This window comes from Oncorhynchus keta, chromosome 1, assembly GCF_023373465.1.
Source record: "Oncorhynchus keta strain PuntledgeMale-10-30-2019 chromosome 1, Oket_V2, whole genome shotgun sequence".
Taxonomy (NCBI): domain Eukaryota; kingdom Metazoa; phylum Chordata; class Actinopteri; order Salmoniformes; family Salmonidae; genus Oncorhynchus; species Oncorhynchus keta.
The window spans coordinates 48,563,748-48,670,117 of NC_068421.1; the positions used below are offsets into that span (position 1 = coordinate 48,563,748).

At 43.2% G+C, this 106,370-nt stretch overlaps 2 protein-coding genes across 4 annotated transcripts; one reads left to right on the forward strand and one right to left on the reverse strand.

The window, feature by feature from the left end:
* Window positions 1-534: 534 nt before the first annotated feature.
* On the reverse strand, window positions 535-82,895 carry LOC118386819 (E3 ubiquitin-protein ligase RNF13-like). Of its 3 annotated transcripts, none has more exons than XM_035774687.2 (10): window positions 82,693-82,895; window positions 64,707-64,909; window positions 64,385-64,465; window positions 53,096-53,221; window positions 29,347-29,434; window positions 28,030-28,120; window positions 27,166-27,271; window positions 24,548-24,641; window positions 3,755-3,835; window positions 535-2,088 (listed from the first exon to the last, which is right to left on the reverse strand). In XM_035774687.2, exons 2-10 carry the CDS (start codon window positions 64,818-64,820, stop codon window positions 1,718-1,720), a joined length of 1,152 nt encoding a protein of 383 aa, XP_035630580.1. In that variant the 5' UTR covers window positions 64,821-64,909; window positions 82,693-82,895; the 3' UTR covers window positions 535-1,717. The 3 variants fall into 3 exon arrangements, with proteins under 3 accessions (XP_035630580.1, XP_035630589.1, XP_052382506.1); XM_035774696.2 differs by lacking the exon at window positions 82,693-82,895 and adding an exon at window positions 82,362-82,579; XM_052526546.1 differs by lacking the exons at window positions 64,385-64,465; window positions 64,707-64,909; window positions 82,693-82,895 and adding an exon at window positions 55,223-55,348.
* A 1,610-nt stretch (window positions 82,896-84,505) lies between these two features.
* On the forward strand, window positions 84,506-100,295 carry LOC127932139 (uncharacterized). The gene is made up of 2 exons (XM_052526552.1): window positions 84,506-85,706; window positions 99,180-100,295. Exon 2 carries the CDS (start codon window positions 99,420-99,422, stop codon window positions 100,167-100,169), a length of 750 nt encoding a protein of 249 aa, XP_052382512.1. The 5' UTR covers window positions 84,506-85,706; window positions 99,180-99,419; the 3' UTR covers window positions 100,170-100,295.
* The last annotated feature ends 6,075 nt before the right edge of the window (window positions 100,296-106,370 follow it).

Consider the following 106,370-nt stretch of genomic DNA (forward strand, 5'->3'; position numbering starts at 1 on the left):
TTTCAAATTGTTGGTACAAGTTTGTTTACATCCCTGTTAATGAGCATTTTTCCATTGCCAAGATAATCCAGCCACCTGACAGGTGTGGCATATCAAGAAACTGATTAAACAGCATGATCATTACCAGTGGCTTAACTTTTTTAGAAGTGGGGTGTCAACTGGCGACTGGTCTGGTGGTTCTCCCTCAGAAGTTTTTGGAGCATCTTAAGTTAATTTCCTGCATTTCTACTTGAGCTGACCCTGACAAAAAATTATCTTGGTCGACCAAGAGCAGTCTTCTTTTGACCAACCAAATTTTAAAACTTGTATTTATCCATATATAGAAACACCCTATGTGTTTTAATAAAATCAACTAGGCTATAAAGTGCATTCGGAAAGTATTCAGACTCGACTTTTTCCACATTTTGTTACGTTACAGCCTTATTCTAAAATTGATCCATCATAAAACTTCTTGATGAAGAACACACTTCATTAAATCACTGTAGCTTTGTGCCTTGATCACAAACCTCTTGAAATGGATGGAAGGCCTCAGCATTCTGTTGACAGTGTCTTTATTGAAGTGGAATTCAATTGAATACAGGCATGTGTGAGCATAAGATGTTTACAAGACATCAAATAAAAAGGCAACAGGACTCAACATAGAACAGTTCAAGTCATATTTAAAAAAACTATTTTTACTTGTAGAACGTCCTACGTACAGTACAATATGACGTGAAACCAAATACATGTTGCAAGACCTATCCACCAATGGTATCATGCATTTCAAAGAAGTGGTATGTGATGGCTCTAGATTAGCCAAATGAAGTATACAGCAGGCTGCTTGTAGCAGTGTAGAGGCAGGTACTACCTGAACAAAACTGTTTCTCCCCACCCCCTCTGCTTGTATTACACGACTGCTGAGAGGTTACCCATAACATTGGGCAAACACACAGCAAACCTATCCTCCTTTGGCTGAATGCATAACCGGTTTGGCTTAATTTTGTCTGTGCAGGTCAACGTAACATATCAGTCGCATCAAAATCATACTCTGAGATGAGCGACTGGCTCCCGGATCTCAGGGTAGAGACCGATTGTCAAAACCCAGTTCCCATGGCCAATCGTTTTTATATATTCACATGGAAAAGGTCAGTTCAATCGATTTTATAAAAGGCTGCTGTATAGTACTTTGATTTAGATATTTCTATACAGCAGAAATATATACAATATAACATATTTTTTTGCTTCCCCAGACTACAGATATACAGGCTACAAAATAATCAATGTTTTAAGATGTTAATTATGGTGATCTATACATTATTTATATACTCAATGCATTCCTTCACAGTTTGTCAAGCATGCTCGTGCACACGAGAGCATCGAGCCCTTTCTCACAGTGAATAGAGTATAACCCTCGTCGGAGGATGTCTGCAGAAAACCACCCCATACTGACAAACCAGAGTAAAATACAGTCTACTGTACGGCAACATTCCTGTGAAATCAACGCAGTTTAGCCCAAAACACATGACGACACCATCTGCACATTGTCCCACCCTTCAGTAATCAGGTAAAAAATACAACAAATGGAGAATTAAGGTGATTTGCATTCTAAACTTGGAGGGAGATAACAGAGATGTAAAAATGAAACAAGTCCTCTTGACCACGCCACCAGCGTGAGTCTCTGCAACCCCATAGGGTGAGTGGGAGAGAGGGGCGGGGGACCGGCCACCTGTCTGTCAACTCAGGCCAACCAATTAGGCGCGGACCGGGTCGTGTCGTCGTCAGGACGAGGCTCCTGCAGCTGCACCACTGTCTCCACGGTGACCTCGCTGTCGTCGCTGGTGTCCAGGTGGTCGTCTTCATACTCGGAGGACTCCTGATCGGGCTCGGAACGTGAGGCGCCCGACATGGTGCCAAAAGAGTGGCCGCTGTTGGAGACCAGGGAGCGCAGCAGCGGGGTGCTCTCTGACACCTCGTTCTCATCGGGCCCGCTGTCGCCCTCCTCCGAATCGGAGTCTGAGTCGCCCGCAGAGGGGACCACCTTCTGCTTGCACACAGGACACGTCTTCCTGGTCTTGGTCAGCCAGGGGTCCACACACTTGTTGTGGTAAGCTGGAGGGAGGGAGAGGACAGGGAAAAAGGTCATGACACTCACAATCATAGGCAGCATGTAGGTTTTTTCTAGGGTTGTAAATCAAAGGTACAACACACAAGGTAATCCTAAGGGTGTGCTTGTTATCTACTGACTATATAAGGGTGGACAATTTTGATTAGGTTTGGCTACAACACCTGGATAGGGTAATGGGGAATTTCAAAGGCAAACCTAGCTTAATGTATTAGAATACTAGGATTTAAGCGTAATAGGTTTACAAATAGGGGATTGTGGACATTTCAGGAAATAATGCTTTAAAACCAGCAATTTTCAACAAGAAAATGGCATTTAGTCTATTTAACTTCTACATTACCAGTACTGTATACAGTATTAGTATAGCTTGACAGTGTCCAGAAGCTACGGCGGTTTTCTAAGAACACTAGCGGTCAGGCCAGCTGCATATTAGATGCAGCAAAGTGAGCTGGAGCCAAATAGATGATTTTCTGGGATGATACAGACAGGCATGGTTCAAGGAACAGCACAGGGTGCAGTAGAGCCCTCCAGGCTGTCTCCCACTGAGACATCAACACATGACCTGTTGTTTTATACTACATTGCCAAAAGTATGTGGACACCTGCTCATTCCAAAATCATGGGCATTAATATGGAGTTAGTCCCCCCTTTGCTGCCTCCACTATTTCCACTAGATGTTGGAAAACATTGCTGCGGGGACTTGCTTCCATTTAGCCATGCACATTAGTGAGGTTGGGCACTGATGTTGGGCGATTATGCCTGGCTCGAAGTCGGCGTTCCAATTGATCCCAAAGGTGTACGATGGGGTAGAGGTCAGGGCTCTGTGCAGGCCAGTCAAGTTCTTCCACACCAATCTCGACAAACCATTTCTGTATGGACCTTGCTTTGTGCACATGGGGATTGTCATGCTGAAACAGGATAGGGCCTTACCCAAACTGTTGCTGCCAAGTTGTAAGCACAGTATGCTGTAGCGTTAAGATTTCTCTTCACTGGAACTAAATGGGCCTAGCCCAAACCATGAAAAACAGCCCAAGACCATTATTCCTCCTCCACAAAACTTTATAGTTGGCACTATGCATTTCCACTTCACAATAACAGCACTTACAGTTGACCGGGGCAGCTCTAGCAAGGCAGAAATTTGAAGAACATACTTGTTAGAAAGGTGGCATTCTATGACGATGCCACATTGAAAGTCACTGAGCTCTTCAGTAAGGCCATTTTTACTGCCAATGTTTGTCTATGGAGATTGCATGCCTGTGTGCTTGATTTTATACACCTGTCAGCAATGGGTGTGGATGAAATAGCTGAATCCACTCATTTGAATGGGTGTTCACATACTTTTGTGTATCTAGAGCAGTGTTTCCCAAATCTAGTCTTCCAACAGCACACTTTTTTTTTGTAGCCCTGGACAAAAACACCCGATTCAACTCATTGAGGACTTAGTGATTAGTTGACTCATTTAAATTAGGTGTGCTTGTCTGGGGCTACAACAAAAATGTGTACTTTTGGGGGTACTTGTGAGGACTAGAGTTGGAAAACACTGATCTAGAGGACTGCAGTGGAGGAGCATTGGTGGCAAGTCGATGGGTTTAGGGTAGTAGGTTGTTGTGTGTGTGTCAGGAGGGGGTAGAGGGCATGGCAGGCCAAGCCTCACCGTGAGAGCAGGGCAGGACCCGGAGCTTGTCTCCCTCCTCGTACTCATCCAGGCATATGGCACACACATCGTAGGCGTCCCCTAGGTACAAAAGAAACACGGTTCAATGGTAGAACAAAATACAGAAAAGTCCTCTTAATAAAGACATTTTAATTTACTCAATTGTGTAGCCCGTATTTATTTAAATGACGAGCTGAGTCAAACTACTGTCAACTGAGTGCCTTGCAAAAGTATTCACCCCCTTGGCATTTTTCATATTTTGTTGCATTACAACCTGTAATTTACATTTCATGTAATGGACATACACAAAATAGTCCAAATTGGTGAAGTGAAAAAAATGACTTGCTTCAAAAAAATTCAAAACAAATTAAGTGGTATATATATATATATATATATATATATTCACCCCTTTTGCTATGAAGCCCCTAAATAAGATCTGGTGCAACCAATTACCTTCACAACTCATATAATTATTTAAATAATGTCCACCTGTGTGCAATCTAAGTGTCACATGAAAGGCCAAAGAATCTGCAACACCATTAAGCGAGGGGCACCACCAAGCAAGTGGCACCATGAAGACCAAGGAGCTCTCTAAACAGGTCAGGGACAAAGTTGTTGTGGAGAAGTACAGATCAGGGTTGGGTTATAAAAAAATATCAGAACTTTGAACATCCCACGGAGCACCAATAAATCGATCCTATTAAAAAATGGAAAGAATATGGCACCACAACAAACCTGCCAAGAGAGGGCCACCCTTAAAAAATAAAAGAGAGTCGCACACTCTAGGAGCTCAGATGCAAAAATATGTATGTCCAATGTTTCGACAGACAAGCTGTCTTCATCAGGGTATAATGATAAACACTGTGGGATGACTCATTTATATAGTGTCAAAAGACACACACAGGTGTCTGTAATCATGGCTGGGTGTGGCCTGATATCATTGGTTAATTCTCATACAAAAAACATAACTGGATAGCGTATGATCATAGATCAAATTTGGCTACATAAGCCTACAAACATTTACAATAGCAAAATCACAAGAATGGCTTCAGATCAAAGTCTACGTTGAGACCGAAGGGAGCAAGGGTCCTTAAATTAAAGATCCAGGCAGCCTCTCGTTTTAACAATCAATTGTCGAGGTCACCCCCTCTCTAAGGGAGGCATGACATGTTCGATGCCAATATAACGTAGAGACGAAATCGAGTGGTTTTCTTCCAAAAAGTGGGCCGCAACTGGGTCGAGTTTTTGCACCTAATGGTGTTACGATGCTCCGAGATACGTACTTTTAATTGGCTCTTTATTTTACCCACATCATTTTTACCAGAAGGTCAAGTTATAAGATAAATAACTGCCTTAGTGGAGCACGTGATAACACCTTTGATTGGGGTCTGTTTCCCTGTTTGGGGGTGTTTGAATGATCTACATTTATAAGTGCCATTGCATTGACCACAGCCATTACATTTGTAGTTTCCATCCAGTAGGGGTGCAAATAGATGTTGTGCAGCGATATCTTGGGGTGGTAAATCAGAGTTTACCAATTGATCACTGAGGTTTCTGCCCCGCGAGAATACGACCAAGGGAAGGTCGGAAAACACATTACCGATACTATCATAGGATCTTAGAATGTGCCAATGTTTGTGAACGATTCCCTTAATTTGTTCCGAGCACTTTGAATAGTAGGTAGTTAGAATGCAAGAATGCTTATTTTTGCGAGACTGACCTTGAAAAAGGTCATGTTTTGTTTTGAATTTTCTCAATGCCAGTATTAATCTGACCATTTTTATACCCCCTCTCCTTGAATTTTCTTTGCGTCTCAGCCATATTTCTTTCGAAATCTGATTGTTTTTTTTTACAAATTCTTTTGATTCGATAGAATTGGCTGTAGGGCAAACTGTTTTTTAAGGGAAGTGGATGACAACTATCAGCCCTCCACTAAATGTTACGATTAGTAGGTTTCCTGTAAAGATCAGTGTATAGAACATTATCTTCACACAAGATCAAAAGATCAAGAAAACTGATTTGACGTGTATCAGATTGAGAGAGGGCAACCCACCAAAACTCACAGACCAGGCAAGGAGGGCATTAATCAGAGAGGCAACAAAGAGACCAAAGATAACCCTGAAGGAGTTGCAAAGCTCCACAGCGGAGATTGGAGTATCTGTCGATAGGACCACTTTAAGCCGTACACTCCACAGAGCTGGGCTTTAAAGAAGAGTGGCCAGAAAAAGCATATGGAAGGAGGTAATCTGGTTAGATGAGACTAAAATGTAGCTTTTTGGGAATCAAGGAAAACGCTATGTCTGGCGTAAACCCAACACCTCATCACTCCGAGAACACCATCCCCACAGTGAAGAGTGATGGTGGCAGCATCATGCTGTGGGGATGTTTTTCATCAGCAGGGACTGGGAAACTGGTCAGAATTTAAGGAATGATGAATGCCGCTAAATACAGGGAAATTCTTGAGGGAAACCTGTTTCAGTCTTCAAGAGATTTGAGACTGGGACGGAGGTTCACCTTCCAGCAGGACAATGACCCTAAGCATACTGCTAAAGCAACACTTGAGTGGTTGAAGGGGAAACATTTAAATGTCTTGGAATGGCCTAGTCAAAGCCCACACCTCAATCCAATTGAGAATCTGTGGTATGACTTAAAGATTGCTGTACACCAGCGGAACCCATCCAACTTGAAGGAGCTGGAGCAGTTTTGCCTCGAAGAATGGGCAAAAATCAGTGGCTAGATGTGCCAAGCTTATAGAGACTTGCAGCTGTAATTGCTGCAAAAGGTGGGTGAATAGTTATGCATGCTCAAGTTCAGTTTTTTTGTCTTGTTTGTTTCACAATAAAAAATATTTATCTTCTTCAAAGTGGTAGGCATGTTATGTAAATCAAATGATACAAACCCCCCAAAAATCAAATTTAATTCCAGGTTGTCAGGCAACAAAATAGGAAAAGTGCCAAGGGGGTGAATACTTTTGCAAGCCACTGTAACTCCGCTTTCAAGTCATTTCCCTACATTTGTTTCGGACTAAGTTCTCACTCTTTCTAAAATTCCACTCCAAGCACATTCCCGCCATGTATGTGGCTACCAAACTGGGCCAAACCTTAACTGACTTGCCTAGTTAAATAAAGGTAAAAAAACAAACAAATGCACTCCCTTTCAAATTCCACAGCATTCTTTCTTGCCCCTTCCCTTGTGGGGAGGACGAGGTGCTGTGCTGTGGAGGGTGCCGGATATGTGGGCCAGTGTTTATTTAAGCTTTAAATGAGCATGTTTTGCTGCTCCTCAGTACCCGTGCCAGGATTGCATGTAACCGTATAAGGATGGGGAGTCATGTCCACCCCCCCCTTCACTAAAGTCACAGACTCAATCTCTCCCTGTTTTTTACTTGTCTCTGCCCCTCTCTCTTTCCTCTGTCTCGTGCTCTCTTTTTCTCAGGCTGTCTTTGTTGCCTTTCTCCAACTTTCTTTTTTCTCTCTGTCTGTCATTGTCACTTCTTGTCTTTATCCATTTCTCCCTCTCTCTCCTCCTCTCTCTGTCCGAACTTGAACCCAGTGCTGGACAGGGGGGAAGAGAAAGGGAGCATTTATAAAGGCATGGCTCCAGCACAAACTCAGAAAATGCTGAACTGTGGCACTGGGCTGTCCTGAGTGAAGTTGAGCACGAAGCAGAAAAATACTTTGACACCACAAACTCAAAGGGTGTGTACACTGCTTAGTAAGACATACGGAATAGCACAAAGGCACATTCACTAACAGTGACATCTAAGACCTGTTCCTCACTTGTCCCGAGAAGTTCTCCAGTATAACTCAATTTAACAACCTGATATAGCCAAGTAAGCAAAAACACAAGTATCATACACTACATGACCAAAGGTATGTGGACACCTGCTCGTCGAACATCTCATTCCAAAATCATGGCATTAATATGGAGTTGGTCCATCCTTTGCTGCTATAACAGCCTCCGCTCTTCTGGGAAGGCTTTTCATGTCGGAAACATTGCTGCAGGGGACTTGCTTCCATTCAGCCACAAGAGCATTAGTGAGGTCGGACACTGATTTTGAGCGATTAAGCCTGGCTCGCAGTCGGCTTTCCAATTCATCCCAAAGGTGTTTGATGGAGTTGAGGTCATGACTCTGCGCAGGCCAGTCAAGTTCTTCTACAGCAATCTTGACAAACCATTTCTGTATGGAGCTCGCTTTGTGCATGCACTGGGGCATTGTCATTCTGAAACAGGGAAGGGCCTTCCCCAAACTGTTGCCACAAAGTTGGAAGACCAGAATTGTCTAGAATGTCATTGTATGTTGTCGCATTAAGATCATGAAAAATAGCCCCAGACCATTATTCCTTCTCCACCAAACTTTACAGTTGGCACTATGCATTGGGGCAGGTATCTGATTTGTCGTTTCCACTGCTCCAGAGTCCAATGGTGGCAAGCTTTACACCACTCCAGCCGAAGCTTGGCATCACGAATGGTGATCTTATTCTTGTGTGCGGCTGCTCGGCCATGGAAACCCAGTTCTTGTGCTGATGTTGCTTCCAGAGGCAGTTTGAAACTCGGTAGTGTGTGCTGCAACCGAGGACAGGCGATTTTTATGTTCTACGTGCTTCAGCACTCGGGGGTCCCGCTGTGAGCTTGCGTGGCCTACCACATCGCAGCTGAACCATTGTTGCTCCTAGATGTTTCCACTTCACAATAACAGCACTTACAGTTGTCCAGGGCAGCACTAGTAGAGCAGAAATTTTACAGACTGACTTATTGGAAAAGTGTCATCCTATGACGGTGCCATTTTGAAAGTCACTGAGCACTTGTTTGTCTATGGAGATTGCATGGCGGAGTGCTCAATTTTATACACCTGTCAGTAATGGGTGTGGCTGAAATAGCAGAATCCACTAATTTGAAGGGGGTGTCCACATGCATATATCATTTTTTAAACGTGTGTTCTTTACTATTCCATTGAGATTATTAATTAACCTTTTCCGTTCTTAATTTTCTGATTTCTAAATTACATTACTACGAGAGCCTTATTAGATTTTATAATCTTCCAGTCAAATGCCCATATCAAGCAGTTCAAGTTTTTTTGTGTTTGTTGGTCAGAGAGAAGCACGGCAGCAGAATTCTCTGGTTGAGCAGAATTCACGGTCTGGTCATCTCTTTTCATGAAAGCATGGAATTAAACTACTCAGGCTGATCAAAGGAGCTGGTGTGGGCACCTTAATCACTAACTCCATTTCCTGGAACTTTCTACTGGGCAAAGTTAGTAATGACATTACTAATTATTATTATTACCTCACATACATCACGTCAACAAATGTCGGAACAGACCATGCATGACCATGTCATCTGAGAATGAAAAAACTGTTCTTACACAGCAGCATAAAACTAATTATTGAAGAATTTTCATCCAACCTTCAACCATGTTTGTAAGATTCTATCTTTAGACAATAATGTTAATCAAACTCTATATGGTTTGATTGGCTGGTTATTATCCCATTATCGCTGATTGCGAGAGACTCTTTTCAACACTACCCTTATCTGACATCGTTGTTGAAGTGGCCCCTAAGGGCCTTTGGGGACCAGTATTTTAAAAAGAGCCAGAATGTCAATGAATTGCTACAGTCAGCCAGCCGGCATTCCTGGATCTCAGGAGGAATCACGCTCCCTTACTAAACTAATCAGAGCGAGGAGACAAGAGTGTGTGTGATGCGTACAGATCTGCACAGCTACCTACAGCTAGAGCCAACATGGCTGTGGTAAGGCTACTTGCTGTGATCTGTGACGAGAAAGGACTGTATCACAATACTCCTGCCTCACTGTTCACACAGTGTCAGAGCCTCCGCAGCTGCTTTCACTCTGTGTGACTGTGTGTGTACTCAGCCCAGGGCTGGAACAGAGCAGAGGGAGGGGAGGAGCACACACAGTGACTCATCAGTCGGAGAGCCCTGGGGAGAGACGGGAGGGCAGGGGTCAGAGGGAGAGCCCGGTCCATCTCATAAACGGGGCGATGGGGTACCATCTTAGGTTCAGTGGTTTTAGAGGGTGAACTGGAGCAAGGGAAAATTAATCTCCCTGGCTTCCTCTGTTTCTCTCTTTCTCTGGAACTGCTGGCTTTGAGGTTTCTGTGTCTGCTCTCCGTCTGGTGGCGAAACCACACACACAGCTGGGCCCCTCAGTCTTAACCAGAGCCAGAAAGCCAGACAAAAAGCGCACAGTCACATGGTAAGCTTACAGTTCATTCGGGAAGTATTCAGACCCCTTCCACTTTTCCACTTTTTGTTACGTTACAGCCGCATTCTAAAATGGATTCAATCATTTTTCTTCCCTCATCAATCTACACACAATACCCCATATTGACTAAGCAAAAATAGTAACAAAATGTGGAAAAAGTCAAGGTCTGAATACTTTCCGAATGCACTGTATATGAGGCTAACTTCATGTGGATTATGCAAGGGCTAGCAACAAGGCTGCAACAAAGTCAAAAACATAATTCCACTTTGACATTATGGGGTATTGTTTGTAACACAACAAAATGTGGAAAAAGTCAAAGGTTGTGAATACTTTCTGAAGGCACGGTAATACTCCTCAGACTGGTATTGTGTGCTAATTACGCTGCTATTGTACATTGCTTTGAGATAGGTACACTAAGCCTATTCAGACCCCCCCGTTCCTGCCAAATTCCTCATTAGCGCTGCAGGCTAGAAGCACCACACCTCAACGCACAGACAATACGGTAGGCCGGCTAATCAGCTAGCATCTCCCCCATGTCATCCCCCTGCCCAGAGAAGCCTGCATCGCTCAATTAAGGGAATGAATACACGCTTTATTCACACCACCAGAGATATAATTGCATCAGCACACACTGCACTCCTCTGGGATTAGCCTAGAGTTGTGACGAGTCCATAAAACCAAGCCTAGAATGACAGGGATAACAACTAAAAGGCCTAGTGCGCTAACACTACAATGTGATACCATTAGATTAGCATTAGCATCGCTAACACTGCTGATAATAACACAACTAACCTACAGCCAGAGGACATAGAGGCCAGTGTAGAGAGAAGTTGCTTCTAATTGTCTGTGACTTGTAGGCACTTCTGGGAGATGATGCGATTAAACCATTGTGGCGCATGGTTCCCATCTTCGTGTAACATTTTTCAGTGGGCACAGACTGGTTCCAATCCAAAGCCCTTAGTGACAGGCCTTCTCTTTCAATTGTCCATGCACATATGTAGACAAGCACACACAGTGCCAGTGAAGACCAGGCATCCACTTACTGTAGGTTCAGTTAAAAACCAGACTCAGCATCAGGTTTAGCTGAGGATGGTGACTATAAGGGCACCATTCCCACACACACACACTGACCCCTGGTTACGGGCACCCTGCCCAAACACAGCCCGCCGGGAGAATAGACAAGTGGAAGAGAGTGAGGTCATGGAGAGGGAAGCAGCAGACAGAAGCACTCAGCTTTGCCTTGCTGCGGTCACACAGTGGTGTTAGAGACAGCTAAAAATACCCTGGGCTGGAGAACGTGAGCTCTGAGTTCTGCATAAAAGGTATAAAAAGAGGTCCGTTCGTGTTGGCACACTGTAAACAATTAGCGCAGAACGAGTCCAACGAGTGATCTAAAAGGTGGCTCCGTGATTCACGCTTGTCATCGCCCACCCCATGTAGAGAGATGTATGGGACGACTGCAAGACTCAGCCTCGGACGAGTGTGTATCTGGGATGCCATTCCATCCCGGAACACAGCACTGTCAGCCTAGCTATCCAGCTACCTCACCTTCCATGTTGAAATGGTGCCAAGCTGGCAAACTCGCTCCAGCCTATTAGGATCAACTAACAAGGTTTGGTATACTCCCCCTCAGGCCTAACAGGCCAATCAAAAAGCAAGGAAATGCTCAGATCATTGCTTTAAATGATAAATTGTCCAATCTCGGTCATTGACTACACTTCCTCCCCTTACCTACCAGTACTTATTCACTCTCCATAAGACGGCGAGGTACAGGCCTCCCGGACTCCCCACAGGCCTATTCCACGCAATGCAAGCAGAGATCCGGTGTGCAGGGCTTAAAGGGTGATTAGGTAGAGCTTTGGTGTCCCCGCTTGGTATCGCCAAACAGTCTGACAGAGCCATCATCCTGACCAACCTGCCCTCTAAATACACCTCTGCTGTCTTCAACCAGGATCTCAGCAATCACTGCCTCATTGCCTTGGGTCCGCTGTCAAACGACCACCCCTCATCACTGTCAAACGCTCCCTAAAACACGTCAGCGAGCAGGCCTTTCTAATCGACCTGGCCCGGGTATCCTGGATAGCTGATGTTCTGAAAGAGCTGCAAAATCTGGACCCCGACAAATCAGCTGGGCTAAACAATCTGGACACTTTCTTTCTAAAAAATGATCCGCCATAATTGTTGCAACCCCTATTACTAGCCTGTTCAACCTCCCTTTCGTATCATCTGAGATCCCTAAAGATTGGAAAGCTGCCGCGGTCATCCCCCTCTTCAAAGGGGGAGACATTCTAGACCTATATCTATCCTACCCTTGCCTTTCTAAAACCTTCGAAAGCCAAGTTAAGAAACAGATCACTGACCATTTCTAATCCCACCGTACCTTCTCCGATATGCAATCTGGTTTCAGAGCTGGTCATGGGTGCACCTCAGCCACGCTCAAGGTCCTAAATGATATCATAACCACCATCGATAAAATACAACACTGTGCAGCTGTCTTCATCAACCTGGCCAAGGCTTTTGACTCTGTTAATCACCGCATTCTTATTGGCAGACTCAACAGCCTTGGTTTCTCAAATGACTGCCTCGCCTGGTTCACCAACTACTTCTCAGATAGAGTTCCGCGTGTCAAATTGGAGGGCCTGTTGTCCGGACCTCTGGCAGTCTCTATGGGGGTGCCACAGGGTTCAATTCTCAGGCCGACTCTTTTCTCTGTATCCATCAATGATGTCTCTCTTGCTACTGGTGATTCTCTGATCCACCATTCTGTATACTTCTGGCCCCAGACGAGCTTCAATGCCATACAGTACTACTTCCGTGGCCTCCAACTGTTCTTAAAAGCAAGTAAAACTAAATGCATGCTCTTCAACCGATCGCTGCCCACACACGCCCGTCTAGCATCACTACTCTGGACGGTTCTGACTTAGAATATGTGGACAACTACAAACACCTAGGTGTCTGGTTAGACTGTAAACTCTCCTTCCAGACTCACATTAAGCATCTCCAATCCAAAATTAAATCGAAAATCGGCTCCCTATTTCACCACAAAGTATCCTTCACCCATGCTGCCAAACATATCCTCGTAAAGCTGACTATCTTACCGATCCTTAACTTTGGCGATGTCATTTACAAAATAGCCTCCAACACTCTACTCAGCAAATTGGATGTAGTCTATCACAGTGCCATCCGCTTTGTCACCAAAGCCCCTTATACTACCCACCACTGCGACCAGTATGCTCTCGTTGGCTGGTCTTCGCTTCATATTCATCGCCAAACCCACTGGCTCCAGGTCATCTATAAGTCTTTGCTTAGTAAAGCGCTGCCTTATCTCAGCTCACTGGTCACCATAGCAGCACCCACCCGTAGCACGCGCTCCAGCAGGTATATTTCACTGGTCAATGCCACTGTCAGCCAGAGAAATATACTGAGAAGGATTATCACCACAGCAAGCAATGTACTTGGAGTCAAACAGACAGGCCTGGATAAGATCTTTAAGGTCAGTGCCCTCCGCAAGGATCACAAAATCATTTTAGACCCAAGCCACCCCCTGTACCCGGACTTTGAACTACTCCCCCCTGGACGCAGGTATAAGGCACCCCTCAGCAGGAAAAACAGAACTAGACAATAATTTGTGCCAGGTGTGATATCCCTTCTAAATAGCTCGGGCTCATGTTCCTATCGACTCAGTAAGGCCAGCAGGCTAGTCTTTAAACAAATATATATATATTGGTATGTAACTGTTATGAAAATTGTAGTGTCAATTTTGTTTTGTATTTAAATGGCACTTTAAACGTGTACATGACACTGCAACAACATTTCCCCATGGGGACAATAAAGTAAGTAAGTAAAGTAAGTATCTCCTCATTGGCCGCCTTTTCTTCCAGTTATCTGCTGCCAATGACTGGAACGAATTGCAAAAAAAAAATCGCTGAAGCTGGAGTCTTAGATCTCACTCACTAACTTCAAGCATCAGCTGTCAGAGCAGCTTACCGATCATTGCATCTGTAAATAGCCCACCCAACTACCTTATCCCCATATTGTTATTTATTTTTATGCTCCTTTGCTTCCCAGTATCTCTACTTGCACATTCATCTTCTGCACATCTATCCCTCCAGTGTTTAATTGCTAAATTGTAATTATTTTGCCAATATGGCCTATTTATTGCCTTACCTCCTTAATCTTATGACATCTGCACACACTGTATGGAGATTTTTCTATTGTGTTATTGGCTGTACGTTTGTTTATCCCATGTGTAACTCTGTGCTGGTTAAATAAAGGTGAAATAAAAATAAATAAAAAGAGCAAGCAGGAACACAGAGGGATGGAGTTACGTTGCAGCCGTATTCTACAATGGATTAAATATTTTTTCCCCTCAATCTACACACAATCCCCCTTACTGACAAAGCAAAAACAGGTTTATAGAATTTCTATGCAAATTTATAACAAATAAAAAACTGAAATATCACATTTACATAAGTATTCAGACCCTTTACTCAGTACTTTGTTTAAGCACCGTTGGCAGCGATTACAGCCTTGAGTCTTCTTGGGTATGATGCTACAAGCTTGGCACACCTGTAGTTGGTGAGTTTCTCCCATTCTTCTCTGGAGATCCTCTCAAGCTCTGTCAGGTTGAATGGGGAGCGTCGCTGCACAGCAATTTTCAGGTCTCTCCAGAGATGTTCGATCGGGTTCAAGTCCGGGCTCTGGCTGGGCCACTCAAGGACATTCAGAGACTTGTCCCGAAGCCACTCGTGCATTGTCTTGGCTGTGTGCTTAGAGTTGTTGTCCTGATGGAAGGTAAAACCTTCGCCCCAGTCTGAGGTCCTGAGCGCTCTGGTAAGGGTTTTTATCAAGGATCTCTCTGTACTTTGCTACGTTCATCTTTCCCTCGATCCTGACTAGTCTCGCAGTCCCTGCCGCTGAAAAACATCCCCACAGCATGATGCTGCCACCACCATGCTTAACCGTAGGGATGGTGTCAGGTTTCCTCCAGATGTGACGCTTGGCATTCGGGCCAAAGAGTTGAGTCTTGGTTTCATCAGACCAGAGAATCTTGTTTCTCATGATCTGAGAGTCCTTTAGGTGCATTTTTGGCAAACTCCAAGCGGGCTGTTATGTGCCTTTTACTGAGGAGTGGCTTCTGTCTGGCCACTCTACCATAAAGGCCTGATTGGTGGAGTGCTACAGAGATGGTTGTCCTTCTGGAAGGTTCTTCCATCTCCACAGAGGAACTCCGGAGCTCTGTCAGTGTGACCATCTGGTTCTTGGTTACCTCCCTGACCACGGCTGTCCAGTTTGGCCGTCCAGCCAGCTCTAGGAAGAGTCTTGGAGGTTCCAAATGAATTCTATTTAAGAATGATGGAGGTCACTATGTTCTTTGGGATCTTCAATGCGGCATACATTTTTTGGTACCCTTCCCTAGATCTGTGCCTCGACATAATCCTGTCTCGGAGCACTACGTACAATTCCTTCGACCTCATGGCTTGGTTTTTGCTCTGACATGCACTGTCAACTGTGAGACCTTATATAGACAGGTGTGTGCCTTTCCAAATCATGTCCAGTCAATTCAATTTACCACAGCTGGACTCCAAGTTGTAGAAACATCTCAAGGATGATCAATGGAAACAGGATGCACTTGAGCTCAATTTCGAGTCTAATAGCAATAGGTCTGAATACTTATGTAAATAAGGTATCTGTTTTAAGTTAATACATTTGAAAAATTGTTGAAAACCCAGTTTTCACTTCGTCATTATGGGGTATTGTGTGTAGATTGATGAGGGAAGAAAACGATGTAAAGAATTTTAGAATAAGGCTGTGGCAAAAGGGAAGGGGTCTGAATTCTTTCCGAATGCACTGTATATCAAACATTTTTCAAATGTACTTAAAGATCCATTATTAGCATGTTTTAACCACTCCTATAAAATGGTACTATAAGTATCTCAGCAAGAAGGTCTGATTTCACTATTTACTGAAACAGGACCCATTTGCTAATAAGTATGAAGATCCAGTCCAACTAAAAAACTGGAGGCCCCTTTACACTTCAGTGTTGTGATGCAAAATCCTAGAAAAATGCATAGCACATAGAATTAAAAAGGTGTTGTTGGAGATAATTCATCCTGATCAGACAGGTTTTTTACATGGATGATACATTGGAGATAATATAAGACAAATACTGGAAACAATAGAACACCATGAAAACTTGAGAAACCAGAGCTGTGTTTTCGAATACCCATACTGACATTTCAGACCGTTTCGCTCTCGGAGAGCACACTGGACGCTCGAGCCGAGGAGTAGGGTTGATTTACAGTAGGGCTGCCTTACAACGGCAGTCAAGCACCGAAGCTAATGTTGGCTAGCATGCTAGCTACTTCCAGACACAAATGAGACCACTCTGACCATGTTACTAGCCCTAGCAGAGCTGGTTAGGCAGTTTTCATGTTATCCAGAGCGTTGGTGACTGTAACTGTGCTGCTGAATTGTAGGTTTTTTCTAACATTTACTGGCACCAGCCATATTCAACAGGTTAAATTAAATGAATTATTCTGCGCTCTGGTACACTCAGAGAGAGTGCTTTGAAATCGGAGTATATAGCCAGAGCAAATTTACAAAAGCACCAGCATGTACATTGAGAACGCACAACGACTATACAATTTAGCTAAGCTCGGAATGACGGGAATAATCAAGTCAATAAACATTTGGTAGTTAAGTTAGCCTATAGTTAATATACTGGCAAATTGGATGTATAAGTAGGGAGCTAGCTAACATACCGGTACATACTGTTGTAATGATATGCTATGTGGTTCATAAGGACAGCGTAGCTAACAAATTGTCAGCCAACATAACATGTAAGGTAACTTATTTGAAAAGTCATTACTTTATTACATTGCTCAACATTTTCTAAACATTTGTCATAATTAGTTAAAGCAATGCATTTCTATCCGATCTTGTTGGACTTCGGCTGCATATTTTCCGCCATTTTCTTCAAATCTGAAAAAGATGAAGCCAAGATGAAGCCATGCCCATTTCCTGAAGAACTGCATTATGGGCCCTATGTACGGAAAGAGTGTCCTCTGCGTGTATACTTCATATTTTGTTAAATTTAGTACGTCATCCGGAACTTTTGGCATACTAACTATATCATACTATGACCAAAAAGCATGCTATAAACTCAATTTATGCCACAAATAGTACGGTTAGTATGAGGATTCGAACACAGCTCAGTATTCATAGTAGATTTTGAAAAGGCAAGAATTGATATATTCAGGGATGCAAACTAGTCACCTTTCGGCGAAATTCATCGTTTTGAATCCAAAACAGGTGACCTACGTGATTCGTGTATATCCGACGAGAAAAGTTTGGGCGGGGAGACTACTGGCTGTATGCGAACTAGTGATGTGCATTTGGAGCAATACTGGCTGTATCCAAGGCTCAGCCAAATCGTTCACATAACAGAATGCAGCATGAGACTGAAGAGAGAAGAGAATGGCTAGTTACAGCATCAGCGCGTGCTCTGGAAAGACAGCGGGAGAGTTGAAAGGCAGTTTACCAGTTAACTTACAGCAGCGCGTCCCCTGAACGATATCGAAGAGTTAGGTGATAAGCCTGACCACGGAAACTGGGGTGAGCTAGCTAACGTTACAACATCAGATGAGCTAACGTTAGTAACCTAACCAATTCGTTATAATATTAACTGGTAACGTTATACGACTCCTTGCCATTCCTCAAGTTGTCACTTTACAGTGTGTGGTTAACTTTCAGAATGAGAGAATTAGGTGAAAATGAGATGTTGCTTTTAAACAAGTGTAGCTGGAGCAGGTCCTGGCTTAAGCTGGATGCCACTAGGTGAACGGAGCACCACACACTTTCCCTATTTCTCACTTTTTCAATACAGTGGATACAAAAGGGTTACGTTAGGTGTACTCGCTGCCTGAAAGAGCAATTATGCCAACAAAGGGTATCATGCTCTGCTGGCACATTGTAGAACAGATGTCCACAGGCAGAAATTGTACAATGCAGTGTCGCCCAAAGATATTGCTTTTGTTGTGTTGAACTTGACAGTAACAAGTGTGTGAGTGAGAGGGGATTATTACATTTTTTACTCAATAAAACGTTATTTTTTTGCACACATGTAGCCTTGTACACTTGATCAATGTCTACTATAGTGGCCACTATAATGATTATATTTCTACTTAAGATATTTTTTTCCCAAGTGCAATATTTAGATGTGTGTGGTAACAAGTGTTCTATTATAAAGGCTGTCACATGGCTAACTGCAATATTAGTGAATTGTTTTTTTCTCTAGGCTTGAGTGTCATTTAGTAAAGCCTAGGCAACAAATAACATTGGACTGCTTTCTTTACATTTGTTTAGCTGTGAGTTAGGTTCACATTAACCACTTTTTATTTACAGACAGAGACTGATCATTTATATCAAATTCTTTGTTTAATTAGTTAAAACCTGCTTTTCCCCTTGGAGGGATTTTTATTTTTACATGTTTCAGTGCAAAAAAAATATGCCACCTTTTTTGCCCTCAACAGTTTTCACCCCTGTATATAAATGTCTGGAATTTTTTAATTTAGGAGAATCTCTTATACAATGGCTTAAAGTTATGTATAGTAACCCCAGGTGTAAAATAATAAATAATGTCTACTTCTCAGAAAGTAATAAACTGTCGAGGAGTAAAACAAGGTTGTCCACTGTCGGCGTATCTATTTATTATGGTCATCGGAATGTTAGCTATTAAAATCAGATCCAACAATATAGAGGGGCTAGAAATCCAGGGCTTAAAAACCAAGGTGTCATAGTACGCTGATGACTGAAGTTTCCTCTTAAATCTGCAATATTGATCCGTGATCAGCCTTATAGATGATCTAGATCATTTTTCTTACCTCAGCCAAATAGATTTCAACTCAGTTTTTCACAATTCCTGACATTTAATCCTAGTAAAAAATTCCCTGTCTTAGGTCAGTTAGGATCACCACTTTATTTTAAGAATGTGAAATGTCAGAATAATAGTAGAGATAATTATTTATTTCAGCTTTTATTTCTTTCATCACATTCCCAGAAGTTTACATACACTCAATTAGCATTTTGTAGCATTGCCTTTAAATTGTTTAACTTGGGTCAAACATTTTGGGTAGCCTTCCACAAGCTTCCCACAATAAGTTGGGTGAATTTTGGCCCATTCCTCCTGACAGAGCTGGTGTAACCGAGTCAGGCTAGTAGGCCTCCTTGCTCGCACACGCTTTTTCAGTTCTGCCCACAAATGGGGGAATAATAGAAGGGGGAATAATAGAAGAAGAAAAAACACTCAAAGATATTGGTTATGCTACGTATTCCAAACTGTGTCAGACATGCGTGTGTCCTGTTCTGTACTATTCAGAAATAGTGTGGGGTGCCATTAGGTGTCTTAAAAACGAACATGTCCATAGCAGAGCAGTACGTTACTTTTTAGGTGTACAGAAGTTTGCACCTGTTCTTGCAATAACTGGGGACATGGGCTGGGAACCCTGTGAGGTGAGATGGAAGGCATGTATGGTGAGACTTTGGAATAGACTGTGGGATATGACAACTACCAGAATAGCTAGTAAAGTTTTTCAATGGGATCTATCCATAGCCTGGGCAACTGAAATGTCTGACCTTTTTCAACAGTCTAACTGTGAACATCTGTACGAAAAACCAAATTAAGGGAGACATAGATATGATTAAAAAACAACTGTTGATGCAATATGACAAAAAATGGGTGGAGGAGATTAATCATAAACCCAAATAGAGAACCTTTTGTTTGATTAAGGGTGACTTTTTGTGTGAGATATATTATGTATTACCTATCTAAAAACCATGGATTGCTATGTGCACAGGTAAGATCAGGGATATTGCCTCTGCGTATTGAAACAGGGTGGTACTGTGGTGAAGTAGAATCATGTAATTATTGTGACCTCGAAGAAATAGAGAATGAAACTCATTTTATCCTCTAATGCCAATTCTATCATGATATCTGCTTGCTCTTGTTCCAGAAAGCCCACCAGATATACCCTGGCATTATGTGGCTGAGTGATGAGGAGAAATTTAAATGTTTTTTTTTTTGTCCATTGTGTATTTCTGTTCGCAGAATATTTAGATAAAGCCTGGAATAAAGGAAAAAGGGCTACCTATAATTAAATTGTAAAAATATTTAGCGTCGATGTGTATATTTAGCGACTGTCTGTACAGTGGGGCAAAAAAGTATTTAGTCAGCCACCAATTGTGCAAGTTCTCCCACTTTAAAAAGATGAGGCCTGTAATTTTTGGTGGAAAATAAGTATTTGGTCAATAACAAAAGTTTATCTCAATACTTTGTTATATACCCTTTGTTGGCAATGACAGAGGTCAAACATTTTCTGTAAGTCTTCACAAGGTTTTCACACACTGTTGCTGGTACTTTGGCCCATTCCTCCATGCAGATATCCTCCAGAGCAGTGATGTTTTGGGGCTGTTGCTGGGCAACATGGACTTTCAACTCCCTCCAAAGATTTTCTGTGGTGTTGAGATCTGGAGACTGGCTAGGCCACTCCAGGACCTTGAAATGCTTCTTACAAAGCCACTCCTTCGTTGCCCGGGCGGTATGTTTGGGATCATTGTCATGCTGAAAGACCCAGCCACGTTTCATCTTCAATGCCCTTGCTGATGGAAGGAGGTTTTCACTCAAAATCTCACGATACATGGCCCCATTCATTCTTTCCTTTACACAGATCAGTCGTCCTAGTCCCTTTGCAGAAAAACAGCCCCAAAGCATGATGTTTCCATCCCCATGCTTCACAGTAGGTATGGTGTTCTTTGGATGCAACTCAGCATTCTTTGTCCTCCAAACACGACGAGTTTAGTTTTTACCAAAAAGTTATATTTTGGTTTCATCTGACCATATGACATTCTCCCAATCTTCTTCTGGATTATCCAAATGCTCTCTAGCAAACTTCAGACGGGCCTGGACATGTACTGGCTTAAGCAGGGGGACATGTCTGGCACTGCAGGATTTGAGTCCCTGGCGGCGTAGTGTGTTACTGATGGTAGGCTTTGTTACTGTCCCAGCTCTCTACAGGTCATTCACTAGGTCCCCCCGTGTGGTTCTGGGATTTTTGCTCACCGTTCTTGTGATCATTTTGACCCCACAGGGTGAGATCTTGCGTGGAGCCCCAGATCGAGGGAGATTATCAGTGGTCTTGTATGTCTTCCCTTTCCTAATAATTGCTCCCACAGTTGATTTCTTCAAACCAAGCTGCTTGCCTATTGCAGATTCAGTCTTCCCAGCCTGGTGCAGGTCTACAATTTTGTTTCTGGTGTCCTTTGACAGCTCTTTTGTCTTGGCCATAGTGGAGTTTGGAGTGTGACTGTTTGAGGTTGTGGACAGGTGTCTTTTATACTGATAAGTTCAAACAGGTGCCATTAATACAGGTAACGTGTGGAGGACAGAGGAGCCTCTTAAAGAAGAAGTTACAGGTCTGTGAGAGCCAGAAATCTTGCTTGTTTGTAGGTGACCAAATACTTATTTTCCACCATAATTTGCAAATAAAGTCATTAAAAATCTTACAATGTGATTTTCTGGAATTTTTTTCTCATTTTGTCTGTCATAGTTGAAGTGTACCCATGATGAAAATTTACAGGCCTCTCATCTTTTTAAGTGGGAGAACTTGCACAATTGGTGGCTGACTAAATACTTTTTTGCCCCACTGTATGTATGTATACTATTTTACTGCTCTAGGGATGTAATTATTGTTTGGATAACCTTATTTACTATTATGTATTGATTTATTTTTTCACTCTTTATGTGATGCGCAATGCAGAGAACGCCGGAAGAAGAATGATCATTTAATTACCATTGTAAATTATTGTAATGTTTGTTTATGTGTCAATTAATCCCATAAGGGATGGGTTGCCAATTGCCGATTTGACACAAAAATAAAATGTCATGAAATTCATTCATTAAACAGGTGTGCCTTGTTCATTTGTGGAATTTCTTTCCTTCTTAATGCGTTTGAGCCAATCAGTTGTGTTGTGACAAGGTAGGGACCAAGTCCATATTGTGGCAAGAACAGCTCAAATAAGCAAAGAGAAACAGTATTCCATCATTACTTGAAGACATGAAGGTCAGTCAATCGGGAACATTTCAAGAACTTTGAAAGTTTATTCAAGTGCAGTCGCAAAAACCGCACTGGGATGACACTGGCTCTCATGAGGACCACCACGGGAAAGGAAGACCCAGAGTTACCTCTGCTGCAGAGGATAAGTTCAGAGGAGTAACCAGCTTCAGAAATTGCAGCCCAAATAAATGCTTCACAGAGTTCAAGTAACAGACACATCTCAACATCAACTGTTCAGAGGAGACTGCGTGAATCAGGCCTTCATGGTTGAATTGCTGCAAAGAAATCCCTACTAATGGACACCAATAAGAAAAAGAGACTTGCTTGGGTAAAGAAACACGGTGGACACTGTCCTTTCGTCTGATGAGTCCAAATTTGAGATATTTGGTTCCAACCGCTGTGTCTTTGTGAGACACAGAGTAGGTGAACGGATGATATCCGCATGTGTGGTTCCCACCGTGAAGCATGGAGGAGGATATGTGATGGTGTGTGTTGGTGTTTGCTGGTGACACTGTCTGTGATTTATTTTCAATTCAAGGCACACCTAACCAGCATAGCTACCACAGCATTCTGCAGTAATATGCCATCCCATCTGGTTTGCGCTTAGTGGGGCTATCATTTGTTTTTCAACAGGACAATGACCCAACACACCTCCAGGCTGTGTAAGGGATAATTGACCAAGAAGGAGAGTGATGGAGTGCTGCATCAGATGACCTGGCCTCCACAATCACCCGACCTCAAACAAATTGAGATGGTTTGGGATGAATTGGACCGCAGAGTGAAGTAAAAGCAGCCAACAAGTGCTCAGTATATGTGGGAAATCCTTCAAGACTGTTGGAAAAGCATTCCAGGTGAAGCTGGTTGAGAGAATTCCAAGAGAGTGCAAAGCTGTCATAAAGGCAAAGGGTGGCTTCTTTGAAGAATCTAAAACATACATCATATTATGATTATTAAAAAAAAAAAATTTTGGGGTTACTACATGATTCTGTATATGTTATGTCATAGTTGTGATGTCTTCACAATTATTCTTCAATGTAGAAAATAGTAAAAATAAAGAAAAACCCTTGAATAAGTAGGTGTGTCCAAACTTTTGACTGTAACAGTATGTGTTTGGAAGTCAAGTAACTATACTCATGCCATGTAACTACTGTGAAGAAAAGTGAGAAGTGCCATGTATGTCAAATGTGTGTTTAGAATGTACATGTAACAAAAAAAGAAAAAGCTGTAAAAACAACGTATATTTTTGTCCTCAGAAGAGGAGGCTGTAGTGGTTTGGCCAATAATAATACAAAATATTTTAACTGCAGCTGATGGAACCATTCCCTGAATTTATGAACTCCCTCTAATGCCTGTGGAAACTGTCAGTCAGACAAGGGTTGTCGCACAGCCACTCACACACACCGTCTCACACAACCACATAGGGAGCTACTTAATATGCATCACCTAGATTCTGTCAAGATCTCCTCAGTGTCCCCTGCACAGCCGATTTTTGAACAAGGGGCTTCCTACCCCAAACCAAGCTTCTAAACTCCTTCCAAGTGTGAATACAGCCAACATTCTACTCAGGACTGACATGTGACCAGGTGCAGATGTCAGAAAAACAGTATTTGCAATGCAAAAGCAGGGCTATAAAACCTCCTGAGCTGACCGAGGGGAGAAACACAAAATGGAGAAACCCTCTTCAAGTCCATGACTTCCAATTAAGGAGTTTCAAATCGACCTCCCTCGAGGTAAACAGAATATGTATTTATATAGAGCCTTCTCATATCTGAGATAACGGCATTCTTAATCTGGGGAGCAGGCTCTGTGGAAAATCAAGCTGTATTCATCTCATTAGCTCATGGCACGAAGCGCTGGAGCAGATTGAGGTGTCATAACTCATTCAAAATGTCACCCGCATTGTGGCCCGGTCGTATGACACAAGGCATAGCGTGGCTAGACCTGGTGGAGATATACAGTCAGTTTGGACTTCTCATCTAGGTCGAGGGTTAGGGTGAGCGTTTAGGGTCAACTGTTCATTGAGGACAAAGGTCGATAGATCTGTGAGTGAGTCATAATACCATTCTAAATGATCTCATACAAGGGTAAGTGTGCCTTCCGATCACAAAGCCAGGTTTCAATCTTTGTGTTGTTGACACATAGTCGGGCAAACAAACTGACACAAAACAATTTTTTGACTCTTTGTTCTCCAATGACAAATTCCAATATACACAGATACTCCCTCAACTTGAACCCGTGTTGAAGCAACCAGCTTTAATAATCCATACATTCACACTAAGTGAGGAAAACATACGGGGATACCTTACATCCCCGAACGACATTACTACAACAATACACCGATCTAAAAAAGATCAGTGTTGTCAATGCTTACGAACCAAACACACAACTATTGGCCCATCTCACTTCTCAATGCTGATGTCAAGATAGCTATGTTGATAGCTATATCCCTCCCTACCTTTATTGTACTTGTGAATGGGAAGTTTCTTCAGCTGGTCCTTGCGCAGACGGCTTCTCCGAGCCCTGTGTCTGCCCTGGACAAACTTGGTGATCTGAGCGAGAAGGGAAAAGTCAAGTAAGTTGGGGAGTTGTGAGTCACTTAACCTTACCCGAAAATCCTGATGAATACCCAAACAGTTTTTTTTAAACCTGGCAACGCTCTTGTACTTCAACCATGCACCCTCTTTCCAAAAGTCTGACATCACAATTTCAATGATAGTTATTTCCAAAATAAGTATTCTCTGCAGTTAAAAAATACCACAACCAGTACTCAAAATAATTGTATGGGCATTTAAATGAATTACATTTATCACGTTCTTGTGTCAATTCTTTGGGAAGTGGGATGATTTGAGTAACAGACTGCTTTTTAACTAATCAGACAAATCTAATGAGCAAGTTCTCTGTTATTATGGGGAAACAGATCGAGATGTACATGAAGATCGTTGAAGCTTTTAAAACCAAATTGCAACAAATAAAAATAAAATGTTTTGTTGTTGTTTTCGCAGGCTTGATGATATCATCTTCATACACACGGGGAAAATGTTGAGCGTGAAAAACCCAGCAGCGTTGCAGTTCTTGACACAAACAAGTGCACCTGGCACCTACTACCATACCCCGTTCAAAGGCATATACAGTGCATTCGGAAAGTATTCAGACCCCTTGACTTTTTACGATACAACCTTATTCTAAAGTTGATTAAATAAAACATTTTCCTCATCAATCTACACACAATACCCCATAATGACAAAGTAAAAACAGGTTTTTAGAAATTTTTGCAAATGTATTAAAAATAAATAACGGAAATATCACATAAGTATTCAGACCCTTTACTCAGTACTTTGTTGAAGCACCTTTGGCAGCGATTACAGCCTCAAGTCTTCTTGGGTATGATGCTACAAAGCTTGGCACACCTGTATTTGGGGAGTTTCTCCAATTCTCTGCAGATACTTTCAAGCTCTGTCAGGTTAGATGGGGAGTGTCTCTCCAGAGATGTTCAATCAGGTTCAAGTTCAGGCTCTGGTTGGGCCACTCAAGGATATTCAGAGACTTGTCCCGAAGCCACTCCTGCTTTGGGGCTCCTGAGTGGTGCAGCAGTCTAAGGCACTGCATCTCAGTGCTAGAGGCATAATTACAGACCCTGGTTCGATTCCAGGCTGTATCACAGCCAGCCGTGATTGGGAGTCCCATAGAGTAGCGCACAATTGGCCCTGTGTCGTCCGGGTTAGGATTTGGCCGGGGTTGTAAATAAGAATTTGTTCTTAACTGACTTGCCTAGTTAAATAAAGGTAGAATAAAATAAAAAACCGTCTTGACTGTGTGCTTAGGGTCGTTGTCCTGTTTGAACCGTCGCCCCAGTCTGAGTCCCTGAGGTTTTCATCAAGGATCTCTCTGTACTCTCCTCCGTTTATCCTTCCCTCGATCCTGACTAGTCTCCCAGTCCCTGCCGCTGAAAAACATCCCCACAGTATGATGCTGCCACCACCATGCTTCACCGTAAGGATGGTGCCATGTTTACTCCAGACGTGACGCTTGGCATTCAGGCTAAAGAGTTCAATCTTGGTTTCATCAGACCAGAGAACCTTGTTTCTCATGGTCTGAGAGTCCTTTAGGTGCATTTTGGTGCAAGTCCAAGCGGGCTGTCATTTGCCTTTTACTGAGGAGTGGCTTCCGTCTGGCCACTCTACCATCAAGGCCTGATTGGTGGAATGCTGCAGAGATGGTTACTCAGTTTGGCCGGATGGCCAGCTCTCGGAAGAGAGGTGGCTCCAAACTTCTTCCATTTAAGAATGATGGTTCTGTGCACTGTGTTCTTGGAGACCTTCAATGCTGCAAACATTTTTTGGTACCCTTCCCCAGATCTGTACTTTGACACAATCCTGTCTTGAAGCGCTACGGACAATTCCTTCGACCTCATGGCTTGGTTTTTGCTCTGACATGCACTGTGAACTGCAGGACCTTATGTAGACAGGTGTGTGCCTTTCCAAATCATGTCCAATCAATTGAATTTACCACAGGTGGACTCCAATCAAGTTATAGAAACATCTCAAGGATGATCAATGGAAATAGGATGCACCTAAGATCAATGTCGAGTGTCATAGCAAGGGTCGAATACTTCTGTAAATAAGGTATGTCTTTTAATTTTTTATACATTTGTAAACATTTCTAAACTGTTTTTCACTTTGTCATTATGGGGTATTGATGAGATTTGTTTTTGTAGAATAAGGCTGTAACGTAACAAAATGTGGAAAAAGTCAAGGGGTCCGAATACTTTCCGAATGCATTGTAAATCTTTTGTCTTGACCATTCATCCTCTGAATGGCACTCATGCACAATTCATGTCTCCATTGTCTCAGGGCTTGAAAATCATTCTTTAGTCTGTCTGTCTCCCCTTTATCTACACTGGTTGAAGTGGACTTAACAAGGTACAATAATAAGGGATCATAGCTTTCACATTGATTTACGTGGTCAGTCTATTTCATGGAAAGAGCCGATGGTCTTAATGTTTTGTATTCTCAGTGTACATGAATGAATGAATAAACTTTATTGACATGTTGAGAAGATAGTGCATTTGTCTACCATGAAAACGACGATGAGGATGAGGCAGATTCCCACGATGATGAGGAAGGGGATCAGGTAGTATTCCAGAGGCAGGCTGAAGTCCGGCATGAGGACCACATGACCCCTGAAAAACAACAACAACGCCATTATGGAGATTTAATTAAGTGTTTATGACTGACAATTAGATACACTCCAATAGTGACCTACAAGGAGTCCTTACGATTGGAGCGTGTCGACATGGCCCATCATCTATAGCATGTCACATGAGGCGACTCGTTTTCATTTTACACCTCATGACGTCCTGTCACAGAAACGCCCTCCCATCTGACTAATGTAATTTCACACAGTGAAATAATGGATGAGACGTTTCTACAATAACATTTTGTGAAGAACATTGCAATATTTCCAGGCAATTGACTGGAAATGTGCTATTTTGGTATGTCTGCATGCCAGGACAAAAAGAGGTACTAACCCGAATAATGTATGATTGATATCAGAGCAAAGAAAGAGGTCTATTACTGACAGCATGGTGGGAAGAAAAAACAGTAATTCCCTGATTATCCACTGTTCTCTGCATAGCTCTGGGAATGTGGTGACAGCATGAGGCAGATCTGGTTTACGATGCCAGCACGTCAATTGAGGCCATTATGACAGAGTAATGTAGCACAATGAGAAAAATATTATTTTACGTCGTCTTTCCACTGCATTCATAGAATAAATAAATATATATATATATATATTTTTTTTTTAAATAACGCTGACAGATTTATTTGGACAGGATTCTTAGACAGTATGGATAGAGCACGCCAGTTTGGATGTCTCCGGCTTGAATTAGCCTTGATGTTGATAGACATGGAAATGAGATCTTGGTCCGCGACTCACCCCTTGTCATATGCGTAGTCCTTTTTCAGGGAGTCGGCAGTCTCTTCGCTCACAAACACTGATGGAATGTCAATCTGCTTCAAAATATCCACTAAAAGGGAAAAGAGAAGGAAAATATATTTATACATGACGTGGCCACATATTGATGCCCATCATAAAATCAAATCGAAACCATCATGAAATAACAACACTTTTAGAAGGAAGAAATTAAGATTCGATTCACTTAACGGTGAAAGATACAAAAATAGAAAGAACGGTATGTTTGTCGAGGCACTACAGTAAAACATCTGGCATTTCTGAAATCCTTTATTTAGACAGACCATAACTATGGCGAACCACAGATCTTTAAAGCTGTTAGATGGGGTAATTTCCAGGGTCTATGGGACCCTCTGAGCCTGAAACGGACTGGCATAGGGAATTTGGGGCAAATGCCTAGTGGGCTGATCCATCTTTAGGCCAATGGGTATTGTTGTTTTTTTATAATGAGTATGTTAAGAAATTTTATCATCATTTTTTGGGTCAGAATTACCATTTTGGCTAATGGGCTGCTGTTACTATTCAGACACCAGCCCAAAGTAGTTTAGTAGAATGGACAATTTGCCCCTGGTGCGCTGATTTATGATTCCAGTCTGCCCCTGCGTTGAGGCTGATGCCCACTTGTACCACCATCTTATATATGATTCTGCTCATGCACGACTGTGGGCATATTGTGGGTATATTACTAGTTGGTAGGGCCCACAGAACCCCGGTGACATAAATCTCTTGGATGGCTGATAAGTTAACAAATGGCTCGCTGACCAACGTTTGTAAAGAACCCATCCAAATGGATGATCCGTCCAAGGCAATTACCAGCATGAGGTGCTGTCTTGATTATTCATGATACATAGTCATACACCCCAGAGCAAGAGGGCGGGAGACAAGCGACAAACTATGTGAAGAGTAACCTGTTGAGAAAAGAGAAACTGCACAGATATCCCTCCTCCCCCAAAAATGTATTTGATGGTAAATAGGGCACTGTGAATTTCCAGGCCGATCGAGCCGTTTGGACAGGGTTGAACTGTTTGGCGACGTATTGAAAACCAGAGCACCACATTCCTCCACAACGACATTAAGAGTCGGAATTGGCGCTATGGCTGCAGTATCTCTTAAGTCTCGGCGAGTCCGAAAGGTCCTCTAGGCTCACGTTTTTGGGAATCAAAGCTGTATTGACCTCGAATGAGGAGACACATGAACAGACAACTGTGTGCAGTGCTGCTGCACGTTTGTGTTTGTGTGTGCAGTGCAGAAGAGAAGGATTGGAAGAGGGGGGAAACTTACGATCATTGGATCCCATGCTGATTAAGTCATCAGAGTCCACGTTGTGAACAATCGCCGCCTTGTACCCGGCCTTCTGGGCGTTAAGGACCTGCGGGAGACAAAACCTTTGTGTTCATTGTGTGTGTGTGTGGTTCCTATGGATCAGTGTGTGTTCAGCCAACCCATCCCACCCAAATATCTAAGTATCTTTATACTGTATCCATTCTGTGACAGCTATTTCCGTAACTATTTTGTAACTGACATCACTTCAGGACAGGGAGTGTGTGGTTCAGTTGAATATTTGTCAATGTCCATGCATTTGTATACTATGTGTGTATAATGATAATGACATGCTACATGGACACACCACCACATGAAGGAGAACAAGGCAAGAATTTGCATAGCATGTAATGTAGCTTAACACACAGCATTCTGAAAGAAATCAATGGCTAAAATAACTTATTTGACATAGTAGCTTGTATGTAATCAGTGGTGACCCATCATTCAGGGCAGGTGGGGCAGAGCATAGGCCAACCTGTTTAGTTAAATTATAAAATGTTATTCTTGCATTAATTCGTGTCAAATATCAGTTCAGCATACAATGTAAAAAAAAAATCCTTGAGTTAATAAAGCAGCATACAAACTTGGTATATTTCCAAAATGCATTGATTTCAGCCTAGCTCAGTGCTTTCTGTGGTGGAGGAGCAGCCAGCAAAAGCACAGAGCATAGGCGTTGTTAATCTTATCTGGTTGTGCCGTGATTGGCTCAGGGTTCTGTCACTCATGGGGACACTACGTCACCACAGAATTTACTGGAGAGATAGGCAGTTCAACCCCGCTTGTGTGCTGCCATGGATTTACAGTAAAAGTGCCCTTCCAAGAAGGCTTAAGGTCATTGGCCACATATAAAATTACATCAAATCACATTAGATCTCACGTAGCTGTGATTGGACTGATCATGTCAACATCATACTTTCAAAATCTTAGCTAGCAAATTAGCTAGCGAGATAAGCAGTCATCATCATGAATCACTTGATGATCTACTGTCTTGACGATCTACAATCTTTGTCATATGACGAGAAATTAGAGATAAAATGTCTCTGTGCCATTGGACATAAACGTCACACAACAAGTCGGAAATCGCAAATTCAACAATGAGAGGTTTGGAAGGAAGCAGTGGCTGACTGTGAGTGTTGCTTCCCCTGCCTGCTTTTCGGTGGAGAGGGTGTGTGGTCCAAGTCTGGGTTTAAGGATTTAAAACATCTGAAAGTCTCTCAAAACATGAGAATTGTGCATCACATGTAGACAATGCTGTTAACCTGGGATTACTGGGAAAATCAAACATTGTGGCTCAGCTATGTCCTTCACAACCAACAATCGGAGGAGAATAGGTACGTGCTTGCCAGCATTATAGCATGCATTAAATTGTGTGGTAATTGTTCAGGTGTATCTTTGAGAGCATGCGTGAAGGAGATTACTGGCTACAAAGCCATGATGACAACCAACCCCTTCTTAAGGGTACATTAAGCACGATCCAAAACAAACCTTTGGATTGTATGTATAATAATAATAATAATATATGCCATTTAGCTGACGCTTTTATCCGAAGTCTACAGAGAAGCTATAGAGACTCCTTTTGCATCTGTACAATACAAAGTGTTATGTTTTGGGAAAATCCAATACAACACATTACTGAGTACCACACTCCATATTTTCAGTCATAGTGGTGGCTGCATCATGTTATGGGTATGCTTTTAATAGTTAAGGACGAGACCACTGCTGTCTCCTGTAAATCACATATGGTAATAGTGCTGCGCTACATGTTATCAGACCTCAGTGTGTGTGTGAGCTTTTTGGTGTTTGTAGAGGTGAAAGACAAAGAAAACTGGTGTTTGCCTCTCCAACACCATCAAACAAGTCCTAGCGCCACTGAACATGAAGGAGAAGCTGGTTGCACAAACTTACGATGGGGCAGCGGTGATGAGTGGTAATGCACGTGGTGTCCAAACGCTACTTAAGGAGACTTACCCAAATGCGCAGTTTGTGCACTGTTACGCACACCAACAGAATCTAACACTTCACCAACTCTGTGCAGGGCGAGTAAGTGTACTTACAAAGTGTTTTTTTTTTGCAGACCTATCTTTTTCTCGCTCTCACCTAAAAGACTCTCCACTCTCGCGGAGTCAGCGAACAGACGGGTCCCCAGGCCACCGGATACACAATGGAGCTTCAAAAGCAGAACCGTCAATGTTGTGTGGGAGGACCGTGAGGCACTGGCCCCCTGGATGGAATGAGATCACCATCAGTGAGGCATATGACCTGGCCATGAAACTTAAGGATCACACATTTCTGCAACTGCTCAAGTTATTTTCTTTGGTCATGTCAGAGGTGGATGTTTTAGTACAACTCAAACTAACCATTGATGCAGCAGGAAATGCCGGAGCAATCGACAACTTCAAGGTGAACATAAAAAAAATTGGCGAGCAAACTGATGCACTGGCCAAGAGGACATGTTGATGCCACTGAACCAGGGCAGAGAAACCTTAACACTGCACCTGGGATGGAGGCATGCGACACAATCGCTGCTCATGTGCAAGAAAGGTTTTCTGAAAGTGACCACTTAATTGTGGCAAAGTTGGTAGACAACTAGCTTTTACCCCAACATTCCTTTCCGACCGCAGAGCTCCAGTGTTCTACCAAGCTATGTTTTCCAGTGTTCTACCAAGCTATGACCCGTGGGAAACGGAGCTCTCTACCGGCATGAAAACGGTGCTGTCCATCCCTACCAGAATCCTGAGTTGCACACTAGAAAGATGTCACTTTCTTTATTGAAATCACTCCAAGAGAACAACCTGCAAAAGGCTTTGTCTGAGACGGTCTCTTTTCACGAAATCATTATCACCACTAATCCGATGACAACCGCTGAGTCGGAGAGAAACTTTTACACCCTTAAAATGTTTATTTTTTATTTTTTACTTCACACGCAACACCATGGGCCAGAAAAAGTTGAATGTAATTGGCCATGCTGTCAATCCAGCATGACTTCATCCAGAGAATACCAGACTTTGATAACAAAGTCATTGAGAAGATTGCCCACAACCAGGACCACCGGGCCACCTTCCTGTTCATGTGAGCACGACACAACAACAACGAGTCCAAACATATGTCATGTATGTTGCTGCATAAGTAATATGCCAAGGAGATATGTATACTAAGAAATGAACACTAAGTGTATGTTGTTTAGTAAGCTGTTAGTAGCATCTCTCTCTCTCTCTCCCCCTCTCTCGCCAATCCTAATCTTGACATTCAATCAAGACCAAATCAAATATTTCATTTACAATTAGACTAAGTGAGGGATATTAGTGTAGTGTAAAGTGAAAGGATGTTACACTTATAATGTTATAATCATATGCCTAAATCCAACTTCACGTAAAATCCTTTTAGGAAGTTCCCTCATAAATAATTTGGGTAAAAAGGCGTGTTATTCTTGGAGTAAAGTTACACCCCGCCGTGGCGGTGAAAGTGAGACGATGATGCAGAGAGAAGAGGGAAGAGCATACTATGTAAAGAATAGGGGTGAGGAATCAGTTTGCCTCTCTGACTCGCTATGAGCCCAGAGTGTCCCCATCCATTGACTGCACCACAGTGGACTTGCATTAGCCTAGTGCTCGTTAACCTAAGGCTATAGATTAGGCTAGGCTAAGCTAGGGCTACACTCTATTCTGGTATCATTTTCTGTAGCTATGCTACGCTAACAAAATGTATTGTTCATTCAGACAAAGAGGATGAGAGAAGAGATGGTTGTTTGAGGGAATCAAGATGCTCGCAGACATTAGCACAGGGCTGCCTTTTTGTTTGTCACTGGAATTTTCTGCACTCTGTGTGTGTGAGTGTACACTCTGTGTATGTTTGTGTTGAGTGCAAAGCTGTATAAGACCAAGTATTTGCCTGTGAGGGTGTATTGTGTGTGTGTGCATCAATGACTACAATGTGTCTGCAACCGCGAGTGTCTACGCAGGAATAAATCATTTTTGGGTGTTCTGAGAGCTACCGCAGGCCACAATGTGTACACGTCTGTGTGTGAGTTTGTGTGTGAACGTCTGTGCGCCGCATCTGTATGTGTGTGCTTCTTGGTTTGTGTCTCCATATGTATGAGGCTGTCTTTTGAGAAGAGACAGAGAACTAGCGAGCCAGCAGATGACTCCTGTCGCAGTCTCTCCCCCATCCCCTTTCATTCCCACAGCATTAAAGTCTCCTATGAGAGAGAAAGTCATCCCCCACAGGGGAGACAAATCCAAACCATTGAGGCCTTGCTAAGAAACTGGAATCTACATAATCCTATCTTTACTGTGACAACAGGAGATTCGTCACAAACATAAAAACTGAGAAAACAGATGACTTGTGTACTCAAAATTGTGACTGTAGGCGGTTAGTTACAAAAACGCTGTTTTGGTATGATATCTTGAGCTAAGAATGCTGCTAGTGTTTTGACAACTCTATGGTGGCGGAAGTAAGGAGCTTGACTTTAGGGTTGTTCTTTGTATTCTTATACGTGTTTTTTAAGGGTTTCAAGTGTCCTTGTTTTTCAGTGTAATCGTGAGAAGCCCCTCAGGCTGCTTCACCTCTGAAGCCAGCATGTGGTCTGCCTGCAATCTGAGAGGAATTCAACCTCTACTGGCACACAGAATGTTTGCATTGGCAGAGATAAGGACATTCAGTGCATTCCTCTCAGACTGCAGGACGAGAGAGAGAGGGAGAGAAAGAAAGAAAGATGAAGAAAGAAAGAAAGAAAGAAAGAAAGAAAGAAAGAAAGAAGATGAAAAGAGAAAGGGCGCAAATCAGAGCCTACCAAGACACAAACCTTCACATTGAGAAATCGATAGCATGCATACGCACGCATGCTTGGATGGAACCACAACCACACACAGCAAATTGCTATTTTCTTGATCCCAGACTGAAGGCACGGCATGTCTGCAAACTAACGACGGAGCAACAACAACATCCTCGATCACAATTTAACAGCACTTGTTGTGCTTGATAATTACTGTAATCCCCGGAAGAAAAATCATATCAAATAAAAAATATATATTTGTCACACGCTACGAATATAAGGGGTATAGACTTTACCGTAAAATGCTTGCTTATGATTTCCTTCCCAACGATGCAGAGTTTTAAAAAAAATATTTGAAAAATGTAAATAGTAACACAATCAAAAGCACACCCCATTAATGATGCACTTCCATTGCAGTTAGCTTGACAGTGTCTTTATTGAAGTCTATACCTCTCAACCGAGGTCCATAGGCAGAAACAAAATCGTTGAGTCTAAAGGATAACTGCAATACTAAATGGACATAGTGTCTTTGTGAAGGGTTAATAAGCTGTGTATGATGCAATATAGAGTCTGGACCATCTGTGTAGCAGATATAGACTCTAGCGTCCTGATGTGGTGGTGACACAGTGGGGTGCAATGTGAGCTTTCAGGCAAGCATCTGCACATGCTTCCGTTAAGTATCAGCATGTGTGTTTGTGAATGGATGTGTGAATTTATAAATCACAAGTAACTGGGTCAACCAAGGAATATTTATTGGTGGTCACTGGTTAGTCACCAAAGAAATTTGTTAGCCATCTCCCATGCACAAACATTTAAGTGCACTGCGGACTGTTGACGATAAATGACAAATTCACAAAATTATTATTAGTTTCTTCTCTGCTTTTTATCCCATTTCCAGGTTGACTTTCAGTGCAGTGAAGTCAGCTAAAACTTTTGAATTTAGCAAACATACTAATTTAAATATGTTTTTTAAGCTCCCATGCAGTCTTTTTAATTACATTTTTAAATCATCACTGTATGACTAATAAACAACTGTGAGTGTTTAACGAGTCCGACGCAAAGAATATACTGCTTTCTGAGGGAACAGGCCCAAATCCCTGTCATTTGCGTGAGGAAAAGATGAAGAAAAAGGGGGCGGAGTGAGTAAACCCCCACTGCCATCCGTTCTATTGGCCAAGGTGCAATCATTGGAAAATAAAATCGATAACCTACGATCAAGATTATCCTACAAATGGGACATTAAATACTGTCATATCTTATGTGTCACCGAGTCGTGGCTGAATGACGACACGGATAATACAGAGCTGGCAGGATTTTTCATTCACCGGCAGGACAGAGAAGCTATGTCTGGTAAGACGAGGGGTGGGGGTGTGTGTCTATTTGTCAATAACAGCTGGTGGCGATGTCTAATATTAAAGAAGTATTGAGGTATTGCTCGCCTGAGGTAGAGTACCTTAAGATAACCTGTAGACCACACCATCTACCAAGAGAGTTCACATCTATATTATTCGTAGCCGTCTATTTACCTTCACAAACCGATGCTGTCACTAAGACCGCACTCAATGAGCTGTATACGGCCATAAGCAAACAGGAAAATGCTCATCGCTAACACAGACTAGAATATGTTCTGGGATTCATCCTATGACACCTCAGTCATCGGCTTCATCAATAAGTACATCGACGACATCGTCCCCACAGTGACCGTACGTACATATCCCAACCAGAAGCCATGGATTACAGGCAACATCCGCATCGAGCTAAAGGCTAGAGCTGCCGCTTTCAAGGAGCGGGACACTAATCCGGACGCTTGTAAGAAATCCCGCTATGCCCTCAGACGAACCATCAAACAAGCAAAACGTCAACATAGGATTAAGATTAAATCCTACTAGTCCGGCTCTGATGCTCGTCAGATGTGGCAGGGCTTGCAAACTATTATAGACTACAAAGGGAAACCCAGACGCGAGCTGCCCAGTGACGCGAGCCTACCAGATGAGCTAAATGCCTTTTATGCTCGCTTTGAGGCAAGCAACACTGAAGCATGCATGAGAGCACCAGCTGTTCTGGATGACTGTGTGATAACGCTCTCGTTAGCTGATATAAATTCTTTAAACAGAGCAACATTCAGGGAGCATCCTGACCAGCTGCACCATCGAGAGCATCCTGACTGGTTGCATCACCGACTGGTATGGCAACTTCTCGGCATCTGACCGTATGGTGCTACAGAGGGTAGTGCGTACGGCCCAGTACATCACTTGGGGCCAAGCTTCCTGCCATCCATGACCTATATACTAGGCGATGTCAGAGGAAAGATCAAAAAATTGTCAAAGACTCCAGTCACCCAAGTCAGACTGTTTTCTCTGCTACCAGAGAAAACAGCGGTACCGGAGCGCCAAGTAAAGGACCAAAAGGCTCCTTAACAGCTTCTACCCCCAAGCCATAAGACTGCTGAACAATTAATCAAATGGCCACCTGACTATTTACATTGAGACTAACCTGTACCCCCACACATTGACTCGGTACCGGTACCCCCTGTATATAGCCTCGTTATTGTTAATTTATTGTGTTACTTTTTAGATTTTTTTTAACTTTAGATGATTTGGTAAATATTTTCTGAACTCTTTCTTGAACTGCACTGTTGGTTAAGGGCTTGTAAGTAAGCATTTCACAGATCGAATGCAGATCTACACTGCATTCGGCGCATTTGACGAATAAAGTTTGACTCAAATTTTTTATTTGATTAAATATCATTGTTTTAATAATATATTTCTCTGAATCTCAATTTTTCCATTAAAATGCTCATTCGAATCGTGTGGGCAGATAGGATCATCTAGACTAGTCTACAGCCTAACCCGCTTACCCTGTCAAAGTGGGAGGATACATATGCAAATAAAAATATGAATGTCATTGGTCAGAATAATCAGATCGCAGGTTTTTTTATGGATCAAACACTTAACTGGTGGGCATGGCAATGGGTACAGGATTTTAGAGTACATTTTAGAGGCACCATCTTGGTGGGTTAGACATTTTCTACACATTTTGCCAGGGAGCTGAAAGAAAATGTTACCGTTTTTAAGCTAATTTCCTGCAATTCTATGCATTTTGCCATGGCTAATGCTTTGTTCTTTTGTTCAACATAAAATCAATACGGTTAAATTCATTGTTTTGGGAATTTTCCAAAAATATATAGGTCCATTATCTTCTCTACATATTTAAAATCTTGTTTTAGTCAGTTAAGTTTACACTGAAAGCATCTTTCCAGCCCGCCCAAGGATTTCAATTGCAGAAAAATCCCTGGATCAGATTGTGAATATTATGTCAAAACTCTATCCCACCTGAACAAGCTGAAATTCCAGGCAAAAAAAACTCATAGTGTGGAAATATATATTTTTAAACACGGAAATCATGTTTTTGACTGCACTGCCCCTTTAATTATTTTGTATGTGTATTGGGAGAGAGAGAAAGTTCAAATGTAGGAGAGAGAGAGTGCTGAAAGAGCAATGGACCGGATTCGAACCCATGCTGACAGCGATACATCGTACATGTGCACCCTTTTAACCTTCAATGCCAATTTGATAAAGATGTAGTTTACTAGATAGCCTAATTAACAGAACTTTGCAATTAACACTAATTTCATTAATTGTGCCTGGCTTTTTCTGCCTCAGTGCTCCCTCATATGAGAAAACATATGAGGGAGAAATTAGAGCACTGAGCAGAAAAAGCAAGGCAATGGTATGGAATGGTATATTTAAAAAGGTAACACTAGTAAATAATTTCCCAAATGTAGTAATTTACTGACACGTATTACTTAATTACCATGTGGCTACAAAACAGTATCCTAGGTATTTATCTGGTTATGTTATAGTCCAAAAACACTAACCAGAAAGTGTAACAAATGTAATGTTAAAGTTGAACTTAGGGGAGGGAAAACTGATTTCGTATCAGTTTTGAAGGGCGGAGGTAACCGGAGCATTTGCAGTGGTGGTAGTGTGTGTGTGTATTCATGAGAGTCTACAACATGCTGTAGTTTTCCAGTGCAGGAGCAGCTAGGTAGGGCGTGAGGAGTTAAGAGGAAGCTTATCAGACATCTCTCTCATTGGTCATGGATTGATGGAGCTGTATAAACTGTGCCACCTGGAGATTCATGACTCACTAGTGCAGTACAGTTAACCCTTGGAGTGCCACAGTGTATGGGTAGGGCAGAGCGTGCAGAAAGTTGTATAATAAAATCAAAGACTACTGCAGAAACTATGAGTATATAAAGGTTCAAAACTTTTGTGAAACATCACATTTGTGAAAAATATATGGCAAATGGTAATCAAACCTGGATGGTGTTCAGAGATCGATGAGAGGGTTTGACTGGAGCTGAAGGGAGGGACTAAACATTTCCGTAAAATATATATAGGTTCAGAACATTTGTGAAACAGCACAGTTGAAAAATAAACTAAGCAAAAAAAGAAACGTCCCTTTTTCAGGACCCTGTCTTTCAAAGATAATTTGTAAAAATCCAAGTAACTTCACAGATCTTCATTGTAAAGGGTTTAAACACTGTTTCCCATGCTTGTTCAATGAACCATAAACAATTAATTAACATGCACCTGTGGAATGGTCGTTAAGACACTAACAGCTTACAGACGATAGGCAATTAAGGTCACAGTTATGAAAACTTAGGACACTAAAGGGGCCTTTCTACTGACTCTGACAAACACCAAAAGAAAGATGCCCAGGGTCCTTGCTCATCTGCATGAACGTGCCTTAGGCATGTTGCAAGGAGGCATGAGGACTGCAGATATGGCCAGGGCAATAAATTGCAATGTCCGTACTGTGGGACGCCTAAGACAGCACTACAGGGAGACAGGACGGACAGCTGATCGTCCTCGCAGTGGCAGAACACATGTACAACACCTGCACAGGATCGGTACATCTGAACATCACACCTGCGGGACAGCAACGATGGCAACAACAACTACCTGACTTACACCTATAATGCACAATCCCTCCATAAGTGCTCAGGCTGTCCGCAATAGGCTGAGTGAGGCGGGACTGAGGGCTTGTAGGCCTGTTGTAAAGGCAGGTCCTCACCAGACATCACCGGCAACAACGTCGCCTATGGGCACAAACCCACTGTTGCTGGACCAGACAGGACCAGACACCAGACGGGCAAAAAGTGCTCTTCACTGGCGAGTCGCAGTTTTGCCTCACCAGGGGCGATGGTTGGATTCGGGTTTATCGTCAAAGGAATGAGCGTTACACCGAGGCCTGTACTCTGGAGCGGGATCAATTTGGAGGTGGAGGGTCGGTCATGGTCTGGGACGATGTGTCACAGCATCATCGGACTAAGCTTGTTTTCATTGTAGGCAATTTCAATGCTGTGCGCGTTACAGGGAAGACATCCTCCTCCCCCTTCCTGCAGGCTCATCCTGACATGACCCTCCAGCATGACAATGCCACCAGCCATACTGCTCATTCTTTGAGTGATTTCCTGCAAGACAGGAATGTCAGTGTTCTGTCATGGCCAGACAGAGCCCGGATCTCAATCCCATTGAGCACGTCTGGGACCTGTTGTATCGTAGGGTGAGGGCTAGGGCCCCCCAGAAATGTCCAGGAACTTGCAGGTGCCTTGGTGGAAGAGTGGGGTAACATCTCACAGCAAGAAATGGCAAATCTGGTGCAGTCCATGAGGAGGAGATGCACTGCAGTACTTAATGCAGCTGGTGGCCACACCAGATACTGACTGTTACTATTGATTTTGACCCACCTTTGTTCAGGGACACATTATTCAATTTCTGTTAGTCACATGTCTGTGGAACTTGTTCAGTTTATGTCTCAGTTGTTGAATCTTAATATGTTCATACAAATATTTACACATGTTAAGTTTTCTGAAAATAAACGCAGCTGACAGTGAGAGGACATTTCTTTTTTTGCTGAGTTTATATTGCAAATAGAAATCAAAACTAGATGATCTTCAGAGACCGATGGGAGGGGTTTAGGGTAGCTGATGTTTGGGACTAAAAACAAACGACAACTAATGTAAAATATACTCTGTCAGTAAAATGTATATAGTATGTATAAGCTGGAACTAGAATCTTAAGTGTTGTTATCCATTAGTTTACTCCAATTGGGGGAGGTGTGGCAGGGTTAGGGGAAAATAAAACATAAAATATTTTAATATAGATTTTATACACAAACAGTCAAAGGTTCGGACACACCTACTCATTCAAAGGTTATTCTTTATTTGTACTATTTTCTACATTGTAGAATAACAGTGAAGACATCAAAACTATGAAATAGCACATATGGAATCAAAAGTGTTTTTTAAAAATTGAAATATATTTTAGATTCTTCAAAGTAGCTACCCCTTGCCTTGACAGCTGTACACACTCTTGGCATTCTCTCAACCAGCTTCATGAGGTAGTCACCTGGAATACATTTCAATTAACAGGTGTGCCTTGTTAAACGTTATTTTGTTTAATTTCTTTCCTTCTTAATGCGTTTGAGCCAATCAAGTTGTGTTGTGACAAGGTAGGGATGGTGTACAGAACATAGCCCAATTTTGTAAAAGACCAAGTCCATATTAATGGCAAGAACAGCTCAAATAAGCAAAGGGAAATGACAGTCCATCATTAATTTAAGATATGAAGATCAGTCAATCCGGACATTGCCAAGAACTTTGAAAGTTTATTCAAGTGCAGTCGCAAAAACCATCAAGCGCTATGATGAAACTGGCTCTCATGAGGACCGCCACAGGAAAGGAAGACCCAGAGTTACCTCTGCTAACAGAGGATAAGTTCATTAGAGTTAACCAGCCTCAGATTGCAGCCCAAATAAATTCTTCAGAGTTCAAGTAACAGACACATCTCAACATCAAATGTTCAGAGGAGACTGTGTGAATCAGGCCTTCATGGTCGAATTGCTGCAAAGAAACCCCTACTAATGGACACCAATAATAAGAAGAGACTTGCTTGGGTCAAGAAACACGAGCAATGGACATTAGACCGGTAGAAATCGTTCCTTTGGTCTGATGAGTCCAAATTTGAGATTTTTGACTCCAACCACTGTGTCTTTGTGAGATGCAGAGTAGGTGAACGGATGATCTCAACATGTGTCGTTCCCCCCGTGAAGCATGGGAGAGGTGGTGTGAAGGAGTATAGGTGCTTTGCTGGTGACACTGTCAGTGATTTATTTAGAATTCAAGGCACACTTCACCAGCATGGCTACCTGTAACGGTTTTCTTCTGTGGACAAAGGATCGGACCAAAGCACAGCGTGGTTAGAGTTCAACATGTTTAATAAAGACCATAAACGTGAACACTACAAAATACCAAAACAACAAATGTGAAAAACCAAAACAGTCCTATCTGGTGCATAGACACAAAGACAGAAGACAACCACCCACAAAACCCAACACAAAACAGGCTACCTAAATATGGTTCCCAATCAGAGACAATGACAAACACCTGACTCTGATTGAGAACCATATCAGGCCAAACAACAAACCCAACATAGAAACACAAAACATAGAATGCCCACTCAGCTCATATCCTGACCAACCCTAAAACAAAGAAAACACATAAGAACTATGGTCAGAACGTGACACTACCACAGCATTCTGCAGCGATACGCCATCCCATCTGGTTTGCGCTTAGTGGGACTATCATTGGTTTTCAACAGGAAAATTACCCAAAACACATCTCCAGGCTGTGTAAGGGCTATTTGACCAAGAAGGAGAGTGATGGAGTGCTGCATCAGATGACCTGGCCTCCACAATCACCCGACCTCAACCCAATGGAGATGGTTTGGGATGAGTTAAGACCGCAGAGTGAAGGAAAAGCAAGTGCTCCGCATATCTGGGAACTCCTTCAAGATGGTTGGAAAAACATTCCTCATGAAGCTGGTTGAGAGAATGCCAAGAGAGTGCAAAGCTGTCATCAAGACAAAAGGTGGCTACTTTGAAGAATCTAAAATATATTTTGTATGTAGTTACTTTTTTGGTTACTCCATGATTCCATATGTGTTATTTCATAGCTGTGAAGCCTTCACTATTATTCTACAATGTAGAAAATAGTAAAATAAAGAACAACTCTAGGATGAGTAGGTGTGTCCAAACCTTTGACTGGTACTGTATATATATTTTTTTAAATTTTAAAATGTTTATGGGGGTTGGAAATGATGCAGACAATTACATTGATGGACGCCACACTATCTGCAATATTAAAGCTGATCTACCTCTAAAAAAATATTATATATATATATATTTTTTTTAAAGAGTACTCTCAGAGTAAGGTAAATGAAGAATATGGAATGTTTAAGTACTGCTCTAACACCCACACGACCTTACGCGAGACAGTGGGCACAACAGTGGGATCCATAGCCTTGGTGGTGAGACAGAGATAGCCGATAGCATCAGTAATTACTGCCGCATCAGTGTGTGTGTGTGTGTGTTACTGTGTGTTGCTGCGTTGTAAGCCAGCACTGCTGAATCATAGCTCCTCAAACGGTGGTGCAGGCAACAACCAAGTTGTCAGCCTCTCCTCTCCTGGCCAACTGAGGCTTTCTCCGTCCCCATCACCCTCCCCCTACTGTTTATACAGCAGCTACACATCAGTTCCTCTATTCACTAGGCTGGAATCACACTCCTTGATCTCTCTCGCACTCTCTTTCTTGCTCAGTCTGCCATCTCTCACTTTTTCTCTCTCTCTCTCCTTCTTTAGTTCTCCCCCCTTTCCCTGCATCAACGTCTTGTCCTCCATGCCAATTCCTCTACTTTTATCCACCCCTCCCTCTCTCTCCGTTCTCGCTCTCGGAGAGAGAAGGATTAACCCCTTTTGCCTTCCCTGCCAATTCTTCTCTAGACTTTTCTTCATCTCTCTCTCGCCCTCTCGCTCTCTTTCTCATTTGCTTTTAGGAAGATTCTCGTGCAAAGTGGAGCTTGGTTTCAAGGTTCAGACGTCTGACTAGATAAGAGCTATTCAAACTGCAAGTAGTGGCTTTGCAACTGATAATACTACAGCACTGAAACAACCGTGCAAGTGTGTGTGTGTGTCCGCCACTCCGTGGAGATGACATCACAAGGCCACATGTCATTAAGGTCAGGGGAGCAGAGCAGCAGCGCAGACTGTGTTGATACCAAACAGCACGGATACATAACAACAGGGACACAACAGGAGATAAGCCACATCCTGGCTCGCGCTCCCCTGATCCAGACTAGTCATACACATAGGCTATGTGTACTTTTATATGTTAATGGAAAACTGTCCCAAACTGTCATAAAACACAATAGATGTCAGGCTAGTAGAATAGGCTAAAGGGGAATCCCGTTGTCATTCTCTCTATAGGTTTAATGAAATGAGAGAGGGAGACAAAGGGACAACAGGGCTACTCTGCCATTGTGGATTAGGCAAACACGTGTGTGTGTGTGTGTGTGTGTGTGTGTGTGTGTGTGTGTGTGTGTGTGTGTGTGTGTGTGTGTGTGTGTGTGTGTGTGTGTGTGTGTGTGTGTGTGTGTGTGTGTGTGTGTGTGTGTGTGTGTGTGTGTGTGTGTGTGTGTGTCACGGTAACCAGAGAGAGCGTGCGAGAGCACGTAATTATATAACACAACCATTGTGTGCCAGCGTGAATGTATATTGAGTGTATGAGTGTGTAATGTGTTGTGTGTGTCAAGAGAGTGGCAGGAAAAGGGTTGGTTCGCCGGCTGGAGGGAGGATGGAGGGACTCTTTTGACACAGGCGGACAGGGGTGAGGGGGGTCGGAGAAAGGGGGGCGGTGTGTGTGTGGGGGGAGGGGGGGTGTAGTGTCAGGTTTCCTTCCCAGTCTCCTTCCCCCACAGCTGGGGTCAGATGGGTCACCAGAGAGCCCCCCTCCCTCTCCTATTTCAGAGGCCCAGCAAGCAGGAAGTGTTAACCGTGCCCCCTCCTCCTCCTCCTCCTCTCGCTTCTTCCCCACTTCCCCTTTAGCTGCGAGCCCTCTCCCTCGGGAGGCTGGAGTTCTAAAAAGAGCAGCAGTGCTGGAATCCCTTTCGCCTCCCACACGCACACACACATACAGTGCATTCATCAAATATTCAGACCCCTTGATATTTTCCACACTTTGTTAAGTTACAGCTTTATTCTAAAATTGATTACATAGATTTTTTTCCCTGATCAATCTACACACAATACCCCATAATGACAAAGCAAAAACAGGTTATTGGAAATGTTTGCGAATGTATAAAAAATGAAATATGACATTTACATAAGTATTCAAACCCTTTACTAAGTACTTTCTGAAAGCACCTTCGGCAGCGACTACAGCCTCGAGTCTCCTTGTGTACGACGCTACAAGCTTGGCACCCTATATTTGGGGAGTTTCTCCCATTCTTCTCAGGAGATCCTCTCAGGCTCTGTCAGGTTGGATTGGGAGCGTCGCTGCACACCGATTTTCAGGTCTCTCCAGAGATGTTCGATCAGGTTCAAGTCCGGGCTTTGGCTGAGCCACTCAAGGACATTGATAAACTTGTCCCAAAGCCACTCCTGCGTTGTCTTGGCTGTGTGCTTAGTGTCGTTGTCGTGGTGGAAGGTGAACCTTAGCCAGGTCTGAGGTCCTGAGCGCTCCGGAGCAGGTTTTCATCAATGATCTCTCTATATTTTTCTCCATTCATCTTTGCCTTGATCCTGACTAGTCTCCCAATCCATGCCTCTGAAAAACATCCCCACAGCATGATACTTCCAACACCATGCTTCACCGTAGGGATGGTTCCAGGTTTCCTCCAGACGTGACACTTGGGCATTCAGACCAGATAATCTTTTTTATCATGGTAAGTCCTTTAAGTCCATTTGGCAAACTCCAAGTGTGCTGTTATGTGCCTTTTACTGAGCAGTGTCTTCCGTCTGGCCACTACCATAAAGGCTGATTGGTGGAATGCTGCAGAGATGGTTTATATAGACAGGTGTGTGCCTTTCCAAATCATGTCCAAACAATTGAATTTACCACAAGTGGACAACAATCAAGTTGTAGAAACATCTCAAGGATGATCAATGGAAACAGGATATACCTGAGCTCAATTTCGAGTCACATAGCAAAGGGTCTGAAAACTTACAGTTGAAGTCGGAAGTTTACATACACCTTAGCCAAATACATTTAAACTCAGTTTTTCACAGTTCCTTACATTTAATCCAAGTATAAATGTCTTAGGTCAGTTAGGATCACCACTTTTTCAGAGAGTGAAATGTCAGAATGATAGTAGAGAGAATGATTTATTTCAACTTGTATTTCTTTCATCACATTCCCAGTGGGTCAGAAGTTTACATACACTCAATTAGTATTTGGTAGCATTGCCTTTAAACTGTTTAACTTGGGTCAAATGTTTTGGGTAGCCTTCTACAAGCTTCCCACAATAAGTTGGGTGAATTTTGGCCCATTCCTCCTGACAGAGTTGGTGTAACTGAGTCAGGCTTGACACGCTTTTTCAGTTCTAACAACAACATTTCTATAGGATTGAGGTCAGGGCTGTGTGATGGCTACTCCAATACCTTGACTTTGTTGTCTTAAGCCATTTTTGCCACAACTTTGGAAGTATGCTTAGGGTCATTGTCCATTTGGAAGACCAATTTGCGACCAAGCTTAAACTTGCTGACTGATGTCTTGAGATGTTGCTTCAATATATCCACATAATTTTACCTCCTCATGCAGCCATCTATTTTGTGATGTGCACCAGTCCCTCCTACAGCAAAGCACCCCCACAACATGATGCTGCCACCCCCGTGCTTCACGGTTGGGATGGTGTTCTTCAGCTTGCAAGCTCCCCCCTTCTTCCTCCAAACATAACGATGGTCATTATGGCCAAACAGTTCTATTTTTGTTTCATCAAACCAGAGGACATTCTGTGTCCCCATGTGCAGTTGCAAACCGTAGTCTGGCTTTTTTAGTCTGGCTTTTTTATGGCGGTTTTGGAGCAGTGGCTTCTTCCTTGCTGAGCGGCCTTTCAGGTTATGTCGATATAGGACTCCTTTTACTGTGGATATAGATAGTTTTGTATCTGTTTCCTCCAGCATCTTCACAAGATTCTTTGCTGTTGTTCTGGGATTGATTTGCACTTTTTGCACCAAAGTACGTTCATCTCCAGGAGACAGAACGCGCCTCCTTCCTGAGTGGTATGACGGCTTCGTGGTCACATGGTGTTTATACTTGCGTATTATTGTTTGTACTGATGAACGTGGTACCTTCATGCGTTTGGAAATTGCTCCCAAGGATGAACCAGACTTGTGGAGGTCCACAATTGTTTTCCTGAGGTCTTGGCTGATTTCTTTTGATTTTCCCATGATGTCAACCAAAGAGGCACTAAATTTGAAGGTAGACGTTGAAATACATTCACATGTGCACTTCCAATTGACTCAAATTATGTCAATTAGCCTATCAGAAGCTTCTAAAGCCATGACATCATTTTCTGGAATTTTCCAAGCTGTTTAAATGCACAGTCAACACAGTATGTAAACTTCTGACCCACTGGAATTGTGATACAGTGAAATAATCTGTTTGTAAACGATTGTTGAAAAAATAACTTGTGTCATGCACAAAGTAATGTCCTAACCGACTTGACAAAACTATAGTTTGTTAACCAGAAATTTGTGGAGTGGTTGAAAAACGAGTTTTAATGACTCCAACCTAAGTGTATGTAAACTTCTGACTTCAACTGTACAGTGGGGCAAAAAAGTATTTAGTCAGCCACCAATTGTGCAAGTTCTCCCACTTAAAAAGATGAGAGAGGCCTGTAATTTTCATCACAGGTACACTTCAACTATGACACACAAAATGAGAAAAAAAAATCCAGAAAATCACATTGTAGGATTTTTAATGAATTTATTTGCAAATTATGGTGGAAAATAAGTATTTGGTCAATAACAAAAGTTTATCTCAATGCTTTGTTATATACCCTTTGTTGGCAATGACAGAGGTCAAACGTTTTCTGTAAGTCTTCACAAGGTTTTCACACACTGTTGCTGGTATTTTGGCCCATTCCTTCATGCAGATCTCCTCCAGAGCAGTGATGTTTTGGGGCTGTTGCTGGGCAACACGGACTTTCAACTCCCGCCAAAGATTTTCTATGGCATTGAGATCTGGAGACTAGCTAGGCCACTATAGGACCTTGAAATGCTTCTTACAAAGCCAATCCTTCGTTGCCCGGGCCGTGTGTTTGGGATCATTGTCATGCTGAAAGACCCAGCCACGTTTCATCTTCAATGCCCTTGCTGATGGAAGGAGGTTTTCACTCAAAAGCTCACGATACATGGCCATTCATTCTTTCCTTTACACGGATCAGTCGTCCTGGTCCCTTTGCAGAAAAACAGCCCCAAAGCATGATGTTTCCACCCCCATGCTTCACAGTAGGTATGGTGTTCTTTGGATGCAACTCAGCATTTTTTGTCCTCCAAACACGACGAGTTCAGTTTTTACCAAAAAGTTACATTTTAGTTTCTTCTGACCATATGACATTCTCCCAATCTTCTTCTGGATCATCCAAATGCTCTCTTGCAAACTTCAGACGGGCCTGGACATGTACTGGCTTAAGCAGGGGGACACGTCTGTCACAGCAGGATTTGAGTCCCTGGCGGCGTAGTGTGTTACTGATGGTAGGCTTTGTTACTTTGGTCCCAGCTCTCTGCAGGTCATTCACTAGGTCCCCCCGTGTGGTTCTGGGATTTTTGCTCAGCGTTCTTGTGATCATTTTGACCCCACGGGGTGAGATCTTGCGTGGAGCCCCAGATCGAGGGAGGTTATCAGTGGTCTTGTATGTCTTCCCTTTCCTAATAATTGCTCACACAGTTGATTTCTTCAAACCAAGCTGCTTGCCTATTGCAGATTCAGTCTTCCCAGCCTGGTGCAGGTCTAAAATGTTGTTTCTGGTGTCCTTTGACAGCTCTTTGGTCTTGGCTATAGTGGAGTTTGGAGTGTGACTGTTTGAGGTTGTGGACAGGTGTCTTTTATACTGATAACAAGTTCAAACAGATGCCATTAATACAGGTAACGAGTGGAGGACAGAGGAGCCTCTTACAGATCTGTGAGAGCCAGAAATCTTGCTTGTTTGTAGGTTACCAAATACTTATTTTCCACCATAATTTGCAAATAAATTCCTTAAAAATCCTACAATGTGATTTTCTGGATTTTTTTTCTCATTTTGTCTGCCATAGTTGAAGTGTACCTATGATGAAAATGTACAGGCCTCTCATCTTTTTAAGTGGGAGAACTTGCACAATTGGTGGCTGACTAAATACCTTTTTGCCCCACTGTATGTAAATAAGGTACATGTTGAAAAAATGTTATACATTTCCTACCATTTTTAAAAACCTGTTTTCACTTAGTCATTATGGGGTATTGTGTGTAGATTGATGAGTTACAATAAGGCTGTAAGGTAACAGCATTTGGATAAAGGGATGGGGACTGAATACTTTCCAAATGCACTGTACACTCTCCAGTTCACCCATTAACGCTAGAAGTCCCCTCACTTGATCACCTGCTCTCTTGCTCCCCATCCCACACCACCATACACTCCCACAGAGTGGCATGTCTTCCCCGGCACATCAAACCCAACACTCACAAGCTCTCAGACTGCCCCGGACACTCAACAGAGCGTGCATTACTGTATCTCCCATTATGTCTGATGGTACTTAGAAATCCATTTTCATTCACTTGATCACACAGTACTGTTTAGCGCAATGCAAAAAAACCAAACATTTGCTGCGAAACATTTCCAGACATTTTTTTTAACCTCCCTCTGCTCCCCTATTTTGAGCCAAAATCGATTCCTGGATTCCTCCTTTGTTTCTCTGACATTTGAGCTCCTGTTAAAAGTCTGGGAGCTGTACAGCTTTGGGGGTGGACGGGGGTTGTATTTAAGGATCTCCTTTTTCTGTACCCTCCCACCTGCTTGATTGGAGATTTATTAATGGTCAATCAAAAGCCTGGAGGCCAACGTAAGACATTAACCCATTCTCTCTCTCTCTCTCTCTCTCTCTCTCTCTCTCTCTCTCTCTCTCTCTCTCTCTCTCTCTCTCTCTCTCTCTCTCTCTCTCTCTCTCTCTCTCTCTCTCTCTCTCTCTCTCTCTCTCTCTCTCTCTCTCTCTCTCTCTCTCTCTCTCTCTCTCTCTCTCTCTCTCTCTCTCTCTCTCTCTCTCTCTCTCTCTCTCTCTCTCTCTCTCTCTCTCTCTCTCTCTCTCTCTCTCTCTCTCCCCTCCTCTGCTGTTCTGTGGTCCAGGGGAAGAGTGGGATAGTAACTCACTTTGATTTGGGACTGAACTGTCCCTTTAAGTGATCCAATGTCTGGCCGAGTGTGGTATCGGATGTTCTTAGATCAGTTTGTCTGAAATGCTGACTGATAAGGGGTTCAGTTTGTATCATGGAACAGGCTGATCTGAGGTCAGGCCTAGTGTGTGTGCTAGCGTGTTTGTCTCTGGCTGACGCACAGCGAGCTGGAGAGGGCAGGGGGGCATCCGGTTTCAGTCCTGCCTCGGGAAAACCTCGCTGTGTGGTGTGTGTGTGTGTGTGATGCAGAAATGCCTTATAAGGCATGGAGCGGGAGAGGGACAAGGGAGAGAAAGCCCCACACACTACAGCCATACTACCTGTTCAAGAGATCAAATCAATTAATCTCCCTCTAGCTTTCATTCTCTCCCACTCACTCTCTTCCATCTCTCTTGACATCTATCATATAATCCATTACTCCTACATCTCATACCCCCTCCCCCACTTCCACCTCTTCCCTCCATCAATCCATATATACTTCTATCATTAGCCTAGACTCTTCACTCATTTACATTGCATTCGGAAAGTATTCATACCCCTTGACTTTTTCCACACATCTGTCTATATAAAGGTCCCCCAGTTGACAGTGCATGTCCGAGCAAAAACCAAGCCATGAGGTCAAAGGAATTGTCCGTAGAGCTCCGAGACAGGATTGTGTCGAGGCACAGATCTGGGGAAGGGTACCAAAAAATGTCTGCAGCATTGAAGGTCCCCAAAAACACAGTGGCCTCCATCATTCTTAAATTGAAGAAGTTTAGAACCACCAAGACTCTTCCTGAGCAATCGGGGGAGAAGGGCCTTGGTCAGGGAGGTGACCAAGAACTCGATGGTCACTCCGACAGAGCTCCAGAGTTTCTCTGTGAAGATGGGAGAACCTTCCAGAAGGACAACTATCTCTGCAGCACTCCACCAATCAGGCCTTTATAGTGGACCAGACAGAAGACACTCCTCAGTAAAAAGGCACCACAGCCCACTTGGAGTTTGCCAAAAGGCAATCTAAAGGACTCCCAGACCATGAGAAACAAGATTCTCTGGTCTGATGAAACCAAGACTGAACTCTTTGGCTTGAATGCCAAGCATCATGTCTGGAGGAAACCTGGCACCATCCCTATGGTGAAGCACGGTGGTGTCAGCATCATGCTATGGGGATGGGATACTGAGTGCTAAGGACCTCAGACTAGGGCAAAGGTTCAGCTTCCAACAGGACAACGACCCTAAGCACACATCCAAGACAAGGCAGGAGTGATTTCGGGGCAAGTCTCAATGTCCTTGAGTGGCCCAACCAGAGCCCAGACTTGAACCCGATCTAACATCTCTGGAGAGACCTGAAAATAGCTGTGAAGTGACGCTCCCCATTCAACCTGACAGAGCTTGAGAGGATCTCCAGTGAAAAATAGGAGAAACTCCTCAAATACAGGTGTGCCAAGCTTGTAGCGTCCTACCTAAGAAGACTTGAGTCTGTAATCGCTGCAAAGGTGCTTCAACAAAGTACTGAATAAAGGGTCTGAATACTTAAAATACTACATTTGAAAAAAATCTAAAAAACTGTTTTTGCTTTGTCATTATGGGCAGGTTTGGGTCAGTTACTTTCTAAATGTAATCTGTTACAGTGACATGTCCAAAATTGTAATCGACCATGTAAATTTGGGATTACCCAAATTTAGTAACGTAATCTAATTACATTCTGGTACTTTTAGATTACTCTCCCCTTAAGAGGCATTAGTAGAAGACAAAAATGTATGTTACCAACTGAACGACATCTATTGCAGGATAAATCAATGTTAAAGTTTATGAAACAATAACAAAATGGTTGCCCTGCCTCTGTTTTGGTAAAAAGCTGAGGGATGGGCCTGGAGAAATGTAACCACTCTCAGATAAATAGACAGAGCTATGGATGCAAGGACAGACCATCCATTATATAAAATAATTGTTTGTTATTACTGTAAAACAAGCTTATATTTTGGGTTCTCATGGAGTGTGACAGTTAAACTAAGCTCATGTGGAATTTATAAATTATATTCTTCAAGAATCAATGGGAGTTATGTATATATAAATAGGGTTAGGGCTAACCCTGAGTGTATATAAATCCCAAAATTGATGTAGCAACTACAGATTGCCCCTTCATGTCTATCAAAAGTATACAAGTTTAAGCATGTGTCCATTAAACCTATGGATTTATTTATTTTTATCATAATGAATTAGATTGAGCAATAAAAGCCCCCCTTTAATTCCATAGGCTTGGATTAAAAGTAATCCTCGAAGTAATCATCTAGTTTTTCAAAAGTATCTGTAATCTGTTTACAATATTTTTGCTGGTAAAGTAACGGATTACAGTTACCGTTTTTTTGTAATCCCTTACATGTAACAGATTACATGTAATCCGTTACTCCCCAACTCTGATTATGGGGTATTGTGTGTAGATTGATGAGGGGGAAAAAACAATTTAATCCATTTTAGAAAAAGGCTGGAACATAAAATGTGGAAAAGTCCAGGGGTCTGAATACTTTCCGAATGCACTGTCCCTCTCCTTGTATCCTTCCACTTCCCCCTCTTGCTCCATTCCAAACTTCCTCGCTCTCTACGCCTCGCTCTACTCCTGTTCGCTGCACACGGCCTCACTTCAAGGTTGGATGGATCGAGTGGTGCTCTCTCTTTATTAGGAAAACAACTCCTCCTCTCGACTTTGAGCACGCCACACCGTAAAAACGAAATGGCTCCTTTGTTGCTGAGAAGAAGAAAATAGGCCTAATATCCCGCTACACTCAAGTCTTCGTGGATTTGCCATGCATAAAATGTTGTAACTTGGTAATAACAAATGATGCTTTCCCCTTCTTAATAAAGGGAAAGAACCATGCCCTCCTCTCTCTTTGGTTGTGATGTTGGCGCAAGGTAAAGGTGTCTTTTCCATACTATGTTAAAACGACAACAATGCTTTTGCATTTCTGCAGCGAGCTGCTGAGGGCACCCAGTTAATGCACCACATCAGTAGACGAACCAGAGAAGCCGGGGATGAGCGGAGGGAGGGAAGGGGGGATTGGAAAGAAGGAGATATGGTTCAGTGCCAGCACAGGAAGTGCTGGGCAACAGCTATTCTGACTGGGCAACAGCTATTTCCTGTGTACTGGTGCTGCATGTAAGAAGGGCGTGCCTAAGTATAGATCTAGGATCAGCTTTCCCAATCCCATCCCTAACCATTTCCATCAGGAGGTAAAAAAGGAAACTGACTTTGGATCAGTACTCAGGGCTCCCGAGTGGCGCAGCGGTCTAAAGCACTGCATCTCAGTGCAAGAGAGTCCCTGGTTCGATTCCAGGATGCATCACATCCGGCTGTGATAGGGAGTCCCATAGGGCAGCGCACAATTGGCCTAGCGTCGTCCTGGTTTGGCCGGGGTAGGCCATCATTGTAAATAAGAATTTGTCCTTAACTTACTTTCTTAGTTTAAATAAAGGTTCAATAAAATATATATATTTTTTAAATTACAGGCAACTTCATTATAGACCATAAGGGAGCCTTTAGGTAGGAACTACCTTTAACCACAGATCTAGGATCAGATTACCCAAACCATTAGACGGATGCCAAAATGTTTAATCTTGTGTACGTAGTTAGCAACTTCGGGGCAACAAATTATATACCACATGTAGAGGTTTGTGTGATTGCGATGCACCCTACCTTGATGTCAAAGTTGCAGTCGAAGCGCTTGATGAGCACGATGAAGGCACCAGTGAGGTTGTCCCGAATAGGGGGCGGGTCAATGGGTTCGCAGGCATTTTGGGGCCGTGCACCAATCAGAAAGCCCTGTGGATGTGACATCACAGCACAGTTAGAGCATCAGTTATGTGACTATCACTCAATTGAACAACACCCACAAAACAGGTCAAGTTTAGTATCATCACCACAAACAGAGGAAATGTGGTGGTGTGCATATTCATAGTTGGCTCTCCTCAGCAGAAACTGGAACCTAAATAGAAATCCACTGGAAGGTCAAACATCTAAAAATTAAATCCATTGGAATGGATTTGTAATGGAATCTAGAGAGAAATGGTGAATCTGCAGGCTAGTGAGACACTGAACAAAGAGCACAGAAATAAGAATTTAGAAATAGGCTAAACAATTCAAAATGGCTACAACTACAGCGATAACAGCACTGAGCCAGAATTATGTTTAAATTAAGAAACATAATGCTTTATTCAAACCCTCCCTTGCCACGAGAGTAGTAAGGTAATGTTCCAAATGGCACCCAATTCCTTATTTAGTGCATTATTTTTGACCAGGGCCCACAGGTTCAAAAGTAGTGCACAAGATATCTAAGTCCCAAATGGTTCCCTAAGACTGATCAAATACACAGTAAAATCCACAGATGAAACAAACCCAAACAAGAGATCATATCTTGGCATTGAATTCTTCTGGTTGCCTAAAATGTCCTGTGCTGCAGGACGGGAGAGACAGAGAGGAGAGAGAGCGAGAGAGAGCAAAAGGGTAAGACAGAGAGTGTAGGATCAGCCCAAAAGCCAGAGACCGCTCAGAGTTCGGCTGGTACTGTTTTAGATAGCTAACCATATTGGCACCTGAAGTACTTGTGTCAGAATGCTATTTTCAACAGAATAACGGTGCCAACATGGACTGTGGAGTCCACACAGAGCACTGAATCAATGAAACCTAGCAGGTCCTACAGCTCTGGGAGTCTGGGACCCGCCTCGGGCATGACTCGGCCTGTCAAAACACAGCCAAAGGGGCAGGCCCAAGGCCGAAGCCAATCACCCGCAGGCCAGCTGAGAATGACAGAGATACTGTCCAATCACAAGCATACTTCCTGAATTTGAGGGCCTGCTGCTGTCCAATAACTGAGGTTCTGTTCAAGTGTTTCCATGTAGGGAGAGGTGTCCCGAGTGAGTGAAACGTTCATAACATTGCAGACAGAAATGTAATAAATAGAGCTGATATAATTCATTAGCTCCAGATTAAACGATAACCGTGTTATGTGGGGATATGTTGATTTTATCATATTTGTCCCGTTTCCTTGTACTATTAAATCCAGAGTAATGCGTCTTCATATCCTATCAGGTGCAGATGGTAGTCAGATTGTAGTCAGGGGTGGTAGGCTAGTCAGAGATAAAGATGAGGCCTATGTCCCAAATGGCACCATATTCCCTTTATAGTTCACAACTATTTTTTTTTTTAGCCCTATGGGGCCTGGTCAAAAGTAGTGCACTATGTAGGCAATTGGGTGCCATTCAGGACACAAACAAGGTGTAAATTGCCGCGGGATTTGGTGGGGGTGGGCCCATGACTCGGCAGCTACAGTCAGCTGTGAAAGTGATGAGTTCATTATAGTGGAGGAGCTAGAGTTCGCTCTCTGGAGCAGTGCCAGTACAGAGCACTTCAAAAAGGACCCAGCCTTTCCGGATCGTCAACCCTTTTCGTTTTTGTGTGAACACAGTGCACGTTGACACGCACACAATGCAGAGAATGGTAAGTGTCCCTCAAGAGGAGGAACATTAGAAAGACCTGTGTGTGTGTGTGTGTGTGTGTGTGTGTGTGTGTGTGTGTGTGTGTGTGTGTGTGTGTGTGTGTGTGTGTGTGTGTGTGTGTGTGTGTGTGTGTGTGTGTGTGTGTGTGTGTGTGTGTGTGTGTGTGTGTGTGTGTGTGTGTGTGTGTGTGTGTGTGTGTGTGTGTGTGTGTGTGTGTGTGTGTGTGTGTGTACGTCTGTCTAATTGGTACCTACACACCTATTGCAAGCTGCCATTCTCTCCAAATGGCAGGAATGGAAAATGAAACAGTAAAATGTATAAAACATACCATCACTTTTCAATAGGATGGATAGAAACTCCAAAAGCTTTTGTTGTTACATTCTTGATTTCATACAAAGAGATGGTGAAGAACTGGCACTGGAAGCTGTTATCTACTTTATCTGGACTTCTGTTTTCAAAAGGAAAACAGACAAGAAATCTCCCTGGATACCTTCCGCAAAGCCTTTGTCATTGCGACAATGCCACTGTCTCACATTTTCACATGGTTCAAAACAAGCTACAATAGCTCCCCCTGTTGACAATGGACCCACAAAGAAACCCAGAGGGAAATCCCTAACCACAACCATACAGAGCATTGTATAATTGAGGAGGAATTCAATAAAACACCTTCAAGTTCAACAACCAACTGTTAGTTCCAGATTTTGAATCCGGGGCCAATGTTGGTGAATCATTCCCTAAACGTATTCAATTCTGGAGGTGGGTTTTCGCTTTAGCTTTAAGTGATTCAGTGTTCAGTGACTTTCCACTCTAGAGGAGAGCATGACTAGATCATGCCACCGATTAAGCCTTTACCCCTCTCCTAAACCACCACCAACACCTCCTCCAGGGGTGCTGTAGTATGGCTGCCCTCTGCTACTGTACACCCTCACCAAACTGTGTGTCTTTCGAAGGGTTTGGGATACAGCAAAATACTAATATCTCTTGGCCATTCATGAACATTGGACAATAAAGTAATCTTCCTCCTGCACTGTGGCATTGCACGGTGGTCGTGATACCTAATCAGACTTCGGTTCAAATACTATTTGAAATCTTTCAAATACTTTGAGTGTTTGCTCGAGCCTACCTGGAATGCAAGATTGGGACTATTCTATTGTTCTATTAAACCAGGCAAGTTTAATCGAGCACAGGGCCTCCCGGGTGGCGCAGTGGTTAAGGGCGCTGTACTGCAGCGCCAGCTGTGCCATCAGAGACTCTGGGTTCGCGCCCAGGCTCTGTCGTAACCGGCCGTGACCGGGAGGTCCATGGGGCGACGCACAATTGGCCTAGCGTCGTCCGGGTTAGGGAGGACTTGGTCGGTAGGGATGTTCTTGTCTCATCGCGCACCAGCGACTCCTGTGGTGGGCCGGGCGCAGTGCGCGCTAACCAAGGTTGCCAGGTGCACGGCAACCTTGGTCCGGTGGCTTCCGGGTTGGATGCGCGCTGTATTAAGAAGCAGTGCGGCTTGTGTATCGGAGGACACATGACTTTCAACCTTCGTCTCTCCCGAGCCCATACGGGAGTTGTAGCGATGAGACAAGATAGTAGCTACTACAACAATTGGATACCACGAAATTGGGGAGAAAAAGGGGTAAAAAGTCAACAAAAAAAAACAAACAAAAAGTTTAATCGATCAAATGATTTCAAATATTTCTTCACATATCTCTACCTAATCCAAGTGGGAAATGTCACAAATGCAGAGCATAACACAGATTGTCCCTGGTATCGACAGAAGAAAACACAGGAATAATTCATTTGCCTCCAGCTTGTGCTGTGTTAAGTTGAAAACAAATGAATCGAGAGTCAGAGTAATAGAGTAGGTTTCATAGACACACTGCACACCAAGGTGTAGCAGCTACACTGTTTCAACTGTACTGGACAATGTCTAGGCCCCTTCAATCCCATGATGTCATATGTAACAATTAAACTATCAGGAACATAACAACTAAGCATGACACGCAACAATAATCTCACAAGTAAGGTTCATTTTAGACAGCACAAAAAATGGTATCGAGGCTAGTAGAGCCAAACATATCTCATGTAGGAAATCAAGTAGTCTTGGCACCCAGAACCAAATCAGATTGCATACATTGAAACTAGTTCAGTGGAGTTTGCTCTCTCCCTCCCTGCAGAAGGGAGAAAGCTGGAAAAAAACAGCTCATATGAGTTTTGATGTACACTACATGACCAAAAGTATGTGGACACCGGCTCGTTGAACATCTCATTCCAAAATCATAGGCATTCATTTGGAGTTTGTGCCCCCTTTGCTGCTATAACAGCCTCTTCTCTTCTGGTTAGGCTTTCCACTAAATGTTTAAACATTGCTTCCTTTCAGCCACAAGAGCATTAGTGAGGTCGGACACTGGTGTTGGGAGATTAGGTCTGGCTCGCAGTCGGCGTTCCAATTCATCCCAAAGGTGTTCGAGGGGGTTGAGGGCAGGGCTCTGTGTAGGCCAGTCAAGTTCTTCCACACCGATCTTGACAAACCATTTCTGTATGGACCTCACCTTGTGTTGTACCATTAATATATCCCTTCAACGGAACTAAGGGGCCTAGCCCAAAATGTGAAAAACAGCCCCAGACCATTATTCCTCCTCCACCAAACTTTACAGTTGGCACTATGCATTGGGGTATAGTTCTCCTGTTATCCACCAAACCCAGATTCGTCTGTCGGACTGCCAGATGGTGAAGAGTGATTCATCATTCCAGAGAACGCGTTTCCACTGCTCCAGAGTAGAGGTCGACCGATTATGATTTTTCAATGCCGAAACCGATTATTGGAGGTCCAAAAAAAGCCGATGCCAATTTTGATTTATTTATTTGTAATAATGACAATTACAACAATACTGAATGAACACTTATTTTAACTTAATATAATACATCAATAAACATCTATTTAGTTCAATTTGGTTTAAATAATGCAAAAACAAAGTGTTGGAGAAGTAAAAGTGCAATATGTGCCATGTAAAAAAGCTAATGTTTGAGTTCCTTGCTCAGAACATGAGAACATATGAAAGTTGGTGGTTCTTTTTAACATGAGACAATATATTCAATATTCCAAGTAAGAGGTTTTAGGTTGTAGTTAACATAGTATTTATACTACTATTTCTCGCTATACCATATGTATTTCATATACCTTTGACTATTGGATGTTCTTATAGGCACTATAGTATTGCCAGTGTAACAGTATAGCTTCCGTTCCTCTCCTCGCCCCTACCTGGGCTCGAACCAGGAACACATCGACAACAGCCACACTCGAAACAGCGTTACCCATCGCTCCACAAAAGCCGCAGCCCTTGCAGAGCAAGGGGAATAACTACTTCAAGTCTCAGAGCAAGTGACGTTTGAAACGCTATTAGCGCGCACCCCGCTAACTAGCTAGCCATTTCACATCGGTTGCACCGGCCATTAGGCTGATAGGCTTGAAGTCATAAACAGCGCTGTGCTTGTGAAGAGCTGCTGGCAAAACGCACAAAAGTGCTGTTTGAATGAATGCTTACAAGCCTGCTGCTGCCTATCATTGCTCAGTCAGACTGCTCTATCAAATCATAGACTTAATTATAACATAACACACAGAAATACGCGCCTTTGGTCATTAATATGGTCGAATTCGGAAACTATAATTTCGAAAACAAAACGTTTATTATTTCAGTGAAATATGGAACCATTCGGTATTTTATCTAAGGGGTGGCATCCCTAAGTCTAAATATTCTTGTTACATTGCACAACCTTCTATGTTATGTCATAATTACGTAAAATTCGGTCAAATTAGTTCGCAATGAGCCAGGCTGCCCAAACTGTTGCAATATACCCTTACGCGAGAGAAGTGACACAATTTCTCCTGGTTAATATTGCCTGCTAACCTGCATTTCTTTTAGCTAAATATGCAGGTTTAAAAATATATACTTCTTTGTATTGATTTTAAGAAAGGCATTGGTGTTTATGGTTAGGTACAGTCGTCAAACGATTGTGCTTTTTTCACAAATGCGCTTTTGTTTAAATCATCCCCCAGTGTTGCATCGATTATATGCAACGCAGGACACGCTAGATAAACTAGTAATTTTTGTATTTTATTTTTATTTTATTTCACCTTTATTTAACCAGGTAGACAAGTTGAGAACAAGTTCTCATTTACAATTGCGACCTGGCCAAGATAAAGCAAAGCAGTTCGATACATACAACGACACAGAGTTACACATGGAGTAAAACAAACATACAGCCAATAATAATAGTAATATCATCAACCATGTGTAGTTATAACTAGTGATTATGATTGACTGATTGTTTTTTATGAGATAAGTTTACTGCTAGATAGCACCTTACCTTGGCTTCTACTGCATTCACGTAACAGGCAGGCTCCTCGTGGCGTGCAATGAGAGGCAGGTGGTTAGAGCGTTGGACTAGTTAACTGTAAGGTTGCAAGATTGAATCTCCCGAGCTGACAAAATATATATGACAAGGTGAAGATCTGTCATTCTGTCAAGGTGAAGATCTGTCATTCTGCCCCTGAACAAGGCAGTTGACCCACCGTTCCTAGGCCATTGAAAATAAGAATGTGATCTTAACTGACTTGCCTAGTTAAATAAAAGGTATAAAAAAATACAAATCTGCAAAATCGGTGCCCAAAAATACAGATTTCCGATTGTTATGAAAACTTTAAATCGGCCCTAATTAATCAGCCATTCCGAGTAATCGGTCGACCTCTACTCCAGAGTCAAATGGCGGCAAGCTTTACACCACTCCAGCCGACGCTTGGTATTGAGCATGGTGATCTTTGGCTTGCTCGGCCATGAAGCTCCCGACGAACAGTTCTTGTGCTGACGTTGCTTCCAGAGGTAGTTTGGAACACGGAAGTAAGTGTTGCAACCGGGGACAGATGATTTTTAGCGGTCCCGTTCTGTGAGCTTGTGTGGCATTCCACTTTGCGGCTGAGCCGTTGTTGCTCCTAGACGTTTCCACTTCACAATAACAGCACTTACAGTTGTTAACTTCGCACGTGCAGCTCTAGCAGGGCAGAAATTTGATGAAGTGACTTGTTAATAATAATGGGGCAGGAGGGGATGCCTACTGTGCTATTTTCTTCGTTTTTTTAACATTTTTGTAACTTTTTATTTTATACATAAAGTTGCTGCTACTGGCTCTTATGACCGAAAAGAGCTTCTGGACATCATAACAGACAAAAGGTCGCAAAGTTCAAGGGGGCCGAATACTTTCGCAATGCACTGTATATGCAACAGTTTGGGGCACCTAATTTGCTACAATTTTACGTAATTATGACATAACATTGAATGTTGTGCAATGTAACAGGAATATTTAGACTTATGGATGCCACCCGTTAGATAAAATACGGAACGGTTCCGTATTTCACGAAATAATAAACGTCTCGTTTTCGAAATTATAGTTTCCATATTTGACCATATTAATGACATAAGGCTCGCATTTTTGTGTGTTACTATATTATAATTAAGTCTATGATTTGATAGAGCAGTCTGACTGAGTGAAGGTAGGCACCAGCAGGCTCGTAAGCATTCATTCAAACAGCACTTTTGTGCGTTTTGCCAGCTGCTCTTCGTTGTGCTTCAAGCATTGCGCTGGTTATGACTTCAAGCCTATCAACTCCCGAGATTAGGCTGGTGTAACCGATGTGAAATGGCTAGCTAGTTAGCGGGATGCGCGCTAATAGCGTTTCAAACGTCACTCGCTCTGAGACTTGGAGTAGTTATTCCCCTTGCTCTGCATGGGTAACAATGCTTCGAGGATGGCTGTTGTCGATGTGTTCCTGGTTCGAGCCCAGGTAGGGGCGAGGAGAGGGATGGAAGCTATACTGTTACACTGGCAATACTAAAGTGCCTATAAGAACATCCAATAGTCAAAGGTATATGAAATACAAATGGTATAGAGAGAAATAGTACTATAATTCCTATAATAACTACAACCTAAAACTTCTTACCTGGGAATATTGAAGACTCATGTTAAAAGGAACCATGTTCTGAGCAAGGAACTTTCTTACATGGCACATATTGCACTTTTACTTTCTTATAATAATAATAATAATATGCCATTTAGCAGACGCTTTTATCCAAAGCGACTTACAGTCATGTGTGCATACATTCTACGTATGGGTGATCCCTTCTCGAACACTTTGTTTTTGCATGATTTATTTGAGGCTAAATTGATTTTATTGATGTATTATATACTGATGTATACATAATATACTAAGTTAAAATTAGTGTTCATTCAATGTTGTTGTAATTGTCATTATTACAAATAAATAAAACATTTAGAAAATCGGCCGATTAATCGGTATCGGCTTTTTTTGGTCCTCCAATAATCGGTATCGGTATTGCCGTTGAAAAATCATAATCGGTCGACCTCTAGTCCAAACACACCAAGACAGTTGTGAAGAGGGCACGATAACACCTTTGTCCCCCAAGGAGACTGAAAAGATTTGGCATGGATCCCCAGATCCCCAGATCCTGCACCATTACATCACCGCCTGGTATGGCAACTGCTCGGCATCCGACCGTAATGTGCTGCAGAAGGTAGTGCGTACGGCCCAATACATCACTGGGGCCAAGGTTCCTGCCATCCAGGACCTATATACTAGGCGGTGTCAGAGGAAGGCCCCTAAAAAATTGTAAAAGACTCCAGTCACACAAGTCATAGAGAGAACAGTCTGCGACCGCACGGCAGGCGGTACTGGAGCACCAAGTCTAGGTCCAAAAGGCTCCTTAACAGCTTCTACCCCCAAACTATAAGAACAATTAATCAAATGGCCACCCGGACTGTTAAAATTGAACACCCCCCACCTTTGTTTTTACACTGCTGCCACTCGCTGTTTATTATCTATGCATAGTCCCTTTACCCCTACCTACATCTACAAATTACCTCGACTAACCTGTACGCCTGCACATTGACTCGGTACCGGCACCCCCCTGAATATAGTGTCACGCCCTGACCTTAGTTTTCTTTGTTTTCTTTATTATTTTGGTTAGGTCAGGGGGTGGTTTGTTGTGTTTTTGTCCTGTCTATGATTTTTGTATGTTTATGGGGTTGTTTACTAGTCTAGGTGTTCTGTATGTCTATGGTTGCCTGGATTGGTTCTCAATTAGAGGCAGCTGTTTATCGTTGTCTCTGATTGGGAACCATATTTAGGCAGCCATATTCCTTGGGTAATTCGTGGGTGATTGTCTATGTATTAGTTGCCTGTGTCTGCACTTATTCTATATAGCTGTCACGTTTGTTTTGTTGTTTTGTAAATTTGTTAAAGTGTTCTTCGTTTCATTAAAATAGAAGATGTATGGTCTCATCCCTTGGTCTCATCCATACAACGAACGTGACATATAGCCTCATTATTGTTATGTAACTTTTTATTATATTTTTTACTTTAGTTTATTTAGTAAATATTTTCTTAACTCTATTTCTTGAACTGCATTGTTGGTTAGGGGCTTGTAAGTAAGCATTTCACGGTAAGGTCTACTACACCTGTTGTATTTGGCGCATGTGACAAATACAATTTGATTTGATGGAAAGGTGGCATCCTATGACGGTGCAATGTTGAAAGTCACTGAGCTCTTCAGTAAGGCCATTCTACTGCCAATCTTTGTCCATGAAATTGCATAGCTGTGTGCTCGATTTTAGACAACTGTCAGTGGCAGAAATGGCCAAATCCTCTAATTTGAAGGTGTGTCCATATACTTCTGGATATATAGTGTATCTGGATTCAGGCCTCGCTCTGCTCTGCTGTGAGGAAATGGCTCTTTCTCCTATGTAGTGCACTACTTTAGACCAGAGCCTTATATGGGCACTGGTCAAAAGTAGTGCACTATATAGGGAATAGGGTGTCATTTGGGACGTATCCTGGGATTGCCAGCACCAATGCTCTAACACAGTGGCATAGATAGCAGCTACTGGGCTGTGCTGAAATGTAAGTAATGCTCCAGGCTAGAATATGAGTGCATGGGGTTCAGTCTCAAAGTAGGCTACCAAAAAAATTCCTTTTGTAAATGCAAGCACTGGCTCAGACAAAAACAACAAGGGATGAAAATACCCACACACTGACTAAAGCACAGGTAATGTTACAGGAATGTGTAACTTTTCACCATGGATTGGTTGTATAGATTTTGGCAGTAGATCTGTGGACAGGAAATCGGTCAGCATGATCTTGCTCAAACCAGCACAGAATTATTCAAAACGACTTTGTTTATAAGTTATTTGACGAGTTTTCATAAAAGCAGAGACCACCTAAAATAGTCAGGAGCAATGGGCATTAGTTCACCATTAAAGAGATCTGTCACTATGTACTGGATGACTATGAGAACACAGAGATAGTCAGTCAGTCCGTTTAGGTACAGCTTAGCTCCCAGTCTTTATCAAGACTTCACCCTCAGCTCCCTCCCATGTTTCGCACAGGAAAGACGTGTACATAGCCACAGCCCCACTCCAAAGACGCAGGCTGAATCCAGCTACCACCCTCCACTTTCCCAGGCCACTCCCCTTCCTGCATCCAGAGCATGGACTAGTCACAGATCTGACATGACTGGATAGGAGAAATCAGGGGTTCCAACGCATCACCTACAGCAATCTATTCTTTTAGATCAGTGATTAGGCTACCCCAAAGTAAACAGGGCCTAGTCTAACACCAGTTTTGCTTCCTCAATTTGGCTTGGTTTTGGTTGGCTTGACCAGTTTTGCTTGGTTTGTATGGGCATGTGTCGCATCATAAACTTTCCACAGGAAACGCTGGTTTCGATGTTCAGTCTATATTTAAGAAGAGTGGAAGTCAGAGGATGCCACTCGATTAGAATGAGGAACATAACATGAAAAACATACGGTTGCTATTCTGTTTACCAAAAAAATATAAAGGGGTGTTTAACACTTGTTTGGTTACTACATGATTCCATGTGTGTTATTTCATAGTTTTATGTCTTCACTATTATTCTACAATGTAGAAAATAGTAAAATAAAGAAAAACCCTTGAATGAGTAGGTGTGTCCAAACTTTTGACTGGTACTGTATATTAGTCGACTGGTCGATTGTTTGGTCGACCGAAATTGTTTTATATATATATTTATTTGTTATTGCTCTACTAAAACATATATATTTGTTATTGTTCGACTAAAACAATCTCAGTCGACCAACAGCCTAATGACCAAACAATCGACCAGTCGACTAATTGAGGTCAGCCCTAAACTCAATATTAGGAAGGAGTTCCTAATGTTTTGTACACTCAGTGTATATGCATTAGTGATCATGTTTGATAATCAATTCACTCTGTTACACATTTTTTTGTTTTACATTAGAATGCCCATCTCAGAAAAACTATCTCAAGAAAAAATGCCCCCGAAAATTGGATTCCATGCTTATCGTTCATATTCTGATGATGGTTATACTTTAACTTGTGTCAATGGCAGTGAAATGGCTGGGTATGTAAACAGTCCATTGTTGTACCCACCTTGAGTCCATCGCTGGGCAACCGGTACCCAAACCGTGCAGGCAGGTCATCAAAGTTTCCCGTTTTGTTGTCAAATGTGTACTGAAAGAGAAATAAGAATACAAATCATATCATGAACTACTTGGTGGTGTTAATAACTAGAAGCTCCAAGCACAGAGACAAAATATGTTTTCTGTAAACCAGTGAGTCAGTCAGTCAGTCTGTCTGAATGTCTGTAGACCACGTCTGTCTGTTTGTGTATCTGTCCGTCTATCTGCCTTCCTGCATGCATGCCTGCCTGCCCACCCACGCGCCCGTCCGTCTCTCAGTCTGCGGGACTCACGGCAGAGATGTCGGCCTCGACGGGCAGCAGGTTGAGGAAGGCAAAGAGCTGCACGGTAAAGATGGTGTAGATCTGTGTGGCGGACAGCATCAGCATCCCCAGGGAGAACAGCATCTTGCATTCCGAGCTGTGCCAGTCGACTGACACACACCTGCACAGACTGACACACAGATGGACTGTCCCAGTGCTGGCGGCTCTCACGCCTGCAGAGTGTACACACATGCAGAAACACAGGTTTGTCACTGTCTGTAAGCCTACATCTGCTATCCCAGCCTCCCACAGAACAGAAAACAAGCACACCACACCTGGGTTCAAATACCTAGGTCATCTATGTTAACTTTGGTAATTTATACTTTAATAACATTTTTTTCAGATATATAGTATTCATTTTTATATCTGTGTCCATATTGTCTATTAGTTTCTAGTGGATACACCATGTGATTTAAGAAAAAAAAATGCCTAATTAATGATTTTTTTTCGAATAAACAATGGAATAATTTTCCATGAACTCCAACTATTTACTTTCAACTTTCCAACTATTTACTTTTTTCACAACTAACACCAGTTTGGCGCCAAAACATTTACAAAAAAGACAAATTTACATAAATAAAAGTGTGTAAAAAAAAAAGGATATCTCATGTTGAAACCCTCATATGAAACACCAATGGTATTCACCTAGTTGATAGTTTATATTTAGGATGTTTTAAAGCTCTGGAATGCCATATATATTTGTTGATCTTATTTGAATATTTTACACACTAAGGGCCAGGGATAATTAGACACCTGTGATAATCTTAAATCAAAAGGCCAATAGATACATTCCCCCCATAACTTGAAAGAAACCAAAAATCTGGTAGTTTACTGGCAAACTTTGAACGTTTTCAGTAATATACCTTCCCTTAACAACCCTCCGCATGGGCGGAGAAGCACAGTGCAGTAATCTTTCCAAATAATTTAACTTAATATGATTAGGCTATACTTTAGGCCTACTACATTTTCTGGAAATAAATATTGATAACCCATTTATTGTCTCTGCCTGCAAATTGTCCCACTCCTAAAAGGTAGGCAAAATGTAACTGAATAGAAAGTGCAAGTATCCGCTCTCTCATCATTCTTGCTGCTTCAGATTCAGTATCCTATAGACTACCTCTCCTCTCCTAGATTTTGTCTACACTTGGCACTTACATTCATTAGTAAACATGCAATGATCTACACGGAGGGAAAAGTACACTGTGCATTCAGCACCACGGACAGAACTCTTGTTAACGGGTATGCACAAAAACACAAGAAAGAGAACTCAACATTACATTTAAACTACTCAATCAGTGTGAGGAGTGAAGTCTCTGATGGGCATTGACTAGAGCAGTGAAGTCCGGTATAGTTTCTGATGTCGCTATGTGCAGGATTGCTGAGAGGTGAGAGTCAGTAAGAGATGATCTGTGCCTTGACTTGTTATATTTCATCACTGAAAATGTCCGTTCACATACATAGGTTGACCCAAACAGTACAAACATCTTCTGAGCATTACTCCTAATCTTTGGAAATGCATAGAACCTCGTCTGTGACATTGTTTTGAATACTTCTCCAATCATTGCATCAGACTGAAGATCGATAAGCTCAAGTTGCAGGTCAGCGGGAGCGTTATCCACATTGAAGGTGAAAGGAGAGGAAACCAACAGCATGTCATTTTCCAACACTTTGAAATACTCAAAACGATGAGAAAACTCACTATTCAAAGCACGTATCAGCGATGTATACTTCTCCCATTGGTCATCTGATAGGGAACAGACTAGTAGTGTCAGAAGGTGAGTGCGTTCATTGGCCCCTCCTTGGTGGGTCAGGAGGAGCAATTTTCCCTTGAAGGCTTTGACAAGGCTGTACATCTGATGTGCAAAAAGGCCCTTCCCTTGTAGTTGGCAATTCAGTTCATTCATGAGGGCCATGATGTCCACAGTGAAGGCAAAAATCAGCCAACCATTCTTTATCTTGCAGTTGAGGGAAATCCACAATTTTCCTTTCATTTGCAATAACTCAGCAATCTCTGACTTCAGGTCCCACACCCTTTTATGCACCTTCCTCAAACTCAGCCAATCTCACCTTTGTGTGGTAGGGGAGATCTGCATGACCCGACTGTCTCTTCCAACAGCAAGACAAACTGCCTGCGGTTTAAAGATTTTGCTCTTATGAAGTTTACCACTTTAGTGACTGTATCTACAACATGGCTCATTTTCAGAACACATTTACCGAGCATCTCCTGATGAATAATGCAATGCGGGAAAATTATTTTCTGATCTGGGATCAGCTCAGCTCTTGATCTTGTATCCTTTTCAAAAGGCCGCATTTTTTCCTGTCAAGTTTGGACACCCATCAGTGGTAACACTGGATACGTTTTCAAAACTCAGTCCCAGCTTTGCCACACACTTATTAACCTCCCCCAATAAATGTTTCCCTGCGGTTGTGCTCTTCATTGACTGCACTGAAGCAAGCTCCTCTGTAATTTCAAAGTCTGGGGTTATGCCTCGTAAGAATATCAACAACTGCGTCTTGTCACCTGCTCTCATCCAGGGCCAAGGAGAAATATGTGAAATCCTTTACCCTGTCTTTCAACTGTTGTTCCATGTTCTCTAAGATGTCCTCAACAAACCGTGTCACTGTTCGTCTTGACAGGGAAACATTTTCAAACAGATCTTTCTTGTCGGAGCAAAGTCTTGCTGCAGAGTCAATTAAACATTATTTAACAATTCGCCCTTATCGAATGGCTTGCTATGTATGTTTAGCAATTTTGTGGGACAGTACATAGCTAGCTATTGCAATTCCGTTGTTTGTTGAATGCAGTTTTGTGAAAAGTCATTGATTATTTTCCAACTGAGAAAGCAACTCTTTGGATGCACCTGCCCTCTGCTCAGAACACATATTCCTATATTTTTCTGCATGCTTCGTCTGGAAGTGTCAGGACAAGTTGTAGTCTTTCAAGACAGCGATGCTCTCTTTGCACATTAAGCACACAGCTTTCTCTGATACCTCAATAAATATCAATAATAAAATGTCCACTCTTAATGGAACATCCTATATTCATTGTCTACTTTCCTTTGAAATTTCTGAAAAACTCATTTTTGCGCAATTTCTAGCTAGCTACTAACTGTGACGTGTGTGTCAGCCTGTCAGTCACTGTCTGTCCTTGTGCAGTTGTTATTTATACGTGCATTCAAAATAAATGTCCCACAAGCGGTGGGAGTTAAATCATTACACAAAGGAGAGTATTCATTGGGCTTTTAATTTGATTAGCAAATACGTTTTCAAAACTTTACTATCGCAAATTCTTTATGTGATCTGAGCATGATTCTGCGGGCCGCGTATGGCCCCCGGGCTGACCATTTCCCAGGCCTGGTCTAGATGCACAAAAGTCGCTTTGTGGTCTGATTGTGTTCCGATCTGGCTGACCACTTCAGGAGTTGGTCAGGGATGCATTGTGTGCGGATTTCTCCTCAGTCTGGACACCATCAGGTTACCGAAAGCGCATACAGTGGGCGATGTCATCAGCACTCCACTCACAAGTCTCCAGAGAACATGTTTTGGGATAGAGGGGAGCCTTTTCATTATAACGTTGGAGGAAATACGTTTGTAGCGTGGAACAGTTCTATTTTTGTTTCATTAGACCAGAGGACATTTCTCCAAAAAGTACAATCTTTGTCCCCATGTGCAGTTGCAAACCGTAGTCTGGCTTTTTTATGGCGGTTTTGGAGCAGTGGCATCTTCCTTGCTGAGCGGCCTTTCAGGTTATGTCAATATAGGACTCGTTTTACTGTGGATATACAGTGCAGTGAAAAAGTATTTGCCTTCTTCTTGATTTCTTATATTTTTTGCACATTTGTCACACTTAAATGTTTCAGATCATCAAACAAATTTAAATATTACACAAAGTTAACCCAAGTAAACACAAAATGCAGTTAAGTGATAATTTTATTTATTAAGGGAAAAAAGCTATCTGAACCTTCATGGCCCTATGTGAAAAAGTAATTGCCTCCCGTTGTTAAATCATGAATTTACTGTGGTTAATCACATTTTTTGGAAAGCTGAGTTCAATTTCACTAGCCACACCCAGGCCTGATTACTGCCAGACCTGTTGTATCAAGAAATCACTTAAATAGAACCTGTCTGACAAAGTGAAGTAGGCCAAAAGATCTCAAAAAGCAAGACATCATGCCGCGATCCAAAGAAATTCAGGAACAGATGAGAAACAAAGTAATTGACATCTATCAGTCTGGAAAGGGTTACAAAGCCATTTCTAAAGCTTTGGGACTCCAGCGAACCATGGTGAGAGCCATTATCCACAAATGGAGAAAATTTGGAACAGTGGTGAACCTTCCCAGGAGTGGCCGGCATACCAAAATTACCCCACAACATCTAAAGAACTGCAGGCCTCACTTGCCTCAGTTAAGGTCAGTGTTCATGAGTCAACCATAAGAAAGACTGTGCAAAAATGGCATCCATGGAAGAGTTCCAAGGCAAAAACCACTGCTGACCAAAAATAACATAAAGGCTCATCTCACTTTTGGCAAAAAAAAACATCTTGATGACCCCCAAGACTTTTGGGAAAATATTCTGTGGACTGACAAGACAAAAGTTTAACTTTTTGGAAGGTGTGCGTCCCGTTACATCTGGCGTAAAAGTAACACAGCATTTCAGAAAAATAACATCATACCAACAGTCAAATATGGTGGTGGTAGTGTGATGGTCTGGGGCTGCTTTGCTGCTTCGGGACCTGGACGACTTGCTGTGATTGATGGAACTATGAATTCTGCTCTCTACCAAAAAATCCTGAAGGAGAATGTCCGGCCATCAGTTCGTGACCTCAAGCTGAAGCGCACTTGGATTCTGGCAGCAGGACATTGATCCAAAACACACCAGCAAGTCCACCTCTGAATGGCTTAAAAAAACTAAATGAAGGTTTTGGAGTGGCCTAGTCAAAGTCCGGACTTGAATCCAATTGAGATGCTGTGGCGTGACCTTAAAAAGGTGGTTCATGCTCGAAAACCCTCCAATGTGGCTGGATTAAAACAATTCTGCAAAGAAAAGTGGGCCAAAATTCCTCCACAGCGATGTGAAAGACTCATTGCCAGTTATCGCAAACGCTTGATTGCAGTTGTTGCTGCTGAGTGTGGCACAACCGGTTATTAGGTCTAGGGGGCAATTACTTTTTCACATAGGGCCATGAAGGTTCGGATAGCTTTTTTCCCTTAATCAAATATTCACTTAACTGCATTTGTGTTTACTTGGGTTATCTTTGTGTAATATTAAAATTAGTTTGATGATCTGAAACATTTAAGTATGAAAAAATGTGCAAAAAAATAAGAAATCAGGAAGGGGGCAAATACTTTTTCACAGCACTGTAGATACTTGTGAAGATGCTGGAGGAAACAGGTACAAAAGGTCCTTTGCTTTTCGCACCAAAGTACGTTCATCTCTAGGAGACAGAACGTATCTTCTTCCTGAGCGGTATGACGGCTGCATGGTCCCATGGTGTTTATATTTGCGTACTATTGTTTGTGCAGATGAACATGCTACCTTCAGGCATTTGGAAATTGCTCCCAAGGATGAACCAGACTTGTGGAGGTCTACAATTTGTTTTCTGAGGTCTTGGCTGATTTCTTTAGATTTTCCCATGATGTCAAGAAAAGAGGCACTGAGTTTGAAGGTAGGCCTTGAAATACACCCACGGGTACATCTCAAATTGACCCAATTAGCCTATCAGAAGCTTCTAAAGCCATGACATCATTTTCTGGAATTTCCAAAGCTGTTTGAAGGCACAGCCAACTTAGTGTATGTAAACTTCTGACCCACTGGAATTGTGATACAGTGAATTATAAGTGAAATAATCTGTCTGTAAACAATTATTGGAAAAATGACTTGTGTCATGCACAAAGTAGATGTCCTAACCGATTTGCCAAAAATATAGTTTGCAACAAGAAATTTGTGGAGTGGTTGAAAAACGAGTTAATGACTCCAACCTAAGTGTATGTAAACTTCCGACTTCAACTGTACAAATTTTTTGGCATATTAGCATTGACATCAAATTTGGCTTTGGCGGTATACCATATACCGAGGTATTTGGAAATAGCCACTGAATGATTTTTCAATACCATTGAAACTATGAAGTTTTTCCCCATACATTTTAATAAGTAAATATGTATTTAAGTAAATACATGCAATCAACTTGTGCAATACATTAGGAGATAAAGCAGATTGCATTCTTAATTTCACCAGTCACATAATTTTACATTATGAAGCTTATCGTAGTTCCCCAGACCAGTTGAGTCAGTCACCTGTTTGTTTCTAAATAGCACAACCGGAGCACACTCCAAGACTGCTTCCATCAAGTGGACTGGGATATGCTTCGTATTGCGTCAGACAACAACATTGACGAATACGCTGATTCGGTGTGCGTGAAACTGCAAGCGCGAACCACTGCTCTTAATCAGGGCAAGGTGACCGGTAACATGACCGAATACAAACAGTGTAGCTATTCCCTCCGCAAGGCAATCAAACAAGCTAAGCGTCAGTATAGAGACAAAGTAGAATCTCAATTCAACGGCTCAGACACAAGAGGTATGTGGCAGGGTCTACAGTCAATCACGGATTACAAAAAGAAAACCAGCCCAGTCACGGACCAGGATGTCTTGCTCCCAGGCAGACTAAATAACTTTTTTGCCCGCTTTGAGGACAATACAGTGCCACTGACACGGCCTGCAACCAAAACATGCGGCCTCTCCTTCACTGCAGCCGAGGTGTGTAAAACATTTAAACGTGTTAACCCTCGCAAGGCTGCAGACCCAGACGGCATCCCCAGCCGCGCCCTCAGAGCATGCGCAGACCAGCTGGCTGGTGTGTTTACGGACATATTCAATCAATCCCTATCCCAGTCTGCTGTTCCCACATGCTTCAAGAGGGCCACCATTGTTCCTGTTCCCAAGAAAGCTAAGGTAACTTAGCTAAACGACTACCGCCCCGTAGCACTCACTTCCGTCATCATGAAGTGCTTTGAGAGACTAGTCAAGGACCATATCACCTCCACCCTACCTGACACCCTAGACCCACTCCAATTTGCTTACCGCCCAAATAGGTCCACAGACGATGCAATCTCAACCACACTGCACACTGCCCTAACCCATCTGGACAAGAGGAATACCTATGTGAGAATGCTGTTCATCGACTACAGCTCGGCATTTAACACCATAGTACCCTCCAAGCTCGTCATCAAGCTCGAGACCCTGGGTCTCGACCCCGCCCTGTGCAACTGGGTACTGGACTTCCTGACGGGCCGCCCCCAGGTGGTGAGGGTAGGCAACAACATCTCCACCCCACTGATCCTCAACACTGGGGCCCCACAAGGGTGCGTTCTGAGCCCTCTCCTGTACTCCCTGTTCACCCACGACTGCGTGGCCACACACGCTTCCAACTCAATCATCAAGTTTGCGGACGACACAACAGTGGTAGGCTTGATTACCAACAACGACGAGACTGCCTACAGGGAGGAGGTGAGGGCCCTCGGAGTGTGGTGTCAGGAAAATAACCTCACACTCAATGTCAACAAAACTAAGGAGATGATTGTGGACTTCAGGAAACAGCAGAGGGAACACCCCCCCTATCCACATCGATGTAACAGTAGTGGAGAGGGTAGCAAGTTTTAACCTCAGGAGGCTGAAGAAATTTGGCTTGTCACCAAAAGCACTCACAAACTTCTACAGATGCACAATCGAGAGCATCCTGGCGGGCTGTATCACCGCCTGGTACGGCAACTGCTCCGCCCACAACCGTAAGGCTCTCCAGAGGGTAGTGAGGTCTGCACAACGCATCACCGGGGGCAAACTACCTGCCCTCCAGGACACCTACACCACCCGATGTTACAGGAAGGCCATAAAGATCATCAAGGACAACAACCACCCGAGCCACTGCCTGTTCACCCCGCTATCATCCAGAAGGCGAGGTCAGTACAGGTGCATCAAAGCTGGGACCGAGAGACTGAAAAACAGCTTCTATCTCAAGGCCATCAGACTGAGTGGCTGCTGCCAACACACTGACTCAACTCCAGCCACTTTAATAATAGGAATTGATGGGAAATTATGTAAAATATATCACTAGCCACTTTAAACAATGCTACCTAATATAATGGTTTACATACCCTACATTATTCATCTCATATGTATACGTATATACTGTACTCTATATCATCTACTGCATCTTTATGTAATACATGTATCACTAGCCACTTTAACTATGCCACTTTGTTTACATACTCATCTCATATGTATATACTGTACTCGATACCATCTACTGTATCTTGCCTATGCCGCTCTGCACAATCACTCATTCATATATCTTTATGTACAGATTCTTTATCCCCTTACACTTGTGTGTATAAGACAGTAGTTTTAGTTAGTTAGATTACTTATTGGTTATTACTGCATTGTCGGAACTAAAAGCACAAACATTTCGCTACACTTGCATTAACATCTGCTAACCATGTGTATGTGACAAATAAAATTTGATTTGTCTAAATTAATGGGTAATGTGAAAAAAAATGCTATAACCCCAAGCCACATCTTGCTTAGTGGATGGGTCTCTACAGAAGGGGTAAATGCTACAGCCAAATGCTTACTTGCATAGTAGCAATATCAGAAACAGTGTCAATATAAAGAAAATAATATACAGTATGTACAAGAACAATATCAGTGATAGATGAGGTAGTTATAAGCATACAATCAGGGGTAAAGTCCCTGAGCAGCAGGATAAAAATTATATATAATAGTAGCATCAATGTGTGTTAGGAGAATCATCTCGTGGAAATTCAGTATTGAGAGAGACAGTCATTTCTTGAAAAACAATCATTTTTATTTAATATCAATTAATTATTGCAATAATGAAACCGTCGACCCCACACGCGTTGCCGAGTGCTTAACCGATAATGAAAAAAACTGATGTTATATAGGACCTAAAAATGCTTAGTCAGGCTGGTTCCAACTCCCATAAGCCACCTTGTTCATCACCTGGTTATCTACAGAGGATATTTCCCAGATGCCAGGATGATCAGACAATGAGCCATTGTTCTAAACTCTTCCAGGCTATCTCGGGTCACACACATACCACATCTTGTCTATAGAATGCCAACTTTAGGTAATTATCACCAAGTCATTGTCAGCCCAAGCTATCTCTAGCAAAACGCATTTACTTGACCATACGCCCAGACTAACTGCAGGAAACCATCTCTTTACAGAAACACAGAATTAAACAACAGAAATGTCCTACCATTTGTTAAGTATTAATTGCTAACTATTAACATCAAACAAATCTAGTGAAAAGCTTACTTAAAAGGCCTAACCAACAAGGTAGTTTTTAAAAAACTAATAAATAAAAAAAACACCAAAGTAAAAATAATAAATAAAAGTAACAACTAAAGGAGCAGCAGTAAAATAACAATAATGAGGCTATATTAAGGGGGTCAATGTGCCGGTTAGTTGAGGTAATATGTACATGTAGGTAGAGTTAAAGTAACTATGCATAAATTAAACAGAGAGTAGCAGCAGCGTAAAAGAGGAGTCTGGGTAGCCCTTTGATTAGCTGTTCAGGAGTCTTATGGCTTGGGGGTAGAAGCTGTTAAGAAGCTTTTTGGACCTCGACTTGGCGCTCCGGTAGCAGAGAAAACAGTCTATGACTAGGGTGGCTGGAGTCTTGACAATTTTTAGGGCCTTCCTCTGACACTGCCTGGTATAGACGTCCTGGATGGCAGGAAGCTTGGCCCCGGCGATGTACTGGGCTGTACACACTACTCTCTGTAGTGCCTTGCGGTCGGAGGCCGAGCAGTTGCCAAACCAGCCAGTGATGCAACCAATGCAATGCTCTTGATGGTGCAGCTATAGAACCTTTTGAGAATCTGAGGAACCATGCCAAATCTTTTCAGTATCCTGAGGGGGAATAGGTTTTGTCGTGCCCTCTTCATGACTGTCTAGGTGTGCTTGGACCATGTTAGTTTGTTGGTGATGTGGACACCAAGGAACTTGAAGCTTTTGACCTGCTCCACTACAGCCCCATCGATGCCAAATGGGGCGTGCTCGGTCCTCCTTTTCCTGTAGTCCACAATCATCTCCTTTTTCTTCATCACGTTGAGGGAGAGGTTGTTGTCTGGCACCACACGGCCAGGTCCCTGACCTCCCCCTATAGGCCAGGAGGTCATTGGCAAACTTAATGATGGTGCTTGAGTCGTCCCTGGCCGTGCAGTCATGAGTGAACAGGGAGTAAAGGAGGGGACAAAGCACACACCCGAGGGGCCCACGTGTTGAGGATCAGCGTGGCAGATATGTTGTTACTAACCCTTACCACCTGGGGTGGTCCGTCAGGAAGTCCAGTTGCAGAGGGAGGTGTTAAGTCTCAGGTGTAGTAGTCAATGAATAGCATTCCCACATAGGTGTTCCTTATGTCAGGTGGGAAAGGGCAATGTGGAGTGCAAGAGATCGCATCATCTGTGGACCTGTTAGGGTGGTATGCAAATTGGAGAGGGTCTAGGGTTTCTGAGACAATAGTGTGCACTTCACGGCTACAGACGTGAGTGCTACGGGTTGGTAGTCATTTAGGCAGGTTACCTTAGTGTTCGTGGGCACAGGGACTATGGTGGTCTGCTTGAAACATGTTGGTATTACAGACTTAGACAGGGAGAGGTTGAAAATGTCAGTGAAGACACTTGCCAGTTGGTCTGCACATGCTCGGAGTACACGTCCTGGTAATCCGTCTGGCCCTACGGCCTTGTGAATGTTGACCTGTTCTTACTCACATCAGCTGCGAAGAGCGTGATCACACATGCTCTCATGCATTTCAGCGTTACACCCTAGACTCACTCCAGTTTCAGCGTTACTTGCCTACGAATTCTCAGAAGGCTTCATGCAAATGACGGGGATTTGGGCCCGTTCCCGGGAAAGAAGTATTTAATTCTCGTCGGACTCATTAAAGGATAAAGCTTCTACCAGTTGGTGGTGAGTAATCGCTGTTTTGATGTCCAGAAGTTATTTTCGGTCATAAGAAAATGGTAGCAGAAACATTATGTACAAAATAAGTTTAAAAAATAAGTTACAAACAATGCAAAAAGACAAATAAAATAACACAGTTGGTTAGGAGCACGTAAAACATCAACCATCCTCTCCGGCGCCATTCTTCTTATCACAGTCATTTGAATAGAGGCACTGCAGATAGTGCTGATGACTGGGAATCCGTCCGAACCACGCATGAACAAGGGAATCTATATTTGGAGAGCCCGATTCTGTCCTGCCCTTGACTTTGGTGCAGGGTGTGTGATGTCAATAGCCTCTTAGTCACAAAACTCCCTGATCTTCTCAAAAATATAAGTTTGTCTAGCTGTGTCCAGTCCAGGTTGTGCTTGTACAGGCAGACCATCTATGGGAGGAGGGATGTCAGCGTTGTGCAGCAGCTGAAACATGTTCCCGACGGAGTACGAACGCTCCTTGGTGACAGCACCAGGCTCCAGAGCACCGAAGCTGTAAAACAGGAAATAACAAAAAAAAATTATGTGAGATCAATAAAAGTAGTGCCAATCATGTTGGAGATAAATTAAATAATCAAAACGTGTTGTTTATGCTTTACATACCAAGTGTTGCCATCGATTCCGTGTAGAGACGCCACGTCACTGCTTTTGTCACACATGGGATGGGATGTCAGCAACTTTCCACCGTTTGCGTCCTGGGTGGTATCCTGGTAATACTATTGCATTGTCCTCTGTGTAGTTGTTGATGAAGTTCACAACTTGCTGCAAGTCCTCATGCTTCAGCTGTAACCGGTGCTTGCTTGGACCAGCTCTCTTTTTGATGGGAGGCATTAGACCATTCTCCTTGTATGACTGGTGGAGGAGAGTCAGGTGTGTTCTACTGATGCTGAAAGACAAATTCCAGATACAAATATTTTGGCATTATTATACAATAGATAGCCGTAATCACCGTCACACCTGGCTAACTTGATGGGTCATGTAATCATCTGGCGAAGTGGAGTCTTTTGCTTAGACATGCAAGCTAAACAATTAACCATAATCCTAATCCATAGAGTACTAGCAATACAAACCGATTGTCATAGCTAGCTAAAGGTTAACCAAATAGGTTCAATGTTAGCTAGTTAGGCTATAACTAGTAATGCGAAATGGCATTCTGAGATAACATTACTACACACAGATCATAAACGGAATGTTAGCTTGCGAGCCAGCCATCTATAACGTCAGCTATTTAGCTAACAGTAAGCTTTAACTTGCAATGAAAACAACTTTGACAAAATTAGAAACGTATAATATCTGAAACTGTAGCTAGACTCTTACCTGTATACATGGATGAACACTTCACGGCAGACTGCAACCCCTTTCGTTAAATAAGACGTCCTGTGTTGTTTCCGTTTTGTTGGTACAGCTTGCTTGGCCCGTTGTTGTGTCAAGTCACTCTGGTTCACACTGACCGTGTGCAATGCCATGAGAATCATCTTAAGCTTTAGCCCCCACCCAAACTCTGACCATTTTACTCACCCTAGCAGAGCTGGTTAGGCTGTTTCTATGTTATCAAGAGTGTTGGTGACTAACTGTGCTCCTGGCAACAATTTAATTATGCTTTTTTGCCGACGTTTACTGACACCAGCCGTATTCAACGGGTGTTGAGCATTGGTAAATGAATCAGGTATTCTGCGCTCTGTCCCACTCAGACAAGAGTGCTCTGAAACAGTTTTTGCAGTGACATTCTATTGAAATGGACACTTACATAGAAGTATTTTGTTAAGTTTTACTACACAATAATAAAAAAAACATTTTAAAGTCGCATTAGACAGGATTACCTACACATACTGACCAGCTCAAATAGACAGAAGCGCGCTATATGGCAGACAAATCCAAACTCATCTCTTGGCATGTCCATCCCACTCATTATCTCAGCCAATCATGGCTAGTGGGAAGGTTGCTCCCTTTTTCTGTGGCTAAACTAACTAGGCTCATAATTTAACAATTTTATTCGTATTTACAGAAGGCATTTCTGCCCAAAAAAACAATTTTGATAAATAAAAATAAGTTTACGTTCAAATGGTTCTCCTGTGAAGTAGTGACCCGTAACATACGCCTAGTTTCCTGAAAAGGGTCAAAGTTGTGCCCGTTGACAAAACAGACCTGGGATGCCTTTTCATACAGATTTATTTATAAAATTACATTAAGGGGAAAGGATCCACAGAAAGAGGTTGATTATCGTTCTACGAATGTCTTTATTTGCAATGCTGGCTGCCATGGTTAACACAAACGCAGGACATTGAATGCTACCTGAACTGAGTAACATAAGTGCGGTATCACAGCTATGTTAAATATGTGTGTGTGTTAGCCAGATTATCCAGTGTCCACAGCAACACTATTTATTATTCCCATTATTCCCAACTTCAATTCCATTACTTACCATGCCGCCTTTAGGAAAAGAGATCTGACCATAGGGTCTTGAAGTGTTCATACTTTCTATAGTCATTATGGATATTGTCTGAGCTTACTGATCATTAATATTGCACACTGCCAGAGTATGTCTCAGATTAATGTAGTTGGTTTTAGCTTTTCTATCAATTAATGACTATTTGAATAAACATTCTTTATTCTGTTGGTGTGTGTACTATTATGCGTTTGTGTGATGGAGCAAATCATTTAACGACACCTTTCTTAATTCAGCCTATTGGATTGTTATATTCTGCAGATTCAGAACAGTCATGTAACAATTGGAAGGATTATGCATTTCTAACATATACTGCCCTATTTTTATAGGAAAAGTGAAGCTAAAATGGAAAATGTATCTCTCATGTGAAGTTGTACGACTTGACTTTTTGTAACTGACAATTAACCAGTCAGTCTATGTTGTTGTTTTTTGTTTGAATTGTTTACTATGCGGGGGGAATGGTAAGACAAGCGGAACTACATGGAATGACGGCAATCCCACACAGCTAGGTTTTTTGTGTCTTCGAGTGTAGTTCGTAAAGGTTGAAGCGTGTATGTTAGGATGGTAACATTATAATATTTAAGGATGAAGCGTGAATTCATGCCAGGAATAAGAAGTGTGTTGTTTTTGATTTCCTCCCTTCTGTAATAAGCAGCCAATGAGGTATTTTCTTTATTAATGCGTTTAATCTGATACTGTTATACCTCTGGCTAAACTGTTTTTATGTATGTAAACACTTCAGAGTTACATCAAGCTAATAAGTTACTCATAAGACAAGAAAGTTGTAAGAGTGTGCTTAACTGTGTTGTCATTTACTTTATAGTTCTCACGGAAGGTGACAATTCTGACTAAAACTACAGAATAAAACTGCCAGTTAAAATCATGGAACAGTTGTGCTTGTGGTTACTGGAGGGAGCTACACTTTTTATTATAAAATATTTGAAAAGTCTGGATTGGATTTAATGGGTACCGGATGTCAAATAAATAGGCCATAGTGGTGAAATAATTACAATATAGCAATTAAACACTGGAGTGATAGATGTGCAGAAGATGAGTGTGCAAGTAGAGATACTGGGGTGCAAAGGAAAATAAATCAAATAAATAATAGTATGGGGAAGGAGGTAGTTGGATCAGCTATTTACAGATGGGCTATGTACAGGTGCAGTAATCTGTGAGCTGCTCTGGCAGCTGGTGCTTAAATTTAGTGAGGGAGATATGAGTCTCCAGCTTCAGTGATTTTTGCAGTTCGTTCCAGTCATTGGCAGCAGAGAACTGGAAGGAAAGCCGGCCAAAGAAGGAATTGGCTTTGGGGGTAATAGCCTGCTATTAGCCTGCTACCATTCTCAATAGTTTCCCATCTAGGTTGTCTATACCTGGTAGCTTACTGATGGATAACAATAGTTTTTCCACCTGTTCCACACAAACTTGGACTTGGAATTCAACACAATCCCTCTCTTTCATTATTAGATCTTCAATACGCAAATATGATGGTTCACAGTTCAATGTCATTTCACTTCTCATTTTGTCTACTTTACCTATGAAATAATCATTGAGATTTTAGCTATATCAAAAGGTTTTGTTATAAATGACCCATTAACTTTAATGAACGATGGAGATTAATTGGGTTTTCTGCCCATGATATCATTTAAGATGCTCCAAAGTCTTTTCACAACATTTCTCAATTGGCAGTATTTCAACCAATCAGCTGAGCAGCCTGACTTGTTTGCCTGATTTTTAGCATAATTTCTTTGAACCATACAATTTTTCAATTCATCATCGATCCAGGGGGCTCTCTAGCAGTTCTCACAGTTATGCACCTGTTAAGAGTATTTTACAAATACTCCATGCATCTGGATTCTGCTCCTTATACACATCAGACCAAGATACATGTTTAAAATCTTTATCAAAAGAGTATTGAGAAAATACTTAGTATGAAGTCTTATAAATAACTTCAGGCCCTGCCTTTCGTACTTTGTCTTTCCTTTTATCCCATGGGTGTTACAAATAAGCCGACCTCTTAAATAATCTATTTCAATTCATTTCCAAAATGTTAAAATGTATAAACTGTCATTTCTTATGTAAAATTAGATTTATATTAATCTCCCCTAAAGTTATTTTTAAAAACTGATCATTGCTTTTCATCAGGTTTATTTTTTTTTGGCTAGATGCATAATATAACTGTAGTTCTTGTGTTTTAATCAACTTAAATCTGAACAAAAAAACAAACATATTTACGCTCAGGTTCATTGAATATTAGAGATATCAACACACTATCCCCATGTGTTTCAATGCAAACCAGGCTTAATAGGTGCATACTGGGCTTAATTAGAACAACAGTGATATATGGTGGAAAAAAGTCAGAATAACAAAGTCTACTCATAAAATATTTGGAAACCAATGGTTTGAGGTTTAAATACACACTATAGACTAAAATATAATGCAAAGTTAGTATTGATCCTATTGAACAATGCTTCTATTGACATTTACATTCTGTATAGAGGTAGTGTTTTTGGTGCTACTGTACCCTTTAAGCCCACCTGAGATAAATGTCAAATTTACAAAACTGGCATCTATGTATAACAATGACAGGATACTTTAACAGTAAAATAAGGCAAAATTCAGAAGAAAATGTACGCTCTGAATGCCTGAAATCTATTGTCTTGTTGTAGTTTATCAAATGATGTTGCTACTGTACTGTGTGACTGTGACATGCACGACTGCTCGCATGAAAATAGCAGTCGTGCAATAAATAGTAATTAATGCCCATGAAATATGCTATCATGTGCACTCAAAAAGTGTTATATATTTAAGCAATAAGGCCCGAGGGAGGGCCAATTTACCACGGCTAAGGGCTGTTCTTATGAACGATGCAACGAGGAGTGTCTGGACACAGCCATGAGCTGTGGTATATTGGCAACATATCACAAAACCCCCGAGGTGCCTTATTGCTATTATCAACTGGTTACCAATGTAAACAGAACAGTAAAAATAAATGATTTGTCATACCTGTGGTATACGGTCTGATATACCACAGCTGTCAGCCAATCAGCATTCTGTCCTCAAACCACCCAGTTTATAATACCTTTACATATTACTCCCTGGGAGTAAAACAATGTCAAAATTATGTAGGCCTATACACCAGCACAAGTAGCTTAAATTAACATGGATAAGGGCAGCATTTCCCTTACTACATACCCAGTTACAAGCTTGTTCAGCTCTCCAAGGGTTACAGCCTGTCCTACTGAAAGATTAAAATCAAGCCTTAACTGTTTGGATGAGGTAGGCCTACACTCATCTTCAGCAACAGTGGTCAGGTCTCAGGGGTCTTTCGCTATAAATTATGTGTTGGCGTGTTGCCTTTACAGGTGCTTCAAGAGATTGGAAATTGTGTTTCAAGTAGTTTCTCACCTGGGCACAGTTTACAGTAATATTCTTGTCACTTTGTCCTAACAAATCGAAGTAATGGGAGTACTTCCATGCTGATAAAGTCAATGTTTTCGATGCTTCTGCCATTTTTCATCTACTAGTAGTCTACTAGTACTACTACATCTACTAGTAGTGCGTGCCTGCGTAATCAGGAACTTGGTGAGGACGAAAACAATTAGAATCTGGGGCAAGGGGATTTTTAAATATTGCTCCAACAGAGAGGGAATATTAATCACAAATATCACAATAACTGTAATAGGAAGGGAATGATAAGAGTAGCATTTATTTATCAATGTTATTACTCAAACTGGAACAATAACTACGTTATATTATTACTGTAACGCTTTAACCCCAACACTGCACATGGCCTTCTTGGATGACAACCTATTTAGTTAGCCAAACTATAATTTGCCTTTGGTGATCTTCATTTGGCAAGTGAGAATTTACGAGCTAATGTTATGCTAGACACAAATCCTCTATCTTGCTAACATAAACACAGTGGCAAAGTGGAAAATCTGGTCCAACCCTGTTTCGCAAACTATTGCAAGCCTTCTAAACATACCCAATGAAGCAAACTCCCATTATTAGCACGCTAAAATACAATTAGGCAACTGTTACATTTGAAGCCAGAATATATTTTGACTCTACACTTGCTTAAAATTGCACTGGGTTTGGACATACTTCCTTAGTTTAAAACACTGCAGAGATGGCGTGAGATGTGGCTCACAAAACGTACCTCAATCCAGGGATGAGAAATCGCGTTGTACACAGAATTGTCCCACTATCCCAATTGCAAATTGTAATCCAGGGATGAGAAGGCTATTTCTCAAATTACGTTTTCCGAGTCATATCTCGCGCCGACTCCGTGGTGTCTTAATCTAAACAGGAAATCTACCCGACCCCAATGCAGCTATAAACAAGCGTACGGGTCGGAATCTTTACTGGTTAACGTTACATTATGACACGCCTCGAGTCGAGCCACAAGCATAGTTTGCGTTGCTAACGTTAGCTAGCAATCAACGCTAGCTACACATGCTATAACAGTGAGCTAGATCGTGGATCCTTACCTTTAAATCAGACCGAAGTTTCATCTGTTTAAAAAAAAAAAGATGCTACTAATATGGATATTAGAATGATTTACTATCTATCAATAGAATCGCAATAATTTCCAATAATTTAATTCCGTTAGTTAGACATGAAAGTACGACAGAATGTCAACAATAATCCCTAGCTAGCTTCCTCTTCTTGTTCTTCTTCTATGATATAATGGTGGTCCGCAAACAAAAGTTAAAGGTGCATATCGTCACCAACTGTGCTGGAGTGTGTGGTAAATCACAGTTTAACTTTGCTGCAGGAGGGGCTGGTGCTCTTCACGAAATAGATGGCATCAATACTCCAAGGTATTGGAGTGACCATCTCAAAGCCATGACCTCAATCCTATAGAACATTTGTGGGCAGAACTGAAAAAGCATGTGCAAGTGTAACAGTATACTTTTAAACCGTCCCCTCGCCCATACCCGGGCGCGAACCAGGGACCTTCTGCGCACAACGACAACAGTCACACTCGAAGCATCGTTACCCATCGCTCCACAAAAGCTGCGGCCCTTGCAGAGCAAGGGGAACTAGTACTTCAAGGTCTCAGAGCAAGTGACGTAACCGATTGAAACGCTATTTAGCGCACACCGCTAACTAAGCTAGCCGTTTCACTCACCCCCCTTTTGACCTTCCTCCTTTTTCCACAGCAACCAGTAATCCGGGTCACGGCACCAATGTTACAGTATATTTTTAAACCGTCCCCTCGCCCATACCCGGGCGCGAACCAGGGACCTTCTGCGCACAACGACAACAGTCACCCTCGAAGCATCGTTACCCATCGCTCCACAAAAGCCGCGGCCCTTGCAGAGCAAGGGGAACAAGTACTTCAAGGTCTCAGAGCAAGTGACGTAACCGATCGAAACGCTATTTAGCGCACACCGCTAACTAAGCTAGCCGTTTCACATCCGTTACACAAGCAAGGAGGCCTACCAACCTGACTCAGTTACAGCTCTGTCAGGAGGAACAGGCCAAAATTCATCCAATTTATTGTGGGAAGCTTGTGGAAGGCTACCTGAAACGTTTGACCCAAGTTAAACAATTTAAGGGCAATGCTACCAAATACTAATTGAGTGTTTGTAAACTTCTGACCCACTGTAAATGTGATGAAAGAAATAAAAGCTGAAATAAATCATTCTCTCTCCTATTATTCTGACATTTAAGATACAGTGGAAACTGACCTAAGACAGCACATTTTTGCTAGGTTTAAATGTTAGAAATTGTGAAAACTGAGTTTAAATGTAGTTGGCTAAGGTGTATGTAAACCTCCGACTTCAACTGCTATAACACTGCTACTCCTACTGCTCTCTCTTCGTCCACCCACGTGTTCTCGCACACCCCGAGAGCTTCTGGTCAGCGGGGTGGTGGCACCGGGATCCTCATCTCTCCCAAGTGGTCATTCTCTCTTTCTCCCCTTACCCATCTGTCTATCGCCTCCTTTGAATTTCATGCTGTCACAGTTACCAGCCCTTTCAAGCTTAACATCCTTATCATTTATCGCCCTCCAGGTCCCTCGGAGAGTTCATCAATGAGCTTGATGTCTTGATAAGCTCCTTTCCTGAGGACGGCTCACCTCTCACAGTTCTGGGCGACTTTAACCTCCCGACGTCTACCTTTGACTCATTCCTCTCTGCCTCCTTCTTTCCACTCCTTTCCTCTTTTGACCTCACCCTCTCACCTTCCCCCTACTCACAAGGCAGGCAATACGCTCGACCTCATCTTTACTAGATGCTGTTCTTCCACTAACCTCATTGCAACTCCCTCCAAGTCTCCGACCACTACCTTGTATCCTTTTCCCTCTCGCTCTCATCCAACACTTCCCACACTGCTCCTACTCGGATGGTATCGCGCCGTCCCAACCTTCGCTCTCTCTCCCCCGCTACTCTCTCTTCTTCCATCCTATCATCTCTTCCCTCTGCTCAAACCTTCTCCAACCTATCTCCTGATTCTGCCTCCTCAACCCTCCTCTCCTCCCTTTCTGCATCCTTTGACTCTCTATGTCCCCTATCTTCCAGGCCGGCTCGGTCCTCCCCTCCCGCTCCGTGGCTCGACGACTCATTGCGAGCTCACAGAACAGGGCTCCGGGCAGCCGAGCGGAAATGGAGGAAAACTCGCCTCCCTGCGGACCTGGCATCCTTTCGCTCCCTCCTCTCTACATTTTCCTCCTCTGTCTCTGCTGCTAAAGCCACTTTCTACCACTCTAAATTCCAAGCATCTGCCTCTAACCCTAGGAAGCTCTTTGCCACCTTCTCCTCCCTCCTGAATCCTCCTCCCCCTCCCCCCCTCCTCCCTCTCTGCAGATGACTTCGTCAACCATTTTGAAAAGAAGGTCGACGACATCCGATCCTCGTTTGCTAAGTAAAACGACACCGCTGGTTCTGCTCACACTGCCCTACCCTGTGCTCTGACCTCTTTCTCCCCTCTCTCTCCAGATGAAATCTCGTGTCTTGTGACGGCCGGCCGCCCAACAACCTGCCCGCTCGACCCTATCCCCTCCTCTCTTCTCCAGACCATTTCCGGAGACCTTCTCCCTTACCTCACCTCGCTCATCAACTCATCCCTGACCGCTGGCTACGTCCCTTCCGTCTTCAAGAGAGCGAGAGTTGCACCCCTTCTGAAAAAACCTACACTCGATCCCTCCGATGTCAACAACTACAGACCAGTATCCCTTCTTTCTTTTCTCTCCAAAACTCTTGAACGTGCCGTCCTTGGCCAGCTCTCCCGCTATCTCTCTCAGAATGACCTTCTTGATCCAAATCAGTCAGGTTTCAAGACTAGTCATTCAACTGAGACTGCTCTTCTCTGTATCACGGAGGCGCTCCGCACTGCTAAAGCTAACTCTCTCTCCTCTGCTCTCATCCTTCTAGACCTATCGGCTGCCTTCGATACTGTGAACCATCAGATCCTCCTCTCCACCCTCTCCGAGTTGGGCATCTCCGGCGCGGCCCACGCTTGGATTGCGTCCTACCTGACAGGTCGCTCCTACCAGGTGGCGTGGCGAGAATCTGTCTCCTCACCACGCGCTCTCACCACTGGTGTCCCCAGGGCTCTGTTCTAGGCCCTCTCCTATTCTCGCTATACACCAAGTCACTTGGCTCTGTCATAACCTCACATGGTCTCTCCTATCATTGCTATGCAGACGACACACAATTAATCTTCTCCTTTCCCCCTTCTGATGACCAGGTGGCGAATCGCATCTCTGCATGTCTGGCAGACATATCAGTGTGGATGACGGATCACCACCTCAAGCTGAACCTCGGCAAGACGGAGCTGCTCTTCCTCCCGGGGAAGGACTGCCCGTTCCATGATCTCGCCATCACGGTTGACAACTCCATTGTGTCCTCCTCCCAGAGCGCTAAGAACCTTGGCGTGATCCTGGACAACACCCTGTCGTTCTCAACTAACATCAAGGCGGTGGCCCGTTCCTGTAGGTTCATGCTCTACAACATCCGCAGAGTACGACCCTGCCTCACACAGGAAGCGGCGCAGGTCCTAATCCAGGCACTTGTCATCTCCCGTCTGGATTACTGCAACTCGCTGTTGGCTGGGCTCCCTGCCTGTGCCATTAAACCCTACAACTCATCCAGAACGCCGCAGCCCGTCTGGTGTTCAACCTTCCCAAGTTCACTCACGTCACCCCGCTCCTCCGCTCTCTCCACTGGCTTCCAGTTGAAGCTCGCATCCGCTACAAGACCATGGTGCTTGCCTACGGAGCTGTGAGGGGAACGGCACCTCAGTACCTCCAGGCTCTGATCAGGCCCTACACCCAAACAAGGGCACTGCGTTCATCCACCTCTGGCCTGCTCGCCTCCCTACCACTGAGGAAGTACAGTTCCCGCTCAGCCCAGTCAAAACTGTTCGCTGCTCTGGCTCCCCAATGGTGGAACACACTCCCTCACGACGCCAGGACAGCGGAGTCAATCACCACCTTCCGGAGACACCTGAAACCCCACCTCTTTAAGGAATACCTAGGATAGGATAAAGTAATCCTTCTCACCCCCCTTAAAAGATTTAGATGCACTATTGTAAAGTGGCTGTTCCACTGGATGTCATAAGGTGAATGCACCAATTTGTAAGTCGCTCTGGATAAGAGCGTCTGCTAAATGACTTAAATGTAATGTAAATGTAACTGTAGGTCCTGGATGGCAGGAAGCTTGGCCGCAATGATGTACTGGGCCGTACGCACTACCCTCTGTAGCGCCTTATGGTCAGATGCTGAGCAGTTGCCATACCAGGCAGTAATGCAACTGGTCAAGATGCTCTCGGTGGTGCAGCTGTATAATTTTTTTTGTTGTTGTTGTATTTTTTATCCCTGTTTCTTCCCAATTTTGTGATATCCAATTGGTAGTTACAGTCTTGTCCCATCTCTGCAACTCCCGTATGGACTCTGGAGAGACAAAGGTCGAAACACGGCCCTGCCAAGCCGCACTGCTTCTTTACACACTGCTCCCTTAACCCGGAAGCCAGACGCACCAATGTGTCAGAGGAAACACCGTACAACTGGCGACCAAAGTCACTGTGAATGCGCCCAGCCCACCACAGGAGTCGCTAGAGTGTGATGGGACAAGGACATCCCTCCTTTTCCTATTGTCCACGATCAGCCCTTTTCTCTTGCTCACATTGAAGGAGAGATTGTTGTCCTGGAACCACACTGCCAGGTCTCTGACCTCCTCCCCATAGTCTGTCTCATCGTTGTCGGTGATCAGTCATGCTTGGCCACGCGGTCATGGGTGAACAGGGAGTACAGGATGGGACTAAGCACACCCCTGAGGGCCCCCAGTGTTGAGGATCAGCTTGGCAGATGTGTTGTTGCATACCCTTACCACCTGGGGGCCGCCCGTCAGGAAGTATAGGGTCCAGTTGCAGAGGGTGGTGTTTAGTCCCAGGGTCCTTAGCTTAGTGATGAGTTTTGTGGGCAATATGGTGTTGAACGCTGAGCTGTAGTCAATGAACAGTTTTCTCACATAGGTATTCCTTTTGTCCAGGTGGGAACAGGGCAGTGTGGAATGCGATTAAGATTGCGTCATCTGTGGATCTGTTGGGGCGGTATGCAAATTGGAGTGGTTCTAGAGTTTCTGGCATGATGGTGTTGATGTGAGCCATGACCAGCCTTTCAAAGCACTTCAGGTATAATCATTTAAGCAGGTTACCTTCACTTTTTGGGGCCAGGGACTGTGGTCTGTTTGAAACCTGTAGATATTACTGACTCAGTCAGGGAGAGGTTGAAAATGTCAGTTAAGACACTTGCCAGTTGGTCCGTGCATGATTTGAGTACACGTCCTGGTAATCCGTCTGGCCCCGCAGCTTTGTGAATTTTGACTTGTTTAAAGGTCTTGCTCACATCGGCTTCAGAGAGTGTGACCACACAGTTGTCCGGAATAGCTGATGCTCTCATGCATGCTTCAGTGTTGCTTGCCTCGACACGAGCATATAAGGCATTTAGCTCGTCTGGTAGGCTCACATCACTGGGAAGCTCGTGGCTGGGTTTCCCTTTGTAGTCCATAAAAGTTTGCAAGCCCTGCCACATCTGACATCTGTCAGAGCCGGTGTAGTAGGATTCAATCTTAGTCCTGTATTGACGCTTTGCCTGTTTGATGGTTCGTCTGAGGGCATAGCGGGATTAGTGTCCCGCTCATTGAAAGCAGCAGCTTTTAGCTCGTTGCAGATGTTGACTTAATCCATGGCTTCTGGTTGGGATATGTACGACATTTGATGATGAAGCCGGTGACTGAGGTGGTATACTCCACAATACCATTGGATGAATCCCGGAACATATTACAGTCTGTGCTAACAAAACAGTCCTGTAGCATAGCATCTGTGTCATCTGACCACTTCCGTATTGAGCAAGTCACTGGTACTTCCTGCTTTAGTGTTTTCTTGTAAGAAGGAATCAGAAGTATATAATTATGGTCAGATTTACCAAATGGAGAGTGGGGTAGAGTCTCTGTGTGTGGCGTAAAGGAGGTGTAGAGGTTTTTTCAGTTGCACAGTTTCTTTTCCTCTGGTTGCACATATCAAAATGGCTCTAACTTTACATTTGGCCTCACCTTTACCCAGTGGAACATTAATATCAATTATATCTCGTTTCAAAGCTCTTTTGGCTAACTGGTCTAGAATTTAATTCCCTTCAACACCCAAATGTGCTGGGACCCAGCAGAATCTCACTATTTCTCTGTCTCAATTCTCCATAATAACATTAATACCTCCAATAGTAGATCATTCATATTAGATTTTCCTGATGATAAACTTCTCAATACAGACAGAGAATCTGAGCACACTATAATTCTAATAGGTTGTACATCCTCCACCCACTGGAGGGCAACTACTATCGCCAACAGTTCAACTGAGTGTGTTGACAGTTCATCTGTTAGTCTTCTACATATTTGTACACCAAATTCAGAATTGTAAACACCCGCTCCTGTGCGTTCACTACCTGGGTCCTTGAATCCATCTGTGAAAAGCATTAAAAAATCTTAAAAACATCTACCAATGTAATTGTCAACCAGTTTCCCTATATCACTGACTTCTGAACAATCTTTGCTATGTCAAATGTAGGCGACAGTCCGCAATGATTAAAACAGTTACACGTTGATAGTCATATGTAAAACATTTATGCAGCGTTTGGCACCGTGCATCTCCGACATCAATTAAAGATTAATACCTCAACTGAATAATGAGGAAATTATCAAATGATGGTGTAATGCGTTATTGTTTCATGTTAAAGACATGGCAGCTTATTGTAATGGAGTGAATGTATTGTAACTGTAACAATTGTCGTCGGGAGAAGAGGACCAAAGTGCAGCGTGGTACGTATTCATAATAATTTAATAAAGAATGAATACTGAACAAAACAACAAACCGACAAACAAACAGTTTTGCAAGGTGCAACAAAAACACTAAGAAATAGAAAACATAGAACACAAAACATAGAATGCCCACACCAACTCACACCCTGACCAAACTAAAATAGAGACATAAAAAAGGAACTAAGGTCAGGACGTGACAGTAACCCCCAAGGTGCGGACTCAGGCCGCAAAACCTAAACCCATAGGGGAGGGTCTGGGTGGGCATCTGTCCGCGGTGGCGGCTCTGGCGCAGGACGTGGACCCCACTCCACCATAGTCTTGGCCCACTTAAGTGCCGCCTTTGAAGCGGCGACCCTCACCGCCGACCTCGGACTGGGGACCCTCGCAGCGGGCCCCGAATAGACGGGAGACTCCGGCAGCGCCGGACAGGCGGGAGACTCCGGCAGCGCCGGACAGGCGGGAGTAAAGGGTGAAGGGAGACTGACTGGAGGGAGACTCTGGCAGCTCCTGACTGAAGGGAGACTCTGGCAGCTCCTGACGAGGGAGAGCCTAGAGGGAGGAGACGGAGAGACAGCCTGGTCCTCGGAGGAGGCACAGGACAGACCGGGCCGTGGAGGCACACTGGAGGTCTCCAACTAAGGTCCTGCACAACCTGTCCTGGCTGGATGGTGACTTTGGCCCTGCACGTGCGGGGCGCAGGCACAGGACGCACTGGGCTGTGCAGACGCACTGGAGACACAGTGCGCAGAGCTGGCGCAGGATAACCCGGGCCGAGGAGACGCACTGGAGACCAGATGCGCTGAGCCGGCTTCATCCCTTCTGGCTCGATGCCCACTCTAGCCCGCCCGATTCGAGGAGCTGCGATGTAACGTACCGGGCTGTGAACGTACACTGGAGACACCATGCGCTCCACCGCATAACACGGTGCCTGACCAGAACGACGCCCCACCCGGTAAGCACGGGGAGTTGGCTCAGGTCTCCTACCTGACTCCGCCAATCTCCCCATGTGCCCCCCCAATACATTTTTGGGGCTGCCTCTCGGGCTTCCTTGCCAGCCGTGTTCCCTCAAATCGCTGGCTCCCTTTTCCTGCTGCCTCCACTGCCTCCACTCCCCTGTTCCCATGGGAGGCGATCCCTTCCAGCCAGGGTCTCCTCCCATATGTAGGATCCCTTGCTGTCCAGAATGTCCTCCCATGTCCATTCCTCCTTATAACGCTGCTCCACCTTACCACGCTGCTCGGTCCTTTGGTGGTGGGTAGTTCTGTAATGATTGTCGTCGGGAGAAGGAGAAGAGGACCAAATTGCAGCGTGGTACATATTCATAATAATTTAATAAAGAATGAATACTGAACAAAACAACAAACCGACAAACAAACAGTTCTGCAAGGTGCAACAAAAACACTAAACAGAAAATAACTAACCACACCCATAGTGGGAAAACATGCTGCCTAAATATGGTTCTCAATCAGAGACAACGATTGCCAGCTGCCTCTGATTGGGAACCATACCAGGCCAAACACATAGAAATAGAAAATATAGAACACAAAACATAGAATGCCCACCCCAACTCACACCTCCCATCTACTGTATGCTGCCCTGTACCATCACTCATTCATATATCCTTATGTACATATTCTTTATCCCCTTACACTGTGTATAAGACAGTAGTTTTGGAATTGTTAGTTAGATTACTTGTTGGTTATCACTGCATTGTCGGAACTAGAAGCACAAGCATTTCGCTACACTCACATTAACATCTGCTAACCATGTGTATGTGACAAATACAAATTTGATTTGATTTGATTTTGATTTGAACTAAAAATCTAATCAAAATCAAATCAAATGTATTTATATAGCCCTTCGTACATCAGCTGATATCTCAAAGTGCTGTACAGAAACCCAGCCTAAAACCCCAAACAGCAAGCAATGCAGGTGTAGAAGCACGGTGGCTAGGAAAAACTCCCAAGAAAGGCCAAAACCTAGGAAGAAACCTAGAGAGGAACCAGGCTATGTGGGGTGGCCAGTCCTCTTCTGGCTGTGCCGGGTGGAGATTATAACAGAACATGGCCAAGATGTTCAAATGTTCATAAATTACCAGCATGGTCAAATAATAATAAGGCAGAACAGTTGAAACTGGAGCAGCAGCAAGGCCAGGTGAACTGGGGACAGCAAGGAGTCATCATGTCACGTAGTCCTGAGGCATGGTCCTAGGGCTCAGGTCCTCCGAGAGAGAGAAAGAAAGAGAGAAGGAGAGAATTAGAGAGAGCACACTTAAACTCACACAGGACACGGAATAGGACAGGAGAAGTACTCCAGATATAACAAACTGACCCTAGCCCCACCGACACATAAACTACTGCAGCATAAATACTGGAGGCTAATACAGGAGGGGTCAGGAGACACTGTGGCCCCATCCGAGGACACCCCCAGACAGGGCCAAACAGGAGGGATATAACCCCACCCACTTTGCCAAAGCACAGCCCCCACACCACTAGAGGGATATCTTCAAACACCAACTTACCATCCTGAGACAAGGCCGAGTATAGCCCACAAAGATCTCCGCCACGGCACAACCCAAGGGGGGGTGCCAACCCAGACAGGAAGATCACATCAGTGACTCAACCCGCTCATGTGACGCACCCCTCCTAGGGACGGTATGAAAGAGCCCCAGTAAGCCAGTGACTCAGCCCCTGTAATAGGGTTAGAGGCAGAGAATCCCAGTGGAAAGAGGGGAACAGTCCAGGCAGAGACAGCAAGGGCGGTTCGTTGCTCCAGAGCCTTTCCGTTCACCTTCCCACTCCTGGGCCAGACTACACTCAATCATATGACCCACTGAAGAGATGAGTCTTCAGTAAAGACTTAAAGGTTGAGACCGAGTTTGCGTCTCTTACATGGGTAGGCAGACCATTCTTACATGGGTAGGCAGACCAGACCATTCATAAAAATGGAGCTCTATAGGAGAAAGCCCTGCCTCCAGCTGTTTGCTTAGAAATTCTAGGGACAATTAGGAGGCCTGCGTCTTGTGACCATAGCGTACGTGTCGGTATGTACGGCAGGACCAAATCAGAGAGATAGGTAGGAGCAAGCCCATGTAATGCTTTGTAGGTTAGCAGAAAACCTTGAAATCAGCCCTTGCCTTGACAGGAAGCCATTGTAGGGAGGCTAGCACTGGAGTAATATGATCAAATATTTTGGTTCTAGTCAGGATTCTAGCAGCCGTATTTAGCACTAACTGAAGTTCATTTAGTGCTTTACCCGGGTAGCCGAAAAGTAGAGCGTTGCAGTAGTCTAACCGAGATGTGACAAAAGCATGGGTTAATTTTTCTGCATCATTTTTGGACAGAAAGTTTCTGATTTTTGCAATGTTACGTAGATGGAAAAAAGCTGTCCTTGAAATGGTCTTGATATGTTCTTCAAAAGAGAGATCGGGGTCCAGAGTAACGCCGAGGTCCTTCAGTTTTATTTGAGACGACTGTACAACCATTAAGATTAATTGTCAGATTCAACAGAAGATCTCTTTGTTTCTTGGGACCTAGAACAAGCATCTCTGTTTTGTCTGAGTTTAAAAGTAGAAAGTTTGCGGCCATCCACTGCCTTATGTCTGAAACACATTCTTCTAGCGAGGGCAATTTTGGGGCTTCACCATGTTTCATTGAAATGTACAGCTGTGTGTCATCCGCATAGCAGTGAAAGTTAACATTATGTTTTTGAATGACATCCCCAAGAGGTAAAATATATAGTGAAAACAATAGTGGTCCTAAAACGAAACCTTGAGGAACACCAAAATTTACAGTTGATTTGTCAGAGGACAAACCATTCACAGAGACAAACTGATATCTTTCCGACAGATAAGATCTAAACCAGGCCAGAACTTGTCTGTGTAGACCAATTTGGGTTTCCAATCTCTCCAAAAGAATGTGGTGATCAATGGTATCAAAAGCAGCACTAAGGTCTAGGAGCACGAGCACAGATGCAGAGCCTCGGTCTGATGCCATTAAAAGGTAATTTACCACCTTCACAAGTGCAGTCTCAGTGCTATGATGGGGTTTAAAACCAGACTGAAGCATTTCATATACATTGTTTGTCTTCAGGAAGGCAGTGAGTTGCTGCGCAACAACCTTTTCTAAAAATTTTGAGAGGAATGGAAGATTCGATATAGGCCGATAGTTTTTTATATTTTCTGGGTCAAGGTTTGGATTTTTCAAGAGAGGCTTTATTACTGCCACTTTTAGTGAGTTTGGTACACATCCGGTGGATAGAGAGCTGTTTATTATGTTCAACATAGGAGGGCCAAGCACAGGAAGCAGCTCTTTCAGTAGTTTAGTTGGAATGCAGCGTGAAGGTTTAGAGGCCATGATTATTTTCATAATTGTGTCAAGAGATATAGTACTAAAACACTTGACCGTCTCTCTTGATCCTAGGTCCTGGCAGAGTTGTGCAGACTCAGGACAACTGAGCTTTGAAGGAATACGCAGATTTAAAGAGGAGTCCGTAATTTGCTTTCTAATAATCATGATCTTTTCCTTAAAGAAGTTCATGAATTTATCACTGCTGAAGTGAAAGCCATCCTCTCTTGGGGAATGCTGCTTTTTAGTTAGCTTTGCGACAGTATCAAAAAGGAATTTCGGATTGTTCTTATTTTCCTCAATTAAGTTGGAAAAATAGGATGATGGAGCAGCAGTAAGGGCTCTTCGGTACTGCACGGTACTGTCTTTCCAAGCTCATCGGAAGACTTCCAGTTTGGTGTGGCGCCATTTCTGTTCGAATTTTCTGGAAGCTTGCTTCAGAGCTCGGGTATTTTCTGTGTACCAGGGAGCTAGTTTCTTATGAGAAATGTTTTTAGTTTTTAGGGGTGCAACTGCATCTAGGGTATTGTGCAAGGTTAAATTGAGTTCCTCAGTTAGGTGGTTAACTGATTTTTGTCCTCTGGCGTCCTTGGGTAGACAGAGGGAATCTGGAAGGACATCAAGGAATCTTTGTGTTGTCTGTGACTTTTGATGTTCCTTGGTTGGGGTCTGAGCAGATTATTTGTTGCAATTGCAAACGTAATAAAATGGTGGTCCAATAGTCCAGGATTACGAGGAAAAACATTAAGATCCACAACATTTATTCCATGGGACAAAACTAGGTCCAGGGTATGACTGTGACAGTGAGTGGGTCCAGAGACATGTTGGACAAAACCCACTGAGTCGATGATGGCTCCGAAAGCCTTTTGGAGTGGGTCTGTGGACTTCTCCATGTGAACATTATAGTCGCCAAAGATCAGAATATTATCTGCTATGACTACAAGGTCCGATAGGAATTCAGGGAACTCAATGAGGAAAGCTGAATATGGCCCAGGAGGCCTGTAAACAGGAGCTATAAAAAGTGATTGAGTAGGCTGCATAGATTTCATGACTAGAAGCTCAAAAGACGAAAACTTTTTTTTTTTTTGTAAATTGAAATTTGCTATCGTAAATGTTAGCAACACCTCCGCCTTTGCGGGATGCACGGGGGATATGGTCACTAGTGTAGCCAGGAGGTGAGGCCTCATTTAACACAGTAAATTCATCAGGCTTAAGCCATGTTTCAGTCAGGCCAATCACATCAAGATTGTGATCAGTGATTAGTTCATTGACTATAATTGCCTTTGAAGTAAGGCATCTAACATTAAGTAGCCCTATTTTGAGATGTGAGGTATCATGATCTCTTTCAATAATGACAGGAATGGAGGAGGTCTTTATCCTAGTGAGATTGCTAAGGCGAACACCGCCATGTTTAGTTTTGCCCAACCTAGGTCGAGGCACAGACACGGTCTCAATGGGGATAGCTGATCTGACTACACTGACTGTGCTAGTGGCAGACCCCACTATGCTGGCAAGCTGGCTAACAGCCTGCTGCCTGGCCTGTACCCTATTTCATTGTGGAGCTAGAGCCCTGTCTATGTTGGTAGATAAGATGAGAGCACCCCTCCAGCTAGGATGGAGTCCGTCACTCCTCAGCTTGGTCCTGTTTGTGGGTGAGTCCCAGAAAGAGGGCCAATTATCTACAAATTCTATCTTTTGGGAGGGGCAGAAAACAACCAGCGATTGAGTTGTGAGACTCTGCTGTAGAGCTCATCACTCCCCCTAACTGGGAGGGGGCCAGAGACAATTACTCGATGCCGACACATCTTTCTAGTAGCTGAAGCTATGTGGTGCTTGGTGATCTCTGACTGTTTCATCCTAACATCGTTGGTGCCGACGTGGATAACAATATCTCTATACTCTCTACACTCGCCAGTTTTAGCTTTAGCCAGCACCATCTTCAGATTAGCCTTAACGTCGGTAGCCCTGCCCCCTGGTAAACAGTGTATGATCGCTGGATGATTCGTTAAAATAGAGACATAAAAAAGGAACTAAGGTCAGGACGTGACAGTAACAGGGTGAATTATACGGTTAAACCAAGATACATGAAATATGAATTCATGAGTACAAAACGCTTGTTGAACAATTCTATCATTCTATCATCCTATCCAACCTCGATGGGCTATCAGCAGGACAATAGACTCTTACCGAGTCCACTAAATACATTGTTTTCTAACTGCATCTGGATGTATCCATAACAAATTACTATGGGAATAAATATCACCGAATGACAGAAATATTGGAATAATGTAGTCTAATGAAGGCAAAACATGTTTGCTTACTGGGACACCCAAAGTCATCCAATTGTTATAATAGGATTTGAAGCAATAGCCTTGTAATGATGTGCGCTGAGAGTCGGGAAGCAAGTTCAGGGAGGAACCAAAGGGAGTGACATATATAGGGAAGGTAATCAGGGAAGTGATGGAGTCCAGGTGAGTCTGACGACACGCAGGTGCGTGTAAAGATGGTGACAGGTTTGAGCCATAACAAGCAGCCTGGTGACCTAGAGGTTGGAGAGGGAGCACACGTGACAAGCCTACCCGCGTGTGGTCAACTATTTCAGCACCATTTTGACCTGCTCTGAGATAAGCATGGGTCCTGATAAATCAATGAGATTTTTATTTTCAGTGAATCTCCATTTGGGTATTGGTTAGCCTACAATTAGGGTGTGGAAATGCTAGGATTGGATGTTAGGATGTTAGCTCTTCACGCAATCACTTAGTAGCCTACTCCCGACCGGTCACGTTGTACAGCGTCATTTTTTCCTAACGGAATAGAAACACCATAATATCAATCTAATTAATTAAGCTACATTTCTTAAAATCAATCCCATATACTATGTTCTTACAAAAAAAGTAAAAAAATCTCTAGTACAGCCAATATTAAAAACAGTCAAATGCTTCTCAAAGATGCCCTATGGTGGTCAAACTAGCACTAACTAGCATTAATGGCAACAATGGCTGACACTTAAATAGCGTGCCATAGAATTCTGCGGCAGCCTGCAAGGTGTGCTGCAGTACAACAACATTTTAAAGGAAGAACCACTGTATATGTACATGCCGAATGACACCTTGTTCCCTACGTAGAGCACTATATTTAACCAGGGACCGTTTTTGTGTCCCACATGAAGAAAATACAACAGCTTTCTATAGAGTATTAGAGTACTTACTATATTTGGTATTTTATTAGGATGCCCATTAGCTGTTGCGAAAGCAGCAGCTACTCTTCCTGGGGTCCACATGAAACATGATATAATAAAGAACATTAATAGACAAGAACAGCCCAAGATCAAAACTACATCAATTTAAAAATGGCACACATAGCCTACATGTCAGTAGATACATACAAACTATCTAGGTCAAATAAGGGGGAAGCGTTGTGCCATGATGTCATTATAGAATTATGTAGGGAACTGTAGCAAACTGTAGTGTACTGTGTAATACTATACTCCACACTGTAGTATCCCTTGATCATGTGTAGTATTTACTATGGGGCGGCAGCGTAGCCTAGTGGTTAGAGTGTTGGACTAGTAACCAAAAGGTTGCAAGTTCAAATCCCCGAGCTGACAAGGTACAAATCTGTCATTTTGCCCCCATCTCCACTGTTCCTAGTAAAATAAAGGTAAAAATAAATAATAAAATAAAATATAATTGTGTAGTATACTGTCGATCGTGTAGTGCTTACTCTCTTTCTCCCCTTACCCATCTGTCTATCGCCTCCTTTGAATTTCATGCTGTCACAGTTACCAGCCCTTTCAAGCTTAACATCCTTATCATTTATCGCCCTCCAGGTCCCCTCGGAGAGTTCATCAATGAGCTTGATGTCTTGATAAGCTCCTTTCCTGAGGACGGCTCACCTCTCACAGTTCTGGGCGACTTTAACCTCCCCATGACCTTTGACTCATTCCTCTCTGCCTCCTTCTTTCCACTCCTTTCCTCTTTTGACCTCACCCTCTCACCTTCCCCCCCTACTTACAAGGCAGGCAATACGCTCGACCTCATCTTTACTAGATGCTGTTCTTCCACTAACCTCATTGCAACTCCCCTCCAAGTCTCCGACCACTACCTTGTATCCTTTTCCCTCTCGCTCTCATCCAACACTTCCCACACTGCCCCTACTCGGATGGTATCGCGCCGTCCCAACCTTCGCTCTCTCTCCCCCGCTACTCTCTCCTCTTCCATCCTATCATCTCTTCCCTCTGCTCAAACCTTCTCCAACCTATCTCCTGATTCTGCCTCCTCAACCCTCCTCTCCTCCCTTTCTGCATCCTTTGACTCTCTATGTCCCCTATCTTCCAGGCCGGCTCCGTCCTCCCCTCCCGCTCCGTGGCTCGACGACTCATTGCGAGCTCACAGAACAGGGCTCCGGGCAGCTGAGCGGAAATGGAGGAAAACTCGCCTCCCTGCGGACCTGGCATCCTTTTGCTCCCTCCTCTCTACATTTTCCTCCTCTGTCTCTGCTGCTAAAGCCACTTTCTACCACTCTAAATTCCAAGCATCTGCCTCTAACCCTAGGAAGCTCTTTGCCACCTTCTCCTCCCTCCTGAATCCTCCTCACCCTCCCCCCCTCCTCCCTCTCTGCAGATGACTTCGTCAACCATTTTGAAAAGAAGGTCGACGACATCCGATCCTCGTTTGCTAAGTCAAACGACACCGCTGGTTCTGCTCACACTGCCCTACCCGGTGCTCTGACCTCTTTCTCCCCTCTCTCTCCAGATGAAATCTCGTGTCTTGTGACGGCCGGCCGCCCAACAACCTGCCCGCTCGACCCTATCCCCTCCTCTCTTCTCCAGACCATTTCCGGAGACCTTCTCCCTTACCTCACCTCGCTCATCAACTCATCCCTGACCGCTGGCTACGTCCCTTCCGTCTTCAAGAGAGCGAGAGTTGCACCCCTTCTGAAAAAACCTACACTCGATCCCTCCGATGTCAACAACTACAGACCAGTATCCCTTCTTTCTTTTCTCTCCAAAACTCTTGAACGTGCCGTCCTTGGCCAGCTCTCCCGCTATCTCTCTCAGAATGACCTTCTTGATCCAAATCAGTCAGGTTTCAAGACTAGTCATTCAACTGAGACTGCTCTTCTCTGTATCACGGAGGCGCTCCGCACCGCTAAAGCTAACTCTCTCTCCTCTGCTCTCATCCTTCTAGACCTATCGGCTGCCTTCGATACTGTGAACCATCAGATCCTCCTCTCCACCCTCTCCGAGTTGGGCATCTCCGGCGCGGCCCACGCTGGATTGCGTCCTACCTGACAGGTTGCTCCTACCAGGTGGCGTGGCGAGAATCTGTCTCCTCACCACGCACTCTCACCACTGGTGTCCCCCAGGGCTCTGTTCTAGGCCCTCTCCTATTCTCGCTATACACCAAGTCACTTGGCTCTGTCATAACCTCACATGGTCTCTCCTATCATTGCTATGCAGACGACACACAATTAATCTTCTCCTTTCCTCCTTCTGATGACCAGGTGGTGAATCGCATCTCTGCATGTCTGGCAGACATATCAGTGTGGATGACGGATCACCACCTCAAGCTGAACCTCGGCAAGACGGAGCTGCTCTTCCTCCCGGGGAAGGACTGCCCGTTCCATGATCTCGCCATCACGGTTGACAACTCCATTGTGTCCTCCTCCCAGAGCGCTAAGAACCTTGGCGTGATCCTGGACAACACCCTGTCGTTCTCAACTAACATCAAGGCGGTGGCCCGTTCCTGTAGGTTCATGCTCTACAACATCCGCAGAGTACGACCCTGCCTCACACAGGAAGCGGCGCAGGTCCTAATCCAGGCACTTGTCATCTCCCGTCTGGATTACTGCAACTCGCTGTTGGCTGGGCTCCCTGCCTGTGCCATTAAACCCCTACAACTCATCCAGAACGCCGCAGCCCGTCTGGTGTTCAACCTTCCCAAGTTCTCTCACGTCACCCCGCTCCTCCGCTCTCTCCACTGGCTTCCAGTTGAAGCTCGCATCCGCTACAAGACCATGGTGCTTGCCTACGGAGCTGTGAGGGGAACGGCACCTCAGTCCCTCCAGGCTCTGATCAGGCCCTACACCCAAACAAGGGCACTGCGTTCATCCACCTCTGGCCTGCTCGCCTCCCTACCACTGAGGAAGTACAGTTCCCGCTCAGCCCAGTCAAAACTGTTCGCTGCTCTGGCTCCCCAATGGTGGAACACACTCCCTCACGACGCCAGGACAGCGGAGTCAATCACCACCTTCCGGAGACACCTGAAACCCCACCTCTTTAAGGAATACCTAGGATAGGATAAAGTAATCCTTCTCACCCCCCCCCCTTAAAAGATTTAGATGCACTATTGTAAAGTGGCTGTTCCACTGGATGTCATAAGGTGAATGCACCAATTTGTAAGTTGCTCTGGATAAGAGCGTCTGCTAAATGACTTAAATGTAATGTAAATGAATACTATACTACACACTGTAGTATCCTCAATCAGGTAGTGCTTACTATATAATTGTGTAGTTTACTGTAGTATCCATTACACAACACACTTTAGTATCCCCCTCAACGGTGTAGTTCTTACTAAATATTTATGTAGTATACTGTAGAGTACTATACTACATACTACTATCCCTACAACATGATACAGTAAGCACTACAAATGCTCAAGTGTTGAGTATAGTAAGTGTGAAGAGCACACTTTTCCAGCGTACCAGTGGCCATCCAAGGTGAGCATGTGCACACTGAAGTTGGTTACGAACCCGATCTGTAGGTGAGGACAACGAGCAGGCAGATGAGCATCACTCAGACAGAAATTATTTGGTTGTGCAAACCCACAGTTTAATCAGCTTTCTGGGTGACTGGTCTCAGACAATCCCGCAGGCAAAGAAGCCAGATGTGGAGGTCCTGAGCTGGAGTGGTTACACGTAGTCTGCGGTTGTGAGGCCGGTTGGACGCACTGCCAAATTCTCTAAAACAACGTTTGAGGCGTCTTATGGTAGAGAAATGAACACAAAATGTTTTGGTCAACAGCTCTGGGACATTCCTGCAGTCAGCATTCCAATTGCACACTCCCGCAGAACTTGAGATGTTTGGTGTTGTGTTGTGTTGTGTGACAAAAATGCACATTTTAGAGTGGCCTTTTATTGTCTCCAGCACACGGTGCACCTATGTAATGATCATGCTGTTTTATCAGCTTCTTGATATGCCATATATCTGTGGCATAACAACAGTGCATGGATAATGGGGGTATTTCTATGAATTGTACATATAAATTACACTTGTTTTAGATATATTTTACCTTATAATTGCTGGAGACAAATGTGAAACCAGTCATATATACTGCAGTAAACTTTACCACAGTATAGTTTATGAAATGCTGTGCCATTAGGCTGAATTTAAATTGTATGGCCTTTTAACTTGTAAGGATGGGCACTCTCAAATGTCTTAATTATAGGCTACCCTGACTGACTTTCTCCGTTGACTATTTATATCATGTTAAATAGCACTACCGACTTCAGTACCGAAGTCAATAGGCCTAATAACAACATATTCAACTGCCAATTTACTATTATTTCCCTTAATTTGATAGAACCTACTGTACATTATCATTACATTTCATTAAATGTTTTCGTTTACCTTCAATTGCTTCCTCTGTTAACGCCATCACAGCCATGTGGTTGTTGCTGAGGATCATTAGTAACAGTTAATAATATAAAACATTTTAAAAGGCAAATTAAAATGTTATGGAGCGGAACACAGACCAAGCCTTAACAGTTTGAACCTGACACATGGCGCAATACTTGGCTGTGTCATCACACAGTTCCATGGTTAGTGCGGGCAATAGATGAGTGTATAGCCTATTATTGTACAATATTCTCCCTATCATAATTCTTTATAAACTAATTTCCAACAATACAATGGGTTAACAAACTGAATGCGGCAATTTTCAGAATCACTCAAATCACTGTATTTTTTATTCAGCAATATATTTTGTGCATAAAGGCTCTCCAACCCTGTTTAATTACTTTCCTAACCCTATAATTTGCATATATAATCTACAAGATCAGAGTATTTTTAAATCTACCAGTTGGTGTTGAAACTGAGAAGAATATGCATATATTTAGATGTCTTTTTTTCATTGATCTCTATTTTCTGAACCCATTCTTTCGATGTCTTCTAGTCTGTCAACAAAATTCTAATTAGAGGTACACCGTATTTAGAGGGATGGCTTAAGATAAATGTACTGAAAACCCTATTGAATGAAAACTCCACGAGAAAGTCTGTTGGCCAGAAAGTGGAAGGGATTTCAAAGGTTGAATTACATTTATTCAGCTCACACAAGGGAACCACGTCTGCAAAGCCCATTACACACCTTCATAAGGTAAGTCTGAATACCAACTACTGAGAAGTACGGATGAAAGGCGTACGTAAGAAAGGCGTAGTTTCCTAAGTCGGAATCGGGCCCTATGTGAGTAGTACTTACAGTAGGAGGCATGTGATGGGGATTGAAATGATGATGATCAATGATGTTTATGTAGATTTAGTTGTCTATTTTACTATTGTACACCAGTGTAATCTTTTCCTCTCTCTGTATGGCACACCATCCATTGACCTGTGTCTGAGTGGAACACCCTCCATAATGGCTCTGTATGTGTGGGACATCCTCCATTACTATTCCATCAGTATTGAGCCCTCTTTCTCTGATTGTACGGGACACTCCATCCTTCTCTGGCAAGATTACTTCCATGTACAACTGTCAGATGACAAGCAGGCGAGGCACTTCCTGGAACGGATGCCATCCCTCAGGACAGCTGGACCCTGACCGACATGGGCATCACCCCTGGCAGTGCCATCCGCTGCCTACTAAAGATACCAGCCAGGCATATAACTCTAGCCACATTACAACAGACAGATATACATATAAATCCTTGTAAATGGCCGCTAATGAATGAGAAAGGTGTATTTGATCAATCATTCACCCCATAATTGATTCAATTTGTTAAGTCACATGAATTGTACACTCTTAGAAAAAAGGGTTCCAAAGAGTTATTCAGCTTGCCCATGGAAGAACCCTTTGACAAAGCCATTAGGGTTCCAGGTAGAACCCTCTGTGAAAAGGGTTCTTGCATGCCCTCACATACACATGATAAGACACGCACTCTACACACACGTACACATGGATTTTGTATTGTCAATATGTGGTAGTAGAGTAGTGGCCTGAGGGAACACACGTAATGTGTTGTGAAAAGTGTTATGAAATGTAATGTCATGTAATATTTAAAATGGCACATAACTGCCTTAATGTTGCTGGACCCCAGGAAGAGTAGCTGCTGTCTTGGCAACAGCTAATAGGGATGCTTAATAAATACAACTACAAATAGTGTACTGGTTATTGCTTTAGACAGTGACCTTACCATACTATCTGCTTCACTTGCTGTCAAAGTCAACCTTGAGACTTGAAGCAACGTTGCCCTTGCTCAACCAAGACCATGGTTATGGTAGAGCAATTGCTTAGTAAGAAGACTGCTTTGTGAGTATGAAGTATTGTTTTGCAGAGGGTCCCGGGTTCGATACCAGGTCAGTTCGGGAACAGAACTTACTCTGTTACACAAAGATCTGTGAAAGGTTTTCAAACAGATGAGAGTGGTTACATAACAAAGTGCAAATTTAACCATCATGGGCTTTTGTTTATATTTTTAGTTCAAACTGTAAATTGTAACAAAACTATAGTTAGCATGTAGCGAATTACACTTTTAACACCCCTCTTTCATTATTATGCCTCTATGTTAGACTCCCTGCTCTGTGCTTTACTCCTTACGTTCACATCCCATCATTGAAAGAGTCAATGCCAGACCTTCTGTCTGTCTCTCTCACTTGCTGGTTGACTAGAGTAGAAGTCTATAGTTGGGTATGGTTGCCCAGGGATAGAGCTGGAATGTGGTCCAATGCAGCATTGTCCTTGTACCCAACACCCATAGAGTCATAAGACCTTTCCCCATGTAACTGCTTTTAACTCAGTCTGGTGTTCGCTGAACAATAGTTGTAAAAGAGGCCGTATACCCTATGGGCTCCTTGAAATACATATTCATTTGTTTTCGTTTTTTTTTTCATGTTTCATTTTATTTTTTCCAGTTTTTTACAATTTAATCTTGGCGCCCAGAGTAGTTAGCACCCGGTTCAATTTGATAGAGTAAAGCTCAATACAGCACAACAGTGATATGAATTTGAAAATGTTGTTACAAGCTTGAGCCACAAGATGGGGGAGATCACAAACTCATATAGCACGGACCTCTGATTTGTTTCTAGCGTCAAGGATCTGACCCTTTAAAAAAAAAAATTGACATCCTGGGGCCGTACCATTTTGCAGATTCTCAATTGCAAACATTATCTCTTCTTTGGTAATAGGGGCACTAGGTAGAAATTGCCCATAGGCACAGATCAAGGATCAGTTTATTCTTGCCAGATCCAAACTTGTAATCCTACAACCAAATACGTATTTTTGAAACGGCAAAGCTCTCAGTATAGTGATGCAGTTCTTTAGATGTTGTACACATGAAATTGAGTTATTCCAGACTTTATCCGTTAACGTTATATTCCCTTTTCACCTATCCAACTCTTCCATTCTTTGTGTAGCCTGCTGCTACAGGTAACTGCCAAAATAAATAAAATACCAACATAAAGAGTCTTAATAGGGTATTGGACCACCACAAGCTGCCTTGGCATAGATTCTTCAAGTGTCTGGAACTTCCTGTGTGGAAGCACTGCATGCTTTCAATATACTTTGTATCCCTCATTTACTCAAGTGTTTTCTTTATTTTGGCAGTTACCTATAGAATGGAAGGAGAGGATATTCCTCAGCCCTATGTTCCCTGGGCGCTATAATCCCTCAACCTATGTTCCCTGGGCCCTATATTCCAGAAGACCTACATTTGAGGTCGGAAGTTTACATACAAATACATTTAAACTCAGTTTTTCACAATTCCTGACATTTAATTCTAATAACAATTCCCTGTCTAAGGTCAGTTTGGATCACCACTTCATTTGAAGAATGTGAAATGTCCGAATAATAGTAGAGAGAATGATTTATTTCATCTTTTATTTCTTTCATCACATTCCCAGTGGGTCAGAAGATACATAAACTCAATTAGTATTTGGTAGCATTGCCTTTAAATTGTTTAACTTGGATCAAACGACTTGGGTAGCCTTCCACAAGCTTCCCACAATAAGTTGGGTGAATTTTGGCCCATTCCTCCTGACAGAGCTGCTGTAACTGAGTCAGGTTTGTAAGGCCTCCTTGCTCGCACACGCTTTTTCAGTTCTGCCCACAAATGTTCTATAGGATTGAGGTCAGGGCTTTGTAATGGTCACTCCAATAACTTGACTTTCTTGTCCTTAAGCCATTTTGCCACTTTGGAAGTATACCTGGGGTCATTGTCCATTTGGAAGACCCATTTGTGACCAAGCTTTAACTTCCTAACTGATGTCTTGAGATGTTGCTTCAATATATCCACATGATTGTCCTCCTCATGATGCCATCTATTTTGTGAAGTGCACCAGTCCCTCCTGCAGCAAAGCACCCCCACAACATGATGCTGCCACCCCCGTACTTCACGGTTGCGATGGAGTTCTTCGGCTTGCAAGCCTCCCCATTTTTCCTCCAAACATAATGATGGTCATTATGGCCAAACAGTTCTATTTTTGTTTCATCAAACCAGAGGACATTTCTCCAAAAAGTACGATCTTTGTCCCCATGTGCAGTTGCAAACCATAGTCTGGCCTTTTTATGGCGGTTTTGGAGCAGTGGCTTCTTCCTTGCTGAGCGGCCTTTCAGGTTATGTCGATAAAGACGGCACCATTTTTACATTTTTTATTCACAGAGCGGGACAATATTTACGCTGCATTTTGGTCCTCCTCTCCTTCCACCAACGAGAATCGCTACAGAAACACCCACCAAAAAAGGACCAAGCGTGGTAACCTGGAGCAGAGGGTTCTGGACTCCTGGACTTGGGAGAAGCGTTTGAAGGGCAAGGGACCCTGGGCACAAGCTGGGGAATATCGCCTCCTCAAGGAAGAACTGGAGGCAGTGAAAGCTGAGCGGCGGCGATATGAGGAGGTAGCACAGCAACGTGACAGGCACGAGAGGCAGCCCCAAAAAAACTTTTGGGGGGAGCACATGGGGAGTTTGGCAGAGTCAGGTTGGAGACCTGAGCCCACTCCTCGTGCTTACCGAAGGCAGCGGTTGTACTGGTCAGGCACCGTGTTATGTGGAGGAGCGCTCATAGCCCGCAAGTGCCATTGGAGAGTGGGCATCCAGCCAGGGCGTGTTCTGCCAGCTGAGCGTGTCTGGTCTCCAGTACGCCGTTTGGATCCAGGGTATCCTGCGCCGGCTCTGCATGCTGTCTCCGGGGCGCTGGGAAGGTGCAGTGCGTCCTATGTCTACGCTCCGCCCGTGCGGGCGAATGTGGGCATTGAGCTCGGTTCAAGCTGTGCCTGCACTCTGGATGATC

Coding starts and splice junctions, on each gene's coding strand:
- LOC118386819 (XM_035774687.2), bottom strand. CDS start 64,820: ATGCTGTTCTCCCTGGGGATGCTGATGCTGTCCGCCACACAGATCTAC. Junction 24,642..27,165: donor TCCTCATCGTCGTTTTCATG/GTAGACAAATGC, acceptor CTTCTCGCTCAG/ATCACCAAGTTTGTCCAGGG. Junction 2,089..3,754: donor GGTCCTGCCCTGCTCTCACG/GTGAGGCTTGGC, acceptor CCCTCCCTCCAG/CTTACCACAACAAGTGTGTG.
- LOC127932139 (XM_052526552.1), top strand. CDS start 99,420: ATGACGGATCACCACCTCAAGCTGAACCTCGGCAAGACGGAGCTGCTC.